This window comes from Phragmites australis, chromosome 11, assembly GCF_958298935.1.
Source record: "Phragmites australis chromosome 11, lpPhrAust1.1, whole genome shotgun sequence".
NCBI lineage: Eukaryota > Viridiplantae > Streptophyta > Magnoliopsida > Poales > Poaceae > Phragmites > Phragmites australis.
In genome coordinates this window covers 1,702,730-1,818,840 of record NC_084931.1, presented here as the reverse complement: position 1 = coordinate 1,818,840, position 116,111 = coordinate 1,702,730, and the positions used below count along the sequence as shown (strand labels likewise).

The window sequence follows — 116,111 nt, the reverse complement described above, 5'->3', positions numbered from 1 at the left end:
TCTCCATCTAACTTTCTATGAATATATTATAAACTATCAAATATTTTACTACAGACTTAGAACCTACATTAGTTTCTCGTCGTCTTCATTTCACTAGTCTCTTCACTACAAGTCTACAATCAATGTTACGTAGCCTCATTATTTTATTGAAAATATTTATATGAAAATATTAATATAATCTCTTTAGTTTGTGTCTATAAGGATAAATATTGTCATTTTTAACAGTTTTCTATACATTGGCATTATAGTGTTACAAACCACAAGCATACAAAATATTAATTGCGAAAAATAATTATGATAAAAGTATTAATTGATAGAATATTTTACGTCAAATTATTAATTAAAAAATTATTTTCATCAAAATAGTACTTGTGATAATATTAGAAGGGTCTCTTTAGTTTGTATTTATAGTAGTATAAATGTTCCGTTTGACCTTTCTTTTCCCTAAATATTTATTAAAATTCTATGTGTTACAAATCATATGTATATTAATTGTTAGTTGTGAAAATATTTTCATCACATTATTTAATTTTTTTATCAAAATTATAAATAGTAAAAATGTTATTATTGACAGTTTATTAGCAAAACCGACTAGAATATGACATGATTGCAATTTATTCATGTCTAGAACTAACCAGAATAATTCTTTTATCCTGGTCAGTTTTAACTATAAACCAACTGAAATAATGTTTTATTACAATAAGTTTTTAGCCTCTTGGAATAAGAGTAGCGCTTATGAATCAACTGAAATAAGAGTATTGAAGTCGGTTTTCAAACCGACTGGATCACCATTTTAGAACTGACTAGGATTATGTTTTTGCAATAGTGACTGACAATATTGATGTTACTAGATTTATCATAAAAAATACTTTCATAATATATATAAATCTTTCTATTAAAGTAATATATTGCTGTTGTGGGCTAAAAAAACTTTTTTTTTAACTTGTGTATGTCTAGCTGAAATATATAATTTTTTAACTAATGGTAGGAACATTATCATTTCATATAAAAAGAAGGTACCTTATATTAAGAGAAACAGAACAAATCATGCCATGCTTTGCATAAAATGAGCTGTTGTACAACGCACGCTAAAATATATAATCATGTTGCACTTTTGAAAAAGATGTCTGGTTTGTCATTCACGGGCGCACGATGCTTTGCATAAAATGAGCTGAAAAGCTCTCCAATTGTTTTCTCATCAACCCAATACAGAACAACAGGCTAAGAATACGTACATGGGGAAATGTCCAAATAAATGACCATTCGATTTTCTGATAAAGTGGAGATAAAAAAGAGAGTGCCCTCTCGTGCTCGTGAAGCATCGCGCAATATAAATAAATATATATAACAATGCACTCCTAATTAACTAGGACATGGCTTGCATCAGCGACGATGTGATTCTCTTCTCTTCCTAGCATTTGTATATGTAAAAAGAAAACTGTAGCTATTTGTACCTTTTTCTTTTTTTTTAATGTCTTGGACGGACTCCATTGGTGTTGACTGTTGAGAGCTCGATCATACCAGCCGCTGTTTTTTTTCTTTTTTTTTTTCTACTTTGAATATATAGTTGGATCGCGACATTGCAACCGGTAAAATTCTGGCTTTTGCGTGGTCTGGTTGCATTGTGTATCATCATTATTATTATTTGAAATGGTTGTGCTTGAGTTAGGTTAGTGGGATTACATAACGAAAATGAAAAGGCACTCGTGAGTTGTGAGCTGCGGATATTTATCGTCAAGGCTTGATCTTGGTAGACTTATTATTTTTGTTGGTTGGTAACATCTAGTCGGATTTTGTGGTTGAAGATATCTTGGTAAATTTTGGAGTTCTTGTGAGAGTTTTTGGAAGAGCTATGTGCTTAATTTGATGTTCGCTAATTCAGAGATGAATACGTGATAATCACAAATGAGCATTTGAGACTTCGTGACTTAAAAGAAGTGATATCTTTTGTTAATGCTCTAACGAGGACTAAAGTGGAGTGACAACTCCTCAATACCTCGAAAAGAAAATCGGTGTTCTCTTGTCCATCGTCTTACTTTCTTATATTTACATTTTAATATTTACTTATTTGCAAGCTTTACTTTTCGCATTTACTTTGTGTTCTAGCTTACTTATTTTTTATGCTTCAGTCTAGTTTGATCGTATAGTCATATTTCAATTCATCAAGACTAAGTTTATGACTTGTTCTAGAATTCAGTAGTAGTAAATTTTTTTAATAGCCTAATTCACCATCTTCTTAGGACATTAGATGCTTTCAATTGGTATCAGAGGCTTGTATTATTGATATGCTTAAAATACTAAGAGCAATGACCCCTTGAAAATAGAAGTAACGTGCCAATGTTTGAGCGAAAGAACTTTTTGTATTGGAAAGTTCGTATGACGAGCTATCTTGAGCCTATTTCCTTTAAAGTTTGGCTAGCCGTTTCCATTGGGTTTGATCAACTATTTATCAAACAACAAATTAGATGAAATGCTAAGGCTAAAAATACTATTTTGAGAAAATTAGTGAAGAGATATTTTCTAGAGTAAGGAGCAAGGATTTAGCTCATAATATTTGGATCGGTCTTTGTGAAATTCATGAGGATCCTATAAAAATCCAGGAGAAAAGATATCATGTGCTAATAAATAACCTTGATCAATTTAAGATGCTTCTTAATGAGCTATGCAATGATACATAATCTCGCATGAATATGCTTATTGAAGAAAAATCAATTCTCTTGAACTCACTCAATTATCTTAATGAGACAATATTAGGATCTTGATGATGCTTACCAAATCACAATACAATATTATCATCTATATGATTGTCACCGATGTTGTGAGTAAGATTCGTACTTATGAGATGTTCTTGTTTGGAGATCAAGAAAAATCCTCCTCTAAGAAAAATCTTGCTCTCAAGGCTAAGATGATTGACAAGAAGAAGAAGAAACTGAAGATTTTATCAACAAGTGAAAGCGATGAAGATGATGATGACGACTCCGACACCAAGCTTGCCCTTATCATGAGAAGAACCATACTGATGATATTCAAGTTAGGTAAGAAGGGCTACAACTATGATTCTAAAAAGAAACAATTTTGCTAAAAAAACTTGACAAGTTCGGTGACAGAGATAAAAAAAAGTGCTACAATTGTAGTGAATATGGCCACATGTCATATGAGAGTAAGAGAAACAAAAACAAGAGAAAGAAGATTGATGCAAATGAGGTTAAGGACAAACACCAGAAAAATAGTCAAGACAAGAAGAATAAGAAGTTCTTTAACAAAAAGAGTGGAGACCACAAGACTTATATTGTTGGTGAATAGGTCTCCAGCGAAAGCTCAAGTGATGATAAAGACATGGACTTTGCCATCACCAATGAGGATCCACCGCTACCTCCACCACCTATGTGTCTCATGGCAAAAAGGTAACAACAAGGTGAGTAGTGAGGATGATGATATTAGTAGTGATGACAATGACATTTCTCCTAATGATCTACCTAAGCTCATGAATGACTATACTACTATCATCAAGAAGCAAAAAAGCTAAAATCAAGTCTCTTAAAAGTGTTAATGTTAAGCTTAGCTCTAATCATGATGACTTACTTGCTAAATACAATGATTTGTTTAAGAAATATGGTGAAGTAGTTGCATCTAGTAAATCTCTTGATGAGAGCAACAAGAAGCTTAAGCTTGAGCATGTAGATTTGAAATGCAAATATCAAAAACTCGAGTTAATTTATGATGCTATTGATCCTAGCATGAATGAATTGCCTACTATTGATGTTGCTAAGGTCAATGCATCTACTTCTTGTGATGATTCTCTTGATATCTCATGCTCTTCTTCATGTGATAGTATATTATTTTCTAAAACTAACCATGCAAGGGAGTAAGAGCTCATGAATAAGATTACAAATCTCAATTTATGTGTGGCCTGGTTGACTAAGGGGGAGTATAAGCACAAGAAAATACTCATGAAGAATAGCATGTACTACAACAAGAGACGCCTTAGATGCTTCCCCAACCCAGTAAAGAACATCACCAAATCACCGGAGATCAAAAAATACTTCATTAAGGAAGTTGTTTCATATTGCCAACATTACAAGGTCACCGACCACAACACAAGGGAGTATCCAATCCCTACTAAACACCTTCCTACTTTGCCTCCTAAATACAAGTCAACTTTCAATTATCATTATTTCCTATTGTATAAGCTTAAAAGTAGAAAAGTCAGGGCTAAATTCATTAGAACTCAAGCTAAGGGCAAACTTTCTAAGCAACTTTAGGTGCCTAAAACTCTTATGTCTCACATGAAAGGTACCAAATTTTGTTAGGTATCTAAACAAAAAGCTTGATCACATGTGTGTAGGTGAATTATAAAACTGGTGGAAAGCATTAGGTGCTTGATAGTGGATGTACATAACATATGACATGTAATATAAAGATGTTCACATCTCTAGAAGATGAAGTGTGCGATCATGACAAAGTCACTTTTAGTGATAATTCTAAGGTAAATGTGGTAGGTTTGAGTAAGGTGATAATCTCTAATGATCTCTCTATTTCTAATGTGCTTTTAGTAGAGTTTCTTAGTTTTAATTTGCTTTTTTAAGCTCAATTATGTGATTTAGGCTTCACATGTTTATTTAGTGTTGTTGATGTTGTTATAATTAGCAAGAAGTATAATGATCTAATCTTTAAAAAATTTAGGCATGAACATATCTATCTTGTGAATTTTTCCTCCAATGAAGCTAACTTGACAACATGCATCTTCACCAAGACATCTGTGCGTTAACTTTGGCATCATCAACTTGCACATATTGGAATGAACCAACTTAAGAAGGCGTTCAAGAATAGAATAGTGGTTGGTTTGAAGGATATAGTGTTAGAGAAGGACAAGTTATATAGTGCTTGCTAAGTAGGAAAGCAAGTTACAAGCTCTCATCCATACAATTCAATGATGTATATATCAAGAACCTTGGAGCTTTTATACATAGACCTCTTTAGACTAATTACTTATAAAAGTTTTAGCGGTAATCTCTATTGTTTTGTTATTATTGATGATTATTCGAGATACACTTGAACTTTTTTTAGATGACAAGAGAAAGATCGTTGGGATCTTCAAAAAGTTCGTAAAAAAGGCTTAAAATGAGTTTAATGCCACAATTGTGAAGATCCAGAGTGACAACGACACAGAGTTCAAGAACACTCAAATTGAAGATTATTGTGATGATAGGGGTATCAAGCATGAGTTTTCATTAACCTACACCCCTCAATAAAATGGTGTAGTGGAGAGGAAGAATATGACCTTAACCACTCTTACAAGAGCAGAAAATCTAATATCTCCTACTTCTGAGTGTTCGGGTATAAGTATTTTATTTACAAGAAAAGAGAATGCCTAGACAATTTTGAAAAATATTGTAATATTGGTTTTTTTTTGTTGGTTTTGCATCAAATTCTAAAGAATATCGACTATTCAATAATACCATCGGTTTTGTTGAAGAAACTTGTGATGTGGAGTTTGATGGATCTAATGGCTTCCAAGAAGAAGTTATTTCTTGTAACGATGTAGGTGATAAACCCTTAAGAGATGTGATAAAGAATATGATGATTGGGAATATCAAGTCTAAGGAGAATAATGAAGATGTACCTTCTACTTCCACTCCGCACACCTCCATGGCACCTCAAGTTGATCAAGTTGATGAGAAGGATGATCAGCCACTTTCATCACAAGATGTTTATATCTCTCAAGAGAAAGTTTAAGCTCAAACTCAAGATGTTGGACCACCACAATATATACCTTATGAACACATGTAAAGCAAACTCACATTTCTAAGGATCACCTAATTGACTTGATCATTAGAAGTCCATTTAGGAGAGTAAGAACTCGCTCTCGTCAATATGCTTCATGTTGTGAACATTACTCATTTGTCTTTTGTTTGGAACCCTCGTATGTAGACGAGTCTATTAAAGATCTGAATTGGGTGATTGCTATGCAAAAAGAACTCAACAACTTCACCTGCAATGAAGAATGAATACTTGAAGAGAGATTTCAAGACAAGAATATGATTAGAACCAAGTGGGTCTTTCGTAACAAGCAAGATGAACATGGTGTGGTGGTACGCAACAAGGCAAGACTAGTCGCGCAAGGCTTTGCACAAGTTGAAAGTTTGGATTTTGGCGAAATATTTCACTCCCGTGGCAAGGCTTGAAGCCATCCGTATCCTTCTTACATTTATTTAACATCATAACATCAAGCTTTATCAAATGAATTTGAAGAGTACATTTTTAAACGGCTTCATTAATGAACTTGTTTACGTTAAACAACCTCATATTTTCGAAGATTTTAGATATTCTAATCATATCTATAGGTTGTATAAGGTGTTTTATGGACTCAAGCAAGCCCCAAGAGCTTGGTAGAACGTCTATGTGACTTTCTCATCAACAAAGGATTAAAGATTGGAAGGGTTGTCACTACATTGTTCATAAAGATTATCGACAATAAGTTTTTTTTATGTTAAATTTATGTTGATGATATAATATTTGGTTTAACTAACAAAAAGTTTTGTAAGAAATTTGGTGACATGATGTCTAGGGAGTTTGGGATGTCGATGATTGGTTAGCTCAAGTACTTCTTTGGATTTTAGATCAAGCAATTAAAAGAAGGGACGCTCATCTATCAAGAAAAGTACACGAGAGACTTTCTTAAGAAGTTTAAGATAGATGATTGCAAGCCAATTAATACCCCTATACATACTAATGAACATCTTGACTTAAATGAAACGGGTAAACTAGTTGACTAAAAGCTTTATCGTTCTATGATTAGATCATTTCTTTATGTTTTACCGCATCTATACTCGATATTATGTTTAATGTATGTATGCGCGCTCGTTTTCAAGCTAATCCTAAGGAATCACATCTTAGCGCAGAGGATCCTTAGATAACTAAAACATATACCTAACATAGGCTTATGGTACCTTAAATGTGCTAGTTTCTTACTCTTTGGATACTCGGATTCGAACTTTACTGGATGTCGTCTGGATCGTAAAGTACTTCGGGTGGGTGCTACTTGCTTGAGCAGTTCCTAATCTTATGGTCTTCTAAAAAGCAAAATTCCGTAATCTTATCCACCGTGAAAGCCAAATATATAGCCGTCGGAGCATATTATGCTCAAATCCTTTATATGAAGCAAATCTTGTTAGACTTTGGTGTTCGTCTAGAGAAATTTCCACTCTTTTATGACAACGAGAGTACCGTAAAAATTACAAAAAATCTCGTTCTACACTCTCGTACAAAACACATTGATATCCATCATCACCTCCTTAAATACCATATGGCTAAAAATGATATTTCTCTTGGTAATGTAAGGCTGGAAAATCTATTGACGGGTATCTTCACAAAACCTCTAAATGAAGCCATATTTTTTAGATTCCGAAGTGAGTTGAACGTGATAGATGCTTCAAACGTCATGTGGTGCCTTGTCATATAGATGTATTTCATGATAGGTGCTTGTCTAACATTATAAAAATAGTGATGAACATAGGTTTTGTTTGAGTTGGTGGTCCTCTAGTTTCACTCAAGACATGTTGTTAAGTTCACTATAAAGAAGCTTGAGAAGAGAAGTAATATGACAAAATAGAATTATTTTATATTATGCATTCACATGTCGTATAGCTTGTATTCATATTTACTTTATGCACTTGTTATGCATTGCATGTGTATTAGCGCTAGAGAGTTCACAAAGTAGGATATCATTATTTGAGAATGTTGTTCGCTTTCAATGTCAAGTTACACCTCTATAAGTGTGATTAGAAAGACGTAAGTGCTTAATGTCTATTGAGTCGTGTCCTAGCAAATTTGAAGTCTTAATCTTTAAGTTCATAGACAATATGACTCATATATTTTCTTGGGGTTTTCTCCCTCTTTTTTATTTGGTTCTTATTGCCTATTGAAAAGTTATGTACGCTATAGCCGCTTTGGCAACTATTTGCAAATGAGTGTTTGATCTTGGTCAAGTGAAGCTATTAGTTTGTTACTCTTGGTGGTTGGCAATATCTAGCCGGACTTTGGTGATTGAAGGTGTCTCAGTGAGCTCTTATAGTTCTTGTGGGAGCTCTGGAAAGAGCTATGTGCTTGGTTTGATGTCCGCAAATCCGGAGATGGAGACGTGGCAATCGTAATTGAGCACTTGAGACTTCATGACTCAAGGGGAGCGATATTCTTTGTGGATGCATTGAAAAAAATTTGGTGTTCTCTTGTTCATCTCCTTACTTTCTCGTATTTACATTTGAGCATTTACTTACTTGCAAGATTTACTTTCCGCATTTACTTTGTGTTCTAACTTACTTATTTTTAATGCTTCCGTCTAGTTTGATCGTGTAGTCGTATTTTAATTTATCTAGGCTAAGGTTACTACTTGTTCTAAAATTCAGTGAGAATAATTTTTTTAATAGCCTAATTCACTCCCATCTTGGGCCATTCAATCCTTTCAACAGGCGAAAGCCTAACTCGGCTTGCTGTCGGTGCCGATGACAACTATGCCACCAAATTCGTTGAGTTTACTACTTCTTCAAAGACGAGGACGAGGTAGTGGTTGAGGTTTGCTAAAGAAAGTCAGAGCTGCTGTCCCTCCAAACGAGTTTGGCAATGATGACCTAAGGCGAACTAGTTCTCTTAGGATTTTGGTTGTATGGTGTGATGCTTTGTTGCCGCTTTCATTATCCTATCGTTAGGGTTTTTTTCACAGTGTTTTTTCTAATTAATCGTGTTGTTGTATAGTTTTTAGGCTCGATTTACCTCGTAAATTAAGTCAATTTTTCTCTTCTATAATAAAATCTGCAGGAATCATGCTATCGGTTAAAAAAAAGGTTGTTAGCTGCGTGCTTTCATAAGTTATCACCTACCGAAGAAATTCACTATGTGCACTCCGATGGATGTCACCCATCTATATTATATAAAAAGCACGGACAATTGGACCAATTCTAAGGATCCGAACATTCCATGAAAAAATCTAACGGCTGAAATTAAAGGTATTCCTCATGCTAAAACAATATACTTGTATTTAATAAGCATTAAATGCTATTTTATATTTTATGCATTCTCTCTATACTATGCATACATGTTGTTTTTACAAATAATCTTCTTATAAGTCTAATAAGAGAGTTAAGATGGGTTCCACGTGTGCTTTTGCTAGCATTCGCAAACTGTGAAAGCCAAAGACACAACAACCATCGGGAAATCAAACAACACATTAACATGTTTAAGTATCAGGAATGCTGATCAATTTTAGTAATACTTACTCTGTTCAGAAATAGTAGACATATTTTTTAAAATAATCAAATTTTATGTACTTTGATTAACATTTAATTAAATTATAAGAATACCTAGTGTATAAAAACTATATAATTAGATTTATAATTCAAAATGATTTCACATTATATAGGTTTTGTAGCTATAAATGATACATTTGTGAGAAAATGTTAATCAAAATTCAAGTTCGACCGAGCTCAAAAGAAATATGCATATTATTTTTGAACGGAGAGAGTATTTTATAGTTCTAGTCAACAAGCACATGCAATTCCTGTCACTTAAAAGATGGAAATTAGAAAAAGGCACTAATGCGCTGCTAATGTTTTTTTCTATCATAGAAGTATTGTTTTATACATATTATAAACCTTACTTTTTCAAGGTCTTTTGAGGGAATGGAGTGTTTGTTGGCCATTAAATACAATTGACAAGAGGATTAGGAAACATCTTTGCGAAAAAAGAAACATGTTAAGATCTATTAGTTGATTATTATGATATAACGACATGAAATACACCTGGCAAAAAGAAAAAATAGATAGACACTACAAGACTAACAACTTTCCCTCACGGTTTCTTTGCAAGTGGCTAATGATTTATAACACATTTAGTTAAGTATCTAACATATATGTGGGTATTGAGTTTGTAAGGAATTATGTTGTTAATAATTTGTTAAAGATGCCAATTTGTACTAGAAAAACTACGGCCACTCAATAACAATACTAAAGAGTGCAAAAACCGTAGGCCATTCATCAAAAACTGTAAGGAAAATGTAAAAATCTTGTAGTGAGAGAGTCATGGATTGCAAAGAGCAACCACACAGAAGTGTCGTGAATGATAAACAAGGCCAAAGCCTTTGCTCTGTGTCACTTGTTTCTTTGAAGCATAGTTGAACGCGCATTTCGAAAGCTGAACAAATGATGATGTATTCTGGACAAAATGGACAAATGATACCCTTCTTTTTAATATTTTTATATATAAATACATAAGAGTAGGTAAACGATGGGAGAAGTGACACATTTAACCGTTGATTTCGGTACTCACACGGCACGATATCCATGTCGCGGTGGAGTTCCTTGTTAAGATTTTTTTTTTCTTTTATTCTTCTTGAATTTTGACTGAATGATCAGAAAATGAAATCCCCTCTGATCTGAAAATACACTAGTCTCTTTTTCGCCTCATGTTTTTGACAAAATAGACATAAATCTATTGCTCGCTCCTTTTCCACTTTGAAAGTTGAGACTGTAAAATATATCTGTAATGTAAAAGGTACACAAAGACTTGTAACATAAAAGCTACATGTGAGAGATAAATGTCAGAGGCTTGGGAGTTACCAAGGGAAAAAGGAAAACCAGTTCTGCAGCCTAGAAAGTACTCCTCCATTTAGAAATAATAAACATAATTTTTATAAAAAATCAAATTTTATATACTTTAACTAATATTTAATCAAATTATAAGAATATCTGATGTATAAAAATTATATAACTAGACTTATAATTTAAAATAATTTCATATAAATAATATATTTTATAAAAAAATTAATCAAAATATAACTTTAAAAATCGAGTTCTATTATTACCAACGGAGCGCTACTGTAAAAAGAGATAAAAAAAAAGTAGGAGTAGTAGATTTTTAGATACTCTAGGAGTAGAATGCAGGGTTGCATGGTGCGGCTAGCTGTTTTGGTCGTGGCAGTGAGGTACTGAGGTGAGGGTCCATCCGTCGTGTCGTCCAATACTTGCGGCGTCATCCCATTCGTCGGTGGACGTCGTACCAGCTTGCAATCAGATGCCTGTTCCTGCTGACCTTGCACTCAGACTCGTACCAGCCTACCTACAGCAGCAGCAGCTGAGGACCAGCAAAACCACGGCTACAGCTAATGTAATCACCATCTGTGGGTCCCACCATGTTCAGGTCACTGTGAGGGGTATTTGATTTTTTATCACCGCATACAGTAGAATAACAAATTTGCTACTAGACTCAAGAAAACCTATTTATTATTGTCAGGATTTGTTGGTGAGATCTAAGCAAAATTCATTGTACAAATTCTCCGGGAATGCTTGCAGTTCTTGTGCAAATGATTAACGCCAACTCTTCTAGACAAGTTCTCCATTCAGCTAGGCACTTTGTTTCAACGATTTAACAGGAAAAGGTCTTCTACCTTACTAAATGATTTGGAGTACAAAAGCAATCGTATCGGTCCAATCTTTGATGCATACGGATAAATTCCTAGCAAATATTGTGTTTCTCTTTTCATTTTTCAGGTTACAACTGCCTCGAAGAAACTAGGTGATTTTTTTTATTAAGAAGAAATAAACGCCTATATTTGAGCTTAACATAACTTGAATCTAGACGGTGCAGACGTACACTCACTCGTACTGCATCCCTTTAAAAATAGTAGATGTATTTTTTTAAATACTTATATTTTATATATTTTGATTAAAATTTAATCAGCGGTATATAGGTTTTATAAGAATATCTAGTGTATAAATATTATACAATTAGATATACAATTTAAAATGATTCACGTTATATAGGTTTTAGAGATATGAGTGATATATTTTATGAAAAAAATCTTAATTAAAATTTAACTTTGAAGATCAAACTTAAAAAAATAGATCTATTAAGAAGACCGATCGGCCTGGTATTCTAGTAAGAAAAAGAAATCAGCGGCACAAGTCAAGAAGATAGATAGTTTCAAGACGAATCCGGAGGCGACAAAAGCCAAAGCATCATCTAGAACAATAAGAATATCCTCCTACCGAAAGAGGTCACGTTTACTTGTAGTTTTAGCTGTAGAAACTAATACTCCCAGCCACGTATAATATTGACTGGAGGGAGTACATATGTAACATGTCATTATCCACCCTTCAAATTGGCATTATCTTACCACCTTCATCATCCTATTTCTCTCCAAAAATCTGCCAACGGACTTTCAATTTTTTTTCCTAAGGTGATTCAATTTCCATGGTAGGAGATGAGGTTAATATCATAATTTGGTCAATCCCTCCAAATTTTTTCACGGCAAGAAGAGCTATTTGCTTGTGCTGTCTTTGTGGGCAAAACGACTAATTAATTAATTAATCGATTAATCAAATCGTTCAAAATTAACTAAATCGATGGTTGCCAGGTGCGACACGGTTTCTTTTTTTCTTTCCAGGAGGGCGTCTTTCCTACCGGCTTCCATTTGGATGGGCATGGCTTGCATTCCAAACATGTAAATTGTGGGCAAATTCGGTATAAAACAGGAGGCTTTTGGAAGAAATTTAATGAGCTGGACTGGACCAGCTGGGTCACCGTCGCCCTGTCCGCGTCGTCTGTTTTCTTTGCACTTTCGTCCTCCTCCAAGTTATAATTTCCATCTGGGTCTTCAAAAAGTTGATTGCGCACTTTGTAGCTTGTATGCGTATATTTTTTTCTTCCTCCGAGCTTTGCTCCAATGAAGTTTCTGCTCATGAAATTTATTGAAACAAATTTTAAAAATCTTTTTTAAAACCTCTATTGGGTACATGGGCGTACAACATGATAGATTGATTGGAGCTAATGCAAGAGAAATTATTGTTCTATCTTAATCATTTCTATACCCTGCTCTTTATTGTTTTCCTATGCACAAATACATTGTTGCTTGTTGGGTTCTATCACTTGGCGACAAATAATGACAGGATTTTTGTTAGGTCATTATTAGGTTTTTGATAAGATCAATCACGTATCTTGACTAAAAGCAACATTAAATTAATAAATAATGGAGAAATTCAATGGAACTACTTCATTAAACACAAGATCCATGGCCGCACTGCTACAAGGAAATATACGAACCTTAAGCCCATAAGAAAAAAAATCTTCAAAAATTTTCCATGGGCAATATCGTAGATTCCAACATCTCCAGGTACCGAAGTGCAAAATAGCAAGATAAACTTGACAGTAGGGTAGGTTAACCCCGGATAGGCTGGCACCCGGAATATGCCGTCCAGCTTCCCTTCATGAAATCCCCAAACTACCCTTATCTTTTGCTATAAATAGTCCCTCCGGGAACCATTCTAAACCTTCCCCATTTCCTCTAGCTTCCTGGTCATTTGCACTTGAGCCCCTGGGTCGCCCTTGCCTTCTTTCAGCTAAGTCCTCCTGCTCACCTTTTTTTTCATTCAAGTCCTCGTAGTTTATTTTCCTTCCGAGTCTACCCCTCCTCCTCTGGGGGAACTCTTGCACACAGCCCCCTTAGGTTTCTCGAATTCTAGTCTGCCGGTCCCCGTTGTGTAGATCCAGGCAACCCATCAGCCGCACCCATGTTTACCTACCCGTTCCTCTAGGGGCCGCCGTTCTCCGATGAAGCTGAACGTGCTCCGCCGCCGCCGCTCCCACTCCTTCTCTGTTGCCTTCCTGTACTGGTTCTACGTCTTCTCATGAACTCGTCGCCCTCTCCCAAGAACGCCACCTTCTGATCCATTCTTTGGTTGGTTAGATCCTTGTTAGCTTCTTGTTTTCTTTGAATCTTTCGCCTTTTCCTTCCAAAAAAAAGTTCTTTTCTTGAACTGAGCCTGTCCAAGAAGAAGAAAGATCCGATCATGTCGTCGTCGGGCCGGAGCTTGAGCCCTGAGAGCAACACCGATGGAAGCGGCGGCGGGTTCGACGCCGACGAGCGCAAGCGCAAGAGGATGCTGTCGAACAGGGAGTCCGCGCGCCGGTCCCGCGCGCGGAAGCAGCAGCGGCTGGAGGAGCTGGTCGCCGAGGTAGCCCGCCTCCAGGCTGAGAACGCGCAGGTGCAGTCCCGGATCGCTGCCTTCGACCACGAGCTGAGCAAGGTGGACGGCGAGAACGCCGTGCTACGCGCCCGCCACGGTGAGCTGGCGGGGCGGCTGGAGGCGCTGGGCGGCGTGCTGGAGGTGTTCCAGATGGCCGGCGCCCCCGTGGACATCCCGGAGATCCCCGACTCGCTGCTCGGCCCATGGCAGCCGCCGTTCCCGCTGCAGCCCGTCGCCGCCGATGCGTTCCAGTTCTGAGCCGGCGGCAGGCGTCGCCGCCTCCAAGACATGGCCGTAGCATCGCCATGGTCACCTACTGCTTACTACGAAGATTATTAGTGCTGCTCTACTATTAGTTTGTGTGGATTTGTTTCATGGCGTTGATCTAGACCATTAATAATGATCGGTGTGTGGTTGTAATCGTAATAGTGTTATGCAGTGATGTGTTGCTCCCATGGATCAAAATGCTGTGTGGATGTATATGGGATGGGAACACATGATTTGTGATTGTAAGGCCATCTCCAAGAGAGTCTTCAAATCTCACTTTTCTCGTGCTACAGTGTTTTGCGGTCTACTGTAGCACTAGAAATCTATCTTCAGATGACCCCTTGTCCAGTGCTACAGTGTGCTACAGTAGAAAATAAAGGGATGCTGTAATAGTGATAGAGGATGCTGTAATAGTATTTTGAGAATGAAAATTTGAGGTAGCTGTTAGAGATGGTCTAATATCTTGACATGGCACCTATATTATGATTGCTTGCATTTCGAATGAATTTTCTAGCTTGGTTGATTTATCCGTGTGTGGTTGAACTGAATTGAATGAGATGAATCCAAGTTGAAATTGATGGTATGGTGAGTTTGAGTTGCTAACTGGCCTTTGTTTCCATGGATTTTCAAGTTTGACAAAGCATTACTCCATCACTCGGTAACATGGAGAAGAGATGCAGATGGCTTCATATGGGGCTGTCAAAAAAAAAAAAAGTTCGCGAGCTACTCCAACTAGGCTAATCTCAAAACTACATTCACTTTCCTAATGTATCTTTAGGACATTGCAAAGATCGAAAGAGATGGGTTACCCCTAAACCTCTCTAGGTGTCCATGTTACAACAACCAACTAAAATGATAAGATTACTCGAGTTTCTTCCATTATCGAGCTTAGGCGAGTCGAAATCTAACCAACTCGAGCTTGACTCGAACCGTGCTCAAACCCGTTTCTAAGCTCAGCCACCGTAGTAGGCTCGTTCGAGCTCGACTCCATTTTCTAGCAAGCTCGTTTGAGCCAAGCTTGGCTAGTTGACAGCCCTAGTTTCATCTTGCTGTTGTGAGCTGTATGTAGAACAGAACAAGATGGAAACGTGTGGGTGGGCAGTAGAGTATTTGAAGAAGATGATTGGCCCTGAGAAGGAAATGCAGAGAAGCATATCTTCGAGTCTTCCATTCTGAACTCAGGTCTCTGGATCAAGACACTTGTCCAAGTCACACCCCATCCCTTGAAGAACAAAGGCCCTTATCCAGGAACCCTGAAATGAGTAGCCCCTGTTTCGAGGTTTTGAGCTCGCCCCTTGTATATGTTTAGCTTATTTTGACCATCAGACTAGTTACCAAAACCTGTTAAATTACTATCGTGACACGGCAGTAGAGTAAAACTAACCTGTCTCACAACGGACCAAAACCTGAAACTTTGCCTGAAATATATGCTTTCCTTCCGTCCTTCCATGGATCATGGATGGACCTGGACCATGAAATTTCTGGTTAATGGACCATGAAATTTTTGGTTAACAAGCGAAGGTTCCATCCATTTCGAGTGCTTCGTCAACCACACGATTTTCCCCCCATCCTCTTCGTTTGTCCGGCTAACGATTGGCATAAGAAGTAAACATGAAACGGCAGCTCCAGTCGTAGCATATCAGCTCATAATCTTTCTTGAACATATCTTAGTGGCAAAATTGGCCACAGCATGATAGCGACAACATCAGATATTTACACACCAAAAATACAGAATGCAGACAAAATAAGCAGATTCTATGGCTAGAAGTATCACTTTTAATTCCCAATTCCCGGTCTTTGAAAGATTTCACTGGGTAATTGACAGGGATACAAACAATTAATTGATTAATTCATGTTATGGTAGCTTCAGACAAGTCTTTACAGGCTACCTGAACAAGTCCCTTTTGCATACTGTCCTGACACATTCATCGCCATTTACACAATAATCCGACAAAATGCTGAGGTTATTGGTTCATGTGACTAATTTTCATATCAACCATTACGGCATTACTCATGACACACACCGGGTGCATTGCAAACCCACTGCCCTTGCCTGCTGAAAGGGGTGTCCTCTCATGGCCGCCCGATGGTGCCTGTGTCAAAGTAGAGCGTCGTCCCCGAGGATGGTCCGCCTCCAGTGACACCCTCCATAAGCGCGAACCGCATGTCCTCGGATGGCTTCCAGTGCCGCTTCCTCTGGTTGATGAACCAGTTGTTGATCTGCTTCGGGTCAAGGCTGGTCATTGCTGCGAGCCTCACCTTGTCCTCTTCCTGCCAACAATACCATGTAGGGTTAGATCACAGCCAGGTCAATTCTGGCTACAGTTTTTATTTGAGAAGGGAAAGGTCGGTGTTTTCAGGATGTTACCGTAGGGTATGGCCATCGGTAATGTGTGCTCCACCAGTCCATAAGAACTGACCGTGCATCCTTCGGTAGCTTCCCTTTCTTCCGCTTCTTCAAGAATTCGGACCGCAGGCGACTGAGGCAGCCGCTGTACTTCTTGAGCAGCATCTCCTTGAGTTCACGGTCAGCCAAGCGGGAGCTGTGCTCTTGCCCCAGGTCGGTCTCATCTGTGTCTCCTGAGCATGGTTCATCCTCTGAGGACCCGAAAATTTCATCTTGCACGCAGAAACTTCAAATCAGATTGCACTTTTCATCATAATATGATAAGGTCCAAACATTAGAATGGCATCCACATGCAGATGCATACTCAGAACCAAGCAGATCAATACTGAAAATCAAGCGTTTGGGCAGCAACTAAACAGAGTCACATTCAGAAACAAGGCACCTTTGGATGCCACTAGCAACAATCTCGGCAGCTAAGAACAACTTTTGGTCTGAAGTTGTCATAAGAAAAGAACCAAGGACTTCAACACTGACATGTAGTCCAAATGGAAATGTGCCTTACAAAGTTTTGAGTAAATCATAATTCAGAGTTAAAAAAACAAACCAAAACGCAACTAGATTTTTAATAACTCTCCACATACTCTGTCGAATCTGTAGCCCACAAGGGTTAGTCTCCAAAATTTGTTTTCTTACCAAATAATGTAAGGGTCAATGCTTTCTTCTGCATGCATCTAGATAATAGGAGTGAAAGAATGCAGATTCGATCTGCAAACCTATAAAAATAGAATCATCGTAGTATTTTTTTTCCCTTTTCACAGAAGAATCATAGTTCTATTTGATGCCAAAACTGATTATTTTATAGTTAATATTTCAGGAAACAGAGCAGATGTTAGCACCCCTTCTGCATGATTAGATGTTCGTTCCTAAATCTATTTAACACTTCAGCTGGTGACTTTGCATGGCACCCAATATTGCCATCCATGCCACGTTGTCACTCGAGTCTGTTCTAGTGTTACTTGAGGAGAGTTTCATTAAGCTTAAGCTGTCAGAGAACAACGTATACTTCAATATTCCTCATGTTTCGACTTCAGGAAGCAAATTTTAGGGGCTGTATGGTCTTCCGATAAAACGCAGAATGTTGGCCAACTAAAAGGCAACATGTCCAACGGTTGAGTGTAGCGGAGATGCGCATGCTGAGATGGATGTGTGGCCACACAAGAAAGGATCGGGTTCGGAATGAGGACATACGTGATAGAGTTGGTGTAGCACCAATTGAAGAGAAGTTTGTCCAACATCGTTTGAGATGGTTTGGGCATATACAACGCAGGCCCTCAGAAGCGCCTGTACATAGCGGAAGAATAAAGCGTGCGGATAATATCAAGAGAGGTCGAGGTAGACCAAACTTGACATGGGAGAAGTCTGTAAAGAGGGATCTGAAAGACTGGAATATCACCAAAGAACTAGCCATGGACAGGGGTGCGTGGAAGTTAGCCATCCACGTGCCAGAGCCATGACTAGACTTGCAAGATCTTATGGGTTTCATCTCTAGCCTACCCCAACTTGTTTGGGACTGAAAGGCTTTGTTGTTGTTGTTGTATGGTCTTCCGATAAAACTTATACAATACATTGTCTTGTAAAGTTTCTACTTTCTAGCTGGCAATCCCAATAAACTGAATTTTAAGATGGTATATGTCGGAGGTTTAACTCCTGTCGCAGGGATCCTGAGGGACCCCTTTTTAGAGATTCGGCCGGGGGGATGATTCTGAATATGTTTGCCGGAGAAATAAATGGATATGAATACGATGGCTGGCGGGGTGGAATGATCTAGTGCGGAATGAAATAAATGCACTGGGGGTTTAGACAGGTTCGAGCCGCACAGGGGCGTAACACCTTACTCCTGTATGGATGCTATAAATGTCCTGAGAATGTCCCTCAAGGATGTTGCTGGTTACCAGAATGTTTGTCTATCCTAGAGCCTGGGGCTCCTTGTTCTTCGGTCTGTGTGTATTTGTTGACTTTGGGTGCTCTTGGACTTCTCGATCTTCTCTACTTCCTTAACTTCTTCAACCGTGCAGAGCTTGCCGGGCTTTTTCAGCTTGTGCGCTTGTAAGAGAGATTCAACCTTTCAGACTTGTTTTTGTCCGTGCTGCCGGCTGCTTTAAATACCCGCCGGCAGTAGCGTGCCACGAATGGGAGGGCACGAGTTCCAAGACACCATAAATGGAAAGGGCGTCATCATAGCCTCTGTGCGAAGTGACCGGGGGTTGAAAACGCGCCCCGCGCCCGGTCATCAGTCGCCATAATGGCACTGGCAACGGACGCCGTGGAGAGGGCCCACCGGGCAGCCGCAGAGCGGCCCGGCGTGCCCGCCCTATCTTGTTTTCCTGCCACAGCAACGCGGCAGACGGAACGCCTCGGCCTTTGCGACGTTATCCCGAGGCGCGCCGGATGGCACGGGATGGAACCCGTGCATTTAATGTCCCCACGCCCTTCTGCCAGAATATAGCAGGAACTGACACCGAGCGTGGCAGAAGCAGTTGGAGGTGACAGGCCACGCGCGCTCTTAAATGCGGCCTCGGGCCTTTCACCTGTTGACACCTCATCGCTGGACCCCTGTGGGGGCCACTGACGGAGGGGCTTCCTGGGTCGTCGGGGAAACGAGTGCTTGGGGGTCACTGTTCGCCTCCCCGAGCACTCTCTCCCGAGAACGCCCCTCCTTGGTCCTAGGGGAACCGAGTGCTCGGGGGCTATTGTTCACCTCCTCGAGCACTCTCTCCGGGCATGTTTGAACGGATCCTCGGGGAACCGAGTGCTCAGGGGCCGCAGCTCGCAGCCCCGAGCACTCTCTCCCGGAACTTCCTTCAGTGGGCCCTCGGGGTACTCGGGTGCCCGGGGGGCTACTGCTCGCAGCCCCGGGCACACCCCTCCTGGTACTTGGTTCTCCTGGTCGTCGAGGGGCTTGGGTGCTCGGGGGTTACCGTTTACCTCCCCGAGCACTTTCTTCCCGTCACTTAGTCTTCACAGATCATCGGGGAACCTGGGTACTCGGGGACCACTGACTGTGGCCCTGAGCGCCTTCTCCCAGGATTTAGTCTTTTTTACCTCGCGGAGGTGACCCCGCGGGATGACGCCACGTGGCGGATTGTTGGCCTAGCCTCGGGATTCGGGGACCCCTAGTTCCTGATTCACCGACAGTATACACAAGCAACTTGCCTTTATGTCTTAAAACTTCTAACTCTCTTAATAAACCATGCTTACAAACCAGGAAAGCTAACTTTTGCAGCTTTGAGGTATCACCAGCAAAGCTTACTTAAGCACTACCATAAAATCCTGTTTAGCTAGCTTTAAAAAAAATTATGCAACAAATCAGTGGTCAAGGCCAAAAAAGTATGATTTAAACAACAATGTCAGTTGATGGTAGCTGTGTGAAACTACTGCGACTCTATGGTCTTTTGTTAAAAAAAGCGAAGTCATGTAGCCTCATAAATGTTGTAAACAAAAAATAAGTATATATGTGGAAACAATCCATAGGATGCATCACATACCTGTCTTAGTTCAAACAATACTAGCCCTTATATACAAGTCTTCCCTTCCACGACTCCAAAGTGTAGCAAATTATTGTAAATTATATTCTAGATCAGTATGTTCTAATGCTGAATAAATCCATCTTTCTTCACACCCTACAACGAATGTGGTACCTCTGTTTCCAAGGGTAAAATGTGTAGTAGGAAATGGCTCCTTTTGCTGTGTCAATTGTTTTATGGAGATACTGCCTATTAGACATCAACTTTCAGAGCTAGGTTCTGAAATTTCTCCCTTGAAATTTACAAGCCACACACAGGTTTCCCATCCAATTCATATTAAAGCATTGATGCTAGGTCATTAGAATTTCAATGTGACAACATCAGTTCATACAAGATTTTGAAGACTATGACTTAACCTTGTGTCCTTGTCTGTCAAGTAAGGCCAAACAGCACATATCAATGATGAACTCTCAACGTCCAGAATATTAATATCACTTCCATTGAGTCACAGATATTTCAATTTAACAACAGAGTCCTACATCTTTCGAAGTTATAGCATGTTTAGCTGCTAGAATCCTGACAATTTTGCTGAAACGGCAGGTAGGGTAAAGTAGTGAAAGATGATAACACAACTAGATGTCCATGTTAGAAATTTGCACAGCATTGTGCCAAATCAGCATATCCAAAGGGGTTCTAACAGGTATTTGCATGAACGGGACCAATCAACGACATACTAGAAGATGAAAATACTCAATTATCTAAACAAAAGATATTTTGTTCAAATAATGATTTATTAGAGTAAATTACAGTGCCAATAATACATAAATAATACCATATATAGAACTACCACCAAAAGAGTTACCTTCCTTAGCTACAGGGCAAATTGGCCAATCTATTTTTATTTGCTAATAAAGCCACCCAAACAGCTATCTTCATTTGTATTACTATTTGGGCATTAGCCATCAGCTGCAAATTGCAACCACTTCCATGTGATCAGGATATCATATGCCATAGTTAAACATGTAATACTATAGAAACATAGCATTGCTTAAATTTGAGTTTTTCTTCATTTCTCATCTCTTACAAAAACAACAAATTTTGAGCAAAAGGAAATGTTACTTAATTAGATTGAGGATAAATTAGTACAAATGGTAATCTGATTGTGTAAGCCATATCCGCTTGTAGACATCTCTAATATTATGAAAGCAATGCCCAAGTCAGGATTTTTTATCATTAAATGTGAATATATAGTCTACATCTGTTCGTCCTTTCCCATAAAAGAACTTCTGTAGTTCTGTTCATCCTTGACCAGTTCAATGCTGCCTAGGCACGTGATTCATTCATTTACTTACTCATTACTCCATTAGTTGCATGGGGGCCAGCAATAATCCAGCTGAGCATGGGGTGTTTGTATCTAATTTGCATATTTTGCACTGCATCTGCAAAATAAAGCAAATGGCCCATTGGAGCTAGAGATTTTGATGCGCGATGGGGTGTCTGAGAGATTTCACAATTGGCACATGGAGGCAGCATCAATTCGATCTTTGATCCACTCAACAAGCAAAAATTAAGAATAATAACATATCGGGGCTTCGTAGACTAGTAATGCTAGATACTCATAATCCAGTTAGTTTCTATTAATACAAGTTTGCCCCACAGCTAGGACTTTTTTTGCGTAACAATCGCTTAAAAAAAATTAGGACATCTGAAGCAAAACCCCCTATTTTTCTTAAAACATGCAAGCTCTGCATATTTTCATTGAAAGATAAAAAGAGAGAAGGCAAACAGGTTAAATACATACGGTCAATAGTGAAGTCCAAGCGAATGTCACAGAAAATCCTAGCTTAGATGCTATAGCTTAGAATTGGAGTTCTCTCAGAGATGCATTTCATGACACCACTTAACCTTGTTTGCTTAGAATATGAGATCATAACACATTGTTGAACTTGCTCAAAGTAAATGTATCTATGCATTCAAAAGGGCTACTTTTTGCATGCATTTAGCAAAAAAAATTAAACTAATGTGATCCGAATGTGCATACATTTCGATTTACGAATGTGTATATAATTGAATAGACAAAAGAATAAGAAATGGTTGCACAGAAGCAATCTTTTAGCAATCGGGTCAATATGTCAAAGCTATACATAAATAATGTGATACCGAATAGCATTGTCGGATTGGGATTAGTATTCTTATAATATATTGTGGCACAACACTCCGACCAAATATTAAAGTTTCTTATAATAATTTATTTAAGTTGCCTGTCATTGGCAATATTAGGTTTATACAGGCTGCTCATCATCAGGCCCTCCTTGACTCCTTGCATGCATTAAATATATTGGTTTGATCGAACTGCCGCATTAGATATATCAAAGTTGTTATCACTGTGAGTAGAATTGGAGGTATATTTACTGTGGTGGTTCCTACGGTCATGTTTTATGCTCCTATGCAGTTATACCTGGCATTGCCCAAATATATTGGAAAGGCAACAAAAAAAAAACATGAACTGTTCTGACCAGAACTATGCTACCGCATGTTCCGTTGTATTAAACCTTTCACATGTTTCCATAGTTACCAAAGACCGTCCTTTTGACTTTTATTAAATATATGAAGTTTCCAGAAGCCAGTGGGTGTTCACCACTCCAAATTCACCTGTTTATGATTGTGAGATGTTACAGTACACATGGAATAGTGGATGTAGAATTGCTAACGCAAGGTAACTCCAATCGAAAATAGCTAAAGAAAATTGCTCATCTCCATCAGCTTGACTGGACGTGAACCCAAACTCTTAAGATATGATTTAAGTAGTATTAACAATTGATTTTACCTGTAAATGCATCAACCACAAAGCCTTGACTTATCTTGAATGACAGAAAATAAATATCATACTAGAACAAAGTACAAGGAAAAACTATAAAAAAAGTAACTTCTTCGAAGAGGCCTCATTAGCCCTATTTGGCTTTTGCTAAAAAGCTGTTTTTTTAAAAAGCAACTTATGGCTTGTAGACTCCAGCACACAGCTTTTCAGAAAAATCAGCTAGCTTACTAGCTTTTAGTTCATTTCATAAGAAAAACAGTTTATCAGCTTTTAATTCATTACATCAAAAATTAGCTTATCTTTCAAAAGACAACATAAGCTCAACCTATTTGGCACAGCTTATGGCTTCCGAGAAGAAGAAGCAGCTGATAAGTTATGTCAAACATGACCATTGTCCTCAATCACAAATCACTGGTTAAAGAATGTGATTGGAAGGGAGAGACATCTCCTCCAACAATTTTGAAGAAGGAAGAGTCGAACTAATCACTGGTTAACACCACCAAATCCAGCAAGAGATCATATCATATATTGTTTTTAGGAAAGCCAGCATCCACGGCAAAATCTTTAGCTGCCCCACAACAAAAAAATTCCACCGTCGGGCACTAGTAACCAGCATGCAAGAGCAAGATTCTCTTTTTCCAAAGCTATCCAATCAGTGCCACTCCACAGCAGCACCCTCTCAAGTTCCATCAGTCATCAGAGCCTACAAGTAGCAGCTACCTCCGGACCTCCCTGCTCAATCTCTCTCCTCTCTCACCTAGATGAGAGAGAGAGAGAGAGAGAGAGAGAGAGAGAGAGAGAGAGAGAGAGATAAGCTAAGCTATGCTACACAGAGACGTTGGACGAAAACCCTACACGAGCAAGCTAGCACACACCCAATGCTTTACTCATCCGACCCCGGCCTCTGACACGCCTGCACCCCATTTGCATGGACACGATTTGACCTCTCAAGAACACGCACACGCATTCATCAAAGCTAGCCATCCTCCCCCCTATATTCGCACACGCACACAAGAGCAATAATGCACTGCACGGCTGCATGTGCACGACGGCAATGGCGATGGAAAGGCCAAGGTTGCACCTGCAGAGACGGAGGAGATGCATGTGAGTGGAGTTACCGGAGAGCGAGGCGGCGCCGCCACAGAGGGTGCTGAGCTGCGTCCGGACGCTGCTGAGGAAGGACGCCGCCTCGTCGAACGGCCGCGACAGCTCCTCCTTGTACCGCTCCAGCACCCGGCAGTACGCCTCCTGCACATCGTCGCCGTCGCCGTCGCCGCGTCGATCACATGTAATAACAGCGCAAGAATTGGAAAATGTGAAGTTTGTGGTGCGCGGCTGCGCGCGAGAGTGCGTGCGTGCGTGCGTGGCGTACCATGAACTCGTCGAGCTCGGGGTCAAGGCCGACCTCCCCGGCGGCGGAGGCGGCGGCGGCGCACCTCTCCCGGCCGATCTCCTCCAGCAGCGTGGCCATCTCCGGCGGCGCGCCCACCTGCCAAAATTCAAGAATCACGCACACAGGCACACACACACATAAAAACACAATCTTTGGCGCAATTCTTGGCGAACGCGAGCTGCAAATGATTGGAGGTAACCTTGCGACACTCGATGTAGGCGGAGAGGAGGGAGGGGTAGCGCGGGTGTCCGGCGATCTGCGCCTTCACCAGCTCCACCAGATCCGCCGGCGGCGGGGGAGGCGGCGGCGCCGAGGGCGAGCCTGCTCCACCGGCGACCCCGGACGCCTCTCTGGCCGCGGCCGCGGCGGCGCCCCCAGCGCGCGAGATCCCCGGGTGGATGCTGTACAGATCCTCCATACACACCACTACTCCCAATCTTCTTGGCTGCAAACCTGCAACTCGCCTGCCAAGCTAGCTACCTAATCTATCATGCATCTGTGCACGCATCCATATAATAGAATGGCTACCACTAATAGTAGTAGCTGAAGAAGACACAGGTAGCTACTCTCTTTCTTTATTTGCTTGGTTCTTGGGGTATGTGTGGACGTGGGAAGCTCCAAGAAGAAGAAGAGAAGAAAAAAAGAAGAAGCGGCAGCAGAAGAAAAGGGGGCAAGAATTCAAGAAAGGAAGGGGAAGGAGCAGAGATCAGCATCCGTTTGCACTGCAGTCTCTGCTGCTGCTGCTGCTGCTGCTGCTGCAGGTCCAGGAGCTGGGCGTGATCTCTGCAGCAGCGGGATACATGGGGTAAGCTCTGGGAGGATGGAGCACTGACAGACCCAGAGAGAAGGAAAGGAAGATTGGGAAAAGGGTTGGAATAGCTAGGGAGATAAAGTTTAGGTGTTTTTCTAAGGGGAAAATTTTGTATGATCTATTGATTTGTTCGGGACTCTTGCTGTGGTAGGAGTTTTTTTTTCTTCTATTTTTCTTTTTTTTTTTTTAATTTGAGAACCGGAGAACTTGCAGTAGTATTATTGTGAAGAGGGAACTTGTTGTTTTGCATGAGTGCCCTTGATGGGGTAGGATTTTTGAAAGATGCCCTTGCTAGGGATGGGCAAGTAAGATGGTGCCTTTGCCCTTTTTGGTGCCTGGCTGGAAACCACAGATTTTACATGAATAACCTTAATTTCATCCAGGTGTTCTTTTCTGTTCAAGGAAGAACTTTACTTTCTCATTTCATTGTTTTTCATGTAAAAAAAAATCAGTGAATAAAGCTAGCTTTAACATTGCACCCTACTCAAATCTCACATGCATCTTGTAACCGTTCAATTTGGTTAGTTGTATGTATTAACAAGTGGTTATATAATGGTGATTTGCATTTCTTACTTTGTGAGTATGTAGTCAAGAGGTTGGGCTTTCCGACTTCAAAGCCACATCTAGCGGAGTTTTTTTTATCAATCCTGTACACAGATTTCAATGTGCAAATTATAGAAATTCCATAATAATCGTGCACACTGAGGTACTATCTCCTACAATACAATATGCTATGTTGTCAAATCAAGTATTTTTCTTTCTCCTTTATTATTCTATGAGATTCTTTCGGCACAACAATCTATTAGTTTCATCTTTACCACTCTCCTAGATAAAAAAAAGACTACATATTCTTTAGGAATCTCTATTATCGTTTAAGCTATGAACAAATTGCTCTAATTGTAGCCACATTTTCCTTTAAAAAAAAAAGAATTCAAGCTTGCATGAAAGCTAGAATTTTCGTCGCAAAAACATAGGTTCGCAGCTGCATTGGAGTGAACACTGTTTGGCTGTTTTTTAAAATACAATAAGGACATACACTACACACACTTTACACTCACACCACACACTTACACACGCGTGTGTTCATACACACACTATGGAAGAGATTGAGATGCACGAGATCTCTAATGAACATGATTGTTTGGTTCGTAGCCATACCAAAACATGAGCAATAGCAAAAAAAAACATGAGAGGAAATGTTATTGGATTATTGCAACCATGATAATACTTGCCAAATCTATGAGCATGACATATGAGATACACATGGCATATTTTTTTCTTTGATGAAATATATCTGAGTAAGATCTTGTTTTATAGATAGAATCATAAGAAATATCATAGTACAAATGGATCATAAATCAGATACATGGTTTAGTAGATATTAACATTTAAAATTTGATAATCCACAAATTTTGAACCACTTGCAACCAGTAACTTGCTGCCACCTCAGCTTTTGCACCGTTGGCAACCCAGGCAAAATCATGAGAAATTTTATATAACCAACTAACTAAAACTCCATATTAGGAGTCATAAAAAATTAAAAAAATGACAGTGTAGAGCATCCTATCATTATTATCTCATAAATTTGAGCTAAAGCAATAACTTGTATAAGGAGAAACAAAAAAAGAAATTTTATCTATGAATTGTACATCCATATGAATCACTGAATTTTCTCTCTCCTTGTACAAGTTGTCGTTGGAGGTCAAATTTTATAAAATGGTAAATGATAGAATGCTCTACATTATCATATTTTGTCAGATTTTTCATGACTCCTAACATGAGATTTTGGTTGGTTGATTACACAAATCAATTTCTGTAACCATTACCTAATAAAATGTCTTCAAAACCAGGGCGTGCCGCATTGGTAGAGTTGTATCCTCTGCCAAAATTTTATGTGCACGCCAAAATTTGATAACAAATTAAATGATGACCAAATTTTGTGGGCATGCCAAAATTTAGGAAGGTTTTTGTGGGTAGCAAGTCAAACACACCCATGTTCCTTTCGGTTTCGGAGGAATCGTGTAGGAACCGAAGCACCAACTCTAAAAGCATCTTCCCAACTGCTCTGTAAGATGATCGAGGCAATATCCTCAATGAGCCATTCAAAGTAACAGAGTCTGAAGTCTCACTATCTTTTTTATCATACGGTTTTTACATTCCAATTCTACTTTTTGTTACTATGTTTCTCCTTTTCTTTTTAACTAAATTTACTGTGTTTTTCTTTCTTCTGTTACAAACTTGCAAATGGCCTACCTCTAGGATAGGATACCTCTAGGCATGCAAATATCAAAGTATGTGTAAGCAAAACCGAATCAATACAGGAAACAGAAAGAAGGGGAGACTGGAGAGGGCAGAGACATGCACAGTGAGTAAGCTGTTTCTCTCTCCTCTCTCCCCCAGAACAACCAAGATCACAGTTCAACATCAGAATCCTCTAACCTCAACTTTTGAAAAACACCTTGACTTATCAAATCAGAAAATATTACATAACTAATCGAAAGATACTATGTAACTAACTAACCGAAAAAACATTGAATTAGTTACAAAATCGAAAAAAATTACCTAACTAACTGACAAACATTAAATTTCAATAAAATTAAGATTCAATCTAGAAGCTCGATTATAAATTAAACAGCTATTAGAATGAAGTCACCCGAGGTGAAGAGGATCTTGACCCTACAGTTCATCCCCTCTGCAGGTGGGCCTGAGACCCACACGCGCACGTGGGAAGGTGCGTGGGCCACAGAGCGTGGGACCCACATGTCGGCGAGAGGAGTGGAGGAGGGGCAGGCGCCCGTATTTCCCGCCGTCCCATCGCCAGTACTAACACCGACGTGACATTCCACCACGTGTCATCACATCACCCACTCCGTCGGCTTTTACTAGCTTTTCTTTTTCCAAGTTAATGGCAATACTCGTATAGTATTTTAATAATCGAGATGTATTCTTATCTTGGTCCAACAACTTGGAAAAGATAGTGTGTCGGAATTTCTATTGTTAAAGCAGTCGTACGGATGCAAGTGAGTATTTAATATTTAGTCTAGATTATTATTTAGTTTATTTTTTAGCTTAGCTTTTGGAAATAAATCTTTAGTTTATTTTTAAAGCTTTAGGTAGATTCAATAATAAAAATACAAAACTTGCATTACTAATCGGTGATTAAAAGATATCAAAAAACTAGAAGGTAGGCATCCAGGAGCCAGCGTTCCGTTTAGGTTAAACTACCATGTTTGTTAAGCAAAGTTCTAACTATAAGAATTTTTATAGCGGATCATCTTTAGCTTTAAAATTTTTTGAGCTAGAGTTGTAAATAGATTAAGGTTCTTTAATTAAGATATTTTATTTTTATTTTAAACTAAAATATATATTTAAACTACCTAATTTTATTTAACAAACTTTAAATCTTATATAAATTTTAGAGTCAGAGCTCTGCTAAACAGGATCTAAATGGCGTAACATATATGCTATATATTGTCCTTATTTTCACATTAGGTTCTACTAATTTGTAGAAGTAAAATGTACTACTCTATTTTTTTATTTGTCACTGTAACTACTATGGTGTTTATAAATACTTGTCAATTCACATTTTTTAAGATATAGCTTTCAATTTGACCCCTACTAAATACCTTCCTTCTCATCTTAAAAAAACCCTTCCTTCTCCTACATTATGGTTGCTTCTAGAACAATCGAATTAGTTACTCTATTAAAATTGAGACTACCACGATATATGTGCTCAGTCAAAATTGTCAATTATTCGGAGAAATAAATTGGAGTTAATTCTTTTTTTTCAAAACCAGGAAGAAAGACTAAGGAAAATATGTGCCCGGCTTTGAGCTTAACATGCATGCTGCACTAGTGGGTTTAGAGATCTAAGTCTCTACTTGATTTGCTGGGTCATTATCTGTCCCGTCTTGATTGGGGCAAGGATAGGGTGGGGGCACCGATCGAGACGGGATGGGAGCGGGTTAAGTTCTATCTATCCTGTCTTACTTCGGAGTATATGTTATATGCATGTTTAATAGGTTTATTAAGAAGTTTATTATTCTTTTATAATAAAATTTTTAGTAAATTAATGCATAGATACCTATTGTCATGTTATGTTAGGACTTGTAAATTTTAGATGTAGTTTTTATTGATTTGTATGTTGTGATAGCTATTATCTTCTAATTAAATTTGATCTATAGCTTTTAACAATTTTAATCGGAGTGGATCAGGATGGGGTAGTTAAAGTCAGGGCTCTATAAAGCAAGGTGGGATAAGAAAAAATTTCACCTGATCTTAGATCAAGATAGGGTAGGTTAAAGTCGGGGCTCCATAATCAGTTCTGAAGCTTTTAACAATTTTGTTTTCATGTAATTGACTTCCCTTTTTCGTTAATATATTTACTACCAAGGTTCATACAAAAACATCACTATTAGGTCAAGTATGTAGTGCCGTCGCAAATGCACAAAATTCTTTAAAAAAAAAGGAATTCTCCATCATATTTCCATTAAAGGTTTTTTTCAATCCATTTTTTTTTAATCCTAGCTGGTGAAACCAGAATAAAGCAAAGCACTATCACCATACTTCCAGTGACATTTATGCACCGATTAAAAACTTAAAATGTCGAGAAAACGTGGTAGTATACTTCAGAACAGACACTCAAACCTAGGTTCCGCTAGGAGCACGCTATAGCCTTGAAGTGAGCCTTAATATTATTTTTCCTAAAAAATACGATTGACATCTAATTTAGCGCCTTTTAATTTTGGTATGATATTGAAGTTCACCTAAGCTGCGGAGGAAACTAAAATTAGACAATGTACATCAACGTTTTCTTATTTGTAACCGCAATTATTTGGCAAGGTACGTAGCCCTTTGTATTCCAACTCAAAATTTTAGTTTGAGAATTGGAAATTGTTCAAAGAAAAAAAGATTCAAATTGTTGGAAAGTAAGATACTAGTAGTATGACGCCAAAAATAGTCAGTACACTTTGGGGCCATGGCTATTGCACATTTGTACGGTGATTCTTGGCCAGCGAGGAAAAGAAGGAAGAGGGAGGCATGTGAGCTGGTGCTCAAACACTGCAGCTGACCAGCTGAGCTGACGATTTGATTCAATTGAGACTCGCGTTAGGATGGGCTTGATGTTTCCTCCCCTCGTTAATGGGTCGGGTTTAAAAGGGTTTTTTTTGGTTGGGTTGATAGTTGTGTTTGTTTTGGATGGGTGAGAGTGTGTTTGCATAACTATCGAATTGGGTTGGATTGCGTTTGCAGGAAAATCGGATTAAGTAGGGTTGTAATGGGTTCTGTCTTTGTGGGTTCGTATGGGTTCAACCCATGAGTTCTATGTGGGTCGTCGTCTAATCCTAGCTCTAACAGTGGCGACACTACGAAGGTTAAGCAGATTGGGGTGTAGCGCTGCCGTCAGGGTCTTCTCCGGTCAATAGAAAACCAGGAGCCAATAGAAAATTGCAGATTTGCTCCAAAAATGCACAAACCCTTCACCGTGTGATGCATCTTGTACTCGCGGTCATTCATAAAAACAATTTTCATCAAACATCTCTAAACAAGTATGCTAAATTTAGAAATATATAAGGGGAACAATGCTTAATGAAAAAATGCATCACCAATCTCCTAAGTTCATTGAACGAAACTTGCATAAAGAAAAATTAAAGGTACATCAACAAATGTAAGAAAGCAATGTTCATATTTGTTGATACAAATAGAATGTCAAGGATCAAAACTCAGAACGCTATTAGTACCCTTGTTACACAGCAAAAAGATCCGCAACAAAGTGAATGTATCGTTGTGGTGCCTCTCACTATAATAAGAAACATTTGAACCTCGTTTCTCGCAGGAAAGAAAAAATCTGCATAATAGAACTCAAATTACAAGTTGGGACAAACCACCTCAGGCAAGCTATGGCTCCCTTACCAAGAATAAGAATAAATGAATTTAGGTCCAGATGGATCTCGACTCCACGCTGATGCAGTTGAAGACTTTGAAGGGAAGGTAAAGAGGAGGAGGACCGCAAGAGAGGAAAGTGGAGTGCTTTGCTTGAATGGAAGGAGGCTGCGGCTAGCACTCGCGTGTATCTGATGAAGATGATTTTCTTGGATGTGGTGTGAGAATTTCTTTGAGACAAACAGGCCAGCGAGCTCAGGAGGAAGTGGTGTCGCTTCAGCGAGGGGGAGCCGAGGAGGGTGAGGCACCACACAGAAGTGGCTGTTGCCGCCCGCCATCGTAGAAGCTGAGCGCCCGAGAAGCCACCGCCTAGGTTTGCTCTGGTAGGACTCAGGTGGAGTAAGGACTCAGGAGACCCCTTATCCTTAGCTTCCGGCCTGCAACAGTGCCACGCCCACAATGGGTCATGACCTGTGGGCTTGGTAGTTCCTCAGCCATGGGTTGGAAAATGGATTGGGGAATGAGTTGAACTCGTTTTAAAGATTTTGGTTGGGTTGGGTTGGGTTGGGTTGGGTGTGAAAAACTTGGTGGGCTGGGTTAGATTGGTCTATGATTGCTGTTTTTTAGGGTGGGTGGGGTTGGATTTCTTGCGCTGTGTTGTGTGGATGAGGTTGGGTTTAGGTTGGGTTAGTACCCATTAGCAGGCATACTCGTTGCAAGTCTTTCTTACTCTAAAAATCATTCGGTTAATGGGAAGAGGGTGTTGTCGAGTACCATGCCTACTTGAACTTAAATATGGGTGCTAAATAATTTCTAATACCGACATAGGCACGTAGTCAGGGATTTTTTTTAAAAAAAATAAGATATTCATTAGGAGTACCAAAAAGGCAATTATTCAAATCCCTAACATACTAAAGCTAGGAATAGGACTTTGAGGTAATGTGCCTCTTGCAACTAGAGCTAAGGACAACTCTAACAGTTATCTCTACACATGAAGTGGGTTCCACCTCAGCATTTTTCTCCTTTGTGAGGTATGGGGAATTGTAAACGGTGAGACTCATATAAATTTTAGGAAGTGTGCTCTATTGGTTAAAGGTAGTAACTACCTTTAATCGTTGAAGTTGCACTAAGAGCATCTCTAGTAGAGTGACCTTCTGCCTTGCCATCGCTACTTTTGGCCAGATACGAAGAAAACCATGGTCCAGTAGAGTAGCCAAAGCGATCGATATCCATGTTCACTCACCAACCCCTCCTCTAGACCCGACAAATGTAGCCAGCCAAAATCCCTCGCTATCCCGAGCTCCAACGCTCCCGCCTCCGTTCCCCAACCCCTCCCCCCATGTTCCCACGTTGGCCCAGAAGCTTCCCACCCTGGCCGGCCTCCTCGGACTCCGCCAGCCATCGTGCGTCGTCCCCTGGGCTCGACTCCCTCGTCCGCCGATGCCATGGCCGAGGGAGGTTGCCCCTGCAGCCGTACGTCGTCAACACCGTCTGCTGCCGGGCAACAACCCCCCCCCCCCCCCCCGCTGCATTGACAACTGAGGAACGGAGGACGCGAGGCGTGGATCCTTGACGATCGCCCGCCGGGCGAAACTGCCCCGACGATCGGTGAGGACGCCCAGCCTCCGACACCCACCCGCCCTCAAGTGCCGACGCACCCCAAGGGCCGGCCTCCGATGACCCGCCTCTGACGACTCGACGAACACGGAGAGGAGCACGAGAGGGGGCTAGAGGGATAGGAAACAACGCGCGGAGATGACATGGCAGAAGGAGGAGCAAGCGGAGGAGGAGCGAGCGAGGTCAGCCGCGGCGGAGAGGCTAAGGAAGATGTCCTCTAGGAGTTCGTCAGGGAGGACCGATTGCGCCGTTGTCGAGGGCCTCATGTGGTCGGCGCGACGATGGAAGAGATCGATTCGAGTACTCGAGGCTGGAGTGGAACTATACTCGTTGCTCCTTGTTCCGAATAAAATATATGAAAATAGAATATGGAGAGTAGAATTTGGCTAGTCTGTTAGCGTGTATAAAAATATGAAGAAAGAATCTTTTGAAATGAATAACTAAATAAAAATATAGAGAGTTAAATTTAATTAGTGTGCTGAAAATACTCAAAGCCAGCTTTCCCTCCAAGTTCCAAATGTCATCATACATGCAAAGATGTGCTGTCCTGAAGTTAAATAGTCTTGTGGACTTGTGGTTGGATGGTGCTGAAGACCTCGAAGCAAGCAAAAGAGCATCCAGATGTGGCAAGTTTACATGATCGATGGCATGCAGGGATAAAAAGATGGCTGTCCTAGGGATCATCTGTGCTGAAATAGAGTACGACTGTTGGTGAGCCAGGACCACAAACGGTTGTTCACCAGGACCACAAACTACCCCCTTGGAAGCACCAACTGCCTCCTGCATCAAACATACATTTATCAATGGAATTGTTTTCTTTTTCCTTGATAGCAACTTTTCTGATCATTATTCATGCATGAAATGTTCTTCCTGACCTGTGTGTCCTTTTAAGTCATATGTGTACGTAGTGCATTTTAATAATATATGAAAAATAATGTGATTACATATTTGTCAACAAATGGACGATTAATTTTTACAAAGCTGTGACCATTGCATGAATGATGAGTTGGTTGTGACTAGATGTAGAGTGACAGGAGGAACATCCAGGATGGACCTCGTCTGGTTCTAAATTACAAACCATAGAAACGAGCTACATTCTAGGCACACTGATTTATGACAAGGACACGTGTAAATTGATTACTCATCATTCAAACTTTAATAAAATCTCTTGTTTCTCTTGCTATAAAGAATGCCATTATTTCTTCCAAAGAATATGTAATGTCTAGTCGATAGTACTTTCTAATAACTTTTTAATATAGTTTGTTGAAGAGAAGAAAAAAAGGTTATCTGGAGAAGGCAAGGAAAGGCAGAAGTCAATAATGCATTATTGGCCATAGGCCCTACTCTTTTTGAGATAATCTCTCCAAGACAAGGATAGCCACTGTCAAGTGCAACAGATGATAGCCTAACCGACGCGATACACATGCATTGGTGGCTATTTTACCTGTGCTGTATAAGTAATTCTGATAAAAGCCACAATTCGAGAGAATATTAGCGGTGATTGACAGCTGCCTGGATATCGAATTGGGTCCACCAAATATATGAAATCTGGTTTTCCATTGCTGATCTGAATTATCTGTTCAGTGTAACACCACGTGGATTGTAACTGAGCAATTTGGCTCCCTTTTTATTTTATTTAAAAATAAGCTCTGATGGCCGGTCACTGAACTTGAGATCTTCATTGTCTTAAGGTTTCCCTTCTTCTCACCTTTTCAGCAACAAGTAGACCATATGAATGCATTGTTTGGCCTGGAGCTGCATCATATCCGGCTGCGAAATATGACGCAGTACTTGCTCACATTCCTCTCAAGGGATCAAATCACAATGAGCCTTCGCATCCCTGTGATAAATTTATCAAGCAACTCCCTTTCATGAGACTATTGAACCAAATAGTCTGCATCAGATCATCTGGGCTGCAGATGAACATATGCATGAGAGCGAAAACCGGAGCTAATTTGACACACGGTGCGAGATAAAATTCAGCAACCAAAATAAGTGTCCAATCCCCATCACCTGCTCCAGTGCTCTACTCCTAGCTTCAGTAGAAATGGCCAGGTTGGATCAGAATCTCAAGACTAACGTATATAAATGCGATTAATCTAGACGACCATTCAACCATGCCATTCAACATCTACCATCTCAAATCAACCTCACCTTTCTGTCTCCGGATTGGTGCTAGTCAAGTGCCACATCGATCTCTTTATCTGGTTAACTCGTGTCTAATATAGTTGTCGCAACTTACACTGTGTAAGGTGTTGGAATAACCACGACATGGCTGTGTCCCAGGCATGTGCGTCTGTGTTCGCATCGTGTGCGTCGCGTCGCGGGTATGTGTCCATGGCGAGGTCAGTCTTTGCCAGCGGGTTAGCTGCAGGAATGAGTCGCAGATGTGCCTTCCGGATAGCTCGGCGAGAGAACAGGTCGTGCGCATGAGCAGGAGAGGCTCACGTACGAGCTGGTCGGGTCGCTGGGAGATGGCGTGGTGCGTGCGAATCGATCGAGGCCGTTGCTCGACGCTGCGTGGCCCGGGCTATTAAGCCGGCATGTAATCGTTGTTTGTAAGCTGCTAAGTCTGGTGGTAAGAATAAAGTTGCCGAGATACAGGCCGTAGTGGCGGCCGCGGTGTTCGTCGCCAGAAACCACTGTTCATCTTCTTCCTTGCATTCCAGTGAGCTGTGAGAGTGTGTGCTTTCCGGGGAGGCTCCAACATTTGGTATCAGAGCCGGGAAGATGTCGACACCACCGAAGATCGGAGAAAGCTCGAAGGCCGGTGCCGTCGTGGAGCGCGTCGTCGCCAACTCCGGCGTCGTGGAGCTGCCGCTGCTAACCAAGACCAACTACCATGAGTGGTCCTTGGTCATGCAGGTGAGCCTGGAGGCGATGGAGCTCTGGGACGCTGTGGAGGCAGTCACCAAGGAGCGCGCCAAGGATCGGCGGGCGCTGGCCGCCATCTTGCGCGCGGTGCCGCCGGAGATGAAGGCCGGGCTCGCCGTGAAGAAGTCGGCGAAAGAAGCGTGGGAGGCGGTGAAGGCGATGAGGGTCGGCGATGATCGCGTGAAGTCCGCGAGCGTGCAACGTCTCTTGAAGGAGTTCGAGAACGTCGCATTCCACGACGGGGAGTCCGTCGGCGACTTCGCGATGCGCATCAACGGGCTTGTCGGCAGCCTGCGCGAGCTTGGCGAGACACTGGAGGACAGCCGCGTGGTGAAGAAGATCCTGCGCGTGGTCCCGAAGAAGTTCAAGCAGGTGGCGGTGGCGATCGAGATGCTCACGGACCTCAACACTACGTCCGTGGAGGAGCTCGTCGGCCGGCTACGCGTGGCGGAGGATGCTGACGTCGAAGAAGCTACGGACGGCGTCGGGCGGCTGTTGCTCACTGAGGAGCAGTGGGAGACGCGTCAGCGTCAGCGCGGCGGCAAGGAGCGGGCGCGCGGCCATAGCGGCAAGATGGGCGCTGGCCGTAGCGGCGGCCATGACAAGGATGACGAGGACACGAGCAGCATGAGCTCAGGCGCTAGCAGGCGTCATCGAGGAAGGTGCTTCAGCTGCGGCGAGCGCGGGCACATCGCGAGGGATTGCCCCAAGTCGAGGAGGGAGAGGGCGCTGCTCGCCGATGCCGCCGACGAGCCGACGCTGCTGTGATAGCGGTGTATGCCATGTCATGTTTAGGGGGACTTTGTTGGAATAACCACGACATGGCTGTGTCCCAGGCATGTGCGTCTGTGTTCGCGTCGTGTGCGTCGCGTCGCGGGTATGTGTCCATGGCGAGGTCAATCTTTGCCAGCGGGTTAGCTGCAGGAATGAGTCGCAGATGTGCCTTCCGGATAGCTCGGTGAGAGAACAGGTCGTGCGCATGAGCAGGAGAGGCTCACGTACGAGCTGGCCGGGTCGCTGGGAGATGGCGTGGTGCGTGCGAATCGGTCGAGGCCGTTGCTCGACGCTGCGTGGTCCGGGCTATTAAGCCGGCATGTAATCGTTGTTTGTAAGATGCTAAGTCTGGTGGTAAGAATAAAGTTGCCGAGATACAGGCCGTAGCGGCGGCCGCGGCGTTCGTCGCCAGAAACCACTGTTCATCTTCTTCCTTGCATTCCAGTGAGCTGTGAGAGTGTGTGCTTTCCGGGGAGGCTCCAACATAAGGCACCTGGCAGGTTGTAGGATTTCTAACGGAATCTGGGGCACCTGAATAGATCATGGCAAATTGTTGTGGAATTCCTGCAAAATTCTAGTAAGTAGCTCGGATGGATTACGTGTTTTACTCAAAACTATAAGGCTTTTGGGACTTGGAAGTTCGTTCTCAAGAGATTAAAGTTGGAACTTGTAGCCTGGATACTTCAAAATTCCCACCACGGTTGATAGAAGCAGGTCAGGAGCTAAGACAGTCAAAAGCTCAAACCTCTCGTTTCAAAATCTCTACATCCCACCATTTGGCAGTAATAGTTTTATAATACCCATCTTAAAGTTCCAAGAAAGCCTAGAGATGTGAACATGCCCTAAACTACTGACAAATGGAGTACTATTAAATTAGCATGATGTCAGAATGGCAATGAAATCAGCACTTTTGTTTATATTAAAAAGTACTATAATGTTAGCTTCAAAGAGGTTAATGACTGCATCTGGCATAGGTACGACCAAACGGAGAACTTCCTATTGTGCTGAGTGTTGAGGCTCGTGTGGTTACAGCCTTCGCTTTTGGTTTATTCATTGCTCTGCAAGTGTCATAAGACCACAGTTTGATCTTTGATGAAGAGAGTTTCTACAGATTTAGCTCATGGTTTAAAGAAAGGCATGTTTGTAGAATGTTTTCCTTTTTCAGGAGCTTTTGCAGATGCATGATTTATATACAATCTAAAACGGTTGGTCAAATTCATATTTAGTGGACAACATTTGAAAGAATACTAGAACAGGAGAAAGGGGAACAAAAGAGAGAACAGAACACCCTAGTGGAAGTGGAACCATCATATGGATGAATTTGTACTTGAGTACAGTTGTATGGGGGGGGGGGGGGGCACATCGTCTCAGGTAGTGTTTGTTTATAGCCTCTTAAAGAAAGTATGTCATCTTTGAGAAGAGCCTTGAGTGCTAGTTATGTCCAACAAATGATACAATCATTAGTCTTCCTTTTTGTTTAACTCCATTAGTTTAGGTTTTGGGACAAGTATTTTTTACCCAAAGTAGCAAGAGGATAAACACTTGGATCAAGGAAAGAAAGAGACTATTGCAACAGATAGAATTAGCAAGAATCTAGTCCATGGAATTAGGCCTGCTAATGGTTCGGGTTCAAATGGGTTTTTTGGGTTGGGTTGACAGTTAGTTTTGCTTTGGATGGGTGGGAGCGGGTTTGCATACCTATCGGGTTGGGTTGGGTTGGGTTTGCAGGAAAGCGGGTTGGGTGGGGTTGGAATGGGTTCTGCTTTGCGGGTTTGTATGGGTTCAACCTTGAGCCCCATGTGGGTTGTCGCCCAATCCTCACACAGTCGCAAGAGAAATAAACTTAAGCATGGTCCCTTCGACAGGAAAGCTACCTTTCAATATTCAAACACTAATGATTTGCAGTGCACTTCATATAAAAAGATACTATTACAAAACCGGTCATATATACCGATCTATCACTGTCGGTTCATAATAAGCCAACAGTGATGGTGTATCACTGTCGGTTTATAAGCTTCGCGTGAAAAATCAGCCAATATAACTTACGAACCGGCAATGATAAAGAGCATCACTGCCAGCTGACGACATGAGCCGGCGGTGATTTTGATGTCGGACCCGAATTTTACCTTCAATCCAATTAAATCTTGTGTACGTCCGCTCGTCGGACCGAACAAAAAATCTACTTTATCTCTCCCACCCTAAACTCTCTTTATCCCTTATCCTTTCTCCGCCACACACAACTCGATCTCTGTGTGCGCCATGGTGGGATCCCAGGTGAGCAGCCAATGAGGGTCGAGTGCGGGGTTGTGGTGGAGGTGTCGCTCGCGGAGGAGCTCGAGAAGGTACGGGAGATGGAGGAGCGTGCGGCGGTGCTATGCTGAGTGGGAGCAGTGGGTGGAGGAGCAGCGAAGGCACATCGCGTATGTAGCGAAAAAGACTTTATTAGGTTATAATTGTGATTTTGATGATTAATGATAACATAGTTATTAGGACTAAGATAATCATTTGGACTAACATGTTTGTCAATAATATATGTTAGTAGGTCTCATATATGCAATACATTAAGAAGCCATCATAGCCGGGACAAAGTTTGATTGAATTGGAGAAGTCCTAGGGGAATTGACCTCACCGAAAGGTCCGATGCAGAGGAGTTTGAACTCGCCGGGGCATTGTGCATAGAGGCTGATAGCCTCACCGGATAGTTTGTTGCTCTGTGTGTTGAACTCACCGGAGTATTTCTGACAAAAGGGGAGAAGGATGATGATCTCATCGGATAGTCCGGTGATATACACTGGGTAACATCGGACGGAGCATTTCTTTCATAGAAGAATGCAAGTGCAGAAGACTGAAAATCAACCCACCGAAAGGTCCGATGCTTGGTTTGTGCACACCGGAGTATTGTACCGGAGCATTTCTTGCAGATGCGACTCTAAGTGCTGAAGAATGAAGATCAACTCACTAGATAGTCTGGTGATCACAGAGATAGTTGCACCAGCGCATTTTTAGGAAAAAGAAGAGAAGATTTAACTCACCGGATGGTCCGGTGTGAATGGGATGAACACCAAATGAATGCACCAGAGTATTTTACACAGAGAGACTGTAAAGGTTCGGATGGCTTAAGATAATTCACCGGAAGGTCCGGTGATAGATTTGAATGCACACCAGAGTGTCTGGTGTTTATAGAGGCTTTGAGTGAAAGTCCAATAGCTAGTTTCTAATGTTGTAGTCACTGGTTAGTACTACTATTCTCAACGGATTATTTGTTGTTAACAGTTTTTTTAGTCATTGGGAGAATGACTAGTTGGTGTGTTTGAGGTTATAAATACCCCTCCACTTAATCATTTGAAGGTGTGGCATACTGCTGGAGTTTAGAGGAAGCTAATATACACTTGAGAAGATATCCAAGCCACCAAAGTGCTTAAAGTGATCATCCAAGATGATTAAGCACAAGATTAGAGAGTATTTAGTGCTTATAGGTCTAGAGTGAGTTATAGCTAGGTGCTGCTGCTTTAAGAAGGGATCAAAGAGTGATCCTAACTTGTACCGAGTGGTACATCGGCACTTTAGAGTCTTGGTGACTCCCCGGTATCTTGGGTCTTGGTGGATCAAACTTGTTGACCCTCCGACTTAGTGTGGAGTGGCGACAAGACACATGTACGGGAACGCGGATACCCTTGTCTTGGTGGCTCGAGCTCCGAAGTGATCACGACGGCAAGTGACCGGAAGAGAGGCTAGTAGTGAGACCTTACCTTAGTGGCTTATCGTGCTTGAAACCTTATCTTGATGACTTGATAGTTCAAGAGCTGTGACTGAAAGAGACTTGACGATCAGGAGCATATACTTTGTGGAGCTCCAACATAGATTAGGGGTGACATTCATTCCATTGATACCACGGGATAAAAATCCCTTATGCCAAATTTATCTCTCTACCTTATTTACGTTTCTGTATTTACATACTTGCAATTTACCTTGCTAAAGTATGTTGCAATCCTCTTGAGCTGTAGAGTAGACACATTAGATAAACTTAGAGTATATTTAGATAGAAATTGAGATAGATTTATTTTGTGAAGTTTTTAGAGCCAATTTATTTTAGGTTTCTAAGTGTTCTAATTCACCCACTCTAAAGACATCACTGTTCCTCATAGCGTAGCTCATGCGTGGGAGCAAACCAAGCGGGAGATGGAGGAGCGCGGCGGTGTTGCGCCAGGAGGCAGCAGGTGGAGGAGCAGCGAAGGCTGGTCCCGCCGTGGCCCTCCTCCTCCAATGGCCTCTGGCCAAGTGCCGCCTCGGGCCGAGCTCCTCCTCTGGCCGTGGCCTTCCTCCTCCAACAGCCTCTGGCCAAGCGCAAGGTGGTTCCGGCAGCGACGACTGGATCCCTGGAGGCTATTTGATCTTGCTGTGATTTCGTTTAATTTGTGGCGACCTCCAGATCTTTGTTGTAATTTCGTTTTCGATGATGTGAATGTTTGATGTTACTGTGAATGTCCAATGTGAATGTTTGAATTTGCTGCACTTGTGGATGAAACTGATGGTGTTGGTGGCACAGTGGCAGAAGCAGTTGTTTTTTCCTTTTTTCTTTTTAAAAAATATCATACTGTCGTTAGAAACAGCTAACAGTGATACTGCTTGCATACTACCGGTTATAAAATCAACAGTGAAAATCAGTTTCGAAACAGCAGTGAAAGCCTGTTTTTAGTAATGAGAGAGGGCGATGGAACTAATTAAGACTATGGGTTTTAGTTATATATTGTTGCAAGTGAAGACATCGTATGATACCCTGGACAGGGGTGGTCGTATTTCTCCCAAGTGTACTTGGTTTTAATTATTATCGTTAAGAACAAGGAATAACTATTTGAGTATGACCTCACCTGCAAACCCAAATTAACGCTAGTTCGCGTTAGAGACAATGGCATGGAACAATGGAGGCATAATGCCTCAAGTGCATTTTTTTTAAAAAATACCTCAAGTACTGCATTTTGTGGAAACAAAGCATTCGTTTTATCTTTTGGGGCATATATGTAGGAAAGAAAGATGGATTTCTACCAATGACATCCACAAGACAAAATGGAGGGAGCATCTCCAAACTAGTAGTACTATTCTGACCGGTGAGATAACAAATATTGTTGATGTTGTCGAGGCCAAAAAAAGTGTGATCTGAGTGGAAGGAATCCGCGAATCCTCCATTTTAAGGAGGCTTCTTGAATCGAAAGAAAACTGAGACACCCGCTTGAATGGAGAAAAAGATGATCTGCATGGAAAAATCTATTCGATCTATATCTCGCACACATCACACCAAGAGAATTCCACGAACATTTCCACCATTGCGAGGAAAGGCAGCAATCAGGGGAGGCGAAGAAACTTATCCGGATTGGTGTCAGTTGCAACGCCGGCGACACCGCATGTACGGAGGGGAGATGAAGGAATTTTTAAATTAATATTATTTTATTGAAAATTGCAAAAATAATATTAAAATATGATATTGTAAAAAAATTTGCACTCTATGGGTCGATAGGTATTGTGTCTCACAGACGATATTAAAAATAATCATAACTTTTTATATGATCTTAGATAGAAATAGTTTTTATATAAAAATTATACATATCAATAATATCGATAATTTTGTAGTTAAATATTTTTCTATTTGAATTTATTTAGATAAAAAGTGATTATAAATTTTAATCTGAAAAACTAGATGTAGAATTTTTAGCTATTCTTAGAATATCTAAAAAGTTTTAAATAAAAAATTATTTAACTATAAAGTTGTATATATCATTGATAGGTAGCATACGTTTACACTTGATTGCACGCGCGATCATGGCGCGCGGCTGCGTCGTTTCACTTCGCTGACGCAGGTCGCGATCTCACCGGAGGGTACTACGGCTCCGGCGACAACGTCAAGTTCGGCCTCCCCATGGCGTTTACTGTGACGATGCTTTCGTGGAGCGTCGTCGAGTAGGGGCGAGCTCCGGCACGCGCTGGCCGCCGTCCGCTGGGGCGCGGACTACCTGTCCAGGGCGCACGCGGCCGACGCGGCCCTGTACGTGCAGGTCGGCGACGGCGACTCCGACCACTCATGCTGGCAGCGCCCCGAGGACATGGACAAGCCTCGTACGGCCTACATGGTCGACGCCTCCCGCCCCGGCTCCGACGTCGCGGCCGAGACGGCCACCTCGCTGGCCGCCGCCGCCGTCGCATTCCGGCGTCTCGACCGCCGCTACAGCGCGACGCTCCTCGCACACGCGGAGCAGGTACGACGCACGAGCCCATGCATGCATGCATGACCACGACACGTTGCAAACTAATGTTCAATGGCCGTCTGATAATTTTCTTTCGTGCTGCAGCTGTTCCGTTTCGCCAAGAACCGCCGTGGTCTGTACCATATCAGCGTGCCGGAGGCGGCAAACTTCTATCCTAGCGGCGGCGACGAGGTACAATTGTGACTACTCGACGGCAACCAATTTCGGTCTAACATTATGGAATGGCTGATGTCTGACACGGGCATGCATGCATGCATGGTATTGTTCATGTTGGGATTGATGGGGGCAGGACGAGCTGCTCTGGGCTGCAGCCTGGCTCGTGTTTGTATCGCTGCATCCGCTCGTGCCTGCATGCGGACGTTCGTGAGTGCTGCTTTTGGTTGCCGTGACGTGCGAGACAGCAGTCGTTTCGTTTGCATCCGTTGGTGCAAGGATACGTGCGGATGCTGCATGAGCGGAGACGCGGGAGTCGACCGTAGCTCAAATACAGGCCTGGTGGATGCAGTCGCTCGTGCGCTAGGTCTACTTGTCAACGGTAACAAACTAGCAACCCATTTTAATTAATTTAATCTAAAAAATCTAAATATTTTTGTGAGCAAACTAGAGCTCACTAGCAACCCATTTTAATTAATTTGATAAAAAAAATCTAAGTCAATATTTAATTAAAATTCTTCAAAAATCATAAAAAATTCACTAATATTCTTATACTGTGATGTACTAATTTATAAAAATATTTTTAACCCTAGATTATTTGGTAAAAAAGTGAGTTTCTTTGTAATGCAATGTATACTCATGCGGGCAACCAAACACAATCTTTTCTTAGCCAGATTCAGTACATACAGCCAACCAAACAGACCCTCCTGCATTAACTCAACCTGACTCAACTCAACGTGCATGACTCGTACGAACCAAGCTAAAGATATTCAGACAACCAAACAGACCCTATGTCGCCACAGGCGATGAAGAGTGCAAGGCCTACGTCGCCGGCGACGGCAACAACGGCTGGGTGCAGTAAATGTTCCCGTTTGTCGGCGTGCAGGCACTGGTCGCCAAGGCAAGCCAAAATGCATTACTGGATTACTAAAAGCCTGTTTGTGGAGTTCTCATATATCTTTCAAAAGTGAAATTAATGAGAAATTTGTTAAACGGTAACTTATAGTTTTTAGTTTTTTTAAGTGATTATCTGAAATGAGCTAAATATTATAAGTTGAAAAAATCGGTTTACTCTGATTTACTTCTCCCATATAATCATTTCTTCTACGGAGTTTACAATATATAAAAAATACTAAAAAATCACTTTTAACTACAGAATTATTTTTAAAAAAAATCAAAGTCACTTCCGATATAGAATTTAGATAGAGAGATGTTCTACCAAATAGACTAACTGCCCTTGTCTTCAGCGGCACCAGTCTTGCTGAAGAGCAACCTGGAGCGGTTCCTCTGCAACGTGGTGCAGCGCGGCGGCGGCAACAACGCCGCCCTCAGCCCCGGCGGCGTGCTGTGGTGGCAGCCATGGAACAACCTCCAGTGCGTCACGTCAGCGGCATTCGTCCTCGCCGCGCACGCCGACCACCTGGAGGCCGCCGGGGCCTCCCTCCACTGCGGCGGGGCGAGGCTGTTGCCGTCGCAGCTCCTCTCGTTCGCGCGGTCGCTGGTGGACTACATCCTCGGGGCAATCCCCGGGAGGATGAGCTACATGGTCGGGTACGGGACGAGGTTCCCTGCGCAGGTGCACCACCGGGGCGCGTCGGTGCCGTCCATCAAGTCCAGCCCCGGCAAGGTCACCTGCAAAGGCGGGTTCGACTACTTCAATAAGGGCACGCCCAACCCAAACGTGATCGTCGGCGCGATCGTCGGAGGGCCGGATGAAGACGACCAGTACAATGATGCCCGGCAGAACTATCAGCAGGCCGAACCATCCACCGTCACCGTTTGCACCCATCGTCGGAGTGTTTGCAAGACTTATGCAGAAATGAGACATGTTCAGTCCTATAGTGTGCTTGGCTAAAGGGATATTTTTGGATTTGAGATATCTAAGCTTTTTTTGTTTCATTGGAAGGTAACTTAGATAAGATAGTCATTTAGAGATAATATTCTTCTCAGATATTGTATGAGCTCATTCATTAAAAACTGCTAGATGGAGTCATTCATGTTCATGATGAACTTTATCCTGTAGATGTGGTATATTCTGATTGATTAGAGTAACTATATTTTTTGTTAGCATGTTTTAAATAATATTATCTTTTAAACTATTTATCTGATTTGCGATTTGATTATACCATTCTATTCATTGTAATTCTCTACTACTTAAAAACTACGCAGTGGTTGTCGTTCCAAGAGAGGTAGGACGTCTTGCCTCTCCTTCCCTTTATTCTTGACAGGTGGTCCCTCTTTCCCATCCAATCCTAATCTCATGTCCCTCCTAAACTGCCTTGTTCCTCACCAATTCGCACCGCCTTGTTCCTCCTTCCCATTGAGCAACAACGGCGCCGTCACCGTTCTCCACATCTTGCCCTTGCGATGCCATACCCAGCAAGCCACGATCCAAGACGTAAGTCAATGCCCTTGTCGCCACCGTTGTTTCGGATCGGATCGGTGATTGCACGTCGTCGCCACCGTCGTTTTCGATCGGATCGACCACAACAGGTCATCCCCACCATCAATGCCCTCTCGTGCGACGTCCACGATGGGGGTGCCCAACTCGACTCTGACTGAGGACCAGGGTGCCATACAAAAGAAGCCGTCGACCGTCGTCGCTGCCAGGAGGCACCCGCGCTATGTCCAGTCCCTGCCTAATTCACCAATGCTGGCCATCGAACTACCATCACTTCTCCTTTGTTTGCATCAATTGTCTATGTGGCGGCAGCGGTGGAGTGCAGCGGACTGGCTGATGCAATGGCTTAGAGGGACCCCAAGGACAGCGGCATCAGTGGCGGTGTGATGGATCTAGATATTGACATTGAGGCCTCGCTCATCACCTTTGTCTTGTCATTCTTCTTGGACCTGACGTACGAGTACGACGGCAAGGGCAAGGGCGACGAGGAGCAACACCGACGGTGGTGTCGGTTCCTCCTCGACGGCTGCTCGTAGTTCAACACCACCTCCTAGGGCGCACTCATCGGTGCTGACGTCTGCCCCATTGAGAGCCTCAACTATGAGTATGGCCCCCCGGCCTCCTGAATCTGATATGATTCGCTTGATTCCGCTTGGCCTTAGCCTCAATCAATCGATGTGTGTGCTACGCGTGCAGGCTGATTGAGAACGATGTGTTCAAGCAGGACTAGGGCGCGGGGGCAGGGCCACATCCTGTGCAACATGGTGCTCAAGTGGGCACTCTGCTTCCTTTTATGGGCCCTCGCCGCTACCGCCAACTTCGTTGCCAACCTCGGTGTCGAGAACGTCGGCAGCACCAAGTTCGTCGTCACCTCCAACCTCATGCTCGACGGCAAGTAAGAAGCACCAGCAGAGAGGTTTCTAACATTTGATCGGTTGGAACTTAGGTGTGGATATGAGCTTCTGATGTTGACTCAAAACTTAGTTTGGGCAGACACAGGTCGACATTTGCAGTGTTGATAGTGTATGTGGCGCCGACGGTGGCAGTAACAGGCATCCTGGAGATGAAAGCCTACCTGAACGGTGTAAACACCCTCAACATATTCTCTCTAAAAACTCTCATTGTGAAGGTATTAGTTCCTATCTCTTTCATTCATACCATTTCAAGAAAAAAAATGTCATTGGTATTTTAGCGTGACACCATGTATCATTGACGGCTGACACTTGGCTGGGTGCTTAATGTGAAGTAATGAATTAGTTGATTGATTTAACGGTCTGTCATTTGGAACTATCAGACATTTTTACGGGCTCTGATGTAGTTCTGCTTCTATTGTAATTCATTGTGCTGCTGAAGTGAAACTCGATCATGTTAGAGATGGTCTATATAAGCTAGGGTGGTGAACATGATCAGGTTGGTTAGGCTAGGAAATTACGACACAATATTGAGTCATTCGTAGAAAAGTTGGAATATATAATACAAGTTGGATATTTTCATTGCGCCCTACTAGGGCATCCATGTCTGTGTATCCCGGAAAATATTTGAATTTCACCTTGAAACCACTCTGTTGACATGTAAAGGTTTGTAGCTTCATAATTTACAAATCTTGTTGTATATTTTAGTTTTCCATCATTCTATGTTATACACTGTGGCTAGTGTTCGTTACGCTAATTTATGATAGGTTTTTAGGGGAGATTTCAGATTTCTATCATTACATGTCATACACTATGGCTAATGTTCATTACTCTAATTTGTGATAATTTTTTAGGAAGATATATAAGGCATTTGGGAAATGTGAACTTGTGATATGATAGCGTAGTTTCTTAGAGTAACTTTGATGCATTTAGGTAAGCTTTATTTGGAACATGAGCCATTAATCTGCTTGACTCAACCAGTTTGATAAAAAGTGAACATAACATGAAGAGCACTTCTACCTAGAAAATGTGTTACCTGTCATAGAGAGAAGGGCTGAAGTGTACAATGGAGTTCACATAGTGTTAGGATTGGTTGTTTTCTACGAGAGAGGATGGTGTATTATAGCTTTGATTATGCAGAAAACGACCCCATGACTTCTTCATGATAGGCGTCGAACTTACTACTGTTTGGTTGTGCGGTGTTATTTTGCTGGTTGGTTATGTGGTGTTATTTTACGTTAGTTACACCCAGTCAATTATATTATCTCGTGAATTTTTTTTTCGGTACAACGCACGAACATTTAACTATACATAGAAAAATGAAGAAGGCTAAAAAAATTATGAAACTAGTAAATAAAAAAAGATCTTGTATGATTATATTTTATTAAAAAACTATATGATAAGTGGATCCAACAAAAATTTAGCTAACTTCATCCAAATTCTATCCGTCCAACTAAACAAGAAATTAAATTACTCTATCCACACTACAAAATAAGAAATTGGATGTCTCATCCAGTAAAACATGAATGACTATATCCCATCTAACTTTATCCTCTAATCAAATGCACATTTAATCGAAAGCTATGCAAAGGCAATAGCACTCTTGTAACTTGACAACAATGATATCCAATAAATCACTTGGGCTCAGAACACCAGTCCAACATGAGATTATTCGATTCGAAAAATTGGAACAAGCTTCCATATGCGGCCCTATAACACACATTGTATTAACCTCCCAAAAGGGAGGAGCACACTAGCCACAACTGATAGGATTTGGCTACATTAGGAAGTAGCAACATCAAGCGCAGGTAGACAGTCCCTAATCACATCCGCAGCTTGCCCCAGCTCCTCCTCCGAGATGATGAGCGGCGGCACAAGCCCCACAACATTGCCTTTCCCAGCTGTCAGCACAATGACACCGGCATCCAAGCACGCATCAACCAAAGTACCGGCTGGTACATCAAACTCAATGCCAATAATGAGGCCGATCCCACACAGGGTTATAAATATCGCCGCTTATTTACCGTGGTTACCGACGATTCGGTCCGTACCGTTTTTATAAATCGAGCGATTACCGACGAAACTTAAATTTAAAATTAAAAAAAATCAAAAATTTAATAAAATTTAACCGATTTCTACCGAATTCATGTGCGGTTACCTAGTTTTCGAATGTAAAATGCATTTATAAACCTTGATCCCACGGACCTCCTTCACGTGTGGGTTTCCGCTCAGCTTGGTGCGGAGAAGTTGCTTGAAGCTCTCTCCTTTCTTGGACACCTTGGCCAAGAAGCCAGGTTTCTGGATTTTGTCCAACACGGTTAGCGCAGCTTGGCAGACAAGAGGGCCGCCGCCGAATGTTGTACCATGGTCGCCGTAGTTTATGGCTGCAGCAACCTTTTCGGCAACCAAGACGACGCCAATCAGTGGCGAACCTTCTAGTAGGGCAAGGTTGGGCGGCCGCCCTACCTACCTCTAGCGAGGGCCGACGGTCGAGGAGCCCCCCTCTCCAGTTCTCCTCTAGCTCCGACGCCCAGGTGACCAGGTCCGTCGTCTGCCGCACGTCTGCTACTCTGCTGTCTGTTCGTGACTTCCTGAGGTTGAAGAAGCAGGCACAATGGGCATTGGGCAAGTGGAAAGCCAGCAAGGGGTATGGGCCAAGCCATTCACATTAGGCCTGCCAAGTCAAGAACCAAGTAGTTGGGCCGGTTAGTCAGTAGCCTAGTATGGCAATATTGTTTTGGACTTTAGTTGTGTGTGTATGGACTTAGTGCCGACTGCCAGTACTGCTGTCTGCCCCAAAAATCAATCGATCCCCAAAATCGGACGCCCAAGCCCCTAGTGCCGCTGTCGCCGACGAGGCTGCCCGCCTGCTGGCCGCCCGCCTGCAACCTGGCCGCTCTGGTGCTCCGCACTGCACGCCTGCTAGTCACCCGCCGCCTGCCTACGGCCTGTTTGCTGGCCGCTCTGCCTACCTGCGCCGTGCTGGGCTACTAGCCGCCCACCTGCAGCCTGCCTGCTGGCCGTTTCGTTGCTCCGGCCGCTTCGCTGCTCTGGCCGCTCCGCCTGCCTACTCTGCCCCGTGCCCCGTGCCCCCGATGACTTGTTGCCCCGATCCGCCGACCGCCCGACGAGCTGGGTAGCTAGCACGCCGGCAATCCAGCATGGAGGGAGGTGGTGTGCCGGGTTCCGGCGCCGGGCACGGGCTCATTCCAGCGGACGCTAGTGGTGGGAGCGAACGAGGGCGCGCTGGAGCAGGGCGCGGCCGAGGACAAGCGCTGAGTGGCCTTGATGGGAGCTACGGTGCTGGGCGAGGGCGAGGAAATGGATTGGCACTGGGAGCTCCGTCTTCGGGGATTGCGGCGTCAGCAACAGCAAGCACGGGTGCGAGCCGCACAACCACACCTACACCAGGACTACTAGGGAGGAGCAAACGCTACAAAAGCTTAGGTAAATTAATTGTGGTCTTATTCTTTTAGAAATTGTGCAGATATAGATTATTGATTAGTCAATCGAATGATTCTGTAGATTTGAAAAGCTTCTTTAGTAGCAATTCGTTGACTGGCAGTGGCTTAGGCCCAAGCACACATGAAAGTGTGAATGATGTTGTGTCTGAAGAAGGAGAAGTGCAAGGGGTTGCGGTCGAATTGGGAGATGTAGAAGCGCAAGTCATTGTTGAAAATGCACAACTGCCAAGACAAGATGTGGAAGGTATTAGGAATTTTGTCCCGGATGTTCATCTTATTTCTGATCCAGGGCTTGGTATACCAATTGAGGGATTTTTTTCTAATATTAGAGCAAATGTTCAAAGAGCTTATTTGGTGAAGGGACCAACCCAACCTTTTGGTCATAAATTTCCTCACAAGCATGATAATAGAGTGTTTTCAGAAACATGGCTTAAGAAATATGATTGGTTAGAATACAGTGTGGCGAAGGATGCAGCATATTGTTTCTACTGTTTTCTTTTTAGGCATGAACCCTTAGATGAAAAATTTGGTCATGATGCTTTCACCAAACTAGGGTATAGGAATTGGAAGAATGCATACCATGGATTACCTCTACATATTGGTGGGCCAACTAGTTGCCACAATAGAGCAAGGACAGCCTGCGAGGATTTTAGGAATCAAAGGGCAAGTATTGGACATAAGCTGGAGTCTAATAGCAAAGATGCAGAAGTGAAATATGAAATTTGTGTGACAGCTTCTTTAGCTATTGCGAATTTTCTCATTTCACAAGCTCATGCATTCCGTGGACACAATGAATCTCCTTCTTCTTTAAATAGGGGGAATTTCTTAGAGATGCTTGAGTGGTAAAAAAGATAAATGAGGAGGTAAGGGTTGCATTTGAGGAGTTGTGTCCAATAAATGCCCAAATGACTTCATCCAAGATTCAAAAGGACCTTACTGAAGCTCATGCTATAGAGATTAGCAAAGTGATAAAGGAAGAGATTGGTGATAATCTTTTCTCCGTTCTAATTGATGAATCTCGTGATATCTCAGTAGCAGAGCAAATGGCTGTGATTGTGAGGTTCGTTATTACATATTTATGCATTATATTAATTATTAAGAAGTGTTGTATTACTCATCTAATTGTCTCATGTGTCCTGCAGGTTTGTGAACAATAAAGGAATGGTTGTGAAAAGGTTTTTGGGTCTTAAACATGTGCTAGATACAACATCAAATGCATTAAAGAAAGCTTTGCTTGAGATGCTTGCTACATATGGTTTAACTATTGCTAGACTACGAGGGCAAGGATATGATGGAGCTTCAAATATGAGAGGTGAATTCAATGGTCTGCAAAAGCAAATTCGTGATGAGAACCCTTATGCTTTCTATGTTTATTGCTTTGCTCATCAGTTGCAGTTGGTCATTGTTTCTGTTTCAACATGTTGTTTGTCTTTCGCCGATTTCTTCAACTATGTGAGTTTGATTGTGACCAGTGCCAGTTCATCTTGCCGGAGGAAGGATAAGTTAATTGTGCATCACCGTGATAACATTTTGGATAAGTTGTTGAGTGGTGAGATTTTTTCTGGAAAGGGGAAGAATCAAAGTACGAACTTGGTTAGACCTGGCGATACACGATGGGGTTCTCATTTCACAACATTAGTTCGTATTGAGTCAATGTGGGATTCTGTGGTGAGGGTGTTGTCCATGATTTATGGGGATGAGCGTAGTCCTGGTCGAGCAGCTGGTTTAGTGCGCAAAATGGAGAGCTTTTCCTTTGTTTTGAATATGAAGTTGATGTTGAAAGTGTTTCGCATTACAAATGAGTTATCTCTCTTGCTGCAAAGAAAGGATCAGAATATTGTTCAGGCCATGTCATTGCTTGTTGATGTGAAAACACGTATGGTCACATTGAGAAATGAAGGTTGGGAGCTGTTACTTGAAGAAGTTAAATCATTTTGTGTTGCAAAAAGGATTCCACTACCAAATATGAATGAGCCGATACCAAGATGGGGTCGATCAAGACTTGATGGGGACTTAATAACTCAAGAGCATCATTACCGTGTCGATACTTTCTTTGCTGCTCTTGATGCTATTATCAGTGAGATGGATCATCGTTTCAATGAGGTATCATCGGAGTTACTAGTTTGCATATCTTGTCTTGATCCAAGAGACTCATTCTCCAAATTTGATGTTGATAAGATTGCTCGTCTAACGGAGATCTATGATCAAGATTTCTCAATTGTTGATCGTTTGCTTATAAGGGATCAACTTGAGACCTTCATTCTACATGTGCGAAGAGTTGATGATTTTATTACTTGTCATGATCTTGGAAGTTTGGTCATGAAGTTGGTTCAAACTGAAAAATATTTTGCTTTTCCATTGGTCTATCGCATCATTGAGTTAGCATTGCTCCTTCCAGTGGCAACAGCATCGGTTGAAAGAGCCTTCTCGGCTATGAAGATGATCAAGACCAATTTACGCAATAGAATGTCTGATGAGTGGCTCAATGCCTTAGTTTGTACTACATTGAGAAGGAGATTTTTAAGAGACTCGACTTGGATAAAGTTAAGAAGACTTTCCAAGTCATGAAAGAACGGAAAATGAGTTTGCCTAAACCTACTAGAAGACCTAGTCGTGCTTAGTGTTTTAGTAGCGGTATGTCTTCTCATATTGTTCACCATTTTTTGCGATATATGGTCACCTAATTATCACTAACTAATTGATTTATTATTAAAATTGACAGGTTTATACTTTATTTTGGTGTATGTTGAACTATATGTTGCAAAGATCGTGGTTTATTCTTCATATGAGAGGTACCATTTTCATTCTTCTTCTATACTGTTAATTTATCGTTTATAGTCTAACTTAAATGTTTAATGCGGCTCCGATATAAGTATACATATGCGGTTTGCTTTTTTTTTATAAAGTTTGTTGTGCGTTTTTGCCCTACCAATATTTTCGAGCTAGATTCGCCACTGACGCCAATGGTCTACCTTTTCGGCAACCAAGACGACACCAATGGGAAGACCATTGGCCAGTGGCTTTGCTAAGGTCATAATGTCCGGTGCTACTCCATATGCCTCATGGGCCCAGAGGTAACCTGTGCGTCCCAAACTGCATTGCACCTATGTTTCAAAACCATAAACCAACATTATGTTAGATAGTTGTCCACAGGCAGATTCAACTTGACAACCATGGAATGCAATCAGGGGGTACTGCTGAACTGGCAATTATAAGAGAGTACCACCATAATTCAGATAAGAATGGAAATGCAGGCTCTCATATCCCTGTTAAATCTCGGAGAGCTCCTCAGTGTAAGAGAAATATGTCCAAGCCTCCAAGGTTGGGAATGGAATACAATTGTTCATTCCATAGATCATATCTTTCACTACAACTTGTGTAGATGCCATCAACTTGTTCATTCCACAGATTATATCTTTCACTACAACTTGTGTAGATGCCATCAACTTATTCATTCCACAGATTATATCTTTCACTACAACTTGTGTAGATGCCATCAACTTGCACTTATGTTAAAATTTCAAATCCGGCATAGTTATTACTATCATGCAATCCTTGACATGAACAGAACATAAGTAGGTGCAAACTAAATCATACCTCATCAAAGACCAAGAGAGCTCCAGTCTCGTCACAAGCATCCCACAACCCTTGCAAGAACTCTTTGGTAGCACTATGAATGCCACCCTCACCCTGCACGGGCTCGACGAACACAGCAGCAATCCTGCCAGACGTTATCACCTTCTTGGCCTCCTCCAAGTTGCCGTACTCCACGAAGGTCGCGTCGGGCATGACTGGCGCGGAAGGCTCCCGGTACTGACTCTTGCTGGTGAGCGCGAGCGAGCCCATGGTCCGGCCATGGAAGCAGTTGCTGAACACCAGGAATTCAGTGGGCGCATCGCCGTCGGGTTGAGCCGCCCGCTGGAACTTCCTGGAGAACTTGATGGCCGCCTCGTTGGCCTCTGTGCCGGTGTTTGCGAAGAAAGCGCGGTCCGCGAAGGACGCCTCGACGAGCCGCTTCGCGGGCGCCACCTGTGCAAGATAAAAGAAGGGATAAATGCAAAAACCCCCCAAAAATCACTTGGATTTTAACTTCCCCTAAAAGTTGTTTTATTGCAAAAAAATCCCAAGGTTTGATTTTGTTGCAAAAACACCCCTAAAAATTCAAAAAAAATTAAAAAAATCACAAAAAATTCTAAAAAAAACTAGAGACAATTATAAGACCTTTTGTGAAATTTTTTTTCAAAAATAATATCCTTTGCATCATATTTCATGTAGAGTAAGTTTGAAAAAAAAGAAAAACGTGCAACTCATTTATTAATTCGAGTTAAATGCATAGTTAATTATTTACTAATCCAAAAATCATGAAACAAAATTTTTTAGTCTTCTTACATGATCCTCTATCTTGTAAAAATATATGAAATCTTGAAATAGTTATTGTAACGTGCAGGATTGAGTAAATGTGTTGCAGATAGATTAATTCATAACTAATCCATAACACCCCCAAAATTAGTGAAACCACTTTTATTAGTTTACTTAAACAATTATTTGTGTAGGAAAAATAATGGTAGACATGACAAAGTTAAAATAACATGAGTTAATAAATGAGCTGCACATTTTTCTTTTTTTTTTCAAACTTCCTCTCCATGAAATATGATGCAAAGGATATTATTTTTGAAAACAAATTTCACAGAAGGTCTTAGAATTGTCTCTAGTTTTTTTAGAAATTTTTAATGATTTTTTATTTTTTTGAATTTTTAGGGGGTTTTTTGCAACAAAGTCAAACTTTTGGGGTTTTTTTTTTCAACAAAACAACTTTGGGGGGGGGGGGTTTAGCAGTTTTCCCATAAAAGAAAGCGGTGAGCACAAAAAAAAAAGAGAGTTTGATGGGGGTAATGCGTCGAACACGTGGTGGGCGAGGGGGTGAGAGGAGGTGAAGGTACTGGGGGCGGGTGTAGGGGAAGTTGCTGGTGTGGATGAGGGTGCGGCCTGTTGGGCAACGGTGGCGATGAGCAGGGGCAGAGGATAGTTTTTACTAAGGGTGTCGTGGTCTTCTGGTCTGACAAATTTATGTATTCTGTAGTGTATTTTTTTATTTAATAAATTATATGCATTTATACTGTATTTTGAGTCTACTCTCTCATATTTTATGATTCAGCTCCCTATAATTTAGTTAGAATCCATTTTACTTCGCCGGCCTCTGAATTTAGGTCCAAGCTCTGTCACTAGCGATGAGGTCGGGGTTGGCGTGGCCCAGGGCGCTGATGGCAATGCGGCGGCCATGTCAAGGTACTCGCGGCCGTCGGCATCGTAGAGCTTGCACCCGCGGCTGGAGACGAGGACGACGCGGGCTTGCTTGTAGGTGCTGACGACTTACCAGGCCTCGTCCTCCACGACCGCCAGGCTCGCCACCGACAGCTCCCGCCGCCACGCCCCCGCGGTCGGGGGCGGCAAGGCGAGGCAGGTGGAGACGCGCGCATGGGGGAGCTGCACCCCCGCGCTGGCGGCCTCCTTGACGATGGGCATGACGCCGAGGAAGGACTGGAACGATTTCATGGTGTGCACAGTGCGGCTCGGATATCAAGGGGATTAAATACTCGGCGCTACGTCTCCAAGAAGATACCAAGGGGATCACGCGTGTGATTGTTGCTTCGGACCAAGCGTCGGCGGGGCCCACTTGGAAGTGAGACGGAGAGGGGCGGTTGGTAGTGGCGTGCGCGCACCGCGCAGCGGCCAGGTCAGCCGGCGGGAGAGAAGAAGGGTATGTTGGCTGAGCTCCTACGTCAAGCTTGTTAGGTTCACTGTTTTAGTTCTATTTCTGCGGTTGCCAAAAGGTAGAAGCCAGATCTAGAATAAATGAGATTTTGGAGAAGTGATTTCTATAGAAGCTAGAAGTCTGTATTTGAAAAAAATGACTAAAGCTGAGAAACTCGCTGATAGATGTTTTTCTGAGAAGCTATACGCTGAGAAAACAAAAATTTATTGTAGAAGCCAACAGTCTATTTCCAAAAATAGCTTTTCAATCAAACAAAAAATATAGTTTTTTTTAAAAAAAACTAAAAGTAGAAACCCAAACAAATATACCCTTAATAGATTATGTGAGAGCCCATATTTTTCAGTTTCTACGATAATTTCATGAGAGTGATTTTATAAAATAAATTAGATATTTGGAACTGAAAAAACTTATTTTTTATGATTTATTTTTTTTTCATAAAATCACTTCCTCTCTAAAATTTAATCTAAAAAATTACTTATAATCACAAAATCATTTTTTTCAGCTAATTTAAATGACCAAACTCTACCAAACAGCCCGAAGATGCACACTAGCTTTGGTCAGACTCACACAACCACGCTTTCAAACGTTTCACTCCTCTCTAACTCCTTCTGCTGCTTTATTATTTTTAAAGCAGTAAAGTAACGTTGGTACTGTAACTGATGCAGTTATCTGACAGAAAACAAACAAACAGAATAGAGCAAGAAACACAAGCACGAACAGGAGCACGTAATCTTTCTGTGGGCCATTAAAAAAACATGGATTGGGTCTGCAGCACTGGCTTGGCAATGTGGACTACAAGAAATGGGGGACTTTTTTACATTTTTTCATAATTTTTCACGATTATTTCTATAGTGTTTTGAATTTTAAGAATATTAGAATGCTGTATTTTTATTTACTTTTTGCATGTCGTTCGTTGAAAGAGCGATAATTTTTTATAAAAACCTGTTGTCCATTGGAAGAGGGACAATAGCCTAAGTTTGTATATTTTGCAAACATACGCCTGTTTTTATAATTTTATAATTTTCAAAATAAAAAATAAAAAGATCGGATATGGGGTGCATTTGGAAAATAAAACTGTTTTAGATCCTTCTCAAATATGTTGCTCTTTCCTTCTGTATTGGGCTGGATGGAATTCAACCAAATTCTGTGCAGGGGAGACAACACGAGCTTGATGCAAGGCTGCAGCAGGAGCATATGTCGAGGATCCAACAACCGGCTATTGCTAGAGCAGTTGTGATTTATCAACCTGGAGATTGATTTTTGTTTTCGATCTAAATATACTGTCATGCCATTTACAGATAGTAACAATGACGAACGCGGAAAGAGAGAGAACAAGATGAAGCATACCATGCATACGGATCAAACATACGGCAAATTCATGCCGAGCACGGATCATCATTTTTTATTTTATTTTAGATGAACAGGGATAGATACGAATGTTTTGCCATGCACTACGCCCATGTCATACATCCCAGCATTTCTGAAAGGAAAACAGATTGTTCCATCCTACGGCAGATGGGTTTATTTTCATACAACATTTCATCGCTGAACAAAAGGGTCGGTACAAACAGTTGTTTGTTCCATCCCTGAAGGAGGAGGAAATCAAAAGTCGCGAAAGGTTCCGTCCGAACAAGACAGCGGTCCGAGCGAGGTTATTGCAGCCACAGCACCGGGTGCCGGTTTCACCGTCAGGCAGTAACCAGCTGAGGGGCGTTAACGCAGGCATTAGCCTTCCAGACAATGAATCGAATGAACAAGGGATTCTGTATCAGAGTGCATCTACAAGCTCTGTCCAGCATTCTCGGCGTCATCAGTATAACAACTCCTCAAAGACAGGGTCCACGCTGCGTTGCCACTTGGTCTCGTACAGATTCAAAAGCCTCTCGGAAGGTGTCACTCCTGTAACAAGGCGAGTTAATATCTTCTGGAAAAAGAGCAGAACCATGGCAAAATATTGTCATCTCGATATGAACAAGGACATGAGAATGCTGGATGACGTTACCTGTTCTCACTACTTCGTCAACCTCTCTCAAGAAACCAACCTCCTTGTATCCTCTTCTTTCTAGTCCACTCTGTATTACGACAATGGGATCATTATCACAAATAGCATCTCTACGCACTTGGCCTTTCTTATTCTTAAGAGAATAAAATCCAAGTGATTTGCTAACCTTGGCTAATTTTAGAACATCTTCAGCTAAATCTCTTACATATCCGTCACGAAATGGTGTCTTCAAACCAGTCAACGGTACCTGAGTAAATATCACAGTAAGAGTGATTAAATTTGCTAGAGTTTTATTCTTATAGATGATTTATGACAGATGAACTAAATAAACTCTATTGTACTGTTGGAATCGTAAAGCAGAACAAATTGTAATTTCCAGTCAACAGTATTTTATATTGCACAGAAGGACAGAGAGCACAATCATCTTAAATTACCTTCCGTCGTAGCATCTCTCTCTCTTCCTTTGTCCAATCAAAAGTCATATCCAAAATGCTTTGTAATGATTCCTCGTCATATAACAGCCCAACCTGTAGATAAGTGACATTAATGTGCAAATCTGATTAAAACCTCTATCACGAGCGTGAAACAAAATAATAGCATACAGTACCCGTATTCATATTAGCTACTGGCTATCAGAGACAGTGTACAGCAATAAACAAACACAACAGGAAACAGCTGACAAACCCAAAATGCAGGCAAAGCACACAATCTCCTCCATGGGCCACCATCAGCACCCCGCATCTCTATGTATCTCTTCAACCTAACCTGCAAGCAGAATACAAAGGCAAGTGGTTATTACAATAAACTAGCAATGACAAACATGCCACAATGTAACCATGTAAAAAGGTAAACCTCGGGAAAAATTGTTGTTAGATGGTTCTCCCAATCATTTAGAGTAGGCAACTCCCCAGGAGCTTGTGGGAGCTTTCCTTCCATAAAATCCTGCAAAATAAATATAAACCAAATAAGATTCCATGTATCAATAACCGAGTGCTGTGTATTGTAGACAGAAGCTTCAAAACAAGACTTGAAACTTTTCAGACACAGAAGTTCAGAATAGGACATCACTCATCAGAGACGGAAACAAACCCGAAATGGCATTCCGGTACAGTCAATGTACTTCTTATTTCGATATATAAAATACATTGGGACATCTAATGCATAATCCACATATTGCTCAAATCTGCATCCAAACAAAGATTATAATCAAGATTGTTTTATTTAAGAAGTATCTTTGACCAAAATGAGGCCATCAATCAAATCACTGACACTCAAATGGGGGAGAGGGAGGAGTTCACAGGAATGCTAACCCAAACGAGTCATCGAAGACAAAAGGAAGCATCCCAGAGCGGTTATTATCAGTATCTGTCCAGATATGGCTGCAGATGATGCTAATGGTGTTAGCAACTGCAGGTAATGAAATAGCCTATATAAGTTTTGACGGGCTATGAAGCAAATACCTTCTTAAGCTGAGAAACCCATTTGGTTTTCCTTCTTTAAAGGGAGAATTAGCAAATATTGCTGTTGCAATCTGTTAAATGAACGAGTCAGGATGATGTGAGAACAGCAAACAAATGATCATGGAAGATAATACAAGTACCCACAGGTTGCAATGCAAGGCTAGCACGAAATTTCCTTATCATATCCTTCTCTGAACTGAAGTCAAGATTAACCTGCATGCAGAAGAGTGAACTCAACATCAGTAAAGTTTTTAAAGTCACAGCCAGAGTTTTCAAGTCCCTTTGAGATGAGCTCAAAAGGAGAACATAATTGTGAAAATGGAACTCCATACAGGAAAAATAGAAATATGCTCACCTGAACAGTGCACGTGCGGAACATCATATCAAGGCCAAGAGAACCAACTTTAGGCATGTAATTCCTCATTATTTCGTATCTTCCCTACAGAGCAACAACTGTTTTGTCAGATTTTATAGGAAACAGTAAGATTTCAACAATGATGCATAAGGCAAATGCCATCAAAGCTACAACGTGAGTAATAAATTATTTTTGCGCTAAGTGCTAAACACATTTTCTGTGGAACTATTATGACCTTATTGTTCATCAAGCTAGGGGATATGCGTCAAAGGACATCATTTCTAGTGATATCGTTCTTCTCACGGAAGTATCAAGTATGCTACGCCTTACAGTGGAAATCACAACAAATATGTTGGGATAAGGCAACCATTCATCAACAGTCTAGCAACACTGCAAAGTTCCCAAAAACTAAGGTTTACAGAGTTGAAGGACAGAAATACCTTGGGCATTATTGGTATATCACTCAGCGCCCACTTCGGCTGAAAACCAAGTCCAAGAAATCCTATACCCATTTCTTCTCCAACTGCTTTGACCTAAAGAGCGGGCAAATTCTGAAGTCACGCCATAATCGCACCAAAACACATAGATCTATTGCCAAAACCATACAGCATGCTGCAATTATACTTAAATCATATCAAAGCTAGATGGCAAGTATGCAAACAGAACATGGAATATTTTGATCATTTTCCAATGAGATCATAGTCAGTTTGATGAAAACAAGCTATGTGCCCCCATCTGAGTTCCAATTTTCTTGATGCAACCAAAAAAACTCCCACAAGATGCTCGAGTTAGAGGTTCTCAATAAATTATCATGGCTGGGACGTAAATAAACTTTTGGTTTGCTATAAGAGCTTAGGATTGGATCCTGTTCTGGCAAAGAATTGTCAGGCTGATATGATGTCACAAGTAAAAAAGCACACATGCTACCACATCTTAATTTCTGTAAGAAGCTGTAGGAGTGAAGCAATGTCATAAAGGACGTTACCTGATAAAGATGTGAATTGACCTCAGCACAAGTTTGATGTAATGTTTCAAGAGGAGCACCGCTAAGTTCAAACTGGCCACCAGGTTCTAGCGAAATGCTTTGCTTTCCCTACATCCATACAAATAGGTTGAGTTGCAGAGCTGAGTTGAATTGGCCAGAAAAATCTCTCACGTTTTTTTGTTTGCCTAATGAAATGCATGGACATTGTGTTTTCTCATCCAATTTCGGTTGTTGGTCAACAGCATATAAAGAGTACAATCCTACAAAAGAAAAGAGCAATGCAGCACAGTACCTGCTTGAGCCCGATAACATTGTTTTCTTCCATTATCTTGTCCCAATCAAATCTCTCAGCGAGCCCATTCAGTATGTCACGGATCTGAACATATTTTATAGGTCGCAATGTTTCAACTTCAAAACCAAACTTTTCATGTTCCGTGCCAATTCTGTGAAACCACCCGTATATTTAAGGGTTAGACTAAACAGTTAACTGCAATGCACATTAAAGAAGATACACAAACAGTTTAAAATAATACAAGATTAGATTGTCAATGCTCAAACAATCTGAGCACAGGATTAATAAACATGTTCATCACTGCAAAGCACTAATCCATCTCAAAAGTTTGCCATTCAGCAAGCACTTACAGCATCAATTCCGTACCTAGTAGTTGGAGGTGAGATTACTAGGAGAGTAACACGCTCACCCAATTCTCAGAGTAATGGCACGGAAAAACAAAAGGACCATACGGAAGCTTCTCACCTCCAACTCTCCTTGGGCTTGCACCCGGAGACGAGGTACGCGACGAGGTCCTCCTTGGTGAGCGGCTCCGTCATCTGCACCGCCTCCTCCGTCGGAGGGCTCGCCGCCACGGCTCCGCCGCGCCTCCTTCCCCTCCTCGCGGCCGCCGGGAGCCCAACCACCGCGAACCCCGGGCGCCCCCTCCTCCCGGCCGCGGGGCCCGCACCATGCGACGACACCCGCGACGCGAGCGCCATCAAATCCAACCGCCAACTAACCTGCCAAAATTTACCCAAAAATCAGCGAATTTTGCGGAATCCGATACGCGGAGGCCATCAGAACTCATTCGCTGACCTCGCCCGCGTGGGGGAGTCGGGACACGAGGGCTAGGCTAGGGTTCGTGGGGATGCCGCGGGCGCCGTCGTCCACTGCCGCTGCTGCTGCGAGAGACGGGGAGGCAGCGTGCTTATAAAAGCGCCGTCAGTTACACCCCGCGGCCGCGTCAGCACGCCGCCTCGAAGTGCGCGCTGCTGGTGCCGCGCCCATCCATCAATCCGAGCGGGTGCGGCAGCAGGCAGCCTGGCGGCGCAAGGGAGAGGGTGAGGTCTGACGTGCGGCTGGCTGCTGATTTGGACTGCTCGTTACTTTCCAAAAAAAAGGGATTTTTAAGTGGCGGGGCGCCCTAATGATTCTGCGCTTTTCCAATTGAAATTGACAAAGCGAAATTGCTCTCCGATGATTCTCGCTTCACTACTACTACACTGATGACGAAGACGATGATGAGATGAAAGGAGCTAGCTGATCCTCTGTGGCCACCGCTCCCGTTGGTAAATATAATTGCTACTGCAACAAATTCCATCCATCTGCTGCTGTTCCAATTCCAATTTTGACTTGGCCATTGGGAGTGTAATTCCTCAATTGCACTGCGAGCTCGACGAGGGCTGGATTCGAGATCCTCAACGGTAGCTAAGGTGGTATTAGTATTTTTTTTTCTTTAAGAAACACCAGTAAACCATCCATAATAGCCCACCCATTGTTCTTGTTTTTGTTACTACCTATACGCCAAGTCGAACTTCGCAATTCCAATTTTGATTTGGATGTTGGTGGTGTAACTTCTTAAGTTGCGATCGTGTTGAGAGTACCACGCGGACCGGATTTCTGAGTTAGAACATGTGCAAAAGGGTCTGCGAAAATGCGGTGGTACTAGCAAACCTTTTCAAGTAGTTTAGATTGCAGTGCATGATGAGAGTGAACCTCGTGCATTTTCACGGCCAGGTTCATCCTTGGCTGTCTTATTGAGTCTTGAGCACATGATGAGCACCAGGTGGAGCATGTGGGCCCAGTGTGTTTCTTGAACTCTGGGACTATGGCTTTTCTGCTCTCTTCATTGGAAGACCCACCCCTGGGCCAAATGTTTTTTTTTTTAAATGAGCTGCCGGAAATAAGCCAATGAAATCTTGTCTGATGTATTTAAGGGTTTCATCTATATCAGAAAAATCATAGATAAAAACTAAAGAAGAAGATAAAATATCACATGTCACGTTATAAATTATGTCCATCCTTTAAATACACGAGACCAGGTCTCATAGAATTATTATCTACATATGACTGCCAAAGTTTGTTTCCATGTGTTCTTCTTATCCTAGAGTTTTTTTAATAATATTATTTTATTAGAAAATTACAGAAATAATATCTAAATTCATAAAATTGCAAGAATAGATACCTATCGGTATATGGAGTACTGATAAAGGACCTATCGATACTCCAAATACCAGGACCCATCGATACTCCAAATACCGACAACCTACGTGGTACTAGGTCTGGGGCCTATCGGCACACGGAATAAGAAGAAAAGTCATGTCGGCATTTCGCGTGCCGACATGTCCTTGGATAGACACCAATATGGATATCGGTCTAGTTGCTAGCCGACAAGCCTATCGGTACGTGGAATAATGATAGGAATGTTACGTCCCTTTTTATTTGGGTTTTAATAATAATTTGTAAAATATCAATGAGGCGTCGCCAGAACTCAGTATACATCATATAGAAGAATTCACATGAAAGGTGACATGCCCTAGAGGCAATCATAGAGATAATTTCATCACACGTATATATTCATATAATACCGAATAATGTGTTATTCTAAAAATGACTATCGTTTATATTGATTGGTAAGTATGTGACTTGTTCATAAAACTCTTTGTTTATATCATGATGTTATTCTCAGTCGATCACTGGTCGTATATCATTGTGATGATATATAAAAACAGCACATGTATTGATTGATGATCACGTTTCATGGATCCTAGGTATAGAGATACCAGGTCAACAATGTGAACATTTATGTTAGAGAATATGATGTTGGATAGACCCACCTTGAGATACTGTTGGGATTGTTATTTATGATGTGCCATCAGCTGTTATCTCAAATAATGTACCTGCAGGATCCTTAGACCTGAGATCTTCATTAATTCCCAGAATGTGTAGTAGCATACTTTGAGGCTTTCAAACGCTATTCTGTAACCGGGTAGTCATAAAGATAGTTTTCGGGTTTGTCATAAAATATGTCGTAGGGATATGAGCGATCAAGATGGAATTTGCCCCTCCTTGATAACGGGAGAGATATCTCTAGCCCCTCGAGGTAGTTAGATTGAGAAAGTGCATAGCTATGCCAATATGATAAAGAATTAATCATGATGAATCCACTACCTGATCGAGTGAATGGTCGAGCTATCACAAGGGTGACACGTATATCGTCTTGAGCTTGACTGTTATCGTGAGGCGAAGGGATCGGTGCATGTGTATATCAAGGTTCAGCCGATATGATCTTTTATGTATACTCGGGAGTCAACATGTCCTGCTAGGGATCGCTATTGATTTCGGTTTAAAGGGTTTTCGAGTCGCAACTGTTTGTACATGAACCTAACAGGTCACACATTTAATGGGTTGGAACAAAGCATGCGAATTGGATTCGTATATGGTTTTGATTGGATTGTGATCTATGAGAAGTTAGAGTTCTAAAGGGCTTCTAATGTGGGAGCCCATTAGCGAGCTCTATATAAGGAGAGGCGTGGGTAGGGCGTACGAAGGTCGAGCCACTCTAAAACCCCAGCCGTAACTTTCCACACGATCTCTCAAAATTCTAGCCACGCGTGTGGTGCTAGCACATCGACGCTCGATGTTTCTGCCCAGTACATGTGGACACCGTAGAGGCACTGCTGCTATTACGGCGCTGATCTTCTCGGCGAGTCGAACATGAGTTGGTCGAGGAGCACGACCACCTGATCGGAGTTGGTCGAGTAGCACGACCACCTACTAGGAGTTGGTCGAGGAGCACGACCATCTGCTCGGAATTGGTCGAGGAGCACGACCACCTGCTCGGAGTTGGTCGATGAGCATGGCCACCTGCTCGGGGTTGGTCGAGGAGCGTGACCACCTGCTCGGGGTTGGTCGAGGAGCGTGACCACTTGCGCGGGGTTGGTCACGGATCTGATCGAGAAGCTGCTCTAGGAGTTTGACGCGCACGACGTTGGATCGATCTACTCCAACTCTTCTTCCGCTGCACTGCGCGTCAAGCGGTAACGATCTATGATCTCCTACTAGTATAATTTTCTGAGTGAATGCAGTAGAAATTTTTTGTTTTAGGCTACCGTAGCCTGCCTGTTCTCCAACAGACTCTTTTAAAAATATCAACTACAACTACACGGAGGTTGAGACAATGAGATACGCGGATGTTTCCTAATGAGGCTAAGGCTAATGACATTATGGAGTGGTTTATTTTTTTTCTATTTTTAGTTTGATGTGATTTTAGCTATATTTCCTAATTTAGTTGATCTAAAATTGTGTGAGTTAGGAGGCTAACAGCATCATGGAGCGCACGAGTGAAGTAGTTTAGATTGCAGTGCATGATGAGAGTGAACCTCGTCCATTTTCACAGCCAGGTTCATCCTTGGCCGTCTTATTGAGTCTTGAGCACATTATGAGCACCAGGTGGAGCATGTGGGTGCAGTGTGTTTCTTGAACTCTGGGACTATGGCTTTACTGTTATCTTCATTGGAAGACCCACCGCTGGCCAATTTTTTTTTAAAAAAATGAGCTCCCGCAAATAAACCAATAAAATCTGGTCTAAGAGCATCTTCAACCGACTACTTATATTTAACCCTTTATTTCTCTTATTTAGAGACTCCTCATCCAGATTTCATCACATACTTCTCAGCGCGTTCCAACCGATCCCTCATATTTAACCCCCTATATTCGAATCAACTCTATTTTATTAATATCTGGTAACTCTCTCTCTTCTCTCTCCCCTCTCTCCCTCTCTCTCCAGAGCCTCTCTCCCGACGCTGGCCAGAGCTCCCTCTCTCTCCCCGCTCCTTCTATCTCCCCGACCTCCCTCTCCTCGAGATCCCTCTCTCCACGCCTCCACGGCACGGGCGGGCGGGTGAGGGGGCAACGACGCAGTGTGGGCGGGCGAGCGGGTGCGGGGAAGCGCGGGCGAGCAGGCGTGGGGCAGTGTGGCGGCGCGGGAGGGGCCGTGCGCGGGCGCGGCGGCGCGGGTGAGGGGCCGGATGAGGGGTCGGATGAGGAGCCCCTAGATGTAGGGGGTGAGTGAGGAGATTTGAGGGCTCCTCAAATAAAAGGGTCAGATAGGGGGTCGGTTGGAGATCGATTTTCATCGTTTTTCCCTCAAATATAGGATAAGGGGTGGGAAGAGAGCTCGGTTGGAGATGCTCTAATGTATTTAAGGGTTTGATCTATGTCAGAAAAATCATAGATAAAAAAATAAAGAAGAAGATAAAATATCACATGTCACATTATAAATTATGTCCATCCCTTAAATACACGAGACCAGATCTTATAGGATTATTTTCCACATGTGTCTGTCAAAGTCTGTTTTCATGCGTTCTTCTCCTAGAGTTTTTTTTAATAATATTATTTTATTAGAAAATAATGGAAATAATATCTAAATCCACAAAATTACAAGAATAGATACATGTTGGCACGTGAAGTATCGACAAAGGACCTGTCGGTACTCTAAATATCGACAACCTACATGGTACTAGGCCCGAGAGCCTGTCGGCACGCGGAATGCGAAGAAAAGGCATGTCGGCATTCCGCGTCTGACATGCCCTTGGATAGACACCAATATGGATATCGGTCTAGTTGCTAGCCGACAGGCCTATCGGTACATGGAGTACCGATAGGAATATCGGTAATTGGAATACAGATAGTCATGTTGGAATTCCACGTGCCGACATGTTATATCTTTTTTATTTAGTTTTTAATAATAATTTGTGGAATATCAATGAGGCACTGTCAAAACTCAGTATACATCTTATAGAAGAATTCACACTCTTTCAAAAATATCAATTACAACTACACGGAGGCCGAAGCAATGAGGTGCATGGATGTTTCCTAATGAGGTTGAGGCTAACGACATCATGAAGTGATTTATTTTTTTCCTTTTTTTTGGTTCGATGTGATTTTGTCAATATTTCTTGATTTAGTTGATATAAAATTGTGTGTTGGGAGGCTAACAGCATCACGGAGCATAAGAGTGAAGTAACTTGGGAGGATACAAAATATAATTTTACGAACAATAGTAGTTGAGAAGCAAAAATTATCCTAGAACCCTGTATAGATGTTACATACGCTAATAACCATAAAGAGATGATGACAACGAACGTTAGCGTGTAAGATGCGTATAAAGACTAACATAATAGTGTATCGCTGCTAATCCTAACATGCCTTAGTGAATGAAAATATGTCGGTTACATTAGATGCTCTCTATTGAGTGCATATCAGATATTTGCCCTTTTCTCAGGGCATCGAGGCCCACCGCCTTAGCGCGACGGGTCCTCTCCCACTTGCTTTCCCTCTCCACTTCGCATGCTTCAGCCGCGGCACACTCCTCCGCTGCCTTCCTTATGCGCTCCTCCTCCCGACGTTTCAGCATTAGTTCCTCCTACTATTGCTCATACTACCAATGTGTGTACGCTTCTTTCCTCCACCACATACTCATATCGACCCACAGCTTCTGGTGCTCATTTTGTTCCATATTGAGCCATTCCATGAAGTTACATATAGGTGGAGGAGACTTGACAAATGAAAAAAGAGGGAAGATTAGTAAGAAAGTGTATGAAATCATATGAAAAGTGCCACATGAGTGATGTATGTCGCTATACCGGTAGGTACTCGTACGGTTCATGTCGAGGCTTATCGTATTGGTGGTTGACACATATGAAGAAGCATAGGTCATATGTGTATGAGATGTTATGGGACTCACGAAGCCTACAAGGGTTGTCACAGAAGCATATTGACGGTTCGACCCCCTGGGGATGAAAATCCATCAAATGTTTCTTGGGTGGGCTTGGTGGCGCTAAAAAAGATATTGTAGTTGAGAGAGCTAATGAATGAGTGGTGTATCCATGATTAAGGTGGGGTTATTTATGATGGCTGGGGGCTGGTGCATGGACCGAGTGTATAGGCATGGCTGGGATATGGAGTATGGGATTCCTTGTAAAAGTTGGAAATATAGTGGTATTGATGCTTGACAGAGATTCCCTGTGAAAGATGGAAAAAATTATGGCATTGATGCTTGGAAGAGATTTCTGTGAAAGTTGTTGCTTGTTGTGGTTAGTTCATTCTGCATGGGTATGGCTTGCTATTATAACGCAGTCGCATCGTGGCATGCATGACTCGTGCGCTTCTATCTCCAACTCCAGCTCCCTCTTCTCTGACAACATGGAGTAGTTCTTTTTTCATCGTGTTGGAACAGTCTCAACTAATCATCAATGATACAAGAGCAACATGGTTAGGTTACCCTTAAAAGCACATAAAAGCACAGACATGTGTTGAGGTATCTCTCGAAAGAAAGGGGTAGCTGGTACTTATTACTACCGCTTTCCAGCAAATGAACCCCTGAGTTGTTATTTCATAGTTAAAGCTCTGTTGTGTGGTCACTTTGTGTTTAAATCCCGAGTCAGGAAAGATGTGCTATCATTTAATTTTTGATTAAAGCTTTGTCATGAGGTCACTTCGTGTCTAAAGCCTGAGTCAGATAGACGTGTTGTCATTTCATCGTTAAAGCTGAGTCGTGTAGTCACTTCGTGTCTAAAGCCTGATTCACGACATATGTGTTGTTATTTCATGTTTAAAGCTCTGTCCTGTGGTCACTTCATGTTTAAAGTGTGAGCCACGACAGAGATGTGCTATAGCAAGGTGTTGTCATTTCATGCTAAAAGCTGAGTTGTGTGATCACTCCATGTCTAAAGCCAGACTCACAACATAGGTTATGTACATGCAGCAGGGTGTGATTGTAGCAGTGTGTGTTCGCAATTGATGATGCAAATGACTATAAAAGACAATGTTGAACTTTGTATGTTATCCTTGCCCCAAATACAAGATGAAGTAAAGAGACGGCGAGCTATGGTATGCCTACGTTTGATATACCACCGCCGTTATGCAAGTGTGGTACTGCATGTGAAATGAAGGTATCCCATAAGCTCGAAACCTATCGAAGGAGATTCTTCCGGTGTTCAGACATTGATCCTTCATTCGTGTGCCATGGGGTATTTAATTTATATAATATTTTGCCAATAGTATCAGTAGTTTGTTCAGTAGTGTCAGTAGTTGTCAGTAGTTGTCAGTAGTTTTAAGTCATAGAAAAATTATTTAGTAGTGTCAGTAGTTCAATATTCAATAGTTACATGGCATGGTATAATTATTCAGTAGTTTGTGTCAGTAGTGTTAGTAGTTGTCAGTAGTATTAGTAGTTTGTTCAGTAGTGTCATTAGTTTTTGTTCAGTAGTTATTGTTCAGTAATGTCAGTAGTTCCAAAGTTATAGTAAATTTGTACAGTAGGTTTGTTTTATAGTGTCAATAGTTTAATTCAGTAGTTTTAAGTCATAGAAAAATTATTCAGTAGTGTTAGCAGTTCAGTATTTAGTAGTTCCAAGTTATAATATAATTTGTTCAGTAGTTTGTGTCAGTACTGTTAGTAGTTGTCAGTAGTTACTAATAGTATCAGTAGTTTGTTCAGTAATATCAGTTGTTTTTGTTCAGCGGTGTCAGTAGTTGTCACTAATTCCAAAGTTACAGTAAATTTATTCAGTAGTATCAATAGTTTAGTCCAGTAGTCGTCAATAGTTTCCCAGGCCCGTTTCTAGCTCATTCAAGTTGATAGCTTGCAGGTTACATTTACTGTAAAGGCAAGCAAGTTCTGCAAATTTTGTCTTTGCAGATTAGATCTAGGAAATAGTAAGAGGATAAGATGTGACCACTATTTTTTGAGTTTCCAGTACTTAAATTCTGAATCACGTGGTTAGCACTTGCAACAACTATCTAAGTTGAGTATTTGTCATAAACTTCTCAGTTGAAATTTTTGAAATGCTCCTGCATAAAATTTTCTGCTTCTTCAAAGTTCAAAGCAATGGTTCTCAAGCACTCTGTGAGGCTAACAGAAGGTCCCACCAGTCAGTGGTGAAGCTATTGAGTTGTGTGGTTGTTTTGGTGGGTGTAGCGAGGGGCCCTCGCGGGGCTGCTGCCTCTGCAACGGGTGCATGCATTGGTGGGTGATCGGGTGCCTAGAAATGGGCAATTGTGCGAAGGAGCGGCGTATGGACGGTGTCCACGAGAGGTGAGCAGTGCTAACGAAAGGGGATGTGCGGTGTGGGGATTTCGCAGGGCCTTGTCAAGGTGGTGCACGGGATGCACGCGCCGCTTGCTACCCACGTGGTGTGGACCCGAAACCGAAAGGCGAGGACGCTCCAAATGGCCGTTGAGCACGTTGGCTTGACGGAAAAGAAACAGCACCAGCCACAAAATGGAAACCCTGGTGTAGAATAGCACTACCCTTAATTCGCTTCTTCTTCCCTGTGCCTCTTGTCTAGCAGTCATCGTCTGCTGCTATCTCCGAGCCCGAGCGCCTCTCTCCTCCTCCCGCAAAGATGAAACTGATCCACAATAAAGGTGTCCATCTCTCCTGATTGGATGCTTCTTTATCTCCAACAAATCAATCATCAAAATCGAGTGCGAATCAAATCCCAACTGAACTCTACCTATCTCATGGACAGGGGCGAGGTCCCTGTTGGCCTATTCCCATGTTTCGCTTTAGCTGCCCTTGGCACAAATGAGGGACGTAGAGGAAGGAGCGCATAGCCCTGCTGTCGCGCTGACAGGCTACTGGCCACCACCCAGGATTGTGGACCTGCACCTTGGTCAAGTAATTGGCCACCCTAAGGTACTGTCGTGCCGCCTGTCAAGGTATGTGCACCACTAGTGGGTATGCCACCGCCGCCGCCATGTCTAGTGATTGGTATGTTGCCACCGACGTTCGTGCCTTGGCCGTGTTGTATTCATACGGGCTCCCTATTTCCTTGCTTTGCTGGATTTTGACGCTACTGTTGCGTTGCCCTCTTTTGCTCTGACCGGTGCTCCAGCACCGCACCATGGAGATGTTGATGTTTGTGTTTGATCCGGCCGGTGGCGCCGTCGATCCATTCATATCTTTGCCCTAGGTGCATGGCTCCAAAGCAGCTTGAGCTACCATATGTGTGTCTCTGGCATACTGCTGTTGAGTCATTTCGCCACACCATCATGCATCATGCTTGTGTGCATCGCCATCGTCATACTAGTGTGCATGCACCGTCATCGTGCTGATGTACATCGCCGTTGTTGTGCATTGTCGTCATTGTGTTGCGTGTCTAAAGCCACCATTTAATCTAGGTGTGCATGGTCGCAAGCGGGTCTGGTTGATGGGCTGTTGATGTGTTTGCATTGCTGTGCCATGAGGTGTGTGCACCGACATGTGAGCGTGGTGCCACGTCATGTCATCGATTGATCTATATGCCATGATGCTTGGCTGACTATGTCATTGATCGATCTGTTCTACGAGCTATCGTGTTGTTCCTCGACTGTGTATGCGTGTCGCTCATGAAGGAAGAAGCCAGGTGCTGCCACTGCCCATGGAGGACCTAGTCATCGTCGTGCTACTGCTTGACCACAGGTGTGGCGTGTTGGCCGGTCTCGCGTTGATCATCGGCGTGTCGACGAGGTACGTCATCACCATCATCTCATACTGTGCTGCTCCACTGATGCAAGTTCCAGCGTAGAGTTTTGATCCGTAGCCTGGTCGTGTGCGTGCGTGTTCATCTCGCTACCAGCCGACGTGCTTGTCCATTATCGTTGATCGATTGGATGTGTTCTGGTCGACATGTGTACTATCCATTGTATATGTTCGCCGCCGATGTGTATTCTGGTGTGCGTGTTTCTATGGCATGCTAGTGACTTTCCTGTGTGTTGTACAACTGATGTGGTCCAAATGTTTTGGGTGGCTATGGTTGTTGAGACGCTCCAGCCGGCTTTCACAACGATGTTGTCGAGGTGCTCCAGCTAGTTCACATGTGTGTTGCCGTGCTGGTGTTATTGCCAGCCATTGCTAGCTTCCCTGTATGCGTGTCTCTGGCCGTGCCATTGAGCTGGCCGCCGTGCGTGCCGGCGTCATGTGGCTGGTCGGCATGCCTTTGATCCACGCATGTGTGTGTCTTTGTTGGCCCCTCTCTTTGCTATGGCCGGCTGCCCTCTCCATCATTATCGTCGCTGTGTTGCCATCCTTATGCGTGCCACTGGTGTGCGTGCTATGGTCTATGATCTAGTATGCTCACTGTTGGCCTGTGTGTTGATCTTTGCCGCGCTTTGGCACATTATCAATCTGTGATGGTGTATGAGCATTGAGCCAATGTCAAGCTCCACTAGACCTGTGCGCGTGTGTGTGTGTTGATGTTGATGGTCAGCCGATGCATATGTGCTTGTGGCCATGGTCGTTCTAGGGCTGAGGTGATGCCAGCTGGCGTCGCGTTGATGCTGCCTTGAGGGATTTCACTTGGTATTTGGGTCGCTGATGTCCTGATGCCTTTTTGCTTTGCTTCTGGCCTAATGTTCAGCATACATCTGTCTTATGTTACTTCCCTTGAGCCCGGCCATATGTGCGTTTCTGTTACTACTGTTTGGTTAGGTGACAATTGTAGCCATCTGTTGATTGATCCAGTGGCTAGTTGATTCAAACGCCGAGTACGCTTATGGTCATCTGGCCTGATATGCTATCTATTTGATGTAGTCTAATTATGATGCTTATTATGCATGATTGCATGGCTATGTTATGATATGGATTGCAGCCTATTATCAAATAATGTGTAGTGTTGCTTGCTTTGTTGATAATGGGGAAGTCTTGTTGGTCAGATGAAGTGGTAGCCTGTCGCTGCCTATCTATTGTCGGGTGGCTACTTTGTCATTTGATGATGGTGGGAAGATGATGCCTCCTACCTAATGCCTATAGTTTGTTGGATGTTTGTGATGATTGCACCGAGGTCTCATGACTAATGTGATGTTTGTTGCCTGTGTTAATGACAATATGATGTATGTCCCCTTCGGTGGGTTGATGACGGATATAAATTGCATGTTGCCTTCGAATTGGCCGATGATGAACAGCTGAGTCCTAGGGAATGTTGCCTTGGATATATGTTGCCTAGGGAATGATGCCTCTAATATATGTTGCCTAGGGTAGTGAGAGATTTTTAGACGTTAAGCGGATCGTTGGGCTCCCCCTAGGTTGCAGCTACGTGAGTCCGTTATGCGCCTAGTCTCTCCACCCTCCGTTGTCTATATCGCCTGAGGCTGAGGCCGATGATGATCGATCACACACATGCTGAGGCTAACAAGCTAATGATGCTTCGGGTTGTCTTCTGGTCAATGACGTTTAGGTGAGACCAGCCTTTGTCTCTTATTTACAGCTATGCAGGGCTCAGAAGACCATCAATACCTTGACCATCACAGCACGCTTAATCGGATATCGTCCATGAAATATGGACATAATTAACCAACGAGCTTCACAAAGCCCCGATTTAGTCATATACATGCGTGCGTGTGACATATGCCTGTGTGGCGTATGTGATCATGAGTTGTAATCAGAAACTTATACTTTATGGATTCAAATGGATTAATAAAATAACAATGTTTTCATTCAGCTTGTTGTTTCTTTACTCATATATTGTTGTATATTGGCATGCTCGTGATATATTTACTCTAAGCGAAACGTCATCGAGGGCTTGTTTATCTCGCGAGAAACAATATCATTCTTGTAAATTTTATTGTTCATATAGTCAATTCTAGTCTTATCCTTTTCCTTAATTGGACCATATGTAATAGGTTCTCTCATGTTCCCAATCTAGACTAGACATAGAAAGCAACCATAAAAGTAGCCACATATGCAGCAGCACCAATGAGCAATAACTTTCTCCTTTTAAGCTTTCTCTTGTGCATCTACATGACTCAAGGAAATACAAACATGTATCAAAAAAATTTGTCCAAAAATCAATGGAGGGTTCACCATGAAACTCTATGTATAAAAAGAACAGTTCAACAAAAGGTAGTATGGAGGGTTCATAGTCATTTTTCCTGTGACTTCTCCAATACAACCAAATTTTGTCCCAGCTACAATAGCTTCTTATTGTATTGCATCCATGAGACCTACTAATATGTATTCTTGACAAAAATGTTAGTCATATTGACTATGTTGTTATTAATTATCAAAATCATAATCATGATCTAATAGGGCTATTTTCGCTACAATCTCCCTAATTTTGGTGATTGATGACAACACAACAAAAGCAAGTGGCAAGTAATAAATGATACAAATTGTAAAGAGCACAAAGTCTGTGTTTCAAAAAAGAGCACAAAGTCTTACCACATTATTTGTATACATATTCTTACCACTTAGTCCCTTTTTGTTGTGGCTCTTCTTTCTCCAATGCTAATATCCCCCCTTGATGGTATATGCAAGAGCTTCTCTCCCTTTGTCAACCTTCATGTATCTTGCACTTGCTTTGATCATCACAATTCTCCCCCTTTTTCAACAATCTAAAAAAAAGTTATAAACACATGTTAAACTCAAGGGAAAAATATTAGAGCACATGAGAGAGCACTTCATAAATTATGATCTAATAAAGTGATAGCATTTGTAGGGGTTCAATTTAAAAGATATATGAATATCAATTGAGATTAAAGCACATGGATCATAAGTCATGAAACTCACATCATATAGTCTAAACTCCCCTTATATGTGTGTGTATATATGATGAGAAAGAAACATATGCACAACTAGAAAATATGTCAAGATAGGAAGTTTAAGTCATATAATGCATTGAGGTACCTTAAATGAACAAAAGATTTGACAAAAATACCAATTAAAGCCTTTAAACATTGCATATCTTTGGAGACTTGTCGATTACTCTATGAGACTACAAAATGTATTACTTAAAACACATGTTAGTCCCAAAATCACAACCCATAGGATATACTCTCTTTAAATGTGCACATATAAGTGTTAAATACTTGTGAGATATACGCACTTGTTATTGATAACAATGAGGAGGATACCATATAGATTCAACACATGGCACATAAGGAATACCAATTGTAAAACTAGTGTCATGTAAGGAACCTATAACTAATAAACCATGTAGGTTGCTCATAATAAAGAGAGAAACACAAACAACCTACCATATGAAAAATCTACACTAGGCATTGCAATAATTTGAAATAAGCATGTATAATCCTAGACAAGGCAAAAGCACTCACTAATTGAAAAGATGTTGAATCTAGTACCATTACCTCTTTTACCTTTAGATGAGAATTTAGGTATATGATGATCATGATCTTTATTAATACGTTCAATCTTGTACACTTGACTTTTTTGATTGAACCTTTAGTTCATCTTATGAGCCAAGTCTCCAAATCCCTATAGCCGTCTCGGGCTTCAAGTTTTCTTTGGAATTCAAACCGATTGGACCCCTTCATATTGGTGATGACTTTCTTAAGCACCCAAATAGATTAGTTCTACCTCCGACCATTTCTCCCAACCATGTGTGCAATTGTCTTACCATTGTCCTTCTTAAACTTGTAGTGGTTACTCTTAGTCTTGATCTTGTAGTTGGTTTTGGTGTAGAGATTGAAGGTCTTGTTGGAGATATTCATCATATTTTTATTTTCCTTGTCCTCCTTCTCAACTTGCTTGTATTGGAAAGACTTGTTGCCTTCTTGATGTCATTTGAAGCATGCCACGGTTCACCCCTCCGCAAGCTTATTCATCATGCTATCGCGATTATCTTGAGGATGTTGAACATGTTCTTTGCCATTTAATCTTGCCAAGTCTTCATTAAGATTCTTCACTTCTTGCTTGAGCTCATCATTCTCTTGTGCAATAAGTTTATTAGATGGTTCTAAAAAATATTCTCAATACATATCTCGTTGCAAAGGGGTGAGTTAGATGTAACAATTAACTCATCACAAGAAGTGAAAATATCTACCTTAGAATTGAAATTAAATAGAGAGGTAGATTGCTTCAAATGGACTTTAGATTGATATTTAATGCACTCAAATTTAGCCTTAAGCTATTCATGCTCCTGTTTAGTAAATTGAATTTGCTCAATAATTATTCATAATTAGAAATAAATGTAGTATGAATGTCATTAAATGCATTGAATTTCTTAACCTCTTTTGATTATTTCTTTAAGTTCCTTTGTTGCTCATAGACCAATTCAAGAAGTTCTTCATGAGAGGGGGAATCCTCATGAGATTCATCATCACTTATATCGTTATCTACACCTTTGGTCATATGACACTTGTGAGATGGCTTGCATGAAGACTTATGTGATGATAATCTTGAGGAAGATCTTTTTTTAAGGAGTGGATGGTGAAGCTCTCATCACTTGAGCTTGAATCTTCATTTTGAATCAGCCATCTTTCCATACTTGTAAATGCTTTGTCTCTTTTCCTTGTCTCTCTCTTGTTCTTGATCTTCTTCTACTTCTTGATATGATCAATTATGTTGATCAAATCTTTCATGGAGATTCGATAATCAATCTTAGCATTAATCCTTTTGATGTTCTTCTCCACTTGTAAGATGAGCTTGATAACATTGGGATCAATTTCTTCATCACTTAAAGTACTTTGCTCATTTTCTTCATCTTTTTCTTCATCTTCATCACCATCATCTTTGTTTGAGCTTGACTTTTACTTTTGTCTCCTCATCTTTACCTTCATGTATGATCATAGTGCTTGATTTCTTGTGAGAGTAAGGTTCTTGGTATCGGATGAGGAAGAAATTTACACCCCATGTTTATGGTCATCTCATGGGTGGTGATCGTGCCTAGTATTTGGCTTGAAGTCATCTTGGCAATGTTGTTGTTGTCGTAGATGATAGAGACTATTAACTTGTACTTTAAAAAGAAGAGTTTGATGCATTCTTCTCACAACTTGATCATCTCCAATTGGCATCAAACTTAGCCCATTAATCTTATTGATAAGAATATTTAAACATGAGTATATGTCATTAGCATTTTTATGGGCAAGTTGTTTGATACTATTGAGCTTAAAGATTAGCCGCATGATATTTTTCATTGCGCACATCCTGTGTACCTTCAAGTATTTCAATGAGGCTAGTCCAAATATTATGAGTATTGGTGAGAGAATATACTTGATTAAATGCATCAATGCTTAGAGATTATAAAATGATACTCTTTGCTAAATCATCGAATTGCCTCCCCTTGTTTGTGACACGTTGCTTCATCCATTCTTCGGTGACTCTCCAAACATCTAAACTTTTAGCTTGTAAATAACAAGTTATTTAAATTTTTCATTAGGGGAAATTAGTATCGTTAAAATATGGAGCGCTATGGGTATCCATGTCAACTCCAGATGTCATAACTCTACGCGATTAAACCTATCAAGAGCACAAGACTTTAATACTAATTGTGAGGAACAGTGATATTTTAAGAGGGTAGGGTGAATTAGGACACTTAAAAACCAATGACTCCAAAAATTTTACTAGATAAACCTATATCACTTTCTATCTAAATATGCTCTAGGTTTATTTAGCGTGTCTAGTTTACCATTCAAAAAGATTTGCAACCTAATCTAGAAATATAAATTATAAGTATATAAATGTGGAAACGTAAATAAAGTAGAGAGAGTAAACTCAGCATAAGAGATTTTTATCTCGTGATATCAGTGACACACAAGTCACCCCTAGTCCACGTTAGAGCTTCACAAAGGATATGCTCTTAGTCGCCAAGACTCTTCTGGTCATGACTCTTGAGCTACCAAGCCATCAAGTAAAAACCTCAAGCACGATGAACAACCAAACCACCAAGGTAAGGTCTCACCACTAATATCTCTTCTGGTCACTTGTACGTCATCTTCACTTTGGAGTTTAGCCACCAAGGTAAGTGCCTCTGAGTCCCCGTACACGCTTCTTACCATCGTTCCACACCAAGTCGAAGAGTCAATAAGCTTGAGCCATCAAAGCCCAAGTTGTCGACGAGTCACTAAGACCCCAAGACACCGGTGTACCTCCCGATATAAGGTCGGATCACTCCTTGATCCACTCTCTAGGTTGCAGCACCTAGCAACACTTCTCTCTAGACCTATAAGTACTAATCACTTTCTAATCTTATGCTTAATCACTTTGGATGATCACTTTTAGCACTTTGATGGCTTAGATGTCTTCTCAAGCGTATATGAGTTTCTCTAGACTCTAGCACATTCAAATGACTGAGTGAAGGGGTATTTATAGCCTCAACCCCGTGGACTAGTCGTTGCCCTAACGGATCAAATCCTCTATATACGTCGGATATTCTGGTGTAGATAAATTGTACTCACCGGATCATCCGATGTGTACACCTTCCAAAAACTAGCCATTGGAATTCCACTCAAAACCAATGTGAACACTGAATGTTCCGGCATGTTCACCAGCTCTATCATTGGACATTCTAGCGTGTTCAACTGAACCATCCCGCGCCTTCCTCAGTGCACAATACTCAGGCATTTCTTTGCTTCATCGCTGGACCATCCGACGTGTTAAACTACACCAAACCAGACTTTGACATCTTCTCTGCAACAAATGCTCTGGCATATACTCCAGCGTGCACACTTCAATCGCCAGACCTTCCGGCGTGTAGTCCTTCGGTTTTCTCACTGTTGCAATCCTCCCTGTGTAGGAAAACATGCAGGCTACACTAGCCTAAAACAAATTTTTTTTACCGCATTCACCCAGGAAAATCATGCTAGTAGGAGATCATAGATCATTACCGCTTGACGCGCAGTGCACCAGAAGAAGAGTTGGAGTAGACTGATCCAATATCATGCATGTCAAACTCCTTGAGCAGCTTCTCAATCAGATCCGCGACCAGCCACGCGCAGGTGGTCACGGTCCTCGACCAACTCTGACCAGGTGATCATGCTCCTCAACTAACTACGCATTCAACTCGCCGAGAAGATCAGTGCCGCAATAACAGCAGCGCCTCTACGGTATCCACACCTACTGGGCAGAAACGCCAAGCGTTGATGTGCTAGCACCGCACGCACAGCTAGGGTTTTGGGAGATCGTGTGGAAAGCTGTGGCTAGGGTTTCGAAGTGGCTCAACCTTAACACGCCTTACCCACACCTCTCCTTATCTAGAGCTCGCTAATGGACTCCCACATTGGAAGCCCTTTAGGACTCTAACTTTTTATGGATCACAATCCAATCAAAACCCATATATGAATCTCATTCTTATATTTTGTTCTAACTCATTAAGTGTGTGACCCGTTAGGTTCATATATAAACGGTTATGACTCAGAAATCCTTTCCAAATCAAAATTAATAGTGGTCCCTAGTAGGACATGTTGACTCCCGAGTATACATAAAAGATCATATCGGCCGAACCTTGATATACACATGCACCGATCCCTTCGCCTCACGATACCAGTCAAGCTCAAGGCGAGATACGTACTACCCTTTTGATAGCTCGACCTTTCACTCGATTAAGTAGTGGATTAATCATAATTAACTCTTTAATTATATTGGCATAACTATGCACTTTCTCAATCCAACTACTTCGAGGGGCCCAGAGATATCTCTCCCATTATCAAGGGGGGAGGGGCAAATTCCATCTTGATTGCTCATACCCCTACGACATGTTTCATGACAAACCCGAAAACTATCTTTATGATTACCCAGTTATAGAATAGCGTTTGGCATCCTCAAAGTATGCCACTACACATTCTGGGAATCAATGACAATCTCATGTCTAAGGATCCTGCAGGTACACCATTTGAGATAACAACTGATGGCACATCATAAATAATAATCCCAACAGTATCTCAAGGTGGGTCTATCCAATATCATCTTCTCTTAACATAAATATCCACATTATTGATCTGGTATCTCTATACCTATGATCTATGAAACATGATCATCAATCAATACATGTGTTAATCTTATGTATCATCACAATTATATGCGACTAGAGATTGACTAAGAATAACATCATGATATAAACAAAGAGTTTCATGAACAAATCACATACTTGCCCATCAATATAAACGATAGTCATTGTTGGAATAATACATTATTCGGTAGTACATGAATATAGACGCGTGATACAATCATCTCTATGATTAACTCTAGGTCATATCACCTTTACCCTGCAACAATTGCTCTAACGTATACTCCGGCATGCACACTACCGATCGCCGAACCTTCCGGCATGTACCATCCTTGAGCTTCAACTCAGAAATGCTCAGGCGTTCATATCTCTATATTGTCGGATCATCCAGTATGTAAAAACACCTGGCAAAAAAAAAAAAACTCTGGCGTTCATAACTTCTTTGTGCCGAACCTTCCGTTTGTAGTCATTTTTACTGGAACTTCTCCAATTTAACCAAACTTTATCCAGCTACGGTGACTTCCTGGTATATTACATCTTTAAGACCTACTAATATATATTCTTAATAAACATATTAGTCTCACAAAACTCACAATCATGATCTAATAGGACTATTTTTGCTGTAATAGCCGACACAACCATATGCAACTTTTAGTTATATGTTAAGAAACATTGCAAATGTAGCCAAACTTATGGTCCCACAACAATTATAATTTCAGAGGGAGCGCACCAGCGAGGTGAACAACAACATTTGTTTCAATTTTTGGCAACATAAATGGATTGCTTAAAATGACAAGAGACTGGCTCAATCTAGAAAAAAAAAATCTATTTTATGGGTCAGTAATCCATCCATAAGGTCAATTCATCCCACAAGGATTTGGATAGGAGCATCCATCCCAGTACGACAGATTTGGCTTTCAGCGCTAACAGCAAAGAACAGAACTCCACAGATCAAAACAAGTGATCCGTCCAAGCGAGCCATGGTCTCCAAACTAACACAAGGATGAATCAACTGAGTCCGGATGGATGGATCTCCACTCTGTGCAAGCACATGACATATGAGGAGTATGACGAGGGCACCTACGGTAGAAGGAAGAGAGGTGCAATCACGGTCGGAGGAAAGAGGTTATCTAGATCGATGCGTGCTGTGCTTGACCGGCGCGGAGGACTCGCGAGGGGCCGATGAAGGGCAGCGTTGTCTCCTCTCCTCTCGATAGGCCAACAAAATCCAGGAGAAAGGGAACAAGAGAAAGAAAAAAAGAAATGACAGGAGGGCGAATGACGTGGTTCCTGGATGGCGTGGTTCGCTCAATTTTAGCACACAGGATGGTTCAACATTTAGATCGAATATTCCCGGAACCGATACCTCTTCGTCCAGGAGGATGGTTCGGTTCGATCTAACCAACCAAACACCGGTTTGATTCTAGACCATCGTATGGATGAACACCACCGTAAAGGCAACCAAACACAACTTAAAATGCTCACTATTAAGATTGTCCGATCCGGATGTTTTCAGTGAACTTTGCTTTTTTCGTAAAGTTGCAAACACCCTGTTACTGGTATGCCTCTCTCAATTTTTAGACTGGTCTGCCCCGCCAGATGCAATATACCAATTCTTCGAATTCTAATTTTTCTCCTTAGAATCTGCTAGAAAACCACTCGGACCTTCAGAACTCACCGGAAAATACAGACATGTAATGGTGATGCACAACCCTTTCACCCCATCCCCTCCTCTTTTCTCTGCCATTTATTAGGTAAAATAATCAATGTATTAATTATTACTTGAGCGTAAAGACGCCATTACAGTCCACTACAGTACCTCTCTAATTATTGATGCATTATTACTCTAATTTAATCCAGGTCATTGTGAGAAGCTACTCCAGCTTCTCTCCCTCGTTAAGAAATATTAAGTTTATTTTTTTAGCTCGGTCTTCGAAATTAAATTTTGATTAAATTTTTCTCATAAAATATATCATTTATAGCTACAAAATCTATATAGTGTGAAATCATTTTAAATTATAAATCTAATTGTATAATTTTTATACACTAAATATTCTTATAATTTGATTAAATATTAATCAAAATAAAAAATTTAACTTTTCCAAAAAAATACGTATAATATTTTTGAACGAGGGAGTATAACCACTGGCTGCCTGTTAAACGTGCGTGACGCATTCGCACTGGCTAGCCGTGTAAAACTGTTGGTTTGCTAAAGAATCGGCAGATTATCTGGTCGCCGCCGTTTCACTCGCGTGTGGGTGTGAAAATGAATTAACGCGGGCTTAGGCCCACGAACGACGTGCGGGCTCCCAACGTGTTAAACCAAGCAGAGGCCTCCTGTGCGTGGGCGTCAACTTTTGGCAGGCCGCGTTAAACAAAACGAGCCCAGAGTCTCCCTCCCTGGACGACGTCGTGATTCGTGCACATGATTCGTGAGGTTTTGGTTGAGACAAATAACATGAGCCAAAAGGAAATTCTGATGCTGGAGTCGGACATCTCGTCATGTCTAAACCAATATTATTAATTTCACCTGCGTGGTTACTAACATACGGGAGAGCAGCACTTGAGAACAGGTGAGGTCATATGTGTTTGTAGGCTTTTCGAAGGGTAAAATTCGTAGGCATAGAGTTTTCCTTTTTCTTGCTTTAATCTTTTCTGCAGATCGGACCTCTAAAACACATGTGCTCTGCCGATTTTGCTCCTCCCTGAATCGGTCGAGCACGGCTCCATCCGACACAATTCGGTCCGCTCGTCTCTTGTTTCTCTTGCTCCCCTCCCATTTGCCATCCGGGGCGAAGCATGAGGCCCCTCTTACTCCCCGTCCATCGTCGGCCTCTCTGATACGTGTAATCGCATCGCTACAGAGGGATATAATTTATTATGTATTTTATTCTATATTTTTATTTTTTAAGTCAAAAGGTTAAATACAAATAGAGTCGAATAATTATTTTTTTATTTTGTATCATATTCTATATATTTTTTAAACCAGAACAAATAAAAAAATTCCGTTTCATATGTATCTGCACCTAACACATTAATCAACATAGGGGTAAATCCAAGTAAGTATGGAGAAAATTATCGTTGATATGCGAAAACAAGATCATTCGGTATCAATCTATCTATATATTATTATGTTTTAAAGTAATATTATAATAATGTTTTTCATACCACCTAATATTTAGATACTTTAAATAGATACCAGTTATACTACATCATATATTTTTCTCTTCAAATAGTATTAAATAGTTATTATTATATGTCTTATTTACTTAGCTAACGTTAGGTAGATCGGATGAGGAAAATATCCGTGCGTTTTTCTCCTCAAATGGGCGTGCCAACGGATCCACGCCACGCCAGAGCGACCCGCCTTGTCGCAGGAGCTCAAGCTGACCAAATTGCCCCTGCCTCGGTGCCCTTCCTTCTTCGTCTTTCGCCACCCTTCCCTTCCGTTCCGCCTCGACGCCACGCCGCCCTGCAACCCCGACCCTTCCCGAGGCGGATGTTACTTTCCCCCGTGCCACGTCGCGACGCCCTCACCCTCGTCGACGGCTCGTGAAGCCTCCTCTCTCGGGTCTCGACGCCTCCCACGCCGCAAACGGAGACCTCTCTCCCCATTCGCCTCCGCTGCTCGGCTCCTCCTCGACGGACGGCGGCCGCTGAGGGACAGCTCACGAGCTCTCTGGCCTGGAGGTACGCACCTGCACCTGCACCTGCGCCCTCTCTCTCTCTCTCTCTGGCGCGCCCGCGCGCGACTGATCGATGGACCCAAAAAACCCAATCCGGCGACGCTGGACGAACGGGCGACGAGAGTGGTCCATAAGGCGGCAGCGGTACGGATCTAAGTTGTTTTTTGTGCTCGGCGCAGCCGATCACGCCGCCGCCCCGGCCACAGAGCGGCGCGCGATCAACGGGGGCGATGCGCGCCGCGGGCTCCAGTTTTCAGATAGGATTCCCCCTCTTTTCTCACCTATTTCATTGGAATTTTGTTGGATGAATGATTGGGGAGTGACGAATGCGGTTGGGGGTGACACGGATCAAAACGAATCTCTATTCTTTCGATCCAACAAATATATGGCACGCAAATTAGCGGTCGCCTTCTCCATTTTAAGCAAGTCAGGGAGCGCCTTGTTCGTTTCTGTGTTGGGTTTATTCATCTGGACCACGATTCCATCGGTCCGTAGGTGGCTGTGTTCGTCAGTCCTATCCTCTTGCCTGCACGCGCCGTGATTCATCCAATCAATCGGTAGGGCCGGTTCCTTCCTATCTATCATCGTGCTGTTCGCTGTTTTGGCTGTTGTGTCGTGTCAAGTACTATGGTCTTGCGGTGATTATGCAATTACTGTGTGCCCTTGGTCTTGTCTGGGTGGCTGTTAGATGATAGGTCCATGTTCCTCTGATTCCTCCCCGGTGGTGTCTACAAGTACCACCTCGTTGATTCCAGACGATGGCTCATGGTTTGCGTGTTCTTCTATTTAGCTGAGTTAGATCGGAAATCTTTGGTTGCAGAAACATCCTTGTCGCTGAATCTTAATCTGGTAATGGATCGTCCTTCACTCCTTTCCATGCCGAGTTTCGGTTGTTTAGTTCTTTTGTGCTTTTGGGATAGCAGATACCTTCTGTTTGCAGATTGGTGTTGATCCTGTGCATGCCCATTTAGTGGCATTACAGTTACAATGCTCGTCTTTGAGGTTCAGTTGTGGTGAATTTTTTTGATAGAATGTAATCCTTGACGCTCCACTCCTATTGATGGCATATATGAGCATTCCCTGTTGTTTTTGGTCAGGCAGCTAATTTGCTTCTTTGAATTTTCTTACACCTGCTCATATTTTCTAGGTTGGTTTGTGGTCATGCGTGAACTGACTGTTTATCTATGTTTCTTTGTTGGTGTGACTTATCTGTCAGTTTTTAATCCCTGGAGAAATTGTCATTCTGCAACCAGAATGATGTTGTTCTAATGCTAGCTCTCTATTTCATTCTTGATGTTATCAACGTGTATGTGCTATAGCTGTGCATTTGTATGAACTGCAATTATATGTTCTGTTGATGCTAAGCCTGTCGAACCTCTGTTGAATTAGACCCTGTGAAGTGTGGTTTTAAGGACTGTTCTTTGTGTAAGCATGTGTCTTTATAGAAGTTCTTTACTTCTTGCAAGCAATAGCCTTGTTCATGCCTGGGCGGTCTTCGTTAATTATTTGTATTTAGAGATTTTCATGGAATGTTGAATGTATGAAGTTTCTGCTTCAGCTCTTTCCTCGTTTGTTTCTAGCAGGAAATACGAGTAACAAGTAACAAGTTTTCTTGTAGCACATTGCATTTTAGTACTACATCTATCATCATTGTCATACTTGTGTATTGACTTGATTGTTGTTTTCAGATGGACAGCCATAATTCATCACATCCTCAGATTGTTGAAGTGAAAATGGACATCTCACCGTCAGCTTCTGGAGCAGCGGGGAACAAAATCTGCAGAGGTGCTGCATGCGATTTTTCTGACACCAGTAATGCCTCAAAAGATGCAAAGGAGAGATTCGCATCCATGAGGAAGCTCATAATCGCTGTAATCCTTTGCATTATATTCATGACGGTGGAGGTGGTTGGAGGCATCAAAGCAAATAGTCTTGCAATCTTAACTGATGCAGCCCATCTCCTTTCAGATGTAGCAGCATTTGCCATATCACTGTTCTCTCTTTGGGCGGTTGGATGGGAAGCAACACCACAGCAATCATACGGGTTCTTTCGTATAGAAATTCTAGGTGCATTGGTTTCCATTCAGCTTATATGTCTCCTTGCTGGCATACTCGTATATGAGGCTGTTGTGAGGCTCATTAATGACAGTGGCGAGGTGCAAGGTTCTCTCATGTTTGCTGTGTCAGCTTTTGGATTGTTTGTCAACATCATAATGGCTGTATTGCTTGGTCATGACCATGGTCATGGCCATGGACATTCACATGATCATAGCCATGGTGATTCAGATGATGACCATTCCCACCATGAACAAGAGCAGGGCGATGTACATCGCCACGAGCTCAGCCATGGCAGTTCTATTACCGTCACAACTCATCACCACCACCATTCCGGCACTGGACAACATCACGATGCTGAGGAACCACTGCTTAAGCATGAAGCTGACTGTGAGAGTACCCAATCTGGTGCCAAAGCTGCTAAGAAGCCTCGACGCAATATCAACGTACACAGTGCTTATCTGCATGTGCTTGGAGACTCTATCCAGAGCATCGGAGTTATGATCGGAGGGGCTATCATCTGGTACAAGCCCGAGTGGAAGATCATTGATCTCATCTGCACCCTGATATTCTCTGTGATTGTACTGTTCACCACAATCAGGATGCTGCGGAATATACTTGAAGTTCTGATGGAGAGCACGCCACGCGAGATCGATGCCACCAGGCTTGAGAGGGGGCTCTGTGAGATGGAAGGTGTGGTTGCTGTCCACGAGCTGCATATCTGGGCCATCACAGTGGGGAAGGTGCTCCTGGCGTGCCATGTGACGATCACGCAGGACGCAGAGGCTGATCAGATACTTGACAAGGTCATTGGGTACATCAAGACGGAGTACAACATCAGCCATGTGACCATTCAGATCGAGCGCCAGTAGGCTTATCTTGGGCAGTTAGGGGATAAATAGCGTCACTGGTTATCCTTTCCATGTGGTTGTTCCTAGGATTTTGCACCTGGGAAGGCTTCAGCCAGTCATCAGAGCTTGACTAGGCTTGCAAGTTCATCTGGATGCTAGCTTTGATGCTGAATAATATCGTCTGCTTATCATTATTAGTCTATTAGGTGAATGAATTATTCGGGTGAAGTAGTCATCAGTCTGTATTCACATGGATGCGATTTTTGGACACGTTGGCGCCTTGTGGGTTCATGGAACTGCATCTGTGGTTTAGCCCCCTGTGTCATCACTTTTATGTAAGATATGTTTCTGGTATAGAAGATATGAAGCTCCTGCTTGGTCTATTACTGTTAGGGGTACGAAAACTTGTCTTGAGCAGAACACTGTGAGGGCCTAACTAAGGAGGACCTAAGTTTGAAGATGGCTAATAGCTTTAAGGAGAGAAAGAAGCGGAGGAAAGTTTGTAGTGTGAGAGGGGGGAAATATGGAATCTTTTTCTGTCCCTTCTTCTCCGCCTTGTGAGGGCATATTTTATAGAAAGAATGAATTGGAGAAATTATCATCTTGTTTTTAAGGTATTATGTTATAATCATGTGCATAGGAGGGTATTTTAGATATTTTATCATTTTACATGTGACACGGTAATAGAGATATTATGATCGCTATAGTGATGCTACAGTACACCATCTAAATATCTTAGGCTGGAGCGTTTCTCCTAAAAGTATCTTCTCATCCGCTAGTTCTGAGGTTACGAGGGATGAGCGGATGCACAATGAATTAGCTCTAGCTCCTTTCAGAGGTAGAATACCCAGAATGGATTTCTGTCGCTGCAGCACGAACATCTTGAGTCAGGAGCGAGGGCCGCAAGGTTCGCGGGCGGGCGGCATGAACAAGGCTCAACGGAGGCAACGTGGTCTGAGGGCCCATGGCTAGAGGCATAGTCGGCGGTGTGGTTGAGGGAGCAAGTCTGAGAGCCCCTCAGTGCTAGCTATGGCAAGGCTTGACAGAGAAAAGGTCGCCTGGAGCCGCGCGACGATGGCTGGAGGCGTAGTCGACGATGAGGCCGAGGGGGGAAGTCATGACCTTCTCAGCGATAAACCCGGCGAGGCTCGACGGAGGCAAGGCCGCTCGGAGCCCCACTTCGAAGGCCGTAGAAGGCAACGACGAAGGCTAAGGGAGGCAGTCCATAACCCTCTCAGCGGTAGACGTGGCGAGGCTCAATGAAGGCAGGGTCATCCAGAGCGTCACGACAAGACAGAAGATGAAATCGACATCGAGACTGAGGGAGACAGTTCGCTACCCTCTCAGCGGTTGTAACATCCCAGTTTTTAGCTGAAAATCGAATTTAAAAAATCTTTGCAAAAGAAATAAATTTTAAAACTAATTCCAAAACCCAAACAAAAATGTTAAAATCTTTTCTCCCCCCCTCTCTCTCCTTGGGCTCATTTCAACTCAACATCCTTCTTCAGCCCATTTTCTCGGCCCACCTCTTTCTCTCCCTCTCTCTTTTCTTTTTCTCATGGCCTAGCTCCCCCACCCAGCCCACTCCTTTTCCCTTTCTTCCCCGCACGTCAGCCCGTCCCCTCCCACTTCTGTCACGCACGCTCCCACGCCTACCGCTCTCGCCCGAGTCGCCGGCCGTTGGACCCACCATCTGTGCCAACTACCGCCCGCTACCCACCCACTTAACTCCGCCTCCGCCACACCGTACCTAAGCTGGAGTCGCCGTTCACACCGGCGCTCCACTGTCACCGCCACAGCACGTGGCGACCACGCCTAGAGCACCGCCGGCTGAGTGTGCGCATGAAGTAAATACCTCGCTGCCTTGGCTGCTGAACTTGACTCTTCTCGCCGCACGCCGCACACGTCCAAGCTTCTACACCGTTAGCATTAACCCCCCTTTTGATGATTCACCGCACCGTACCACGCGCAAAGCTCCACCGTGGATCCCTGCTGTTGGCTCTACCATTCCTCCGCCGGATATAAAAGCCCGACCAATCGTTCCTTCGCTCACCACCACCACTCACCGAGCTCATCAAGGAAAGAATCACCCTCCCTCACTTCGTCCCTCTCTCCCATCGAGCTTTTTCAATCCGCCCATGGCGCCGCCATCAATCCACAGAGCTGCCACCGACCAATTAGACTCTATAGCAAGCTCCAGCCGGCCACCCTCTCCCTCCCTAGCCCCCTGTCCAGCAACTCTGCCTCTCTCCCGAGCTTCCACCGTGCCTCCATGGCTGCCACACCTTCTCTCTCGTCACTGGCCGCCGTCAATGCCCCACTGGCCAAACCAAGCACGGCTACCCCTTCCCTGCACCACACACATGCTCCCAACGCCCAAAATCCCGAGCCAAATCCACTCCCCGTGTGTTTCCCATGTCAACCATTGCCACTCCCAACTCCGGTGAAGCATTAACACTATCTCGGCCGCCGCCGCCAACGACATGCCCCCTCACCAGCTCTGCCGCACCAAGACGAACAACCTGGGCCATATCTCGTTCCAATCCGAGGCCTGTAGCCGCCGACGGTGAGCTGTCCAACGAGCTACCACTACGGGTAGCCTGTGTCATCGTTCCCGCACTGCCCGGCCAAGGCACCGTCCTCCGCCATCTCCCCGCCGTCACTCACCGCTCCTCTCTCTCTCTCTCTCTCTCTCTCTCTCTCTCTCTCTCTCTCTCTCTCTCTCTCTCTCTCTATGTGTGTGTGTGTGTGTGTGTGTGTGTGGGCGCGCGCGCGCGCGTAATCCGACAAGTGGGCCCGGCTGTAACGCCATCTTCACTGGCCGTCACTCCCTCCTGGGCCAAGTTGGGCGCCTCAGCCCAACAGCAACCCAGAGGTAGCCCATCTCCCTTTTAGCCAGCCGAAATGAACAGCACACACAACACAATAACTTTTTTCATTTTTCCTATTCCCTTTTTTCTTTTTCTCGAATTAAACTCCCGACCAACTTTTGAAGTCTGTTTCTCCTCCGTTTCAACTCCGATTTCAATGATTCTTTCACCAATGTTCATCTAATTCAAATACTATCACTCATACTAGTTTTGTATTTATTAAAATTTATTTATATTTTATTTATATTTCTTTGTGTGTTGTGTTTGTCTGCCCGTATTTTAGAAACCGGAGAGTTCAAGGAGGAGGAGGAGGAGGAGCTGGGAAGGCAAGACTTTGAATAGGACCATCTCAAGAACTTTAACGAAGGCAAGTCTCAATACATGCTATTTGATCATATTGAACCCAGTTTTATCACCACAACCCATAGCAACTGTTTTCCACAGATCAATTGCATGAAGTACTACTTGGTGGCATAATTTAAACCGTTGAGCTAGTTATGACTTATTGTAGATTAGCCAGCCTATTTGTAATCATCCTAAATATAATCTTGGTAACCCTAGGACAATCGTCTCAACTACTTTATTTATGCTAAGAGGATTACCTTGATAATAGTATGCTTAGGATGGTAATCTCTATTGTTATTTCATACTTAACCAAATATAGCTTTGCGAACTGTGTAAAATTTGGTGCCTGGTGTTGCATGAGTTGTAGGGATGGGAAAACTTATTGGATATTGATAATAACCGAGAACTAGTTAGAGCTGGGGCAAATCAGGGTTCCGCTGGAAACGCCTTAGGAGTTGAAGCACTGCCTGTGTGGCAGGCTTTATGAGGAGTGCTGCCTGTGTGGCTCCATGTTTGCCTTGGTTCGTTTAAGGACCGAGTTGATGTGACATCCTACCTAGTCTTCATAGTATAACCACTCAACCCTGTATATAGTAGGGCTTAGTCCAAACTCCGCCAGCTAGTCTACTGATCACTCAGAGGCAGATGTGCAACGGGAAACCATGGAGCAGGTACAAGCAGGTGAAGGCTTGACGACCTAGTTGGAGGCCTAGTTAAAGGTCAAGAACCTCTGGTTAGCTCTCGTAGGTGACTAGTGAGATGATGTTATGGTGGGTAATGGTTTTGTTGAGTCACACTACCACAATGGTGGTATGTTGCCAAACTCAGATTGTGGGTAAAGTATACCACTCTGCAGAGGTAAACTATTTGAATACCCGTATCCACGGTTATGGATGAACTATGGTTCAATCATAACAACTAGATTGGGTTGCGTGTGTTTTCCTTGGTGGGTGTATGGGCAAGGTGTGCCCGTTTTTGGAGAATAGGTTCGGCTGTTTGCCGTGGGTTGCCATGGAAGGAGTGTTCGGCAACATACAAACTTGGGTCCTAATGAATTTCCACCACGGTCGAACCCCTTTCATTTAAGAATATTTATATGACACTTTCACAAAACCACTTTATGGAAAATACACCATTGCATGTGTAAACTTGGCATTTCCGCAAAGATTAACCTTACAGCTTATTCCTTAATGATATCATATGCATTATTTATACCCCTACCGTAGGACAAGAGTTGGAATTTGCTGAGAACGTTTGTACTCACTCTTGCTTGTGCTTTCAGAGGACGATCCGGACTTCACCGAAACAGATGGTGAGGCTGATGAGTATGTCTCGCTCGCGTCCGCACCTGAGTTGCTTGTGGAGTGGTATGTCTTCATGCTGTTCCTAATGTGCTCTCTGATAGCGTGGATTCTGTTGTTCGCAGGAATCCTTTATGTATTCTTAGAATGGTGGATCTTTCTCACCACTCCCCGTGCTGTAAGACTGTGGTATTATCTGTTGTAAGATTCTTATTTACCAGTGACTGATCCAAAGACTGGTATAACAATAGTTTTAAGCATCAAGGGTAACCCGGGGCGCTTCAGTAGTAGACACGGTGAAGCTCAACAGAGGCATGGCCGTTTGGAGCATCACAGCGAGGCCATTGGTGAAGTCGACGGTGAGGCTGAGGGAGGCAGTCCATGACCCCCTCAACACTATATGTGGCGAGGATCGACAGAGGTAGGGCCTTCTGGAGCCCCGCACCAGAGACTGGAGGTGAAGTCGACGGCGAGCTGAGAGACGACGGGGCTTGTCAGAGGCAGCATGGCCCGAAGCCCCGCTTCTGTGGTCGGAAATGAAGTCGACGGCGAGGCTTGGGGAGGCAACCCTCTCAGCGGTAAACACGATGAGGCTCAATGGAGGTAGGGCCATTCAGAGCCCTGCGTCGGAGGCCAGAGGAAAAGGCGACGACGAAGGCCAAGGGAGGCAAGTCCGCGACCCCCTCAGGGCTAGATGCGGCGAGGCTCGGCGAAGGCAGGGCTGTCCGAAGCATCATGGCAGAAGTCAAAGGCGAAGTCGACGATGATGCTGAGAGAGCCAGTCCGTGACCCCCTTAGTGCTAGATATGACGAGGCTCAACAAAGGCAGGGCCATTCCGAGCCCCGCGACAGAGGCTGGAGGAGAAGGCGATGTCAAAGGCCAAGAGAGATAGTCCGCTACCCACTCAGCGGTAGACGCGGTGAGGCTAAACGGAGGCAGTGCTGTCCGGAGCGTCGTGGTAAGGACGGAGGTGAAATCGACGTTGAGCCAATGGAATGGTGGGGCTCGTCGGAGGCAGCATGGCCCGAATCCCCACGTCTGAGGGGTGAAGGTGAAGTCGACATTGAGGCTGAGGGAGAAAGTCGCGACCCCCTCAACGGTAAACATGGCGAGGCTCGACGGAGGTAGGGTCATCTGGAGCCCCGTGTCGGAGGCAAGAGGAGAAGGCGACAGTGAAGGCCGAGGGAGGCAAGTCTGCAACCCCCTTAGGGCTAGATGTGGTGAGGCTCGGTGGAGGCAGGGCCGTTCGGAGCCCCACGGCGGTGACCGAATGAGAAGGCAATGACGAAGGCCGAGGGAGGTAGTCCGCTACTCTCTCAGCGGTAGACGCGATGAGGCTCAATGGAGGCAGGGTCGTCCAAAGCATCGCGGCGAGACAGAAGGTGAAGTCGACGATGAGGCCGAGGGAGGTAGGGTCGTCTAGATGTCATGACGACAACAAAGCCCCAGAGCCAACCTATTCTGAGTCCTACTCAAGTTTCTCAAGGTCTCGACCCTTGCATTGTTCCTAATCCAGTGTTACGCGGTGCCCGCCATCATGGGCTTCTTTACCACCTGGTTTCCCCTCATGTCCCGATCGCGAGCAAGCGATGGACGCATCCTGCAACATACGTGCAGTGTGTACTGCACGAAGCATAATCTCTCAACCCCCTCGCATCTTTCGATCGTGAGTGAGTGGATGCGCGCCTGTAGGGACCCTTAGGTGTGACTAGAGCAACAACGTAGCCCACTAGTGATTTCACTATGAGATTCTTGGTTCGAGTCCTATGGTCCCTGGAGCTGCAACTCAACCCGCAATCGTGGCATACAACCCTCGAGGTGGCAGAGGAACTAATGCTCGACATGGCGGTAGGCATAGGGCCTTCGAGGTGGCAGAGGGTTACCTTGATGCGACCGAGGCCTGTGGCCTTCGAGGTGGCAAAGGGTTACCTCGAACACGACTCAGGCCTGTGGCCTTCGAGGTGGCAGAGGGTTACCTTGACGCGACCGATGCCTATGGATTTTGAATTGGCGAAGGGTTTGTGCTCGATGTGACCGAGGCTTGTGGCCTGCGAGGTGATGGAGGGTTACCACGACATGACTGAGGCATGTGGCCTTCAAGGTGTGTAGGGTTACCTCGACATGACCAAGGCCTATGACCTTCGAGGTGCGAAGGGTTTTCATACCTCGACGCTACTAAGGCAATGCCTTCGAGGTGCAGAGGGTTTTCATACATCGACGCTAACGAGGCAATGCCTTCGAGGTGCGAAGAGTTTTCATACTTTGACAGTGCTTAGCCTACGCCTTTGAGGTGTGGAGGATTTGGATTAATACGCGGTATGTGGCGCTATTGAGTAGAGATATAAGTTAAGTTTTACTATCTGCTATTGAGCAGAGAATAGCTAAGTACACCATAAGATGTGAGTAGATCAGATGGCTATTCTTAGCATATGCCAAACTAAGACCCTTAGTACGTCATGTAAGGGTCAAAAGTAAACAGCGATGCTGATCTTGAGACAACAACGGTGGGGCGTACCTGGTAGTCAGTGTGAGCTCAGGCACGCCAACTCTGGCGCCAGCGACTGGAGGCCTACTAGGCTGGAGGCGGAGCCAGCGAGGCTGGAGGGGGCCACACGCATGCTCGGAGGGACTCCACCGGTATGGTCCATGCATAGACCGGTCTCAACCACCCCTTGCTCCAAGTCCCACCCAATGTCTTGTTTTCTACACATGGAAAACAGAGAAAGCTTGTGCGTGCATGCATGCGTATCACAGAAAGCAAGAGCCACATGCAGGCGTGGCCTTTGTGTCCTAATGCTCAGCTCCTTTTTATGTGTGAGGAAACGAGTGCATGCCTGCACGTTATAGAAAGCAAGGGTTGCACGTACGTTCCCAAGACCAGGAGCAGCATGTTCCAGCTACACGTTATAGACTTAACTAAGTACTATTAGAAAAAGGTGCAACTGGTAGGCCAAGCATTTGCGATGGGAAGCTCAGTTGATATTAGCTGGGCGCCGTGCTATCTCGTGCACCATATACAACTTGCCAACCACCAACAGCTGGAAAAGTTGAGCAGCGCTTCATGTGCTAAACTACTGCTGCACCCAAGATGTTTGTACACGTCAGCTAGCCTACCTTAGTTCTGCGTTAAACACATTATTGTAAGAGATATCTTTGAGGAAACACCAAGTCAAGTGAGAGTGGATATTCCCCTCTCTATGAGATATCTATAGAATTCACACATTTTGGATGCAAGGAAGATTTTTGTTATGACCGCAATTTCCTTTTCATTACTTATAAACTAATAGAGGAAAAAAGATGAACTTCATCTATGAAATTATTTGATTACTTGACTGATGTGTGCTAGACCTATGAATTTAGCTACCTAGCGACTGATGGTGCACAACATATAATTTAGGAGCCATCACAACCGAACACAAGGCAAGTGGCACACCTAGCAGCTAGCCAGAGGAAGCTAAGGCCGGTAGGCAAGCTAAGGGTCGTGGGTTAGATCCCCAGCCGGAGCTGGTCCTCCGGTGCGGTGTGGAGGCGTCCGAGGTCGAGGGCCGTTCGGAGGACAGAGGGGGCCCATTCGGAGGACCTGTTGCGTAGCAGCATTACTGTGTGGAAGCTCTGCTCGGAGGCCCCTTCGGAGGGGCCGTTCAGAGCCTCACTACTCGAGGAGACCCCATTTGGAGGCCGGAGGGGGTCGTTTGGAGGCCATTTCGGAGGGACCTCACCAATTCAGAGGAGCCTCGCCGTTCATAGGCCATTGCAGAGGGGCCTTGCTGTTCGGAGGGGCCTCACCGTTCGGAGGCCGTTGCAAAACAACCTCGTCATTTGGAGGGGCCTCACCGTTCGGAGACCCGTTCGAGGCCATTGTAGAGCTGTGGGCCGCGGAGACAACCTTGACGTGACAGCCCACGGAAACGCGGCAACACTTCGAGCACCTCCTATGCGAAAGTGGATCCTTCCTGCATGGTTTAGTGGAGAAAATATTTCCAAGATGCAATATAACTTTTAGCACTGTCCAACTGTGGCCATGCTGCTTTTGGTACCAGCTAGAGGACAGCTAGCTTGCAAGAGATAGGAGTGATTGAACAACACCTAATAAATATGGCAGGCTTTTTTGACCGTGCCTTAAGTTCGCACGCCTTGGACTGACTTAAGTGTATTGTCTTTTAAAAAGGAGTGGCTAGTAGGCTGCTGAGATATTTTAACCTTTTTTAAAGGAGTGGCTAGCAGGTAGATTAACTCCTACAGCATGATCAAGCTAGTGAGCTACCCACGGTCAAAAGAAGCAAAATTGACTACGACAACTTTTAGTACAAGCTACAAGATTGTGTAAGTAAATATCTCAGAGATATGGTCTTGTCGCGCAAGGATTTTAGTCAAGTATTGTGGTGCCATACCCTGTTGTGGATATGAAGGGGACCTACTGCCCTGTCGCGGTGTGCGTCAAGCTGTGTTGCCGGAGGCATGCAAATGCTGCTAAATCACAATAAAATATTGGAGTAGATATGTATTCGCAAGGGCAGCATACTTATCTGCATCTTCGTGAACCTGGTGTACCAGAGTCTTTGTGAACCTAGTGTACCAGAGTTGGCTTTGGCCTGACAAGAACCTCGCGAGCGTCGCATGGGCCATGCCACAATGGTCTAGGCGCGAAACCATAGCCAGTACGCGCAGGAGTGCAATGCGGCGGGGGCTTCGATGAAGATGTTGAACGAAAATGGTGGTGACGATCTGGACGCCGGTGGTTCACGCGCATCGGTCAATGCGGATGGCTGCCCTAGCAAGTCCACCCACGTTGTGACAATTCGGAGACCGATGAGCCCACATGCGTGGGAGTGCCTTTTGGGGTTGTCTGCCCAGGGTTGGATGCTCACTACGCCGCTGGCCATCGTCGCTTGTCCAACAGAAGGGATGGGGAGGATGAGCATCGGCCAGCCCTACCGTCGTATGTGCAGCAGGGTACGTTCGCAACGTGGTTGCCATATATGGTTGCACGCCGCATCCCCCCATCTCCTTCTTACCTTTTTTGACGTAGCGATTCGCTCGAAGAATCCACACGGACGATGCCATCTGTTGAGGCACGAAAATGTGTCCAGAGTAGAACATGGCGAGGGGCCTACTCACTAAGGAGGACCCAGTTTGAAGATGGTGATAGCCTTAAGGACAGGAAGAAGCCGAGGGAGAGCTTGTAGTGTGAGAGGAGGGAAATCTGGCATTTTACATCCCCTTCTCTGCCCTGTGAAGGAATATTTTATAGAGAGAATATGCAGAAGAAATTAATACTCTATCCCTAAAATATTATGTTACAATCATGTACATATAAGGTTATTCCGGATATTTTATCATTTCACATATGACGTGGTAACAGAGATATTATGATCACTATAGTGATATCATAGTACACTATCTAAATATCTTTAGATAGGGTGTTTTCTCAACAATTACAATTTGTTTTGAGCTTTGCTTGAGTAGCAATTGAATGGACGGAGCCAGAAACGGGCAAGTTCACCCGACTAACTTGTGCAATTTTTAGTTTCTGTACTATGCCTTGGTGTCAGCACTGTGCGCGTGCAACTGTTCTCATATATGTTGCCACTTGCCATGTATTTTTGTCATGGCAGATATTCTTGCAGTGTATCTCCCATAAGCATTGATGGCTAGTTTTCTTTGGGTGATCGGTTACTCACACATGAAAACTACTGTTTCGCCTGTTATTCGTCAGTTTTGGGTGTGTACGCTGTGACGAGAGCTCACAGACATACGACACAGCTAATTTGCACTGTACATAGGGGCGGGGGGGGGGGGCGGGGGCGCATAATCTCACCGCAAAATTCTACGAAGTGTAAAGAGCTGTCCCGCCAAGAAATCATACGAATCCTTAAGAGTTGTCTCACCATAACCACAGATTCGATTTTCAGGAAAGAGCACACATATTGAGTATATGTTCTGTTCCAAGATGCTGTCTCCAGCATGAACTGAGCAACAATTCAAATAAGACAGAACATAGTTCTCGAGCCAATGATCACGAAGAGTTCGATAGAATTTGAAGAATCAGGAATTCGACAAGAAAAAGAAACTTCTAGATTTGGGCTACCATGTTCAAGTCAAACTGAAACTGAACCAACTAGTTATTTTTAGGAAAGAGAAACACAGACAATATATGTTGGGCTCCGACCCGATATGTCAAGCGTGAAACAAAGTATTGAATATGACAAAACATAAACTGGAGCGTAATTCTGTGAGCGTAATTGACCAATATGTGTTACTCTCTTCTTTACTTAAAACTACCCAACAGATAACAAGACACTTTAGAGCAACAACTCCGGGCTCAAGGTGATGGATCCGCTCATCCAGTAGCTCATTACAAGATCATTGACTCGCCACTGGCGATGACAATCTTCCCGCAGCACGGTCTGAAAAAAGACACCATACATAATAACTCAAAGCAGTGCTCATGATATAGCTCAACGTTTACAGGTACAACAAAATAGTTACAACATTGGGTTTAGGACATAAGCTTCAGAGTTCTGACTGGCTACAAAGGAGATAACATTACAATAAGATCAGCTTGAGTTTACCATGTACTTGAAATACCTTCTCTTGGTCCATCGTCTCTAGAAGCCGCATCCATCACTGCAGAAATACAAAAAAGAAAAAGAAAAGAAGATAACATCAGACGGGTGATGAACATTTTGCCCTCAGTGGGAACAACCACGAGGACCAACAAGATGACTAATCCAAAAAACAGCCAATATGTTGGACTTAATCCTACCACACTCTCCATGTCACCTTTATTTGCCAGCTTAATTAGAGGCTTGAGGCGATCAATTTACTAATTTAGTCAACTAGCGATAAGAATCAGACAAGTTTATTAGCCAATCAATTGGCCCGGTAATCTCAGTAGGAATTAGGTAAGTCTATTAGCCAACCAATTTGCTATGTAATATCGGCCCTGTGAGGCTATATACTAACAGAGAAGAAATAGAAAAGTTGCAACGTTTGCTTGTTCCAGTAGTGTTCATCAGGTGATCGTGTGAGTAAGTCTTTGTGTTCACGTTGAGTTTAAGCATCTCGCCACAACACAATCCACAGCACCCCCGATGCCACAAACTCATTTAGCTGAGACGATGGACGTGCTGTACTCCAGAGGAACACTTCTCGTAAGTAACCTATTTGTAGATTGTTAAGTAACCTATTAAATACTTACAGTGCAGACATCAACAAATCATATAAGGAATGCACAATTAACACAACATACATGTTTGCAGCTTATACACCTAGAATGCAGAAGCTCGTGTAGAGAAAGACGTAATTGTAACCCTCCCACAGCTTCTTGGCCCTCTCTGAATTGAGTTGGACCATGTAGGCATCACAAGTCCATCGAATTAGTGCCCTCCACGAAGCCAACTACATGTGCATTTGGCATCGAATTAGGAGGATCAGATGCCAACTGTGGAGACGGGAGGGCAACATCAGGGAACAACGTCTTGAGCTCGATGGCCCTACTCCGTGCCCATCATGCAACTCTGTTGGGAGCTGTCTCTCTTGACCACAGGTATACATGTGACTTCGTAAGTACGTAGCTTTTGCCATTCATGTTGAATCAATCAATAGTAGGTACAACTCTGTAAGATTGGAATGCTACTTCGCTCATGACAGGCTGTGATTCAGAATGAACCCAACGGAGGAGTCTTTCATAACCTATTCTCTCCTATAATCATAACAATAACCATAAGAATGATGTTTCTACATCAAATACATATTTCAATATTTAAGAAGCTATGATAACAATTTGGACCGCGCACAATCCAAACAACTTACCAAGAAATCTAGGTACCTCATACATCTGCGACATAAACTTGCCCAATGTGGTTGCAAAGAATAGTCACCCCTTTTTCCGAGGGAGAGTTTGAGAGAGGAAGTGAGTATGATATTGTGAACGAATGGGGAGGCCAACCTCCTCTGGTTCCCTTGGGGACAGTTTATAGATGAGGGGGAGATGGATAATCTCATCCGTACCCCTAGATATTTTGTATAAGTGGGCAAGACATACATAAAACATGATACTATGCTGGTACATGGTACTAACACTGTTGATCACTTGATCTTCCGTATGCATGCACGTGCATTGCAACATGAGCTAAAAATATATACGAGGTAATATAGTTTACGGAGTGAAGCACGGCGAGCTACAATGAAAGGCTATCTTGCAAGATGAGTCAAGAGTTTTTATGAGATAATATAGTTAATTGGGTGAAACTAATACAAAATAACACGACACATTCTTGCAACTTGTCCATGCATATTAAAATAACAAAATTTGAGCAACGTTAGTGACAAATAAAATTTATAAGCACATGCCAAATGACAACACAATTATTGGTCTAGCTAGTAGAAACTGGGATGCAGAACTTCTAAAAATGATTACAAATCAAACTCAGGTATTAATAAGCAACTACTAAGCATTGTATAATATCCGCTTCCTACCTTTTGGATTATGAAATGCAATTGTTACGTCAGTGCTTAAAATAGGTAGTTTGATCTGGCTCTGAACAATTTCATTAGCATAAGCACTTCTAATTTATTTATTTTAATTCAGTACAGCTATACAAAGTATAGTATGATCCATGTTTTCCTTTACAGCAAACATCATGCCCCTATACTTATTTGAGTTTATCAATTTTTTTACTTCAAATACCGAATAAAAGATTTGTATTTTGGCAGACAAAGGTCATGTATGGATAATTCCAACAGGATACACTTTCATTTACATAATTCCAATGGAATATAATATTCATTTGCATCCCAAGAGCAGATTTTCTCTGCCTCCTTGAGCACGATACATTATCATCTTTATCCCCAACAAAGGATCCTTAAATTTCAATGTCTGTAAATTGGTAGATGCAAAAGAATATTATATAGACAATCTTGGTGCTCATCCAACAATCAAAATGAAGGGAATTTTTTTCTTAATCTTTCAGCCCTGCAACCAATCCATGAAAACCATATTGGCATATCATGTATCTCTTCATTACTGGATCCATCAATGACAAAATTCTCTAAACAAAATGTCCAATGAAAGTGCCCGTGCGTTGCGAGAGGTATTCTAAGCTTTGCACAAATAGATATATGCTCTTACACAAAGGAATAGCAGTTTATTTCTGGCTAACATGTTGACATAACCGTTGCACCTAATATCTATTTTATTTCTCATGTGAAGCAAACCAACTAACCATAAGATAGCGATGCATTTATCTATGAGATACTATAAAACAACATGAATAGTTCTTTGAATCCATTTAAACTAAAACACTGTGTTTTGACAAAAATCGATAATTCCATAAATGAAGGTGCACAATTTACACCAGGACAACCCCTGAAGCACCCCATCCAGGCTCCCACCCCCAACCAAACAGCAAGGCACTGCAAAAGCACGAGAATCAAAAGCATGGAGACCAACCCAACACGAAGAAATCGAAACCTTAGCCTTAGCAACACATAGCATAATACCTCTTCCACAACCCAGTGTCCACTATTCAACTTTAGCAAAAATGAACAACTTATGACATGTATACAATGGCATTAAATCAAACAGGTTTCAAGTGTACCTACATCTAGAACAGCCACAACCTCAATGCCATACCCATCATGCTCCAACGGATCGTCCATGTACTCAGACCAAACTATCCACCTCCTGCGTCTCACGGCCCCTTAGCATCCACTACGCCCAGTTCGGGCTCAGGCAAAGGTGCTACGGGCCATAGGGCAGGTTCACATCCTAGACCAAGCAGTGAAGATCGATTGCTAGTTAGCCGGACCAGCACTGGTTGCACACCCATGCACCCACTTGCGCTGCTTCACCTGACAACAAAGAGAAACTTCAAAACTAAACCTAACAGAAGATCCAAATGTGCACAAGGAACAGAGCATCATTTGGAATTTCAAGACATTAGTATAAACTTGGGTGAAAAGAAAACCAATAATGCTTGCACAACTGCTTGAGATTTCAGAGACATATTCCAATTCCTATATGTAATAAGCAATGCCTGAATGAATACAAAACAAAAACACGCTAGTATATCGTGATGCAATCAACACGTTACTCCACACATAGACAACTTGAGATTTCTTAGTGAAAGAAATTGAGGCAACACTCTGGGACCACCCGACAGGCTGCCATATTCAATTACTACTTGCTACTAACATACCAGCATATGAAAAAGAATCTAGATAGGTATCTTGAGCTATAGCAGTAAGAACATTGAATCGAATAGAATCTACACTACAATATTGGGATATTAGATCTTTTCAAGTCAGAAGTAGAACCATGTTTAATTCTCAACTTACCTCACAAAAATGTTTGTCCCCTATTTAAACATTCAATTATCGTGAATTAGTTGCCAGTTTTGGCATATGATAAAAATATAAAAATTTCATAAGACATTAGGTATAAGCACAACTTTTGTTGAAAAATATAAGATCTTTACCCTAATTAAGGACATGAAAAGATGTGTAGCAACATGTCATTTTTGAAGTGAGCAGACTAGATCAATTACGATATGCAGAACAGAGAAACAACAATTGACTTTCAGTTGACATGCACACCATGACACCAAATTCGAAAACAAAAACTTCTGGGCAAGGTACATAGAGATTGATAATGCTATATAGACACTCACAAGACTGCTAGCCTGTCAAGCAGAAGCATTGCCAAGCAGTCAAGCTTTTACAATGAGGTGACAGAAGCAGTGGTTTACATTAATTTCTAAACTCAATTTACACACTCCAAAATTACACCCCGGCTGAGTGGTTCACGAATAAAAATTATCCAAGTTAAGATACCACCAAGAATCACGTTCTCACCAATAACTTGTCGTAGGCAACCTTGTTGCGACGGTAGAGTTTTATCACAAGTCGCCATTTCAACTCTGGCATTTCATCGAACATCTATAGGGCGTCAAGTAGGAAGAGCAAACTTCCCCTCCATATCTCCATACCGGAATATGCAAAAGCGGACTCTTTTGATTATCCCAATTGCAGAATTATATAACTGAATATGCACTATATCAAATCGAGAGCATATGAATGTTGCTGAATCAACTTAGAATCACCCACCAGATTCTAACATTTACCACACATAGTATTATTTGAGAAGCAAGCAAGTAGTAGCAAGAACCTAATAGATCAGGAAAGCGAGCAAGCGCAGGAGAAGAAAGTAACGAGTCTGGAAGGAGCTGGCCCTGTTCCTTCCTATGCACCTCGTCCTGCAACTGTTGCACCTCCTTCGCCCTGGTGAGCTGCACATGCAGTATGCTAGCGAGCAGCAAACTCTCACACCTTGGCGTCGACCCCTCTCTCCTCCTCGGCAACCAAATCTTGCACAAAGGAACAAGTCAATAGCAATTGTTGCCGCATCTTGCGAGAAAGAATGTGAGACCAGCATCCGCCAGCTCCGGCTCCGATTCATGGTTTCTTGGGCACACGACAGGGGTGGACGCAGAAGAGCCAAATACTCTTCCTCTTCTTCTTTCCTCTTCCTCTGCTTTTTCTTGTCTTTTCTTCTTTCCCTCCCTCATTCATGGAAAAAAAATTGTCAGGAGAGCTTCCACTGACCGTGAAAAAGAGGGTGGTTTGGATGCTGAAACAGTGAAAATATGCGGTGCCGACGTTGCTTGATACACCTTTCTAGGTTCAGGACTGACTGACAATATCAATCCGTAACAGTAAAATATCGGAAGGAAATGGGACGGTTGGTTCGGAGAAATCGCCGATGGCAATTTCAATTCAACGGGTAGATAGGAGTAGTTCCGCTGATGCACCTCGTGGTTGTTACTTGTAGCTGGTGAGCGGTGACTGGATCATGTCTTCTGGGATTAAAAATTAAGCAGTTGACGATCGACAATTGGGGCGGCGGCTAGCAAAAGCACTTGATTTGTACACACAACAGATCAATGTATAATACGCTCTAATCAATGTTTGACTGTTGTTTCGTCTTTTTTTCATTACCCATATCAAATCGTGTTTTTCTTTAATTTCCCTCTTGCATAATAAGAAAATTATTGATACTTGGACTCGATCAAAGAGAATATAAACTGAGACTAACGACTTAGTTTTGCCGCGTTGGTAGATCTCTAACCATATGCGTGCATGTACACATGCATGCACACATAGAACGGTTCAATCATTTGGTCCCGTCGAGCACGCGCACGCGCACGCGTTCATGCATATAAAGCCTCGTGGTATCACCCAGCTGAAACACACAACAATCTATCGCTCACCAATCAATCGAGCTCCAAACTCTCAAAAACCCACGCCAAGCAAACCCAAAACCATCTCCAGTTCGTCGATCTCATCGCGACTGAGAAGTGAGAACACGATGGTGCCGTCGCGGCGGCCGCTGCTCGCCGTCGTCCTCTGCGCCTGCTGCCTCTGCTCGCTGCCTCTCTTCTCTGATGCCAAGGTGCACCACCACACATGGGACATCCAGTACCGCTACAAGTCCCTCGACTGCTTCGAGAAGCTGGCCGTGACCATCAATGGCGAGTCGCCGGGGCCGACCATCCGCGCCACGCAGGGCGACACCATCGTGGTGACCGTGCACAACAAGCTCGAGACCGAGAACACCGGAATCCACTGGCACGGCATCCGGCAGATTGGGTCGCCATGGGCTGATGGCACCGTGGGCGTGACGCAGTGCCCAATCTTGCCAGGCGAGACGTTCACCTACAGATTCGTGGTTGACAGGGTAAGCATACATGCATGCATGCAACTGCGTACTACCATCTCCGGCGATAAACATATCAACTGGTAGCTAGACTACTAAACGTGTGCTGATTACAGCCGGGCACGTACTTTTACCACGCGCACTACGGGATGCAGCGCGTGGCCGGACTCGACGGCATGATCGTCGTGTCGGTGCTGGACGGCGTCGTCGAGCCTTTCACTTACGACAAGGAGCACACCGTCCTGCTGATGGACTGGTGGCACAAGAGCGTGTACGAGCAGGCCGTCGGGCTCGCGTCCGATCCGCTCGTGTTCGTCACCGAGCCACAGGTACGTACTGTGCTAGCTTGATTTGAGAAACACAAGATCATGTTCGTCATTGTGCACGAGCCTAATTTTCATTTCCCTGTTGGTTTGCACAGTCCCTGCTGATCAATGGGCGAGGAATATTCAACTGCTCGCTTGCTCCCGGCGGTGCCTGCAACGCCTCCGTCCCTGACTGCGCATTGCCGACATTGTTCACCGCCATACCGGGGAAGACCTACCGCCTACGCATTGGCAGCCTCACGTCCCTCTCGTCGCTCAACTTCGAGATCGAGGTAGACGAACGTCAGCTGAGTGCATTTGTGCTACCGATATCCTAATTAGCCACATCTTCATGCGAAGACATGCTGCAAAACATGCAAATTGATCTGTCTTGAATGTTTTGCAGGGCCATTCGATGACGGTGGTGGAAGCCGACGGTCACTACGTGAAGCCCATCGTCGTGAAGAGCCTCTTCATCTACTCCGGCGAGACGTACTCCGTCCTGGTGAAGGCCGACCAGGACCCGTCCCGGAACTACTGGGCCGCGTCCCACGTCGTCGGCCGCGAACGCAAGACTCCGAGCGGCATGGCGATCGTGAGCTACGTCGGCAACAACCCACGGATGCCGCCGCCCACCGCACCGCCGGCCGGCCCCGCTTGGAACGACACGGCGCCCAGGGTGGAGCAGAGCAGATCCATCGTTGCGCACCCGGACCACGTCGAGCACCCGCCGGCGAAGGCCGACCGCACGCTCCTCCTCCTCAACACGAACAACAGGATCGACAATCGCGTCAAGTGGGCCATCAACGGCGTGTCTCTCAAGTTCCCCGCCACGCCGTACCTCGTCTCCATGAAGCGCGGGCTGCGGGCCGCGTACGACCAGCGTCCCCCGGCGGACACGTACGACTACAAGAACTACGACATCGCCTCGCCGCCGGCAGCGAACGGGACGGTGGCCAGCGCGGTGTACCGGCTGGCGCTGGGGTCCGTCGTGGACGTGGTACTGCAGAACACGAAGGCGCTCAACAACAAGAGCGAGACGCACCCGTGGCACCTCCACGGGCACGACTTCTGGGTGCTCGGCTACGGCGACGGCAAGTTCGAGCCGGAGAGGGACACCGGGAAGTTCAACCTGAGGGATCCGATCATGAAGAACACGGTGGCGCTGCACCCGCTGGGTTGGACGGCGGTGAGGTTCGTGGCGGACAACCCCGGGGTGTGGCTGTTCCACTGCCACATCGAGGCGCACGTGTACATGGGCATGGGAGTGGTGTTCGAGGAGGGCATCGAGAGGGTCGGCCGGCTGCCCACGTCCATCATGGGCTGTGGACGATCAAGAGGCCTGCACTGAGCTAGTCAGTTGTGTACAAGTTGTGAATAAATCAAAACAATTTATTTCAATAATTTTAGCAGCTACAATTTTTTAAATTGTATGTACTTATACTACTGTTACTGCATGATAAATAAATAAATCGGTCTGTTTGGCATAATTTAGAGGTGGTTATCCATAGCTCTACATAGGGATGAAAACGGTCGAAAACGATCGGAAAAAGCTTTCACCATTTCCACTTTCACATTTTTTCTCGAAAGTGAAATCAAAAACGATAGTACCGGAAATGAATACGGCGTCGATATTACGGAAATATCGATAACGATATTGTCAGAACGGAAACAAGCCGATATCGATTGGGAATCAAAATTATAGAATAATAAACACCGACGTAACGCTACTCGCAATCACGCCTATGCACCATGTATAGGATCAAGTCAATTGATCGATGATTACATACAAACACACTATGAGGATAATATCAAATGTTTAACTTAAGTAATAATACCATACATGTTCGACTTATGACAGATCAAACAAACACACAAGTATTGAAGTATACAACCAGACACCAGAACATCGCAACATGCTAACATCCAACGAGATAGACATATCACATATAGTTTTTAGTTTAGACTTAACATAAACACATAATAGTTTAGACTTGACATAGATTTATATGGGTTGGACTGCTTGTGGATGTGGGCCTTCAGATATGATGGTGAAAAACGGTAATTACCAGGCTTAAAATACGATAATTACCGGCTAAATACGGAAAAACCTGGAAACGATCGGAAGAGCCCAAAATCATTTCCACTTCCATTTCCGGGACGTAATGCCATTTCCATTTCTATTTCTTCGGTATATCATTTTCGGCTGCTACGGTCGGAACTTCGAAAACAAGCCCCGGAAAACCGATATATATCATTTCCGTTTTCATCCCTAGCTCTACAAAGGCATAATTTAGAGGTAGTTATTCATAGCTCTACAAATTCTTGAAGCTAGAGTTGTGAGTAGATCAAGAGTCTTTAGTTTATACATTTTGTATCTCGTTTCTATTTTGGGCTAAAAATAGATATTTAAATCATTTTATTTTATTCTATAAACTCTAAATTCTGTACGGATCTCGGAGCTAGAGCTCTGCCAAACATGATCTAAATCTGTCACACCCGATTTCAAAAGAATAAATTAGGTGCACTCCACATATATGACAAGATCAGTTTCATCATACATATAGTGACTTCATTAGTAACAAACAGTACAATATCGTATAAAAATAACTTTATTGAAACAAATATCATAGTTTTAAACAGCAGTGGAAGCTTTATGGCACACCATAGGCAATCAATTGGTGGCAACGCGAGCTAGGATGCTCCGTCTTCATTATAATCTTCAGCTTCCATGATCTTCACGTACCCTTCTCCAACTGAGTATATATATCATACTCTGCAAGTGCAGGAAATCATGACATAAGAGGTTAAGACAAGAAAGGCTTCACTCTTATTTACTGCATCTATGTCATCCTAACCTAGGACTAAAAAAAGCATAGCAGTCCTATTTACTATATGTGATGACACCAACATTAAGAAAAACAGCTCATCAGATTACATCCGACTACCAAACTCATCAGGTGTCCCACAACCTGCTACCAACTCATCGGGTTACCACCACACGACTACCAAACTCACCAAGTATCACACAACCTCCCTAGGGTCATGTTAGTGTTGGGGTTGTCTCCAACGGCTCTGCAGCGATGGAGGGCAGCGGCGAAGGCTCGATGATAGCTAGAGCTTTGTGCAACGACAGGAACTCAACGGGGATCAGTCAGGGACGTCGACGTGTGAACGACGACCACAGGCGTGCACCCGGTCGATGTCGGGGGGTAGGTTCCGGGGGGAGGCTCGAGCAGCATGGCTACGGTGACAGGATGCGGCGAAGCTTCAGCGGCGGTGCGAAAGCTCTCGGGTGGAACAAAACAGAGGGAATAAGAGGGTTTAAGCGCGGTAAGACGAAAGGAACCTCGGTCGGGGGTTTGATTCAGGTTTTATAGCCGTGGGCAGCGGATGCCAAGACGTGGGGACACGGTGAACATGAGGGAGCGACAGTTTCAGCCAACAGAGATGGGCGAGCGACGGTTACAAGCGGGACGGTTGTGGCGTAGTGAGAAACGGGCGTCACAAACCTACCCCCCCCCCCCCCTTAAAAGAAATCTCGCCCTGAGATTTGGGTGAATTAAAGTGGTTAGAAGGAAGAGCATGTGGATTTGGAGTTTGTCTTGCGATCAGTTACCCCCCCCCCCCCTAAAAAATTAGTTTGTTAAGAAAACACCATGCAATGTTCGCTAGTTCGTTGTATACAAAGATGAGCTTTCATTCACTAAACAAAAGGGCACCTAAGTGAGTGGAATATCTTAATCGTTAAGGGTAGTCTTTCGAAGAAGATCTTCTTCTTCTCCTACGGAATTATCGAGAAGTCTAACAAACGTCCTTTATAACTATGGTAACATTCCTACATTCGACATATAGCTTTGATACCACTTCGGTCACACCCGGTTTCAAAAGAACAAACCAGATGCACTCCACATATATGTCAGGATCATTAGTGTTAAATAGTACTCTATCGTATAAAAATAACTTTATTGAAACAAATACCAGAGTTTTAAACAGCAGCGGAAGGATAAGAGGAAACTCCAACGAAAGCTTCAAGGCACACCACAATCAATCGACTGGGGGTAACACGACATAGGACGCTCATTCTTCATTATAGTCTTTAGTCTACTTAATCTTTGCGTAGTCTTCTCTAACTGAGCAGCATTTATTATTGGAAATAGCAAGTGTAAATATATATCGTACTTTGCAAGTGTGAGAAAGAATTATATGAGGGCTTGAGATAAGAAATGCCTGACTCAAGTTTACTGCTTATATGCCATCCTAACTTAGGAATTGAAAAGGCACAATAGTCCTATTATTTGTTTCAGGCTGCTTCTAGCTTCAGCTTCTGTCAGAAGCCTAGAAGCCAGAAGCCCAAACAAACGGGTTTGCTGAAAAGTGGCTTCTAGAGAAGTCAAAAGCCTGCTTCTGAGGAAATGAACTAAAAGCTGAGAAGCTAGCTAAGAGTAGCTTTTCTAAGAAGTAGTGTGCTGAGAAACCAAAAAATTATTGTAAAATCCAATAGCTAAAATCCAAAAATAGTTTTTCAGAAAAGCCAAAAGCACAGCTTTTCAGAGAAGCTAGAAGTAGAAGCCCAAACAAACAGGCCCTATGTGTGTTGACAACAACATTAAGAGAAACAGCTCATCGGATTCCATCTGACTACCAAGTATCCCACAACCTGGTTAGCAACTCATCGGGTTACCACCACCCAACTACCAGAACCAATCATCCCAGATCCCCCACTAATCATGAAGAAGTCCAAGTCCGCTCTTGACCGTGAACACGAATGATATATCGGTTTTACACTCCATAGAGGTTGGACACTTTACCCACGAGTCGTGACTCCCATGTTGCTTCACACTTCCGAGGTGTAGAGCTGGGGTCTCACTACAAAGCCTTTACAAAGCGCCTCCAAATCTGTATGCACCCACTAAGGTTTCACTGCTAACAGACTCCACTGCAGAGGCCCCCTCTTGTGCCACTCAATAGCCAACTGATGCATACAGAATAAGGAGAATATCTAATTAATTGATCAAATTGTACTCATATAAGCCTCATAGTTGCGATGTTGTTCTAGACATGTCCATGAACCGATCCTTAGGATCAAAAGCAGGTACTCACATATCTCCCAATACACATACAGTAGCCATACCAACCAAACCAACCTGTCTAGATCCCTACGATCCATGTTTCCATAAAATATTACCCAAGCCGGTTAATGTTGCATAGACCATTTAAAATACTAACATTTAAACCATCCAACTCGATAGCATGACTAAGCATTTCTACCCTTGACACCCAAACTACAACACAAGCGACAAAGATAATCATGGAAGAATCTAGTAAACCCTAGTAGTGGGATTCATATTGATAAGCATGCAACTAAAAGTAAAAGATACACTTTCCTACAATAGGGTCAATGTGATCAAAGACACTTGCCTTCAATAGTGGGTTGCTCAAACTCTTCAAAAGTCTGGTCTTGCAAGTTCACGAACTGCTTGTCTCCTATCGCATTTGCGAACACCGAAAACAAGAAAGTACAAATATCTAAAATAGTACACCAAACAACAGCAAGGTGCTATAAAAAGCCTACTAACTAAAAGTACTCGTTACTACGATCGCGTGAGCGTAAGAATCGCCTGAAACAGAGCTATGACAAAAAAATTATATAGGTTTTAAGCTATAGGGCCTTTCTGTAAAAAGAATAGGGACTATTTGGTAAAACAAAAAAGTCTAGGGGCTATTTGTAAAATTTAGAGACTTCTATGCAAATAAATAAAACTATAGGGGGCTAAATGTAAAAACAAGGGCTTTATTATGAAAACTACAAGTCTAGGGATCTAAATGCAAAATTACCTAATTAAGAGAATTATCAAATTAATTATTAATTAGAAAATACTAATTGTTGTGTCATGGTGATGTCAGCACACTGACGGGCTCTGGTGCGCTGAAGTGGACCACCACATAGGCGAATACGCCGACATGGCACATTGACGTGGACTATAAGTGTTGGCTTGGATTATGTGACACGTTGTGGCTTCCAATTGGCTCACGAAGGGGTACGTCCAAATCTAATCGTGGTCGTTCATCAACAATTGGACGAAGGAGGAGGTGCCTACCTTGGTTCTGGCGGTCAGTGTCGTCGACAACAGGCGGGCATGGCTCGGGAGGGTCACTGGTATCACGCTCTGACGGCCGGTTTGCGACAGCGAGCGGGGGAAGCGGGTGCGGGGACAATAGCAAACCGCCCTGAGGGTCACGTTGGCGTCGGGGTGGTCTCCAACGGCTCAGCAATGGTGGAGGGCAGCAACGAAGGTTCAGCGATAGTTGGAGTTTCGTGCAGCGGCCAGAACTCGACGAGGATCAGTCGGGGACGTTGACGTGCGAACGACAACCACAGGCGTGCACTCGGTCGATGCTGGGGATGGCTCGAGCAGCACAGCGGCGGTGACAGGATGTGGCGAAGCTTCGGTAGCGCCGCAAAAGGTCTCGAGTGGAGCAAAACCAAGGGAATGATGGGGTTGAGCGCGGCAAGACAAAAGGAACCTCAGCCGGGGGTTTGATTCAAGTTTTATAGCCGCGGGCAGCGGTTGCCAAGACGTGGGGGCGCGGTGAGTATGAGGGAGTGGCGATTTCAGCTGACGGAGATGGGCAGGCGATGGTTATAAGCAGGACGGTTGCGGCATGGTGAAAAACGGATGTCACAAACCTAACCCCTTAAAAGAAATCTCGCCCTGAGATTTGGCTGAATTAAAGTGGTTAGAAGGAAGAGCATGTGGCCTTAGAGTTTGTCTTGTGATCAGCTGCCCCCCTTAAAAAATAGTTTGTTAAGAAAACACCATGCAACATTTGGTAGTTCGTTTTATACAAAGATGGGCTTTCACTCACTAAACAAAAGGGTAAGTAAGTGAGTGGAATATCTTAATCGTTAAGGGCAGTATTTCGAAGCAGATATTCATCTTCTCCTGTGGAATTATCGAGAAGTCTACAAACTTCCTTTGTAACTACGCTTATGTTCCTATAGCCGACATATAGCTCTGATACCACTTTGGTCATACCCGATTTCAAAAGAACAAACTAGATGCACTCTGCATGTATGCCAGAATCAGTTTCATTATACATGTAGTGACATCATTAATGATAAATATTACTATATCATATAAAAGTAACTTTATTGAAACAAGTAACAGAGTTTTAAACAGCAGCGGAAGAACAAGAGGGAACTCCAATGAAAATTTCAGGGCACACCACAGGCAATCGACTGGGGAACGCGACCTAGAATGCTCATTCTTCATTATAGTCTTCAATCTACTTGATCTTCGTGTAGTCTTCTCCAACTAAGCAGCATTTATTATTAGAAATAGCAAGTGTTAGTACATATTGTACTCCATAAGTGTGATAAAGTACGACATGAGGGCTTGAGACAAGAAAGGCTTGACTTAGGTTTACTGCATCTATGTTATCCTAATCTTGGACTCAAAAATACACAACAGTCATATTTACTATGTGTGATGACACCAACATTAAGGGAAATAGCTCATCGGATTCCATCCAACTACCAAACTTACCAGGTATACCACAACATGACTACCAACTCATTGGGTTACCAACACCCGGCTACCAGAACTAATCATGAAGAAGTCCAAGCCCTCTCTTGACCGTGAGCACGTTTGATATATCAGTTTTACACACTGCAGAGGTTGCACACTTTACCCACGAGTCGTGACTCCCGTGCTGCTTTACACTTCCAAGGTGCACCAGGAACAAGCTTCACAGTGTACTCAATGACAAATGGCTCATTCCCTGCTACCTCATTTTCGTCGTTCTCGTCCTAGTCCCATTGTGTCGCCTCATCGAAGATGATGTTGCGCGACTCGGTGATGCGCCTGCTGACAGGGTCATAACAACGGTACACCTTAGACCTGCTCTCGTAGCTGACGAAGATCATCAGCGTGCTGCTGTCATCAAGCTTCTTTAGGTTCGGCCATGTGTTCTTCACGTGCGTGATGCAACCAAAGGTGCGGAAGTAGTGGACTACAGAGCACTCGCCATGCCACGCCTCGTAAGAGGTCTTTCTATCGAGCGCTCGTGTTGGGGCACGGTTGGGGACGTGGATAGTGGTGGAGACAGCCTCACCCCAAAAGTAGCCAGGAGGCCCTTTGCCTTGATCATGCATCAAGCAATGGTGACGACACTTTGGTTGCGGAGCTCAACCACCCCGTTCTGATGCAGTGAGTGGGGGGCAATGAGCTGCCGCTAGACGTAGTGTTGCAAGCAGTACTCGCTGAACTCCACAGATGTGAACTCTCCCCTCTCACGGTTAGAGAAGAGGACCTTGAGTTTTCTTTTAGATTCAACTTCAACTATCACCTGGAAGTTCTTGATCGTCGTTGACGTCTGGTCCTTGCTGGAGAGCAGGTTTAGCCACATATAGTAGCTCAGATCATCAACTGACAATAGGAAGTACCTGTTGCCGCTAGGTGTCATAGGCACGATCAGTCCATAGATATCACCATGGACGAGGTCGAGAATGTGCGCCGCCCATCGCCGTGCCTGGTCCGAGAAGGGGGCCCTCCTCTGTTTCCCAGTGAGGCAACTTCCGCATACCTGATCAACATGATCAAGCAGTGGCAACCCGCGCACCATTTCCTCATGAGCGAGCTTGCACAGCGGCTGGAAATTCGGGTGCCCGTATCTGGCATGCTGGCACCAGGCCACCTCCGAGCTGCGTGCTGGCAGGCATACTGGCCGCCCAATGTTCAGCTTCAGGATGTAGAGGCGTGTCGAGGACCGCCTCACCCGCGCGAGGAGCTTGTGCTGCTGGTAGAAAATGCGTAGAATCCCGGCATCGATCTCCACTTTGCAACCGGCCTCGTCGAGTTGACCGAGGCTCACAATGTTCACCGTCAAACGAGGAATAAAATACACAGTCGTCAACGTGCGATGCTTGCCATTCATGCAGCTGAAGACGATGGTCTTGTGCCCCTCGATCTCCACAATCGAGCTGGCGTAGGTGTTGGCACGGGGCTGGATTCGCCAGTCAGCGGTGTCGCAGGTGAAGTTAGGGAAGAAAACGATGTGTGAGCCATCAAGCACATCGGCTCCTCCTCTTCTCCATGGGCCACGTGGGCTTGTGCAAACTTCTTGGGCTTGCTGCAGCAGTCCTTGGCCCACTGTCTGGCCTTGCTGTAGTTGCGGCAGAATGCTCCGAACCCGGCTCGCTGCACGCGCCGCTTCTATCATCATGTGCACCACTACCACGGCCATGCCTGCGCGACTTCCCATGCTTCTTGCTACCACTGGACCCGCTGCCCTCACTATTGTTCTCGTGGATCTTCAATCGCGCAAGCCACTCTTCCTCCGAGAGCAGCAGGCGATGCTGCTTGTCCACGACGGGTGTAGGTACCAGCTTGTGGTGCTGTTCCATGGCTCGAAGATGCTCCATCACCTCCGTCACCGAGATCGTGTCGACGTCGAGAAGCGTCTCAATGGAGATTGCAACCTGAGATGCTCGGGGATGACTTGCAGCATCTTCTTTACGATCTCAGCGTCTGTGACGTTGCCGCTGAGGATGCGGATGTTGCTCGCGAGTCCGGTGATTTGGAGTGAGAAATCGTCGATGGTTTCACCATCCTTGAAGGCGATCTCGCCAAACTCCTTGCGCATCTACTACGCATTGGCGTCACGCACATGTCGGATGCCAATGCACACCATCTTCACTGCCTCCCATGCCGATCGCGCCATCTGTTTGACCATGAGCGACCCAAGCATCTCGGGTGGCACGGCGTGCAAAATTGTCTCCAGCGCAAGCCGGTCCTCCCTATACTAAACGATCTCGCCTTGCTCCGGCTTGATCGCCTGCCAGAGCCCTTGTGCCTACAGGTTCATGCGCATCAACAACGATCACTCCTAGTAGTTGGTGTGCGTGAGCAATGGGTACTACACGGAGGCGCTTGTCTTCTTGACGACGTGCTCAACGATGATCACGCCACCACGACACTCGCGGCGCTGCGTGGGCGAATGCGAGATACGATGGTGACGAGGCGGCAAAGGCGATCTTCCGTCATTCGTTGTAGAATACATAGACATCATCGCCTGGGGTTGTAATCGCTCCGGTACCAAATGTAGGAGTTAAACGGCGATTCCTCGCCACCAGTGAACTCTGTGGACTGGAAACACAAGTTTTTGGCGCTGCAAACTCACAGTTTTTCATATTATATTTGATGACTATTTAAAGGAAATCAACTAGCTAAACAAAGGAACTAACCTGCCTATATGCGTGGCACGCAAGCATGACGATTGCGCCATCCTACGATCGCAAACTTGCCATGCATGACTTAGACGCACTCTCGCATGAACTCGCATGCGTCGAGCGCGAGCTACAACTACTCACGGCCATAACAACTAGACAGTTGGTGTTCAGACAGATGTTGACGCTGACCCCATCAATCATGTCTCGAGATGATGCTGCCACGACAACACCAGATGGACGATCAAGATAGGCTAGAAGGCCCGATGAGCCCAACCCCTGTTTTCAAACGCTACTGCGTGTGGGTCCAAGGCTCAGACGAAGCCTTTTCTATTGTCAATTTCGTAACAGCTGTCCCGGGCCACACAGACAGAATTGCAGAGGCTTTCAAAGCTATAGCTATCCAATGGGAACATGATCCTCTGACTTCACAGCCAGTGAAGCTAGTGACTTCACCCTGTTGTAGACCATCGGATCAAAAATGGATAGACAAGACCGACCGCTACAGGACCGTATGCTACAATAAAAGGAGAACAAGATCGAGGCACCGCTACACCACCATTGCTACAGTATTCACCGTCATGGTGCTATCCATCTACTCACAAACCACTGTTCCTCCATGACTTTACCGTCGGAAGTTAGAGGATTTCGATCTTGTCCAACGCCCATCTCTTCCTCCTCCGCGTTTTGCTTTGCTCGTTTCACACTTGATAGTACGGTTTGCACTTTGTACCCCGAAATCATTCACAAAAGCTCGATTTAGCTAGCCTCCAAATACACTTAACATTCTTTTGTGTAACAAGAAACAATACTATGCAAATAAGTTTCAAATTCAGGTAAGAAACTTTGCTTAACGGATGTATCCTTCTAAGCTAGAAAGAGTGATACACCTGCAAAACCTGTTGAGTTACACAAATATACTCAACTCCAGCAAAGTCGCTTTTCGGTACTACGATGATTTTACCGATCAATCTCACCCCGCATTCGACCTCAAGCAGATGTCGTTTCCAGTGCTATAGTGATACGGGATTGAATTGGCAGGGACAGAGGAACGACATATTTACAGACGGGATGGTGCTGCGATAACACTATTCATAGAAGATGACTGTGGGTCTAAAGATAGATAGAAAGTAATAAAAATTAGAAAATAGAGTAGTTGCTGAAGATAAAAAATAAAAAGTATTGTAATCATGTTAGATGATACTATAATAGTAATATAGATGACAAATTTTTTAAGTATCTACTGAAAATAACCTTACTTCTACTGATATTTGAATAGTTGCAAAAATATTAGGTCACTCAGGGACCCAAATCCAAAAGTACGTGCATGTCCATCAATCCAAAGCTTACCATCAATTCCCTCCACTTCCGATTCAAAACAAAAGAGCAGCAGCCAACCATTTTTCCAAGTTCACACGGTTCCTGCACTGCGCGACGAGAGAGCAGCACGTACGCCAATCTAGAGCCGCTCGCATGGCGAAGCTGGCTTCGTCGTCCACGTCCGCCCTCGACTTCCTGCGCCGCCTCCTCTGCGCGCACAGCGCCAGCAACGCCGACGATTCCGCCGCTGCACAGCACGGCGCGACGCGAGACCCCGCGCCGGAACCGGAGGCGAGGAGCCCCTGCATTGTGGCCAGGCTGATGGGCCTGGACGCAATGCCGGCGGATGCGCCACACGGCCACCCGCAGCCGCTGCGGCGCAGCCGGTACGCGAGCTCCGCGGAGGGGTGGCCGCCGCCGCCGCCGTGCTCCGGGGACGCCACGCCGCAGCCGCTGGCAATGCAAGCGTCCACGTCGTTGAGGGAGAAGCAGGCGTACCTGAGGCAGGAGAACGACGAGTTCCTTCTCCTCAGCTTCAGCCCGGAGGACCGCAGCGACGTCAAAGGAGAGTCGTTCTCGCTCGCCGCGGCGGAGACGACCGGGCGTGGCGAGAGGAGGTCCGACAGAGCCAAGAAGCAGGGGAGGAATGGGCAGCGCCGCCGCAAGCTGCAGTTCAGCGACCAGGCGGCGGAGTGTGACATGCAGAACGCGAGCCCGGTGTCGGTGCTGGAGGCGCGAGATGGGCATGAGGAGTCGTCCACCACTACAACTTCGTCTTCCATGGAAGAGGTGGAAAATGCTGAGCTCTGCTCAGCTAGCTCAGGTTCGTCGTACCCCCTTCCTGCATTGCATTGCTTGTTTCGTTGCTGCGCACTGTATGCTAAGCTCTTCATTTCCCAACTAATTTACATGTTTGTTCTGTGAAATTTTGTCAAAAAAAAGTCAGTACTTTGTCAAGTGTACACTGTCAATTTTTGTCAAGATGGTTCTTTTCTTGAGAAATTTTACGGTGGTCCAAAATTAATATGAGCCATCTATTTTTAGAGTCCAACGATCCAGATTAGTCAGAATACTACTCATTTTCTACTAGTAGTATAGGTAGTATATGTGAGTAGTATAGTAGTATTAGGGTTATTTTGGGAAGAAAAATACGTTGCATAAAACTAATTAACTGCAGTTATGTATCTCTAAATAGAGTAATATTTCATTGTTATTTTAACATTTTAATCTGTCTTCGGCATGAGAGTTCATTTGCTACCCATCGGCTAGGGTTAGCGATCCGATGTTTGCGGCGTTAATTTTTCTATTAGCAAAAGCATGGTAGTTAATTTTAACAAAATTGCCA

General features: G+C 43.5%; 6 protein-coding genes and 3 pseudogenes across 7 annotated transcripts in view; 6 read left to right on the top strand and 3 right to left on the bottom strand.

The window, feature by feature from the left end:
* The first annotated feature begins 13,304 nt into the window (after positions 1-13,304).
* On the top strand, positions 13,305-14,809 carry LOC133884927 (bZIP transcription factor 53-like). The gene has a single exon (XM_062324534.1). The coding sequence runs from the start codon at positions 13,839-13,841 to the stop codon at positions 14,271-14,273; it is 435 nt and encodes a 144-aa protein (XP_062180518.1). The 5' UTR covers positions 13,305-13,838; the 3' UTR covers positions 14,274-14,809.
* A 1,237-nt stretch (positions 14,810-16,046) lies between these two features.
* On the bottom strand, positions 16,047-25,335 carry LOC133885745 (homeobox protein knotted-1-like 10). The gene is made up of 5 exons (XM_062325487.1): positions 24,564-25,335; positions 24,344-24,460; positions 24,090-24,219; positions 16,651-16,901; positions 16,047-16,553 (listed from the first exon to the last, which is right to left on the bottom strand). The coding sequence occupies exons 1-5, from the start codon at positions 24,780-24,782 to the stop codon at positions 16,356-16,358; spliced, it is 915 nt and encodes a 304-aa protein (XP_062181471.1). The 5' UTR covers positions 24,783-25,335; the 3' UTR covers positions 16,047-16,355.
* A 13,273-nt stretch (positions 25,336-38,608) lies between these two features.
* LOC133885012 (endoglucanase 14-like) lies at positions 38,609-44,556 on the top strand (annotated as a pseudogene).
* Positions 44,557-45,475: 919 nt separating this feature from the next.
* On the top strand, positions 45,476-46,911 carry LOC133885011 (putative chloride channel-like protein CLC-g; annotated as a pseudogene).
* Positions 46,912-47,688: 777 nt separating this feature from the next.
* Positions 47,689-55,062, bottom strand: LOC133885250 (acetylornithine aminotransferase, mitochondrial-like; annotated as a pseudogene).
* A 1,610-nt stretch (positions 55,063-56,672) lies between these two features.
* Positions 56,673-61,614, bottom strand: LOC133884779 (glutamate--cysteine ligase B, chloroplastic-like). Its single transcript, XM_062324330.1, has 16 exons — positions 61,175-61,614; positions 60,842-61,098; positions 60,377-60,527; positions 60,085-60,192; positions 59,540-59,632; positions 59,100-59,183; positions 58,889-58,957; positions 58,745-58,815; positions 58,595-58,663; positions 58,374-58,467; positions 58,137-58,226; positions 57,969-58,049; positions 57,719-57,811; positions 57,451-57,531; positions 57,285-57,354; positions 56,673-57,181 (listed from the first exon to the last, which is right to left on the bottom strand). The coding sequence occupies exons 2-16, from the start codon at positions 61,075-61,077 to the stop codon at positions 57,093-57,095; spliced, it is 1,479 nt and encodes a 492-aa protein (XP_062180314.1). The 5' UTR covers positions 61,078-61,098; positions 61,175-61,614; the 3' UTR covers positions 56,673-57,092.
* A 20,808-nt stretch (positions 61,615-82,422) lies between these two features.
* LOC133884656 (metal tolerance protein 1-like) lies at positions 82,423-86,058 on the top strand. Of its 2 annotated transcripts, none has more exons than XM_062324150.1 (2): positions 82,423-82,773; positions 84,458-86,058. In XM_062324150.1, the coding sequence occupies exon 2, from the start codon at positions 84,458-84,460 to the stop codon at positions 85,694-85,696; it is 1,239 nt and encodes a 412-aa protein (XP_062180134.1). In that variant the 5' UTR covers positions 82,423-82,773; the 3' UTR covers positions 85,697-86,058. The 2 variants fall into 2 exon arrangements, with proteins under 2 accessions (XP_062180134.1, XP_062180133.1); XM_062324149.1 differs by lacking the exon at positions 82,423-82,773 and adding an exon at positions 83,286-83,618.
* A 16,402-nt stretch (positions 86,059-102,460) lies between these two features.
* LOC133885321 (L-ascorbate oxidase-like) lies at positions 102,461-104,684 on the top strand. The gene is made up of 4 exons (XM_062325018.1): positions 102,461-102,931; positions 103,027-103,239; positions 103,332-103,508; positions 103,622-104,684. Exons 1-4 carry the CDS (start codon positions 102,563-102,565, stop codon positions 104,564-104,566), a joined length of 1,704 nt encoding a protein of 567 aa, XP_062181002.1. The 5' UTR covers positions 102,461-102,562; the 3' UTR covers positions 104,567-104,684.
* A 10,157-nt stretch (positions 104,685-114,841) lies between these two features.
* Positions 114,842-116,111, top strand: part of LOC133885560 (uncharacterized) — a 2,418-nt gene continuing 1,148 nt past the window's right edge. Inside the window, exon 1 of the mRNA XM_062325287.1 lies at positions 114,842-115,589. Coding sequence (XP_062181271.1) covers positions 114,920-115,589 — 670 coding nt within the window. The 5' untranslated portion in view covers positions 114,842-114,919. The remainder of the gene's footprint in view (positions 115,590-116,111) is intronic.

Coding starts and splice junctions, on each gene's coding strand:
- LOC133884927 (XM_062324534.1), top strand. CDS start 13,839: ATGTCGTCGTCGGGCCGGAGCTTGAGCCCTGAGAGCAACACCGATGGA.
- LOC133884779 (XM_062324330.1), bottom strand. CDS start 61,077: ATGGCGCTCGCGTCGCGGGTGTCGTCGCATGGTGCGGGCCCCGCGGCC. Junction 59,184..59,539: donor ATATACCAATAATGCCCAAG/GTATTTCTGTCC, acceptor GTTGCTCTGTAG/GGAAGATACGAAATAATGAG. Junction 57,532..57,718: donor GAGAGATGCTACGACGGAAG/GTAATTTAAGAT, acceptor ATATTTACTCAG/GTACCGTTGACTGGTTTGAA.
- LOC133884656 (XM_062324149.1), top strand. CDS start 83,535: ATGGTTTGCGTGTTCTTCTATTTAGCTGAGTTAGATCGGAAATCTTTG. Junction 83,619..84,457: donor TGTCGCTGAATCTTAATCTG/GTAATGGATCGT, acceptor TGTTGTTTTCAG/ATGGACAGCCATAATTCATC.
- LOC133885321 (XM_062325018.1), top strand. CDS start 102,563: ATGGTGCCGTCGCGGCGGCCGCTGCTCGCCGTCGTCCTCTGCGCCTGC. Junction 102,932..103,026: donor ACAGATTCGTGGTTGACAGG/GTAAGCATACAT, acceptor TGCTGATTACAG/CCGGGCACGTACTTTTACCA. Junction 103,509..103,621: donor CGCTCAACTTCGAGATCGAG/GTAGACGAACGT, acceptor AATGTTTTGCAG/GGCCATTCGATGACGGTGGT.
- LOC133885745 (XM_062325487.1), bottom strand. CDS start 24,782: ATGGAGGATCTGTACAGCATCCACCCGGGGATCTCGCGCGCTGGGGGC. Junction 24,220..24,343: donor CCGAGCTCGACGAGTTCATG/GTACGCCACGCA, acceptor GACGATGTGCAG/GAGGCGTACTGCCGGGTGCT. Junction 16,554..16,650: donor ACCGATGGCCATACCCTACG/GTAACATCCTGA, acceptor TATTGTTGGCAG/GAAGAGGACAAGGTGAGGCT.